Source organism: Hippoglossus hippoglossus, chromosome 11 (genome assembly GCF_009819705.1).
Source record: "Hippoglossus hippoglossus isolate fHipHip1 chromosome 11, fHipHip1.pri, whole genome shotgun sequence".
Classification (NCBI taxonomy): Eukaryota; Metazoa; Chordata; class Actinopteri; order Pleuronectiformes; family Pleuronectidae; genus Hippoglossus; species Hippoglossus hippoglossus.
The window spans coordinates 21,071,022-21,215,200 of NC_047161.1; the positions used below are offsets into that span (position 1 = coordinate 21,071,022).

The 144,179-nt window shown below is 40.4% G+C and overlaps 1 protein-coding gene and 3 long non-coding RNA genes across 17 annotated transcripts; 2 read left to right on the plus strand and 2 right to left on the minus strand.

Moving 5' to 3' along the window:
- The first annotated feature begins 1,823 nt into the window (after window positions 1–1,823).
- On the plus strand, window positions 1,824–69,974 carry epb41a (erythrocyte membrane protein band 4.1a). Of its 13 annotated transcripts, none has more exons than XM_034601142.1 (21): window positions 1,824–2,160; window positions 31,135–31,457; window positions 33,475–33,756; window positions 34,151–34,255; window positions 34,954–34,996; window positions 35,109–35,184; window positions 35,829–36,047; window positions 36,506–36,593; window positions 38,127–38,279; window positions 38,414–38,511; window positions 39,046–39,221; window positions 42,202–42,449; window positions 42,807–42,881; window positions 43,154–43,201; window positions 45,210–45,272; window positions 48,404–48,574; window positions 61,969–62,097; window positions 63,275–63,391; window positions 65,007–65,087; window positions 65,407–65,526; window positions 69,666–69,974. In XM_034601142.1, exons 2-20 carry the CDS (start codon window positions 31,143–31,145, stop codon window positions 65,503–65,505), a joined length of 2,586 nt encoding a protein of 861 aa, XP_034457033.1. In that variant the 5' UTR covers window positions 1,824–2,160; window positions 31,135–31,142; the 3' UTR covers window positions 65,506–65,526; window positions 69,666–69,974. The 13 variants fall into 13 exon arrangements, with proteins under 13 accessions (XP_034457033.1, XP_034457035.1, XP_034457042.1 ...); XM_034601141.1 differs by lacking the exon at window positions 1,824–2,160 and adding an exon at window positions 17,595–17,767; XM_034601143.1 differs by lacking the exon at window positions 1,824–2,160 and adding an exon at window positions 17,595–17,767 and having other exon boundaries at window positions 63,290–63,391.
- On the minus strand, window positions 46,606–62,620 carry LOC117771159. Of its 2 annotated transcripts, none has more exons than XR_004615520.1 (3): window positions 62,609–62,620; window positions 58,256–58,543; window positions 46,606–46,617 (listed from the first exon to the last, which is right to left on the minus strand). It is a non-coding gene; the product is annotated as an uncharacterized LOC117771159 (long non-coding RNA). The 2 variants fall into 2 exon arrangements; XR_004615519.1 differs by lacking the exon at window positions 46,606–46,617 and adding an exon at window positions 57,301–57,602 and having other exon boundaries at window positions 58,254–58,543.
- A 385-nt stretch (window positions 69,975–70,359) lies between the features above and the next one.
- Window positions 70,360–92,846, minus strand: LOC117771155. Its single transcript, XR_004615515.1, has 4 exons — window positions 92,836–92,846; window positions 89,151–89,156; window positions 85,475–85,480; window positions 70,360–70,748 (listed from the first exon to the last, which is right to left on the minus strand). It is a non-coding gene; the product is annotated as an uncharacterized LOC117771155 (long non-coding RNA).
- Window positions 88,116–88,454, plus strand: LOC117771158. Its single transcript, XR_004615518.1, has 2 exons — window positions 88,116–88,332; window positions 88,363–88,454. It is a non-coding gene; the product is annotated as an uncharacterized LOC117771158 (long non-coding RNA).
- Window positions 92,847–144,179: the final 51,333 nt, after the last annotated feature.

A 144,179-nucleotide genomic window follows, 5' to 3' on the forward strand; every position in this document is an offset into this window, starting at 1 on the left:
ACTGGGTTGAAGATAACAAATTTCCGTTGACTAATTGCCATATAAAACAAGGGAAAGCTTTGTTTAGAAATCTATTAAAATAAATAGAAACTGAAATCTCTCACTGAAATGATCACGATCATCTCATGGGCTAGAACAAAGGAGCTAGATGTGCTAGAAAATCTGGTTCACAAACTAGAATTTATCAAAGAAATTGGCAATAATTAACATGTGATGTGATGTGATACTTGACCATTAATGACCACACTTGACATCTATTGCACTTCTGTCCGTCCTGGGAGAGGGATCCCTCACATGTGGCTCTCTCTGAGGCTTCTACCTTCTTTTTACCCTGTTAAAAGGGTTTTTTTAGTAGTTTTTCCTTACTCTTGTTGAGGGTTAAGGGCAGAGGATGTCACACCTTGTTAAAGCCCTATGAGACAAATTGTGATTTGTGAATATGGGCTATACAAATAACTTTGATTGATTGATTGATAGTGGGGAATCAGTAGTGAGTGTGAGTGCATGGTTGAAGTGATCATAGTGTGGTACATGTTAGTGTGAACAAAAAATAAATAATACTAAAGAATTGCTGAGTGCAGCATGAGGCGCTCAGGCACTGGTTCACTGGCGTCTCGGTGGGCGGTCTTAGGTAATTGGGAACACTGGCCAGGTGCTCCCAGTTACCTTAATGGCAATTAAGCAAATCAACATAATCCATGTGTTGTTTTTTTACATGATTCCAGGCATATCATGAGTGAAATAATCAGTCAACACAATGGCTGGGTATCTTTATGTTTTATCTGCGGTGAATCAATGACAGGCTTTCATGTGTCACATGACTAAGGAAACAAGCAACTGTAACCCCTAACCCTAACCCTTCTGTTTGGAGCTTCCCAGATTATCACTGATACCACTCAGAGGAGAAGCCAAATGCCAAGCTATGGCTAGTTAATTCAGAGTCAGTGATTGGGATCCAGGTCTATCTGAGATTAGCAACACATTTTAAGCTGTCAGATAGTTGATTTCCATGTGCCTGAATGACTCCTATATTACCACTTCTCATCATGTAGTGCACACTCACAGGTTTGAGTGCAGATGATAAGAATGTAAATTGCAGGTGAGCAGATGAGGAGTGTTTTTTTTTAGCTTATTCAGGAATTGCACAATCGCCTGCCTGCATGTGTATGGAACGCATATCTCCCAAAATGCTCAGCTTATCGACTTCACACTTGGCACGTGTATTGTGAATTCCAGGAGAAGGTTAGGTGCGATTTGGACACGTGTGTGGACAGAGTTGATAAATCAGGTAGGACGAACATGAAGTGTTCTAACTTCACCCTGCACCATAGACTGTATTGAAAAGGCTCAGCACACAAGGTCTAGCACACAAACCATAAAACGTTTGTTGCAGAACTAATGCCATGGAATAACTCTGAAGTCGACTCCAGAGCATTAACACAGGGCAAGCAAACAGGCATTTTTTAGAATGAGCACTGCACCAGCAAACACTAACTGGGGCAAATTATAGAGTTACATCCATATCCATATAACTAGAGGAGATGAGTTTGTAGGATTTAATCCATGTCAGGGGAGGAATCCTTGATGTGTCTGGAATATGATCATATAGTCCACGTGCATCCATCCCTAAGAGAAAATGTACTGTCTTATATATATATATATATATATATATATATATATATATATATATATATATATATATATATATATATATATATATATATATATATATATATATATATATATATGCGTGTGTGTCCTACTTCCTGCCCACTTGCACCTCTGACTTTACTTTCTGCTACTGTGCACAAATGTGACAATAAGCAGCTGCAGAGCTCCCTCTTGCTGACCGCCATAATTCCCCACCACCTGCATCACCACATTTGTCTTACGTTTGTACAGTTGCATTATTTGCAGGCGTTTGGAGGCAGCGTCCATGTTTCCGGTCTAACAGTGGCAGCTTGACGCAGCGTTTCCCGAGCCCCAGGCTGCCTCTCCTCCTCCTCCTCTTCCTCCTCTTCCTCCGCGGTGCCTGGCGGACCGCTGTCTGTCGTAGCGATGAGCTGCAGGTGATTTGATCCCAAATCCAAGCAGCCCAGGCGGATGGAAAGGACCGATACCAGCGGGGGAAGCGGTGCAGAGCCGCTGTCAAGCTCTCAGGTGCTGTAACTGTTGACCAAGCTACATGACGCGGTGCTGTTTCATATTCTGCTGTATCTGACTGTAAATATGCAACTGCTGCAGTAGTTTGAAGGCAGCCCCACCGACTGTCTCTGGGCGGCAGGAGGAATATTCTAGAGCCTTTATGTACTAATTTGGCCTGTTAAAGAGGAGTGACAGTAAAAGTTCCCGTGTAATGGATGTGTTTCAGTTACCTGTCACAGCTGCATGATGTTGCTGACAGGAGAGGATTCGATGCTAAACAACTTCCAAATTCCATTGAGAGATGAGACAAATATCATTTTTGTCTATGGACAAATACCACACAGTTTCAAATCTTCCTGTTTATGTATCATTATCTTGTTCTGGTAAATCCAGCCTACTCTTATTCACAAAGCAAATGTTATGTTAGTCAAGCACAACAGTAAAAAAAAAAACAAATTCCTCAACTTTAAGAAATGCAGCTTTAAGCCTATCGGTGATTTCCTGTTTTTCCAACAACAGATAGGATGATTGTAAAGTGTCATTTCTGTAAGAGGCTCTGTAGATATGAGGTGTCAGCGGAACAGTGGTTCCCAGCATACCATAAATACCTGAACATAACTCCATCCACTGCATGTGTCCATGGCATATCCTGAGTCGAGGATTGTGCTGCTGGTGAAAACGTTAGCACTACAGATATAAGAACAGGAATCCTGTTGATGATACTCAGCAGAAATATTTTTTGTTGGTGATTATGATGAAAGCCCAATTCTGATTATGGCATTTGGATGCTGCCCTTTGTAGGCAGCAGACAGAGCTTCAGCTACTTTACTCCCACAAAGTATAAACTATCAGTAATCCTCCATTCAGGTTGGTACTTTGAAGACCCTTAAAGAAGATAGGACATGCTCCTCCTCCTGAAAAGAGAAGGTGTAGCCTCCCGCAGACCAAGAGAAATGCGGCATTGAACTATTCCTTGATAACTTGTGTCGTAGAATAAAACAGAATACAAAAGTTAAATACTTTAACTTCTATGTCTCCAAAAGAAAGGACATTTGTCTTACTGCCTCTCCAAATACAATAAAACAGGCAACTCCATGAGCATAGTCTGACTAGTAAGATTCAAGTCTTAATATCTGACAGGACCTGACACGTCCACTAGTTAGTTTTAGTACAGTGAGGGCCTGCTCAGTGACCATCTGGGAAGGCCCATTCTGGTCATTTTTGGTCAAACGATGCAGCCGATTAAAAAACCCATATGCTGACCCAGACCAACAATATGTCACCTGTGTCTCAATACTTTCTGTTCTGACTTCACAACCCCTGAACTCATTTGTTCCTACTGGAAATGTGAATCTTTTGAAAGCAAATATATAGTTAACATTTTTAATCAAGGTACACAACTGAAGATATGTCCCTAGCATCTGCTGGTGGTCACTAACATCAGATAACATCAACTTGCGATAGGCATTAATTAGTGTGGTAGAACATACCAGGGATATTACCCATCTTATCCTATGTTCTAAGATGGGAAAGCGTTTTTTAAAAAAAGGCATAGAGGTAATGATGTCTGATCTACTGAGCAGGCCACATAGTACTTTCATAGTACTGCCATACAAGCCAGTAGCCAGTCAGGTTTACCTTTAGCCTCAGCGTACCCTCAAATTCGACCTGTATCAACGATTACAAGGCCAAAACATTTGATGACGCTCAGGTTCACAACTGAAGTTATGTCTGCTGGTGGCCACTAACACCTGCTTACATCTACTGGTAGTTTGCAACCTAAATTGTGCAGTAGACCTTCAAATGTACAAGGGATATTCAATATCTTATCCTATAATCTAAAAAACTGTATAATTCTGAAACAGCTGCCCACTGTCATTTAACGTTTATTAAACAGGAAGTGATGCTTTAATTGTGGCCTCTCTATTTAATCCCCATTTCGTGCTGTAGTGAGTGTAACAGACAACTGGGCTATACATTGTCTTCATGGTAAATTAAATAACATGTCACCCAGTGCAATTTTGTGGCTCATTTTGTATCTTGTTTCTGAACAACAATGGAGTTATGGCACTGAGAAATAAGACACAGCAGCGTCAAACAGTATTCAACCCCAAAAACCAGGTCATGACGTTCAAGGAACTCTCTGTGGACCTCTGTGATGAAATTAGGTATAAAACCATTTCTAAAGCTTGGAGTGTTTCTAGGAGCTCAGTGGCCTTAATAATTGTGAAATGGCAGAAATATGGAACCAGCATAACTCAGCTTAGAGTTTTCCATCTGTCAAAACCCAAACGTCACTGTGACGGTTATAGAAGTCCTCTGCAGAGATAAGAGAACCTGCTGGAAAGAAAACCATCTCAGCACCTTCCATCAATCAGGCCGTTATGGTAGAGTGGCTAGACAGAAGCCAGTAAAAGCCTGCTCTAAGTTTGCCAAAAGGCATTTAAAGAGAGCATGAGGAAAAAGATTCGCTTGACGGATGACACAAAATTTAAACTACAAACACTATGTCTGGTGAACACCTGACACTGTTCATCACCTAGCTAATACCATCAGCACAGGGAAGTACAGTGGTGGCTGCATCATGGCATCTGGGAACTGGTCAGATCTAAGTGAAGGATGAATGCAGATAGATACAGAGAGGGGGTGCTTGAGGAAAACCTGCTCCAGAGCAACACGACTTGAGACTGAGGCGACAGTTACCAGTCAGCATGACAATGACCTGAAGCATAAAACCAAGACAATGCTGACAAGTCTGACAAGTCGCTTTCCCTCCTTGAGTATCTCAACCAAAGTCCGGACAGAATATTTTCTAGAGCTACTGTATGTCAGCCTCTCTCCACTCTTTATTTATGCATTTGGTTAAGGATCAAACCTTGACCAGCTTGTGTCTCTGACTGAAACACACTTGTATATAAACGCTGATATTTGCTTCTGGGACAGTTGTATTTAATGATGCTTTTTTTGGTTTCTGATTTTGTTCACACATATGCACTCTGCTGTGTATGTACAAGAAAGAGAACCAGATGAAAAAGAGAAAGTAGAGAGGTTCACAGGGAGACAGATGTACATTTTCTACCACTGATATGCAGTATTCAGGAAATACAGATACAATATTGTGTGGGTTAGCACAGTAGTTTAACAGACAGCAATGAAACAGAAAAAGTATTTTTCTGTATTTTCTGTTTTAGTTATTTACATGTTGTGTTTCAATTTTACCAGTCAAAATAATATTAGCATTTACATTGGCTAATACATAACAATAAATTATATTAATTCTGATGATGGAAACCTAAGAAGTTATACACAGTGCATTGTTTGTCCATCAGGATGCACTGCGACTCCACTGACGGCAACACACTGAATGCATCACAGCTCAGTTGACTGCTGCAGAGCAGAAGGGAGTCACTGACTGTGGAGCTGCAGCTTGACAGTTCATTTTTGCTGAGTGGTGCATACTGTAGCTTTAAGACCAGCTAGAATTTATGTTTATTTGTCAAACAGTCAGTGAGACAGAGCGAGTAGATAATCAACAGCCTTATCATTCTATACAATACAGAGCTGAGAGCTGCTATAAAGCTAAATCTTGCAGTTTATTGTTGCTAAATTAGCCCCAATGCTAGATAAAGATATGGTTTGTCAATAGAAGACAATGTATGGGCTGTTATTGTGTAACAGTAAATTCATTCAATACTTCAAGTGAAGTAAACTTGAAAAACAGATCTGCCTGTTACACTTATACTTGTCTTTTACTAGTGTAGACATACAAGTGAGCAACCTGCGTGCTGCAGAACAGACCAAATACTTGGATACTCTTGGATGGTTTACTCTGAACCCATTGTCTGGCTGTAAGTTCACTGTATACAAGAGGTTGCATGACTTCAGTTGACAATTATTTGAGGAAAGTTTGATATTGACTAATTGCTGATGATGCCTTGAAGGAGGAGGGAATACTTTACAGCAATTTGCAAAAGGTAATGCTTATACTGTCAACAGACACCGCGTACACATCATTTACATAGAAATTAAAAACAAATAGCAAACAACAACCAGCTGCATCTCAGCTGCAACAAAGTATTTTATATTTTGTATATAACAATAACCTGTATGCTACAATTATCATTTAAGTGGCATCATTTCAGCTGGAAACATGCAGCTAAACTGGATGAGTTACAACTTTCACAAGACCACATTCTGAAACGTTCACAGTGTTACACAGGCAGATAATGTAGTGAGTAGTGAGGGAATCATTTCTGTCATCACAAGCTATGTTTGAAGCTACCAAGGTGCAGATTTGTTTGAGCAAGTTGTTAAGTCTAAAACCACCCCCATCATCACCATCACCATCATCATCATCATCATCATCATCATCATCATCATCATCATCATCATCATCATCATCAGAATCATTGTCATCATCGCTATCGTCTGACATAAGACGTTTCACCAAAGAAGCAGTTCCAGTCATTACAGGCTTGATAGGAAAGAAAGTTCCCCACTCCTGCACTAGAGGTCAGAAAACCAGGTCTGTCTTAGTAAGTTGTTGTAAACCCAACCACAAAAATTGTAAATATGAATCTTATCAGCATGTCATTTCAGATACTTTGCTAACCTCCTGTTTTGTTTGTTCCTGCTTGAACTGTCACGCTCCTGGGCCTGCGGCTGCTGATGTCCTCTTCACGTTGACCTGTGACATAATGGTGAGTGAGAATACATGACCTTCTAGGTAGAGACAGAGAGAACTGGGTAAAATTCACTTTATATTACTATGCTTTGCCTCAGACGATTGAGTAACAAGTGTGTTCATGTGACCTACTCCACTTTAATCCTATAAGAGCTGATTCTGACTCAGCTGCCACAGAGTGGAGGTGACCACAGATGACCTCCTGTGTGTTTACTGCTGAGGTGTACTCTGGGAAGCAGATGTGATGCTGTTATTCAAGTGCGAATGGAAACGTTCTAGAGGTGTGGGAGTGCTAAATTTTGCTTTCACACTTGTGTATAGTCTATACACCTCTCACAAACACAGCATACTCTTCCTTCTATGTTCATTTGCCTAAAAACAAAGTTGATCCAGGTGGAGATAATTTAAGAGGAGACATTACAAAGAGTATTGTGTGATTCCAAAGGCAGCAGCTGTATGACACTGTAGTACACAGAAAGGCAACATGTTTGTATATATGCAGTGTAGTGCACTATGTGATAATGTTCTTCATGTTTGTGGTGATTTATTGGTTTGCGTTGGAGAGCAGTGTCTCTGTATGACTGAGGTTCACACAGAACATATTTCACTGAGAGAGGAGCAGTTACTATCTGAGTGTTGAAGGTTTGAAAGCCCTTCTCAGACATGTGCTCTGTTACATCATAACCACATTACCAAAGACGCCATGTTGTACTAGACACTTCTACATCACTGGCAGTATTTTCAGCTGCTTAATTTTTTTACATTTTAGAAAGTTATACCTTAAGTGGACCTCAGGGACGGGTGTAGTGATGTGTTGGCCCAGGCATGGGGCCATGCTTTTCTCACCCTTTCAATAATTACCTCCACCAAGCAGGTTATACTTTCAACCTGTTTGTTTGTTTGGTGTTCCTCTGAAAGTAGACCAAACAGAAATGGGTAGTGATTAAAAACAGTTACTCAAGCACAAGCACTCCATATATATCGTTAAAGTGTAAACATGTATAATCTACCTACTAGTTCCATAAACATCTGTCTGTATGTGGAGTGCATATTTCCAGAACTGTTCATTTCATCTGCTTCACACTTGGTATGAGTTTGGTTCGATTTGGACATGTAGTATTTTGAATAAAAACTGAATTAAAAGGCGGCCAGCACTCTGTAGCAGTCAGTGGGGGCGTCCTCTGATAAACGGCAGCAGTGGTCAGTAACTGGGTCAAACCATCGCATCAGCATTTATGGAATTAGTTTCTCTTTAGCAAATTGTCTTTAAAGTGAATGCACAATGTTTGTTTTGTTGCTGCAATGCTTTATACTGAGTTAAATCACAGTAGCCTTTATTTTGAAAATGTGTGAACTTGAGTCACTTGCTTAACAGACCTCTTGAATGCCAAAAAGCTACGTATGAGACAATTACACAAGTTCAGTAAATCATTCAAAATTACATAAAAGTCACACATGTGAACTGAGTATAATTTTATGAAAAACATTGACTATAAAATCTAACTTCCCTCTTCAACACAGAGTGTATATTAAAAGCTCAGGGCACAACATGCAGCACACAATCTATAACTACAAATCACAGGGCAAGCACTCCAAAAATGTACATATATTTCATTTTATCCAAGTTTTTCAGCTGTGACTTATTGAGGGAATAGACAGGTTCTCCTTTAACCAGAAGGCCAGTGGTTCAATTCCAGTCTTCCCCATTCCGCATACTGAAGTGTCCTAGGGCAAGATATACCCCAACTTGTCCTTGACCGCCATGCTGTTCTCATAGAGAAAGTGCTGCACATAGATGCACTGTATGGATATAGGCTTTGTCTTAATGGGTGAAGGGCAAAAACTGTACTGTTCAGCACATTGAGTGGTCATCAAGATAAGAAACGTTCTACATAAATAAAGAACATTTACTATTTGCCATTCCTTTGTTTCTTTATATTTCAGATGTGAATGTTCTTGTTTTTACTCCACTGCATTATTGAACAACTTTACAGATGAATCATTTACATAAAAACATATAATCAGTGAATCACATGTAATGAATTATTCTTCAATAAACAACCCAACTGAAACTGAAGATAAAACTAGTTCCATCTCAACCAGTTACAATCATTTGTAATAATTGTATATGTTAAATGATATAACATAGCTTTGCAGTTGTGAGAGTTTTCATCTTATTCACAGTTTCTCTCCTCCAGTGTCTATATTTAGTGTGGGGACTGAATTTTGTCATTACTCTTCCACAGAGTGCAGCCTCTGTCAGTGTCCACCAGAGTGCAGCAGAGAGCAGGGCAGGAGAAATGAACAAACAGGCGGTCTCTGACTCTGATGGATTATCATTATCAAATGTCTGCATCCTGATCCAGTGGAGAGAGGAGAGCAGAGTATTTACTCACATCCAGACATCAGGCACAGTCATGATGCACATTGTACTGTAGAGGGTGCTTCTCTATCGGGGTTGTACACATTTAGCCTGTTTTTAAACAGCAACATGCAATATTACCTTGCACTTGTTTTTTTGTTTGCACTATTGCCAATGTATTATTTGAGCATACACCTCTCCAGACAATGTAAAAAATACTTCTTATATTCAGGTACACAGTACAGTATTCATGTATTTCAAAGATTGAAAACAATAGGAATTATAACATTAATGTGTATGTTTGATAAGGGGTCCTTATTTGTATATTTCTCTTATTATCATTTATTAAAGAACAGGGCCATGGTACAGTATTTAAGTAGTTTGACTTAAATAAAAAAAAATGAATGTCTCTAAATAAACTTAAAGGTACAGTGTGAGATGTTTTGGGCAGAATAGTCAACTTGTGTTTGTTGTTTTGGACATTGCTCATTTCATCTTTTAATAAACCACTTCTCTGGATTCTTGAACTTGCACAATAATTAAGCACAAACTTGTTTGACTTTTTAACCTCACATTTTTTTCTCAAAAGTTTATGACTTAGTAATCTCAGAGAATATGAGTTTTCTTCTCTGAAAAGAACTCCCCTCCCCTGGCGTTTCCCCTCCACATTGGCTCTAATAGGCTTTTGTAGAAAAAAGATAAAAGAGGCAAAATATGTAAGCTTTTATCCAAAGAATGGAGTTTTAACATCCAGGGGCTCTTTGCTGATGTTTTGCGGGATAGACAGCAGCAGATGGACCTGTTCTATTTTTAGCCCAAATTCAGTCTGATTCAGTCTGATGCAACAACAGAGATGGTAACAGACAGCATAGAGAACATGTTCTTGATTCTGTCTTGATGCTGACCCTTAAGGCTTTTGGGTGGATGATAAACCATAAGATAAAGCACGTAATTTAAGACTGTGTTGGTGGCCATTGTTGTGCTGACACAGAGGTAATTGAGTGGAAGTGGAGGGAGGCATCTAAAGAGTAAATGCTCAGCTGGAGGCCACAAAGCAGATGTCAAGAGAGGGGGGGGGGGGGGGGGAGAGCGGAAGAGTATTGAACACTTCTTTGTTCATATAGGGGAAATTTGATTTACATTCCTCTTCGGGTGAATCCCACCTGAAGCAAAGCAGAGGAGCTGCAATCAGTGGCTGGATCTGCTGTTTGGAGGAGTTTGATAAAAGTGTTGATAACACTGGTCAATTCCAGGTGTTAACATTGGCTCAGACTCTGAGCCTCAGAGCATTGGAGCAGAAGCTGGTAGGGCAGGTGTGTGTTTGGTCAGCATGTTGTTGTTCATACTGCCTGTATCTCCTGGTGTGAGGTCCCATCGTGGGATCTCTTCCTTCTCCTCTGGTGGTTGTTCCTTGCTGAATTGAAGTGTTTGCATTGCAGGCAGTGTTTCCTCAGACCAGAGAGACTCCCATCTATCTCTAAAAGCCTTTATCTCTTGCATTAATGCCCCGATGTTGGCTGCCTCGGTAGCTGCTTTCTGACATGCCCTAAACTCTGGATAATCCCCTGACATTCTCCTGAGCGGCTGTATGTGAAGGAGTTTCTCCAGCCAGCCCCCTAGTAACAATTAGTAACTAGCTAAAAGATAACAACACTGATGAAGATGTCAAGAGACCTTTTGGTGATAAGGGTCCCTTTATTTTTTGAAGCCCAATTTTTCGGAGGCTGAGACATGATGCTCAATTGCTATAGATTCAAAACTGCCAAAACCAGAGAGAGTTGCCTGGAGCTGACAGGGTTATTCTGCATGGTGGGACTGTGTTTGGCTGAGGCTTCAATGTAAGAAAGGTTCATTTAATATCTTGTTTCAGTCCAGCAGCAATCTTACGCTTGTCTCGGTCTGCACCAAACCTCATTTGTATTTGAAGTGTTTTGTCTACAAGCTGGTGGTAATCTTCAGGGGGGACAGGGGACATGTGGGGGTGGTGGCAGTGGTGTTGTATTCTGGTGTTCTCTCTCTGCTCCTCTCTGGGGAGCCTCCGTGCTCCATGCTGTCTCTTCACCTCAACAGACAGTCTGGCTTAGCACCTGCTCCTCACACTGGGGGAAGGGGGCGGCTGCAAGTGAAGGGGGGAAGGGGCTGTCAGGGCAAAGGGTGGCCTTTTGTGAAGTGATGGGGGAAGGAGTGTGTGTATGACTGTGTGAGAAGCTCTGACTGTACAGATTGCTGATGCAGGGAGCATTGAGCTGAACACACCCCAGCCCAAACAAAAGCTCTCAAAGTGGCTTAGATATGCTGATTATAACCATGATGCTGTATAAATGGAGACCAGCACAATCTTTTTTGTATTGTGCACTGGTGTGCTGCTTCATTCTTCATTGGGTCTGATTGTGAATGCTGGAGATAATGTTTTCCATTTTTTTCAAAGATGGAAAGAAAGACGTTTTACTAGACATCTGCTAGCAACTGGACGATAATTTTTATTCCGCTGATATTTTTATTTCCAGGCTTTATTGTTTTATCAAATCTCAGATGAGAAAAATTCTTAAACAATTTTTCAATTATGCCACAAATGCCACAAAATGAATTAATGTTGGAAATTTGAATTTATGTTTTGATTTGTGATAATATGTGTTTCTGCAAACAACATTTTTTTATTTGACTTGTACCATGACAAAAAAGTGCCATATCAATGTTGTTCATGTGTAAAATATTTTTTTTCTCACTTTTAAAGGAATAAAACCACCAAAAAACATTCTTCTGTACTGCATAATAAAAGTTTAGTTCATGATAAAATTATTCACTTTCTCTGAAAGTCTGACCAATGGGGCTGATGAAAGCCTGAGATTACTAAAATTACTAGATTTTTAATTCTAAATAAGTTGAATTAACAAGTTGCAATTTGCTTTGCACACATTTTACCACCAGCACTACTTCACAACAGTACTGTGAGCGTGATGATAGAGAAACGTTCCTCTCTTTGCGTCGGTTTGCAACACATATATTTAATACAACTCTTGACTATGGAGAACTGGGTTCTTACTCAGGGAATTCAAGGAGATTATCAATTCGTGGAGTTGGATATGAACCAAACTTTGAAATTAAGCCTGAAGTCTATGCAAAATATATTTTTTCCATCCTTTTTTGGAACCAAACAACTGGATTACATCACTCACTTGTTGAAGGTTGAATGATTCCAAGAGACAGCATGAGGTTCACTACCTTCTTCAGTGACACCAGGAATCGCTCCAGAGTCCTGTAACTCATACATCTCACAGTTGCATCATCTGTCAACACAATATAATGCTCCACCAGTTTTGTGCAACCTGGGTATTTTCTGAATTAAGTAAAGGTTTCACCTGAGACTGCTTTTTTTTAGAGAGATGGCTCAAATCAAGGTCAGCGGATGTTGGCGAAGGTAAGTAATGGTCATCAGCTTCCTCTTCCTCATCCACACCTCGAATCAGCAACACTTATGCTCCCTTCTCAACTCTTGGAACCCACTCTTTGAGAAGGTTAACATGAAGCACACGGCACACACTTACGGTGGGTCCAAGTTTCCTCTGCACCTCAAAAGGCCCCTGCCACTTTGTCAGCAGCTTGCTTTCAAGAGTTGGCAGCCCATAGTTGCCCAAGCTGAATATTACATCTCAGGCCGCCTGAGGAACCTCAAGCTGCTTAACCTGGCCATGCTGATGGTACAGATCCCCTTTCTTTCCCTTTGTCTAGCTCAGCAAGAAGGTGAACAAGGTTGGATTACTTTGCTGCATTTGAATTATATTTGTAGGAAATTGGAAACCCAAGGGCTTGTCTGGAGCATCTTCAACTGGTGGTTTTAGAACAGTGTGTTTGGATTTATCTTGCCTTCTTTGGCTACATGGCTTCCGATACTTCCTGGATTGAGTCTCAACACCATAGGCATGGTACTGAGGATTGGGGAATTGTCATCTGCATGTTTTGCTTTAGCTCTTTTAATAGCCACACTATAACTTTACAGATGGGAATTGTCTCGAGAGTGCGGATGACATTAGCTGATCCATATTGCCTGTGCACAAGGGTCAGTGCTTTAAGGATTTTCCCATTAATCTGCGCTGTGGTCATTTTAATTGACTGATTACCCATAGGTTTAAAGTCAATCTTCTGACGTGGAACAAAACACATTTGAGTGAGATAAGCTGGATTTTTGGGGGGAACGTGGTTTGGTGTGACCTTCTTGTCCGCACAGATAACAAATTGGTGCTCTACTAGGAGGTTTTGAAGTTGAATAAGCTCGTCGATGTGTCCTAAGCAGTCTTCCAGGCGGCATTGCTCCATGGCTGGCTCTTTTTGCGGGTGGCAACAAACACACGTCAACCAGGGTGGCAGCTTCAGCAACTGATTTAGGACCATGCTCCTTAATCAAAACCTCAAGCTCAGGGCAGAACATTCTAAAGTGTTGTTCTATAATAATGATTTCACCAATTTCTGCAACTGTTTTATCTATAGGCTGGATCCACTTCCCATAAAGCTAATTTAGCCGGACATACAGCTCCTTTGGGCTCTCTCCAGGTGCAATGTTTATGGAGCGGAACCTCTCCCTGTAAGGGTTATTATCCTATTTTTTAACTTCCACCATCATCCATATGCACATAGGCACCTCTGGCTTTACCAGTCAACGGTGGGATAAATTGAAAGTCCCTGTCAGATTTTGGCCACCGACATGCCACTGCAACTCTCTTAATAATCTTTGTCAATTTCTCTAGTTATGGCTCAATCGAGACTGACCTGTTGGACCTGTGGATGGATGTATTATTTCCGAAGGGGAGGCAGCTTGGGCCTGTGGATGGTGGTTATCTGCATCTGGATACTCCAGGGCCTGTGGCACCGGTGAACTGGGCTCTGGGACAGTTTAAGTGCAAGCCTGCACTTCTCACTGCAGAAGCTGAAACTGATGCTGTAGTGCCTTGAAACAACGTGTCGTGTGGCCTCCTCCTCCTCGTGTGGCCTCGGAGCGTTGGCTCTCAAACCTCTTCACCCTCAGGGCCTCTGGTTCAATCAGAAACATTGAACACCTGTTCTTCTGGTCCAATGTGTGGGTCTTTAGTCTCTGCTCGATTTACTCTTGTGCTTCTTCCTCTGCACTACATTGCTCATAAAAAAAAAAAAAACAGAGTGAAAAAAGTAGGAAAAAAAAGTCTGGAACACTTTGTCATGATTTCACCATTTATTGCACAAATGGGAATACCGTTATGCTTGGATTAGCCAAGCAGCATGTGCATGTGCAAACCCCCCCCCCCACTGGGTGTAGCAGGCAAGATACATTTTTTCAAGATGAATGCCATTTACCACAAACATCTCAGTGCTAAATGGCGGAGGCTGGGGGGGGTGGAGGCAAGTTGCCGGCAGCAGGGCGTTAGTGGCAGTGTAGCTGAGCAGGGATCAGTGAGGGGGAGGTAGTATTTAAAGGGTTGTTTTGTTGAGAGAATGGGCTGTGATTGGTGAGTGACTGACGAGCAGCTATAAAGCAGTAGCTGACAGCTTATGACCTATGTTATTTATCTGTTTTGCTGTTGTATATGTGAATGTAATGTAAATTTTAAAAAAGTGCAGAAGGGTTACTGACATTTAAAGTCACTGTGTGGCAGCACGTGCAGCCATCACCTGTTGCCTAGCAGAGATGTTACCGAGACTTTACCACTTGAACACCAAGCACACCATGTAAATGAATTCCCACACTTACGCAACGGGAGAATAGACCCTTTTCCCCGCAGCCATTTAATATGAAATAGTAGGTAGTAAACACCGGTGTTACTAAGCACATTAATTAAGGTTGTGCTCTATTTAGATAGAGCCTTAATTATTCATCATTAACAGTAGCAAATGCTTGAAAACAGTTCTGTGTAAAGGGAGGAACACAACAAAGTTAGTGAAGCACCTGCCGACTCTCAGAATACATTTGAGTAGTGATGGGACACACAATACCAACGTTTTGAAGCTGTGTCAAGATTCTGAAGCGATTTAGTGTACAGAAACAATCATTTTCAATGCACAAGGCTCTTATTTTGAAACTTGAGACGGGAAGGACTTATGTTAAGCTTGCGAGATGTGATTCAGGACGTGGAGGTCACGTTCATCATCACAAGCATGAAAGGCTGAAAAGATGTTAAGTGAGAAGAGAAATGTAAATAGACATGGGGGTCCATATTCACGTTCATCATCACAGCATGCATGATTTGCTGGAAAGACGTTATGTAATTTTGTTATGTAAAAGAGTGTAGCACTTATTTATATTTGTAGATTGAAGTTAAGAACATGTCAAATACATTAACAGTTATAGTTAGGGTTGGATTATTTTCAAATTTGCCATAGCAATATAAAGCTGTTCTTCTTCTGTGTATCGTCAAAAATCCAAATGATACCCAACCCTATACTTAATACATAGACATGAGAGGGACGTCCCTCCTCTCATCTCACATCTGAAAAAAAGTGAAAGGCATTACAATTAGTTTGAGGAAGTCAGTAGTCTACTTCTCTTGATATGTTGTCTGCTGTTTTGTATCTGTAAGCAACAACCTCTCTGTTGCTTATTGTTGTTTCTGTGTCCCATTTAAAGATTGTGTTCTTGTTATTCATTATTTAGAGGTTCTGTGTAATGCCTGATCTGATCACAGAACGTTGATTCGCATGCTCTCATGTGAAAGTAGGACTACTACACTCAATTATAACAAAAGGAAATGGGATTGTATCCACAATCTACAACAAAAAGAGAGATGCCGGGCTGGTTTGATATATTTATGAATTCATTCAACTGAATTTAACTACATGCTCTCCTCTTTTACTGACACACTGTTTGCAATCCATGAGTAGAAATGGAGGCATAGATTTCTATGGCACAGGGATCCTTGGTTACTGATTGTGGAGCTTTGCCATTAACAGCTGCTTCCCCAGCAGTGATTGGAGCAGGCTGCTCCCTCCACTGCTCCTATTGGTAATTCCGCAAATACACTTGCCTTATTACATTCAAAGCTCCACCCTGCTGTACAAAGAAGGGGGAGCCAAAGGGTGTGGGCGAGGGTGTCTAAGCCCTGTGTGCAGTCTTACAGGAAAGATGTTGTTTCTCTGTATCATTTTAGCCTGGCTATTTGGTTCCCTTTGTACTTTTGCCCCATTAGCCAACAAAATATATAACTCATTAGAATGAAATATTATGATTTTTGAAGCAAGTATATAAAAAAAAATTGAGTCAGAGATAGACACAAAGTGGGGGACAGGGAAATGTTTTTCAATGTATACATAATGGGAAATGTTTTTATTTAATTATGACAGTCAATCCACTGTTACATAGGGAAGGATGGTATGGTTACAGGCGGCTGTGGATAAAGCCCTTACTACAAACATGAAGTCATAGTTAAGAGTTCAGTGCTGTAAAATGCAGACAGTGGTAGAAAACAGTGGTATGGTTAAATGAGACCGATGACACTGCTCATCTCTGAACATGACATGCTTACATGTACACTTCTTACTAGACTTATAGCATATAATTTGCAATCTTATTAAATCAATGTTATAGCATAACTGTGATATAGCCACTGCGATACATTCATTATGAATAAAAATGTTATAAACAGGCAGCCAGTGCTCTGTAGCGGTCAGTGGGGGTGGTGTGCCTTGCTACCAATCCTCGGATAAACTACAGCAGCAGTTGGTAACAGGGTCAAACCGTTGGTCAAAATCACTGCCAGATCATTTTTATTTTGAATATTGAATCTTTTATTGTATCATATCGGACACAGACATGTGCCCCTGAGGGTTGCTGTCCTGGCAACAACATTCATTGAATAATTAGGCAATATGTCTTCAATGTAAACGAAAAAAACTTGCTATATACTGAGTGGGATTACAGAGCTTTTATTTTGAAAAGTTGCATCTGAAGTTTGTGTTGAGAGCTCTAAAATAGCACACATACAATGTATGAAATATATTTGCATTTAAGTAATTCATTTAAGTAATGATGTATAAACACATAAATGAACAGAAGTAAAGCAAATTCAGTTTTATTTTAAGAAAAACATTGACTATAAATTCTTCATTGCAGATAAACCAGGTCGGATGTTTTCAGACATCACTCTGCATCATAGACTGTTTATAAAAAGCTCTGCACACAAAAGCTCAGCACGCAAACAATAACAAAGAGACAGTATATTGTAGAACTGCTTGAGGAGGACAAGGGCTCACTGACGACAATGAATAATTCCAAAGTAGCTCCGGAGCATTACCAGAGGACAAGTAAACAGCCCGTTTCAAACAGGCAGGTTGAGAACAGACAGTGGCAGTAGATGCATTCGTTCCAGTCAAATTCGAAGTGTATCTGGAGCCTCCTTCTCGTGGCGCCTCCTCTGGCTGCCTGTCAGACAACACTGAGGGCACAGGCGGCGCGCGCGCTCCGTTTGCTCCTGGTACCCAAACACATTGTCAAACGCCGCCTGATAACGCTCATCAATTACTATATTAACGGATACTGGTGGGGGACAGTGACCGCTGAGCATCTGCCTTCACACACGATCCTTTTTTCATCTGGATGATCTGAGAGGAGCGGGGTGAGTGTCCACATCACATGTGAGCTGCCCACACACACACACACACACGCACGCACACACTGTGTTGACATTTTTCACATTCAGCGCCATTTGCAGACAGGTACACCTACCGCCCCTTTTATTGTCCCCGCTGTCAAACGCACATTTTTACATTTCGTATTATGGAGCAAATGTTGCAGGGAAATGCGGTTTAAAATGTCCACACTGCTCTGATGCGTGAGGATGTTCACAAAGCTGCTGTGGTGATGTGAATGAGAGCAGATGGGCTGACCAGGTCTTTGTAAACAGCGACACTTTCTTTTATAATCTCTGCCACAGAATCGCCACAGTGAAACGGTCACTCGCAGGTATTTCTATTTGTAATCTGTATTTATGATTTCTGTTTATACTGATCATCCCGGGAATCAGGTTCCATGCCATCAGCCACAGTGGGAGCAGGCGTTAGTCTGTGGCATCTGTCTTCTCCTCCAGCAGACTACAGAGTCACCATGGAGACTGTCGGTGGTGTTCCAACAGTGCGTTTAATTGTTCTGTTGAAGAGAGAATCGTCTGCACCGTTCGACCCATTCGAGTCCAGAGGAAATATGTCTGTGTTATTTTGCGTCTCGTAATTTATTCCGCATTATTTTCGGGTCAAATCATACTGATTTACATAATATAAAAACAGGAAGGAAAAGCATAGACAATTGGTAGTGTGATGATAAAATAGAAAGAGCTAAAGAGGTGAAAGGATTAGGAGAAACTAAACAGATAACAGATGCAGTAAAAGACATTAAGATAAAATAATGTTGGATATGAAGAAAATCACCAGACAAGCTCAGTCTGAACACCAGCTTGGGGGCAGCACCAGAGAAAGTCTGGTCCCCTCTTTAAGATGAGAGTGACCTGAGTGACCTGAGGGCAGAACATGGGATCAGTGATATAATGAGTAGCTACACCAATCATAAACCAATAGTGAAAGGATAAGAATCAGTTTTGTAGTTAACTGGGAACCAATTCAGCTGTGATATGTCATTTTTCTTTAGTGGAAAATCCGGCAGTTCAATTTGGAACAGTTGTAATCAAGAGAAGGTGGAACTGGTCGACCCGATGTACAGGGAGCTGCAGATGGATGATTGTTTTATGTAAACACAGCTTCTAAGTATGACTTGTTGCAGATGCTAGATATTTCATTACTGCCATGCCGCTTTACCAAATTAGTCTCTCTAACAACTTCTGGGTACTTACCTGTAAGCTCAAAATTTAAAATGTAAAACTCTACATTATGAATTGTCAGTTATAGTAGACTCTAGTTGAAGAGTTGGATTGAATCTGTGGAAAGTCTCATTGTGCTGTACTAGTGCAGTGGCCATTTACACCTGTGTGTTTGGTATGGGCTGTTTGCCTGGCTCGTGTTGATGTTCTGGAGCAGAATTGTTCCTTGTGATTAGTGAGTCCTCCTTAAACAGTTCTACAATATACTGTCACTTTTTAGTGTTTGTGTGCTAGACGTTGTGTGATGATATTTTACACAGTTTGATGCAGAGTGAGGTCAGACAACTTTGCATTCATCCTACCTGGTTTATCTGCACTGAAGAATTTGCAGTTTGAATTCCACTCAATTTGCTTCATTATTTTCAGTCGAATATGGTGAAATAAAAAGAATACAAAAATACTTAAATGATTTGGCAGGGATTTTGACCTGCAGTTTGTCCCAGTTACGGACTGCTGCTGTAATTTATCCAAGGACGTTGAAGAAGACATTTTCAACTCGGCCCACAGACTATTGGCACGCTATGCCACACCCACTGAATACCCACTGACTACCCCCTCGGCTGTGGCTGAGGGGGTAGAGCGGTAAACCTGAAGGTCGGCAGTTCGATCCCCAGTCTTCCCCATCTGCATGCTGAAGTGTCCTTGGGCAAGTTGCTGAACCCTGAATTGCCCCTCATAGAACAACAAAGTGCTGCTAATAGATGCACTGTATGAATGTGTGTGTGAATGAGTGAATGTAAAACTGTACTGTAAAGAGCTTTGAGTGGTCATCAAGACTAGAAAAGCGCTATATAAATACAAAACCATTTACCATTTACATAGCGCTGTTTATTAAAATATAATAATATTGAATCCAAATTGCACCAAATGTTGCACTGCACTTCCCTGGACCATTGAGAAAACACATGCCAAGTGTGAAGCAAATCATTTTAATGGTCCGTGTGATATTCATTTCACATAGACAGACATTTGTGGAATTAGTATGTAGATAGTAGGTCTATATAATCATATATCAACATGTTGATGTTATAACATTCATATAATGCTGCTGGTGAAGGTAGATCACTTTTACCGGTCATAATCATTTTCATACATTCTTGTGGAGAACCCGATCTGCACGTCTCTGTTTTTTCATGTTTTAGGTATTTCACTTACATCCTTGTCATTATTAACCCCTTAATGTTTTTTTTTTACAATATGAAACACTATCTTCTGTGTGGTCATTTAAGGACAGTACTCTTCCTTTAAGTTGTATTGTCCGGTGGGGATACATTGTAGACTTATATGAACTAGTATATTCAGCTGTATCACCAGTCAGCAGCTGGATGTAACTGTGTCAGTTTGAATTAGAAGACAACACCGATCATCAGTTAGGGGTCTTTTTCCTTATGGTGATGTTGTGTGAAATGTGCGGCATGTCCCCTGAGGTGAGCGTGAAAATGAGCTGATGTAAGGCAGCAGAGGCTGACAGGGCTTTATCCTGTACACATCACTTACTCATGAGTGAGGCACAGTGCTATGGTGCATATGTATAGAGCTGCATGCAGCTGCGGGTGTAAGGCACAAACCTTCATATCTTCGTAATTATGAATGAATTTCATATACATGAGTAAAGATTTATTGTGAACATGTATAAAAAATATAAGCCTCTTTCACTGTAGTGGGCTGAGGTATTGATAGTGGCGCCAAGTCCTCGCCAACAGAGAGCAGGCTGTTGTCATGACCTTTCATGTTATGCTATTTACTGTCAACTCTGTCAATTCAGCACTATTGGCTATATTGTAAACGCCAATTAATATTCAGAGCAATTCCCTCCATAGCAAAATCCGCTATAGCATTTTGTTTTTACCAGACACACGTGAATGTAAGGAATCGTTTGTTTTTTGTAGTTTTCGTCTCCTTGTTCTCATTTTAAAAGACCTCTTGGCTAGTTGTAGCTGAAATGTTCCTCATGCGCCTGCAGAGGCTTTAAACCAATCAAACACCGTTCATGTGCAGAGAGTAGAGAGTAGATGAGTAGATGTCGGCTACTTGGTGTGGCACTTCTTCTTCATGTCTCTCTTGACTCATCTGCCTCTCTATCTGTGTCTATATTTATCCCTCCCATCCTGATTTGTTTCACACTCACATGCTCATCATGTTTGTTCTTCATCTCTCGAGTCTGCTGGTGAACAAAGAAAACCATGCCGCCACACTGTACATCTCCTCCTTTCTTCCATATTAACAAACATTGACATAATCGTGAATTAGACACATATATCTCAAACATCACACACTAACTGATGAGTTCAGTGTGAAGGTTCATTCTTGACCTTGGTGATAGTTGTTTGACACAATAAATGTGACTGAAATTCCTCTTACAAACTTCTTTTGCGAGCTTCTTCTGGAGCTCAAACCAAAGTCGTCCTCATCTGTAAACAGAATTCATGACATATTTGAGATGCAATCCCTCAGACCCCATTTCTAGGTGTTCTGGGACGCATCTTTTAACATTGTTTAAACAAATTGGTCCAGGGCCACACTGAGGGACCGCTTGCTCATCTGGCCTGCTTCAGCCTCATAATGAACCAAAATCATTTTTACACTTCTTGATGTTTCATGACCAACACATTGTGATTTGCCATTTTAAAAATGTTACTTCATAAGAAATGTGCACAGTGCACACACACACACACACGCACACACACACACATCTGTATATACTCAGACAGCAACATAATTTTATCTTGTGAACAGACGTGGTCACTGGAGACTCATGTAAAGAGTCTCCAGTTTTTATTTTGTACAAAATGAAAGTAAAAGTTGCATAATTGTACAATTTGTCCAAATTCGTTGCAACATGAGATGATCTTCGTTTATTTTTTCAAATGAGTGAACAGTTTTAGAAGTGGATAGTAAAATGTTGACTTTACACTTTACACCTTTTATACAGAACTTGAGCATGAAGATTTAGTTTTTCCTGGATTTTTCCCAGATAAGATTGTTGAATTTGCGGCATTCGTCCAAAGCAGCTGCACACATTGTTTCTGAGCGTGGCTGAAAATGTTGGCAGCATTTCATTCAGGGAGGGCGCTACACCAGCATAATGAATTAATGAATAATAAATTAAACTGACAATAAGACCAAATTTTTGTATTTTCCATATAATACTGTCACATAGCTGCAATCAAACATCAACGCTGTATATTATCATGATGAGGATTTAGATAAAGAAACAAAAAACTCTTTATTTGTCTGTGTTTTGTACTTTGTAGTGTTTTGAAATTGTTCCTTGCTTCCTTCACCGTCACTGATGCCTCTTGTCCAAAATCTTTATCCCATGCGCGTGGTCGTGTGACACTTAACTGCCCTCTCCCCACACCGTTTCTGTTATGCCTCATTTTTTTGTGTATTGTTTTATTTTACTTGTGTCTCTCGTTAAATATTCACTGCCTCAGATTTCATCTGGGTCAACCTGACTCCCAGTTTCTGTGTTGTTGTCAGAGCTCATGCTAGCAGCTGTGTGTGTGTGTGTGTGTGTGTTGGGACAAGGAGGGAGGGGTGTCCAGCAGTGACTGATAGGCATCCGGCTTCCTCTGGCCTCCACATCAGCACACAGCAGCCTTTAATCCCACACACGGCCCGATTAAATTTAAAGCCGATTTCAGTCCTTAAGCTCACTTTCAGCACTCAGGCGACCACACAGTCTGAAACACTACAGATATGCTTAAGTATGTTATTCCTTTTCACAAATGCATTTCAGTTTGAACCTGTGAACCAGGCTTCACTCTGGGTCTAAATTTAAGAATCTATTTGAAATCTTAAAACTGCCTGGCCTACATCAAACAATTTAATCGTTACTTTACTTTGATCCGTGTTTGACTGTATTATTGCTCAGTGTAGAATGCAAGATCGTTTCCATTACTTGAGCTTCTACAAAGCAATGGATTAAGAAAGAATACAAGTACAGGTATGTGCCCTGTATGGTCGGTGTGTTTAATGCCAGATGTTGCAGCATCTGGGTAAGATCTGTGACCTCTGACCTTACAGTAGCTCTGTGTGAAACCTTTTTGACCCTTAGTCCTGTACTGTGGAGCAGCAGAACTACGCAACCACTTCAGGCTATGAAATACAGTCTGTGTATGTTTTAAGATTACCAGGGAATGATGCGATGATGGTCCATAGAGGTCCATTACTTATTATTTGGGTGAATGTTTTTTCGCTGGATAGATTTGACCTCAACCTTCATCAAATTACATGCTGTGTGTTCTATGAATCATGTTTGGGTGTAAAAAAAAAAAATCTCTTCTTGTTGTTTGATGTGAAGTAGAAAAGGCAGAAATATAATATGTTGTACATTGAGGGAAATATGACTACTAGTATTACTATTGAGATGTTACAACACAACCATTGTTACTATAGGGTGCCTTTAAAGCAATGGAACGTTTTATTAAGATATAAATACAAGATATACATACTGATGGCAAAGAAATATTATAGAACTACGAAAAGTATTTACTTACATCATGGTAACATTAGAAATAATACACTGCAGCTGTCACTAATCCTACCACACATCCTCAGTGACTATACAAATACTAACAGTGTTGCTCCCTAAACCTCTGTCAGTCATAATCATCAGGAATAATGTCATATTGTTATTTTATCAGACATCTGCTGCATCATTGCAATTATATAATTTAGGAGACTACAAAGTTGTACAGCTCTAATCTTGTTTCTGAGATACTAGATACTCAGTTAGGAAGCATAGGTCAATGTAGCACCAATGGGTTTTTGTAAAATAAACCCACTGACCCATGATGGCTTAAAGTAGCACTTACAACTTTTCTAAAGTTGCCGTATTATATCATTTTCAGTTTATGGAAGTTCTGACCTGCATGGCAATAGTTTAACGCATCCTCCACTGACACAGAAATATAAAGTCATAATCAACATCAGATTTTTGGTCAGGCTAGATTACTTACAGACTAGATATTTCTTTCCTGTTGCATATATAAAATCACCATGCTGAAAAAAATCAACAAACAGCTTGTTTTGCTGACCACACTTCCAGGTAAAAGCTGATGTTCATATTTGGACTCAAAAGCTGCACACTCGGGTGTTCTCTGTGGCACCTGCTACAAACTGCTGCCCTGGACCATACGGTGTCTGAACAATCAGCCACTAGAATTTGAAGTCGTTTTTGTGCGTGTTATTCTCATTACAAATCCATCAGTACACCTGGAGCTGTGGAGCACACACTTTGACTTTTCTCTGCCCTGTCAGCAATAATGTGGCTGCGCCAGCATCCATGTTGTACTGCAGGCTGCCAACAGCTTTTGGAACTTCATGTGGTGGCAAGCTGTCCACCCTCAGTCTGCCAGCATACCTTTAAGTGTTGTTTAGAAAGTATTCAGACCAGTATTCAGACCACTTCAGTCTAAAAAGATTATCAGGCCAGTGGCCTTGGAGCCCATCAACAAAGTTTGATTGTGTCTGATCCTGCACTGATCACTAAGTGCTGATGTGATGCTACTTCAGGTGAGTAATGATATCTCAGTAACAACTGAAAAACCACAGAACAAAATTCATGGAGATCTGATGATATTATAAGCTAACTTGTTGTTGTTATTTATTGTATAGGGGATAGCATACTTTTTAAATAAATATGGAAAAGAATTGGCTTGTAAAGAGCTTCAAAACGATATTAAAACAATTTCTCTGTGACCTATATATAGGGGGGGGGGGGGGTAGAGACAGTTAAAGTCACAGTGTCCGTCAAAGAGTTCAAACTTCATAAGCCCATATTTCCCTTAATTATTTGGTTCCACAGGTTTCTTATGTGACCAAATCGGCATGAAAATATTAAGATTTGTGACAGTGTGGCCCAAAAGTGGGATGTTTGGACACGGAATGACCCATTTCTAGAATAAAACAAACAAAACTAATAAGCAGTTTCAGGACAAACTAGAGTAAAGAGGTGGTGAAGAGGTGATTATTAAGGATATTATTTAGCATGCGAATCTTGCTGCTTTCATATGGCTGCATGGGATGTAATGCCTGAAGAAAAGGTCTTCCATAAAACAGCTATGTGGACAAACAGATATTGTCAGAATCAGCCATATGAGCCTACTTTACAAATCAGTGCAGACAACATTATTGACTACATTATTCCTTTAGGCTATTTCTGTGCATGTGCCCACATAATTCAAGTTGCTGATGTTAATAAAACCCCTTCTGCAGCACACGGTGGTAAAGTGTGGGTCAAACCATAAACTGCAGGTTCCACCAGAGATGTTATCAGAGACAATCCATTCAAAGAAACGTCTGTAACACCACAAAAATCAATTGTATGACACATATCCTCCCCCTCCCCTAGTGAGCCAATTATTTGCTTTTTAACAGCCGAGTGTGTTGATGTTTAGTAGAAGTATGATAAGTGAAAAAAAGTTTTTGGAATTTTATTTTGGGGCAAAGTCACCAAACAATTCAGTAGTTTTCATCAGATTTGACATTATATACTTGCAGTTTTTATGTCCTAGTTCTCCCATTGAATGTACATCAAGATAAATGATACATCTATACTGTACAAAAATGTAACCAAATTATTCAGGATGCGTGCTCCGCCGTTTTGTTCTGCTGATGTCATTTGGAGTCAGAGTCTCTGCATTACTGATCGCACAGTTGAGCCATTGTCATAAGTCAAGCTAGTTTCAGCTGTCAATCATGACGTTTCACCCTGTATTTTATTTAATGAAACAACTAATTAAAACCAAACTTGAACACTTGAACATACTTCAGTGTGATAAGAAGTGCCTAAAATGACAGAAACCATCTTTGAAACATTTTTATTCAAATGACTTTGACTTTTTAGTTTGTGTTGAGGAATTTTTGACTATCCTCACACATTACTGTATATGCCACTATACATAATGTATATAGTGTAATTCTGTACAGAAGAATCGTGCCTGTCTAATTAAACAGATCCTCCCTTCTCTCTCTAAGCAGTACCCAAGGTCAGGTTATAGATAAAGGGCCAACCAACAGTACATTGTAGTGTCTACGTTGAGGGACTTTCATATCTAACTCAGATGGGCCAGACAGAGAGGCACCAACCTCAACTCTTTTACGTATTTCACCAGTGGCAAGACGTAAGGACACAATGTGATTTAGGATTACATACTTTAGGCTTAACTATCCAATAGGATGCGAACACCTACATGTAACATAGAGAGTGACGGCAATTCTAGCCATTCGTGGATGTGCTGTTAGCATGGGTGACGCAAGTAGAGGGAGATATATGCAGATGCTGTGCGAGACATCTTCAGACTTGGGGGTGACAATTGCTCATGTTACTCTGTTAGTGTTTGTATATTGTTCCACCTTCTGGTCTCTTTGATGCATCAAGTCTACATTAAACTCTTCTGCATAAGACATCAGCTGCTGCCTGAGTTCTCCTTTCACCAGCTTCCAGAAAACGTCCATAACAGTTTGGTGCATGTCCCATCCACTAATATGGAGGGGGCAGAGTTTATGACTTACACCTCAGCCAACCACAAGTGGGCAATCAAGGTGATTTTGCTCCACTTTTGGGGGCGGTCATGTCGTCCATCTTTACATAGTCTATAGTCTCTCCCCTTCATTTTGATGTCAGCCTGGTGCTGACTTGTGAGACAAAGACAGAAAATGTTGTAGAAATGCTGCTCAATTGTTGGGTATCAGGATGCCAATATATCAGAGCAGAGGATGTCAAGGATTATAATATCAGAGGCCGGTAGCTGCACTTTATTTTTTTTAAACATTAGTGGATGAGCTTTGCTACAACACAATGTTAAATATAACTATTAAAAGTGAAAGTATTATAGTAGAGCTCAATCTGAGGTGTCTCAACATATCTATTGAGGTGAAAAAAGGAAACTTGATCTCGCTGCTGTGATGCATCTTCATTAAGCTTGATGACATGAGACGGCTGGGATTTCTCTGAATGTCCTCATTGGCCATTGCTCTTTGAAAATGAAAGAGCTTCATCAGGGGTGTGTTTGCAGGCAGTGTTGCCAACATACCGCCAACCTTTCAGACTCCTTCAGTATTTTCTTTCCATCTAGCAGCAAATCTAGAGACTTTTGTGGATGAAGCTACTTTTCACAGAAGTCACCAGTTCTGTTCCATGAGAGAGAGGGGTACACCTCTCTGTGTTCAGGCTTTTCAGAGAGTGGAGGAGAGGTGTGGCAGCAGTGTGGTACCCAGATGGAGGCTGTGTGCTGTGTTCTTCCCATCAATGTTGTAAATACTGTTATTTTGATGATGTGTTCAGTTACTCGTGGCATCTATTGCACTTCTGTCCGTCCTGGGAGAGGGATCCCTCACATGTGGCTCTCTCTGAGGTTTCTATGTTGTTTTCCCCTGTTAAAAGGGTTTTTCCATACTCTGGTTGAAAGTTAAGGGCAGAGGATGTCGCACCTTGTTAAAGCCCTATGAGACAAATTGTGATTTGTGAATATGGGCCATAAAAACTCACCCCAAGTCACAGCTCAGTCGTCGTCTTTATCCTATGTGTCTGACGATTTTGTCAAACAATGTGATGGTTATAAAATCAGGACTTTATTGGCATCATTATAAGACTTTATTTTTCGGATTTTCTCACGATACCAAAAGGTGCACTCTAATTGCTCTGCCACTGCATCGGTCAGGATTTACTCATCAGAGAACATAAAGTCAGTGGTTGGAAGACCACCTCATTTGTCTTGTTTTTTCAGTTCTCCAAGATGTTACTTCTGAGCAGGTTCTGTAAGAAAAGTAAATAAATAAATAAAGGTACATTATGTCTTACATCAATGATCATCAAAAAATAATATTTTGTATTTTTCTGAAAAAACTGTAGAGAGGTCAACATACAGTCTTAGCTCAATTCAACTGTACCCTTGTGCATATAGTGTTGATCTCTGTGATCCTGATTCTGCCTGTTTCAAACCCTCCATCATTGATGGAAATGAGAGTGACCAGTACTGGGGTTTTAGTGAAACATACACATTTTCTAGCCATGTAACATTTTGTGCCTCACTTGCTTATCTCTCCTGGTAATAAATAACACTATGTCAAGCAAGTGCCCCTTTTAGAATGATTTGGGTCAATATCAAGAAATTCCCTTCGGACCACTGGAATGTCACTGATGTAAAGATGTAACAGAGATGTCCAACGAGGGGTCCCACTTCACATGCAGTGACGTAGAAATATAAAATCGAAATATATGATGAAAAAAGTAATTTCCAATTACACTTTGCATTTCAAGAGTAGTCACGTGAACAGAGGTATCTTGGAACAGTTTTTTCTTCCTCAGAACGCCCCCCCAACAAAACAGAAAACTGTGACCCATGCATCACCATGGATACATTTCAGAAGACACGAGCCCTAGCAGCTACAGGAAAAGCAGCTTATTGTTACAAAGATTTTCATACATCGCTGTCTCCCTTTTCTTAAATCGTCTGCTCTGACGTGGTTGTTGTTGCCACAGCAACATGTCTGACTGTTGTGGTGTGTCAGGTGGCAGCTGATGCAGCTCGTGCAGCCACCCACCTTCACTGATATAATGAAGTGACTGTGTGCAGCCATTAGACCATAAATGCCATCAGTCTGTTCTCAGGTGGCTACATTAGCTGCAAGCCAAGTGTTGTTGTAGTGTGGGGGGCATGATGGAGAATAAAACAAGTGGCTATACGACAGATAATAGATGATAATATGATGTGTGTCTGACCAGACCAGTGACAATCCCAGTTGTATCCCAGTTGACCGTAACCCTGACTGCTATTTTATTCTCAGAATATTCATTGTCATAGTGTGACGTGGGATGATTGTGGAAATACCATTTCAACTCTATTTTAATGCTGTTTTCAAACATGCCACTAATTTTTAAATACCTTTTTAAGTGCTGAAAATATTGAGTGTATAAATCTGTGAAAGTGCATGCACTCAAGACAACACAGGGCAGGATTCATATCCATACCTGCATCAGTGGTTCTGGGCTTGCTGACTCATGAAATAGTGTCAGGACAGATTTCATGAACTCAGTACAGCTGTTCCATGTGATTGGTTCCGATGCATCATCCCTCTCAGAAATGTGTTTAGCTTATTGATGTGTCTGCACATTTTGGGGGTGGGTGACTCTGTGTAAAACCTTAAAAGCAAAATATTGTCCTAAGGTCCTGTCTGATCCAAAATCATCATTATTAAGCTATGTGGTAGTTTTGGTGGTAGCAGCTGTAGTTTTGGTGGTAGCAGCTGTAGTTTTGGTGGAAGCAGCTGTAGTTTTGGTGGAAGCAGCTGTAGTTTTGGTGGTAGCAGCTGTAGTTTTGGTGGGAGCAGCTGTAGTTTTGGTGGGAGCAGCTGTAGTTTTGGTGGTAGCAGCTGTAGTTTTGGTGGTAGCAGCTGTAGTTTTGGTGGGAGCAGCTGTAGTTTTGGTGGGAGCAGCTGTAGTTTTGGTGGAAGCAGCTGTATTATTGGTGCTAGCAGCTGTAGTTTTGGTTGTAACAGCTGTAGTTTTGGTGGTAACAGCTGTAGTTTTGGTTGTAACAGCTGTAGTTTTGGTCTGGGCAGCTGTAGTTTTGGTGGTAGAAGCTGTAGTTTTGGTGGAAGCAGCTGTATTATTGGTACTAGCAGCTGTAGTTTGGTGCTAGCAGCTGTAGTTTTGGTGGTAGCAGCTGTAGTTTTGGTGGAAGCAGCTGTAGTTTTGGTGGTAGCAGCTGTAGTTTTGGTGGGAGCAGCTGTAGTTTTGGTGGAAGCAGCTGTATTATTGGTACTAGCAGCTGTAGTTTGGTGCTAGCAGCTGTAGTTTTGGTTGTAACAGCTGTAGTTTTGGTGGTAACAGCTGTAGTTTTGGTTGTAACAGCTGTAGTTTTGGTCTGGGCAGCTGTAGTTTTGGTGGTAGAAGCTGTAGTTTTGGTGGAAGCAGCTGTATTATTGGTACTAGCAGCTGTAGTTTGGTGCTAGCAGCTGTAGTTTTGGTGGTAGAAGCTGCAGTTTTGGTGGGAGCAGCTGTAGTTTTGGTGGTAGCAGCTGCAGTTTTGGTGGTAGCAGCTGCGGTAGTTTTAGTGGGAGCAGCTGTAGTTTTGGTGGAAGCAGCTGTAGTTTTGGTGGTAGCAGCTGTAGTTTTGGTGGAAGCAGCTGTAGTTTTGGTTGTAACAGCTGTAGTTTTGGTCTGGGCAGCTGTAGTTTTGGTGGTAGAAGCTGTAGTTTTGGTGGAAGCAGCTGTATTATTGGTAATAGCAGCTGTAGTTTGGTGCTAGCAGCTGTAGTTTTAGTGGGAGCAGCTGTAGTTTTGGTGGGAGCAGCTGTAGTTTGGTGCTAGCAGCTGTAGTTTTAGTGGGAGCAGCTGTAGTTTTAGTGGGAGCAGCTGTAGTTTTGGTGGAAGCAGCTGTAGTTTTGGTGGTAGCACCTGTAGTTTTGGTGGAAGCAGCTGTATTATTGGTTGTAACAGCTGTAGTTTTGGTGGAAGCAGCTGTAGTTTTGGTTGTAACAGCTGTAGTTTTGGTGGTAGAAGCTGTAGTTTTGGTGGAAGCAGCTGTAGTTTTGGTTGTAACAGCTGTAGTTTTGGTGGAAGCAGCTGTAGTTTTGGTTGTAACAGCTGTAGTTTTGGTCTGGGCAGCTGTAGTTTTGGTGGTAGAAGCTGTAGTTTTGGTGGAAGCAGCTGTAGTTTTGGTACTAGCAGCTGTAGTTTGGTGCTAGCAGCTGTAGTTTTGGTGGTAGCAGCTGCGGCAGTTTTAGTGGGAGCAGCTGTAACAATACATACACAGGCTAAAGAATGTGATGAAGAAAAATGTTTATTTAAAAAATATTAATGTTTTCAGGGTTATTTCCAGCAGGGTTGGAGATTTCAGGTTTTATGAACTGGGGGCATGGTATTTTTGAGGTTGTGGCTTTTAAGGAAAGAGTTTAAGTTGCAATTTCCAGTTTTCTACTTACCAGACTTTATTATGTTCAAATCCTCTCAAAGGCAGATTTATCAATAAATAAAACACAACAATAGTCATAAACCCATTTCCTCCTGATATTAACCGTTGATCTGTTTTTGTACCTTATCTTGATTTGCATACATACAGAGCTGTTTCTGATTAACTTGATTGTGTCCTCTTCCTCCACAGCTGTTGCCATGACAACAGACGAGGCGGAGAGTCACCAGAAGAAGCCAAGGCCGCAGGAGGAAGCCGGCCAGGACGCCAGGCCACCCTCACCAGAGGAGGAGCAGCTCCGGCCTCGCAACCGCAACTCTGCCAGCCGCGGCCTCTCCCGCCTCTTCTCCTCCTTCCTGAAGAGGCGCTCACAGTGTGAGAGCGAGGGGGGGGAGAAGGAGGACAAGAAAGAAGAAGAAGAAGCTAAAGCCCCCATCGCTGACCCTGAACCTGAACTGAGGACAGAGGGAGAGGTCGCCCTGGATCAGCACTCAGTAAACAGTGCTGAGGCTCAGGTAAGCCTGTATGCTCTGTATCTGCAGTAGTGGTGGGCCAAAACACAAAATCTGGTCTCAGTCTAATACAAAGTGTTACAAAAGACAGGATCACTGATAGTTATCCTGATACTCTTTATTGTAAAAAGCAGTGAATGTGCCGTCAGGTGAGGTGGAGAAATATGTGAATACATTTTTAACGAGACATATATTTGTATGACCTGTACATTACATACTGTACCAGACATATATATGTTCACTGCATGAATCCACACACAACAATAGCAGAGAATAGCTCAAGCCCTCTTCATACATGGAATGTAGTAGTAGTTTTCAAGTTGACTTATCTTAATTGATTTACTAACAAAAACTTATGTTTTAATTCAAGAGAAAAATCAAAGCCTGGCCTGCCCTACAACTACAAAACATTGTAGTTGAATACATCCCTAATGTGCTACTCATGCTATGCTCACTGCAGACACAGTGTATATGTTCCTAAGAAGCATTGGAAATGAAATACAATTGGACGGTACAATCCACTGAATCCACATCCATCTATCCAAATGCTTATGTAACATCACCTTCAAGTGTAACTACAGCAGTAAGATGTGTAGTCTCTAGTGGGTCTGTCTTCTGTGGTAATAGCTGATAAATATACACTATAAATAACCATTGTACGCCCTGTCACAAAAGGAGTGTAAAAGAAAGCACCTCAGAGGATTTCAGTGTAAACAGAGGGTATATCGTGCTGTTGTAGCATTTATCTGATCCCTTATAATTGCAACCACTGAATGATCTGTGTGGATTATCTGTATTGGTGTGGTGTGAGTGAGAGCCTGTGAAGTTTGGCAAGCAGCAACAGCATCTCACAGATTCTTGAGACATGGGACAAAACACGTTCAGCATTTGAAACTGCTATTGGGTTTAAAAATGAAAATAATTTCAACTTTAGATGTAATGAGGGATTAATTATAGAATGTATTCAGCACAATTATCCCCTTCAATGTAATTTAATAATTATTATATCAAATCTATGACACTTATTGTCTTACCACTACATCTTAAACAGCATGTCCACAGAGAAGGGTTCAATCATTCATGTGCAATAAAATGGATCCAAATATTTTTTAATGAGTAAAAGAGCTTGTTCCGTAAAAATAAACATTTAATAATACTTGCATATTTCATAAGGTTTCAAAGTTGTGTCCCCACCTTTTGTCAACACCGTCAGACATTCATTAAAATGTAATAAAAATCAGGTAATATTAGGGGCAGCAGTCACTCTGAAGGATCCATTTTCACATTCCACCTATGCAGAGTGCATCCATGGCAGACTGGGTCAAGTAAGGTATAGTTTGAGAGTATTTTAAATCTTAATGTTAATATGTCCTGTGTCACCACCATGATATGTCAACACCGTCTTCACACACCGAGTGTTTAGATCATTTTATTCTCCTGAAGTAGATTCTGTTAGCATCTGGCATCAAGCTGAAAAGAAAATGTCTGAGGGTGGTGACAGGCCAATTACGGAGTTGACATTCAATCAGAGGTTTTTTGAGTCATTTGAGTCAAATATAGAAATAGCTTATTAGTTTGTCTAATTAATACTAAATATGTGACATCAGCATTTTCTGCTTTTTTATTGTTTTTGTGAATTGATAGTCATCAACTCTATCAGGGTTTAGGAAACGTAGGGCGTACACACATAATGGTGAAGCTACATAGACACACTTTATGGGTCTAGCATAATGTGAGTGAAAATGTATTTGTGTTTTGGGTGTCTGATGGTGGTTTAAGGTTGTATCAAAGCATACCTCAGTAGCTTAGTACATGGTAGATACATACATGTAGTCTAATTTTTCTGATGTTAAGGTTTCATTTTTTCAATATGGGACCCTGTTTTGTCCCACTTCTCAAGAATCAGTGCTCTGTTTCATTGTGACACACAGCCAGTTTAACTTGATACTGACGCCTTTACTCACAAGGACAGTTGATGAAGAAAGTGTGAACTGCATTGTGATCAAACTGTCTCTGTCAGGCTGTCCAGGTAGAGAAGAAAGAAGCTGAGGCAGAGGAGGAGGAGGGTGGAAAGGACAAAGAAAACGATAAGGAGAAAGGAGAGGAGGCTGCCCTGGAGAACGAGGAGGACAAAGACAGGGAGGAGGAGAAGGAGTCTGGTCCTGAAGGAGGCAGTAAGGGAGAGAACGAGGAGAAGACAACAGAGGAGGAGGCCAAAGCTCCCAGAGCTCCACGCCGACCCAAGACCATGCAGATCAAGATCACTCTGCTCGATGACGCTCTGTATGAGTGTGAGCTGGACGTAAGATCACTTCTCATTTTTATTTGTTTTGCCATACATCATGAAAGAAGAACAAAGAAGGAACATTTTATGTCAAATTTTATATCAAAATTATTTGATATTAACGGTTATAGATACTGTAATAAAGTAAATAGTGCTTAACCAGGTTTATGCTAGTTAACAGGGGCTATTAAAATTCCCACAACACAAAGTCTTGTATTTAAGTTGCTTATTTTGTTTGATTAAAAGTCTTGTCTGGTCACTGATTTACTAAATTATTTAGTGGAGTGGCGATTCTTAAAATTCTACAAATGTAACTGACAACCTGTTTCTGCCGTCTTTTCTATTCCTCTATAAAACATATTGCTGTTGCCAAATTTGTCTCATTCTTGTCCCCTTTATGTATTTGTATCAGAAACATGCCACAGGCCAGGAGCTGTTCATGAAAGTGTGTGACCATCTCAACCTGCTGGAGAAAGACTACTATGGCCTTGTCATCTGGGACACGCCTACCATGAGGGTGAGCTGGATTCTGACTGTCAGCAGTTAGTATCAGTCTAACTTAAGTGGGAACAAAATCATTACTTGCAAACTACTACTACATTCCACGTATGAAGAGGGGTTGAGATATTCTCTGCTATTGGTGTGTGTGGATTCAGTGAACACATCTAGTTCATTATTTTATATTTACCATTGAACCTGTTTTGTCTTGAAACATGCATGTGATTCAGTAATGAACAGAGAGAGAACATTTTTATTTTACAAGTCAAACCTAAGTAGAAGTATAATATATTATCTGCAAAATGTAATGATGATAAACTACTCATTATGGCAGTACTTTAATATTCAAGAAACATTTTAACAACATTATTCTAAGTCATAACAATAAATTCTAATGTATAATAGAATCATATGTTTTGTGCATAAAATCTTTGAGGCTTTTGAACATACTTGTCTGTAAAAGTAGCACGTTTTGCACACCTCCATCTAATGATTGTAATGATACATGAATGCTACTACTACTTAAATGTCAGCAGTTAGTATCAATCGAACTATTCCAACCTCAATGTGCAGCAGAGGAGAGAGAAACCGGGAACAGTTGTGCACCCTCAGGTTTCAGCTCTGACTAGTTGTTATAATGAGAGTGATAATTATAGATGTAAAGATGTTATTAATAGTTAGAGTTATTAATGTTTCATCTCTCATTTTCTTGATCAGACTTGGATGGACCTGGCCAAGGAGATCCGCAGGCAGGTACAAGGTGAGCTTACATTTAAATATATATTGTGTTCTCATTTTCTTTTTTTAACATGTTTCTAATGTAGTTTTTATAATTTTTTTTCATCACACCCTCTGTTTTTTTCCCCCTCAAGGTGCCAACTACAATTTCACTTTCAATGTGAAATTCTATCCACCGGACCCAGCCCAACTTTCTGAAGACATAACAAGGTATCTCATGAGTTCCAGTGAATGTGTCAGTGACCGCCTACAAACATCATTTTATTGCATTCAAAGCTTAATGTGGAAACAATTGATTTTTCCAGATGATGGCTAAGTTTAACATTTTATGTGACAATCAGTGATTTTTGGAGCCCATATCTGATGTTCATCAATTTTTAATTTATGTTTCTATCGTTCTATTTTGTCATAGGTTAGAACATATTATTTTTGATATGTAAAGGAAAAACTTACACCATTTATGGCACCTAAGGGTGGGCGTGAGCTTAAATACAGTTCAGCAAGAAGCAGTTCATTTACTTAGACCCTTTCCTCTGGGTTAACTACCTTTCTCAGGGAGGTTTACACCCGGGTCTGTGTCTTGGTTGATTAGTCGGTTTTATTGTAAGCAAGATTATGCAAAAACTACTGGACAGTTTGCCACTAAACTTTATGGAAGGATGCACTCTCATCTGGTCTTGGTGGAGTGTCATTCTAATTCACTCCAAGATTGACATTAATATTGTAAGCAAACATTGCAGATGAGAATTTGACTGAGCATGACCGTTTCTTTGACCTTTGATTAATAGTTTATCTGTTATCATGATATCAGAACTTTATACACAGTACATGTAATCCCTGTTTGTGCATTGAAGGTACTACCTGTGTCTCCAGCTGCGGAAGGACATCCTGCAGGGTCGCCTTCCATGCTCCTTCGTGACGCTGGCCCTTCTGGGCTCCTACGCGCTGCAGTCGGAGCTGGGCGAGTATGACCCTGAGGTGCATGGCAGTGAATATGCGAAGGAAATGAAAATGGCTCAGGGTCAGACCAAGGAGCTTGAGGACAAAATGATGGAGCTCCACCACACATACAGGTCAGAACACTGCCTCAGCTAAGCAGTGGTTAAAGAGGCGCTCAGATTCGAGTGCTTTTTGTGTCCACAGCAGTTTTAAGTGGATCTGTCAAACCATAATATTACAAGTCAAACCTAAGTACAAAATATTATCTGTAAAAATGTAATGATGATAAACTACTCATTATGGCAGTACTTTAATATTCAAGCAACATTTTAACATTATTCTAATTTATAACAATACATTCTAATGTATAATAGAATCATGTGTTTTGTGCCTTAAATCTTTGAGGCGTATGAACATACTTGTCTCTAAATCTAGCACGTTTTGCACACTTCCATCTAATGATTGTAATGATACATGAATTCTATTACTACTTAAATAAAAGAGAGATTAGGAGAAAGGGGAAAAACTACCTTTCCCAACTCTCTCTGAAACAGTGACTACAGGTTTTCTTTGATTTCTGCTGCTGTGGCAGGATAATGAGTCCAGCCCAGGCAGACCTGATGTTCCTGGAGAATGCCAAGAAACTGTCTATGTACGGAGTGGACCTCCACCAGGCCAAGGTGAGAGCAGGAGCTGGTCAACTCTTCTCTGCTGTTTGTGATTCAACCTTCTGAAACTATATATAAATGTTGGGAAAGTGTACAGCGCTTTGAGTGGTCATCAAGACTAGAGAAGCACTTTATAAATACAAACCATTTACCATTTAGCTTTGTCTGTTCATAGATTCAATGTCATGCATCACAGAAGCATGAGTGACCACCAGGAAGACATGCGACATGTCAGCTTTTACAGTAGAAATCAGGTCAATCTCTTTGCATCAGAGCAGGGATTTAAACCAAATATAGAAGAAGGGATTTTTTTAGGACTGTACTGCCGCCCAGTGGATGATGGTGAGCAGTACAAGGAAGCTGCATCATAAAGCAGAGGTAAATACGAGGGACATCTGAGGACACCTTTTCTACTGACATAGAAATCACTGGTGGTAGTACATGCGGTAGTAAACATTTCAAACACATGGTGTGTGCTGATCACCACTAAAACTTTGCATTAACTGTCCCAATGTCATATTTGTATAAATGGACTGCATTTATATAGTCTGTCGAACAAACAGCTTTACTATGTTTCATTCACCCATTCATAAACAGATGGCAAACCATCTGGAGCAGTTAAGAGTTCATCTCATGGACACTTCAATAATATCTGGAGGAGCTGGGGATCAAAACCTTTGACCACTAGAAAGCCACTTTGCCTTCTGAGCCCCATGTAAATAAGACATATTAACATGTCATCAGTCCTGCAGATAGTCTGGTACAATGACCTGTTTTAATGCAAGGTAATTTTAGCATTTACAACTTTCACCACTCGAAAAGCCATACACTCAGGAGATAATTGCGTAGAGCACTCCTAGAATCTGGATGCAGAATCAAAGCAGCTCATTGACTTAAAATCCTCATCAAGTCCACAAATCTACAATATTTACAAGTAACAAAACTGAACTTAAGTAATTATTAAAAAAAGAGTGAGGTCAGATTGTAATCACCCTTTTGTTTACTCGTGAGATAGAACCAGTTATAGTGGCAGTCCAACTCAACCTCAAGATACATCCTGAAAAAGTGGATGTTATGTTATTGGGTATCTGTTAAAATGGACTTCTTGATCAAAAGGCAGGTAGGTATGATACTGGTCATTTAGCCCTCACACTAAAAACAAACCACAGCAGTCTTCTTGGAACTGGACCTAGACCCTCCTCTTCATGCGGGTCGAGTGAGGTCATTTAGTCATAAAATGCATCATACAGACAGTTTCCAAGTCACAGTAGCTAAGGTGAGCCAATACAATGAGAACATGTGGCAGAACGTCAATGTGTTGCACTTTAGACAGTGCTCTGCACCACCATAGTGAAATCATTATGTGGAGGAATGTTGGTTATCCTTCCACACGACTCTCATGCTGACTGAAGCTGCTTTGGTTTGCAGGGCAACAGACATTTTAAGACATTTTGAAGGTTCCGTCAAGTTGTCTTAGTTTACTGAAATCTCCAGTTCCTGTTGATAGTTGATGGATGTCTTTGTGTCTCTGGGTTTGTCTGTCAGGATCTGGATGGAGTTGACATCATGTTGGGGGTTTGCTCCAGTGGTCTGATGGTTTACAAAGACAAACTGAGGATCAACCGTTTCCCTTGGCCCAAAGTCCTCAAAGTCTCATACAAACGCAGCAGCTTCTTCATCAAAATAAGACCATCAGAGGTACAGAGTTTTTTCATATCGACAAACATTCCTCCATCTGTAAAATCTGTTGTTTACTGAGCTTATTCAAACCATGAATGAAACCTTAGTGTTAATTTCATTAATCTCATATTAAATGGTTTGTGTTTCAACAGGTGGAACAGTATGAGAGTGCAATTGGCTTCAAACTGCCCAATTACAAGGCAGCCAAGAAACTGTGGAAAGTGTGTGTGGAGCATCACACCTTCTTCAGGTGAGCTGTTGAATTCCTTAAAGCTGAAGAAGAAGATTACCTTAGTTTATTACCTAGTCTTCCTTTGAATTACAGGCTGGAGCTTCCTTTTCTCTTTTGCAATAACTGTGTCAATGTTGAGTAAAATAGATAAATAGATAATAATGTACTCTGAAAGTTCCTTTTCCTCTGCAATTGGCAAAAAATATTTCTTCTGAACACATCATTTGTCTACAGAAACTTTGTTCCTTCACACAGTAAGATTTCCCACAACAATTTGCTGTCATGGTGGTAATACCTGCAGTGAGATTTTTACTGTCCGTCAATAGTGATGCCAGCTAAAAATCTAGTGTTTCTTGGCAGCACTGTCAGCAAAAGTACTGTAATCACGATCATAATCATACAGATTTTTATTCCTAAAAATCAACATATAAATCTCCAGTAGTCTGAGCCTGGCCTGAGTCAGTTTCCTCAATGTGCTATAAAAGAACACATTTGCTTGTTGTTTGAGGCAGTTGAGGTCAGATAAGTAGTTTCAGTGTTCTTTGTGTACAGGCTTACCTCCAGTGAGATGGTCACCACCCCTAGGAAGTTCCTGGCACTGGGCTCTAAGTTTCGCTACAGTGGTCGGACTCAAGCTCAGACCAGACAGGCAAGCTCTCTGATTGACAGACCAGCTCCTCTGTTCCAGCGTTCGTCCAGCAAGAGGAACTCGCGCAGCCTGGATGGAGGTACACTCTTCTTCTACCTTTTGTTCCTGCTGTAGGCCTGTGTGTGTGTTTTCTATGCAATCTTTTACTTGGCAATGCAATATTGTGTGTGGTGTTTATAAAATACTATGCAGGCTTTCCTCCAGTTGCGGAATAATCCATTTATTTTTTTAGATGAAATAAGTACATATTTTCACGGATAACCAAACACCATGCCACAGTGACCGCAACTTCCAACAGCAGAACCCCAAGAGTATCTTTACACAAATACAGTGACACCCAGTGTACATAGAGGGAATTGCACTGTTTCAGCAACATATTTGGCTCCTATATTGTCAAAGTGTGGAGCTAGAGCTTGTTGTAGTATTGGCCAGTCCACTGCTGGTTGCTGCGTTTTTTGCCTACATGTAAAAGCACTTCCCTTCTTTGAACTATCTGACTCTCATAGCTTCTCTATCCATCAACACATATTGTGTAAGTTTGTAGCAGGTGTTGTGCTCTGACAACAAACCTACATGTATCCCTCTGACCCAGCAAAGAAACAATGTGGAAGAAGGTAGGAAGTTTTACACACAGGATCTGTCTTGCAATTTCTATACTCAGCTCCAACTGGACATATTTTAAACTGTATACAAAGTAGTTCATTGTGCAAGCATGGTGTGTCCATGCAATGATTTTAGACCCAGTTTTCTGATTGAAAGTCTATTTTAGTATTGGGAAGTCATCAACTGTGGTGATTGACTTTTTCTCCACTTTCATGTAGTAGAGAAGTAGAAAACCACTCTTTGCTTCTGTTTAACAAGAGAAAATGTAATATGACATTTGCAAAATTGCACTACTGGGTTCCTTTTTAGTCTTATAGCAGTGCTAAAGAGTGATTGGGTCTCCAGTGTTTGATTGTGTATGAGTAAAATGGTTCATCACAATTGAGCTATACAATAAAGGTATAACATCACCATTTATATACAAAGGAGGAATGATTACAGTTATGAGGAAGAGTGAGGGAGAAGGAATAGGGGCTTGCTCCATCCACTATTGCCAATAAACCAAACAAAGAAAAATAAGTTTTCAGGAACTCTTCCAGAGTCACTGTGCCATGTGACCTGAAAAATCCAAACCTATTGTTCAAACCCTCGAATGATGTGGAAAGTCTGAATGTGAAGTCAAGGCCAAACAAACCATAAGAACCATGGCATGGTGCTTTTAAAGACAAACTATCACATAAAGACCTCACACACCATCTACAGTGTCACGGCTGTGCTGTTTTGTCCTCCAACATTATCTTCGGTACTTCCATTATCATTTCATCTAGTTCTGTTTATGTCAAATATAATAAAAAAGGTAAGATGTAAGATATTCTGTTGACAACCTGGAATGATTTGCTGATGATTTGATATTTTTCCCAGTGGATCTTTTAAAGCAGCTATATACAATGCAGTCAGAAAGTATTCAGACCTCTTTATTTTTTCACATTGTGTTTTGTTGCACCATTATGATTAAACATGATACATAATTGTAGATATAGGTAAAAACAAATGTCACTGGGACATCAGTATTCAGACACACTCTTATACAAGGTCTCACTGGTGACGATGTATATCAGAGCAAACAGACATTTGTTTTTATCATAAGGTTTAAATTTGATCATAAGGCGGTATGTTCCCTCTGTTTTCTGTCTGCCCTCAGTGATTCTGATTCTCTTCTCTCTCCTCACTCTTTGATCACATATAACTCTCCTCATTACCCCACAGCTCTGTCGTCTGGAACCCAGCATTATGTAACTTGAGTACTTAGTGTACTGTTTAACATCTGTTTTTTCCAGTCATGCTGACAACACAGACCAGCCATGGTGGATTATGCTAAACCACACAGAAACTTCTTCTGCCTTTTATATCTTCCTTTTTCTTTGCTGCTCTCCTCATGTACAAACCTTTCCTTCCCTGAATTCATGTCTTCAGTTGGACACAGTTATTTTAACCACAGGAAATACTGCTTTTAAAATGACTGTTTCAACTATTCTGCTGCTATGTGCCATTGTTATTGTATTGTGTGGATGTGTTCAGGATGAAAATACTAAACCTAAGGGTATACAGCCATATAAGTTCTGTGAAGCTCTAGTTAATAAGAGTGCTGCTTTGCGCTAAACATCAGTGTGCAAATATGGTCACAATGACATTGCTAACATGCTGATGTCTAACAGGTATAAGGGTCCCCATCACAGTTTGACATGTTTGCTAACCATGTAATTAAATAGATTATTAAACCCAACATTTATCTGAGGTGGATTGGATTCTAATTTTACAGGTATTTGGTCATAAACAGAAGATTTAGAAACATTATTCAATTCAATCTTTTTTAATACATGCTGTTTGTATCCCGACATTTCAGTGTACCTTACACAGTAGTTTATGTGAAGCTAGGTCAAAGTAGGAAAAATAAAGCTTATGGCGGAAATGCCACAGTTATATTGCTGGAAATAAAGTGGGTCACAACAGTGTTTAAAATACATCAATGTAAAGGAATTGTGAGTATCAGTTGCAAAGTAAATCAGAATGAGTCCAGAGGTTTCCAAAAAAAAAAAAGGGAAGAAGGGGGAAGAAAAGAAAGAAGAAAGAAACTACTACTCATCATCTTTTCAATTCCCCCTTTTTCCTTTAGTGTCTATGTTTTGTATAAGTTATGTGTTTAATCCAATTCAAATGTATTTCGGCAGCACCAAATCACAACATATATTCTCTTAAGGCACATTATGTAGTTAGGTTAAGATGTTACACACAATGAGCAAATACTGTAAATCGGATCGGGATGCCTTTCTGCTGAGGTACGTCCAACTGCCAGCAGACCTTGGGACACACCCAAAGGAAAACATTTTCTAAATCATAGTTAATAATGGTACAATATTCTCAATGGACATGGATACCACATTAATACATGAATTTAATTTAGTTTAGTTTTTTGTTTGTAAAGTGAGGCCATTGTTTCCCCTGTCTGTCTGCTTCAGCCATGGCGTCCACCCCCGACAACAAATCCACTCGCCCGGTCAGCGCCCCTGTAATGTCACCGGTGTCCCCGGGGGAGGCATCCCCGTCTCCGCTGCTGCCCACCCTGCATCGCTCTGTCCACCGCGATGGCTACGCTCCTAAAAGTCACCGCTCTGCAGACCGGAAGGCAGAGATGAAGAGGGAAAGTCAGTCAGCTGAGTATACCAGGAGCCACAGCCCCAGACCAGAGTCCACTCCGGAGATCAAGGTAGTGGGCACACTCCTGTACATCATGTGTCATGCAGCTTCAAGGTTTCACATTATTGAACAAAATGGGGACCTTACAGGTTATCTACAATCAGACATCAGGAAGAGGAGAGAGAGAGAGCAATGTTCACATGGAGCCTATTATACCGCTCTGTAGTGTATGATGAAGTGTAGGTGTGGAGCAGTGGGGTAATGTACTAGACGAACAAACTGAAGCTTGTACTGATGACAAGGACACTACCAAAAGGTGTAAGATGTTGTTATAGCTCTACATGGAACAGAGGTGCTCTGTGGAAGCTTTTATCCTTGCTCATCCTGGGGATTGATCCTGATGTGTGAGCTTTGTCTGTGCTACCAGACAGTGGCCAGGAGAGAGCGGAGGCACTCCCCCTCTGTGACCACCGCCAATGGAGAAAGAGAGAAAAAGAGCCAGGTTTGTTTTTGCTTGATGCATGATCAGACTGAAGCTGGGATGGAATCAGTTAAACCAGAAACTAGACATCAATACAGTAATATTATTATTGCTAGTTTAACTGAAGCTGGGATGGAATCAGTTAAACCAGAAACTAGACATCAATACAGTAATATTATTATTGCTAGTGTATGGTCTCATATATACAGATAATTAGCTCATGCTGGCTTGTAGAATTGATAGTGTACACCTGAACACATAGTAATTTTGTCTTTCCTTTGGCGGAGGAGCAGCACTCTCCTCAGGACAAAACAAAGGCGGAGGTGGTGCGAGTGAGGAAGGTTAGCGTGCTCCCGAGCCAGTGTCCCTGCTGCCCCACCATCCTCATCCATTCATCAGTTATACATCAAGAGACTTTAATTTGCTTTTCTGTTGCCTGACAGTGCTGTTCGTCATTGCACAGACAAAGAGCTTCTCTTGATTGCTCTATGATTTCTGGCTGTTTGTCTTTGTGTGAAGGTTCGTTCACAAGAAGTTGCCGTAGGACTAAGGAGAAATCAATGGGTTGTGCAGGTTATCATTTGGTAGCTGTGATTTGACGCAGCTGCCTTATATTGTGTAAAAGTGGGTTTCTCCTTCTCCATAAGCAAAAAGTTGCACTGGTTTATTTGTAACATGCTTCGGTTACACACATAACACATGCGTTCAATGATGTTAAATTAATATCTCATTGTTGCTGATGGAATTAGTCCCTCCAGGATGTAATTATTGTGACCAAAATGTTGCTAGAGTAGAAGCCAATGACTGATCGGCTGGCAGTTATATTCAACATGGAGTTCTTAAACTGCTGTTAAATGTGTGTCTTCAGATCAGTATAATCGTTGTCCGTAAACCAAATAGATGTGCTTATTTATTTGTAATCCAAATGTTGGCAGCCGACACACCTTGAAACAAAGTGATACATACTAATATTATATTAACTAATGTTTCCAACATGTTTATCAAACAATCCATAAAATCAATAAATACATTGAACAAGAAACAATTCAAATCTTCTGTCACCTCCACTGTTCGGTTGTTTCTAAGCATGATGAACTGATTTGCACCAAACGTATGAGGTGGGATCAGGCTTGAGCGCTGAAAAGACCCCGTAAACTCTGGTGCAGATTCAGATAAAGAGGCATATCCAGCTATTTTTACATCACTGATGTTAAGTGAAATTGTCATCAATTTCTCAGGAAATGATAATTGGAAGATGTAAGGAATCAAACAGTTGAGGTGTGGTACTTATTATCGTAGAACCAGACAGACATGTTCAGCTTTAACAGAGGAAGCTGCTCTACTGAGTGCAATTGTAGGTTGATTACATTTTGTTATGTATGTAGTAGGATAATGTACATTTTTAAAATTAGCTTTTCTTCAAAGTCTATTTGTTCATATTATGGGTATAATTTAACAAAAAAAAAATTAAGTCAGTCATAGTAATTCTGACAGTTTATGTGAGAAGTTAATTCCCTTGCATTTCATGTTTATGATATCATTAAAGGATTACAGTTGTGTAGTAGACTTAATGACTCAGGACATTATGTAAAAAGACAATGTTGTGCCCACGGCAGGCAAAACAGAGGAGACTGGGATTGAACCGCTGACAGTCTGGTTTAGTGAACAACCCGCTGCTGAGCCACAGCTGCACAGTATAATACAGCAGAAACACTGACAGGCTGCTACTTCAGGATAAGGGCATACTCACACTAGGCTGGCTTTCTTTTCACTGTGCAGAAGTATTGTCACAGTCACATTTTTTCTAAATAAGGTTGTGCTGTATGTATCATAAGCAAATTGATACATTTTCAAATTGTAATATTTGACAATTTTCACCAATCCATCAAGACAGGATAAGAAGTTGAAATGTGAAAATAGTGATAAAAGAGTGTTGTTTTTTTGTGCAAATTCCTGAAGTGACGCTTCCATCCGACCATCAGACAAACAGTCACACACTGATGCTCCTCCTCCTGTACACTGCACTGCAGCAGCCTCAGCATGCACTGCATGTCGCTTCCACACTCTGCTGTGAGTGTGTATCTGCCTGGCTTCTCATATACACTACTGTGTGTGTGTGTGTGTGTGTGTGTGTGTGTGCGTGCGTGTGTGCGTGCGTGCGTGCGTGTGCGTTTTTCTGAATTCCACCACCTGCTGAGCTGGGCACGCTGGAAGCTGCAACCCCATGTGCTGTTTATTTTTGGACGGATTCTTGTCATTGCTGCACAGTGGATTCTACTGCAAATTTAATGTTAAAATATTTGAATCAATTATGCTTCTGCTTATTTCCCTTTTCCTAATTTTCCACAGAAAAGAGCAAAGAAACTTGAGGGTGAAACTATTTATATCAGACATAGCAATTTAATGTTGGAGGTTTGTATCTTCAGTTGTCAGATATCCGTTGTGGCTGTTTGCCATCATGTTTTTCTTCATGCATGCACTTTGTGTTGATTTTATTTCTTTTTATTTCTTGCCGTGTTTCCAGCTTAATCCTAAAGGCTTGGCATGCACTATTTTCCTCTCTGAACCTCATGCAAGTAGCTTCACTTCACTTTGACATTGTCTTTGTCATTCTATATTTTCATTTTCTAAAATATATGATTGGGAAAGGTTAAAGTTTTAAACTGCTACTGCAGATTGGACTTTGGAGTTAATATAACAAATCATACAAAGAGACCCTTGCTGTTACTGTATATGCATTTAATGTGAAGATGTGGGTCCCCAAGAGAAAATAAATAGTGGCTTGATGAGTCTCAGTTAGAATAAAATTCAGTAAAACGTAGGAATAAAAACATTGGGCTCTATTTAACACTGCGTCTTCATGTACACCTGCTAATTCTGTTGATGTAACAGAGCCAGCTGAGGTAGAATATAAACTGGAGGGTGTGGTGATTAATATGTGATCTTAACACCTTTTGTTTAATACTGAGTCTACTGTTGTTAAGATGTTAATGTGATGTAGCTCTCACCAGCCTTTGACAAAAATCCAACAATTTCAAATTTCACCTCGCTGATGAACTGATAACAAATCCGGAAACCATCAAAAGTAATTATTGTTCTCCTGTGAGTCAATGGGAAAATGTGGGGGAAATTATTGTTGATCATCAACAGTAAAGTAAAAACAACTTTTCACCTGATTGTAAGTGAGACCTTGCCAAAAACTATCAACTGATCTAAACAACTATTAATCCGAACTAAACCAAGATAAAGTCATCTAGTGCTCCACAGACTCTTTTTCCAGCAGACATTATGATGATGTCAGCACAGGTATAAATAATAACACGGGCATAGGCTCTATTCCATTAAATGCATTAGGCTACATCTACATCTACTGGAATATCTAAACCCGTTCTGTTGCTACATTACCGCCTGGCATCCACCCTACTCCAGAGGCTTCCACCCCCTGAAACAGACTTGTGGAAATGCTACTGGTCCTGTTTTAGTTTGAAAACTCCAGGATTGTTATTAGTCTGGATGATGACGCAGACAGCCACGTTCACTTCATCATTGTTTCTAATCAATCCTGACCTGACTACGAGCAATGAATGCAAAGTGTTGCTAACTCAGTAACAGCCTATCTGAAGAGAATGTAGCCATCATCAGTTATTAATTCCATTTGGGCTTGTCTTGCTTCTGAAAAAACGAATTGTCTGCTGTGAAAAGAGTTTATTGACAAAGAAACTTCTTATTTGTTCTTTCCCAGTCGTGTATATCTCAGCTCTGTCACTCACAGATTCTGAACACTGCTGCTGTTTGTTCTCATTGGTCCTCATGGTTACTAACACTCTCTCTTCATGTGGTTAATCCACTTCATGGACATAACACCAATGCAAGGTTCATTCTGTGTTTCCTCTCTGTGACCCTGTATCTCTGTTGCCCTGATTACTGTCACCCCTGTGCTCTATGAGTGTGTGTGCTTCTGAGTCAATTATTTCAGAAGAGGGAAGACATGAGCTTACTGCAGCTCTATAATGCTCACATTGGTGAATTTTAAAGCTGCACATGTATTGTAAAAGGAGTTAGTGACAATCCCACAGCTAATCATTTAAAGCCCTTGCAGCTCTTCTGCCTTGGCCTCTTTAACCCTCAGGAACAGTTGAACTTACTTTGAGATTGGATTTCTCAGGACAAGTGGTAATACTAGGTCCTAACATGGCCTTTGCTGTATTGGTTTGTGTCATTAATGCAGCCCATCACCGATTCAGCTTGACTGTAGGCATATAACACTGCAGCAGTGAAAAGAATGCAGAAGAGAAAAGAGGAAGAAGATATAGTAGATGGTGGTTGGTTGCCACCCGCCAATAAACCGAACAAAGAAGAAGAACAACAGTTGGATGTTTTAGTAAATAGGTGTTCAACCATTAAATCGTAAAGAACAGATCTGTATCATTTTTACGCAAGAGAAATCCAGTATCTCCAGGAGCACTGCTCTAATCCAGGAGATCCCACACAAAATAACAACCTTGGAAACAGCCACTTGCTTACTTACCCTTCCTCCCTTAACTTACTGAAATTGTTCGGGGCTTGTTATAATCCCTCCTGCCTGCACTTAAAGGTCCAGTGTGTAAGATTTAGGTGAAAGGGATCTATTGGCAGAAATTGAATATAAAATAATCCTAGTGATGTTTTCACTAATGTGTTTCATCTAAATTGTACGATTTGTTGTTTTCTTTACCCTAAAATGGGCCCCTTATATTTAAATACTTTATATTTACATCGGGAGCAGGTCCTCTCTACGGAGGCTGCCATGTTTTTTAGAATCGTCCAAACTGGACAAACGAAACACCTTTTGAGTTTTTATGAAAACTGAAGGCTACCACAGGTTCTCTTTCATGTTTGGAAGGAGGGGTGAGGTGAGGGGTATTCAGCTGCAGCATGCAACTTCACCACAAGATGTCACTCAATTCTACACACTGAACCTTTAACTGAGGTACTCACCATTCATCCGCTTTCCTACCTTTAGCTCACCATATGCAGGTTTTTCAGAGAAACATGACACCCCCCTGTCATTCAACATTTCCTCTTCGTTACATTGGTGACAGCCATAATCTGTGCACCAGTAAACTGCTGAACTGCCTTTTAAGTCACCAGTAACCAAGAGTTATCCTCAAAACCCTGCTGCTTCAAATCTGTTATCATGATCCCCCCCCCCCCCAGTGCAGTATGGTGTCCGGTTTATCTGAAAAATATCTTCTTCCTTGACCTCAGCATGTCATTGAGAATAGGCTGACTCGATCGTTGCATTGGAATAAGACAAGGCCTCATTCTGTTTTAAAGAATGATTTGTTAAATTATCATTCTTAAAACTTTTTTTTCCACCTGGGCCATTCATAATTTGTGTCTATTTATCTCCTTTAAAAAAGGACTTCACTGTTTATAGTTCACTCCTCCTTTCTTTCACGTCTTACTCAATCATTTCCTATCACCCTGTCTTTTCTCCTGTTCTCTCTTATTATCATTCTATCCCTTGTCTACCGATTCTGACTGTTATTTTCTTGTTGAAGGACGTGGATAAGACCCAGACTGGAATCATGCGTCATCACACTAGCATCAGTGAGCTGAAGAGGAGTTTCATGGAGTCAGTGCCGGAGCCTCGTCCCAGTGAGTGGGACAAGCGTCTTTCCACCAACTCACCTTTCCGCACGGCGAGCTTCAATGGCCAGCTCCCACCAGCGGTGAGTCCATCAATCTGATGCGCAAAATACATCAATACTGTTTATTATTCTTGATTAGATCTCATTCCATCCCATGTGGGATCATCCATATATAGCCTGTCAGTTTGAGGCAGGTGCTAAGCTAAGAAACATAAATGAGATTTCTTTTTAAATGGCAGAATGTTCCTTTAAACCATTATTCTTACTGCGTAACACTCTGAATAGCTTGAGTGAAGGCAGCTCAGTAAACCTGAAAAAAGGTCTCTCGCAGGCTATTTGCTATTTATGACAGCTTCAGCTACATCTGCTGGATATCCCAACCCTAATGAGACAGTGATTAAATCATCGAGCACCCTTTTGCTTCTTTCATGTGATATCATTATATTATCCCAATTACAGACCAAGTATAACACTGCATACTGTTGTTATCTACAAAAGAAGACAGAGCACTTGTCAACATAACTGTACACTGATCCTCCATTTGGGGGTGCTGTTGGCTTTCTCCATGTCATTCCATTGCTTAAGCATGATGTGACTATAACTGCATTGACAAAGGGATTAAAGACACTTCAGGATTTGTTCATACTCTATTTGCCAATGTGAAGATGGGATGTGTGTGTGTGTGTGTGTGTGTGTGTGTGTGTGTGTGTGTGTGTGTGTGTGTGTGTGTGTGTGTGTGTGTGTGTGTGTGTGTGTGTGTGTGTGTGTGCGTGCAGGGGAGGATGTCCGCTGTTGTACCTGCACACAGAATAGTTGATGGCGTGTCTGAGGTAAAGGTGCTCTGATTTAGTGCTTTCTGGCACAGGCTGCAGAAGGTCAACTCTGTCTGGCGTTTTCTTCATGAGCTATGAAAAGAATGGCACCCGGAGGCTGTGGCCGTGGCCCTCTGTTAACAAGCAGCTTTTCAAATACAACAGACTGTGCTCAGCTGCAACATTAGGGGTTCAGTATGCTTCAAACCAGCTAGTATAAGTGCTGTCTAAACATGCCTCAAGAAATGTGTTTATAGTCATTCTAACACTTGCACACTTGAAGGGGAAGGGCTTGTCATCATAGAGAGAGACAAGAGTTGATTGTACAATAATAATTGTACAAATGGAGACAAGGGCGGACACTTTGGAACAATCTACTCTGTAACACGTTCATGGTGGTGTACTTGACTGTTCACATGGGAAATGACTGAAGTGGTTAAGTGAAAAATGGAAAAAGAGTAGGAGGGATTTAAATCTTGCGTACCCTCACCAGCACAATCTCTTCATGAAAAAGTTACAAAAGCTGTAAAAACTGCAGCCCCCTGAAACGAAGGGGGGAAGGTGTAGGTGGAGTAAAGGGAATTTCCGCACCATTCAACAACCTGCCAACCACTTAGTTTGAAGCATACTGGCACCTTTGTAGGTGCCTTGTCCTGGATCCCATACCCTTTAACCTTAAACGTGGCCCCTTACCACTGCCTTTGCACCGTGAATGGCTATCGCAAGCTTTTTCATCCTGCTTGATGTGCCAATCAATCGCATGGCTAGATTAATAGTAATGTATTTGCATGACTCTTGTGCCTGATATAATTAGTGAAAGACTGGAGAACAAAAGAACACAGGAAAATAAGCTAAAGAAGAATGATTAGTAGCAAGAAGACTGACAACCCCCTCCCTCCATCTGTCTCACCCTCCAATCTTCCTCCATGTATCTATCCCTACCTGGATGTCTTTATGTGTTTTCCTGTGTCTCTGTCTTGTATCTCTGCCACATCTGTCCTCCTTATCCCCTTACTCTTTGAAGTCTGGGCCTGATTGGGCTCCAGTAAAAAACCCAGCAACTCCACCCTTTGCCCCACAGCCTTCACCATCCTTTCCTGCGCATTCAGACAATGACACTAAAGGTCAGAGAGGATCTCAGACCTCCGACCTGCCAGTGTCGCCCTCTGGCTCTCTGCTCTCCTCTACTCACAACTTGAAGACACAGTTTATATCCCAGCCATGGGATCCTGCACAAAAATGACATCATCTTATTAAAATAAAAAAACAAACTCAAGAATCCAGCCATAACAGCACTTTTTAGCTGAATGCCAGAGGCATAATTTTGCTATTCCTCATTATTGCTGAATGCTAGGAATTGTGATGACACATGAGATTAAAAAAAAGAAGAAATAGTCTACATTGCATCACCATAAGCCACTTAAAAAGTATCTTATTCTGTACAGGCTGAACACAGATCTTGCCTTGTGTGCAGTTATACACCCCCATTACCCCCACTGATTGCAGTGCAGGTCTACTGTACCTTAGAGAGTTTCTGAGCTCTTCCAAATACCTGACAAGTATCTGACAGACTGTTGATGCATTGTAAAGCAATGCAAGTGACATATTATACATTTTTTTTCAATTTGCACTGCCAAAATGGCTTGCACTAGGCAGAATTTTATGTCGGAGATTGCCTGTCCTGCTCCTACCATGGAGCACATATTTATTAATACTCTCCGCCTCCCCTGCTACTCCTGTCTTCCTCTTCCTTCTGCTCTGTCATAGGTGTAGTCTGATTAGACCACGTCACTGTGGCTGCCATCTTTTTTTTACAAATAACACATTCTCAGCTAGTGCTCATATTAATGATTGGGTTTCACTGTCAAAATTTACATTTGATATTCTGTCATTTAGGGAATGTTTCAATTAATAAATCAGCGGGTAGCTCATTCTCCTTTTTCTGAATGTTTATTGTTTAATTGAAGTGTGAGGAAATTATAGTCAAATTATTTCAAGCAACAGCAGTAATTCCCTTCACCAAGTACAATTTCCCTTATTTACCTTTGCTACGCCGATATGCAGATTTGCTAACGTGGGGTAATTAAAAATACAGACCATTTACCATTCTTTAAAAAGTGGTTCCCTGATTTGACAGAGAGCTAGATCAGTGTTCATATGATTCCAGCTGAATAGACAACTGGGGCCACTAGCTTGTATCAGCTCAGGCAAAAGCAAAATGTCATAAAGACAGTGTCCTCACCAATGAATAATCTTTTTAGAAGTCATGGAAACAAATGAGCAACTTTGCTCTATTGCAGGATAAACCTATATATTTAAAGTACCGAAAAGAAAAACATACTTTTTTAAACCAATATAGCTAACAATATGTTTCATTTTCACTCAAGGTGAAATGTTAGTTAAAATGCTGATATAGTATCACCCATAGGAGTCACACAGTCAGGTGACCCATAGAATAAAAAGAGTACGATGTGTTATTTAATTTTTTATATTACAGCAAGGTTGTAATCACACTTACCAATGGTTCAGATGGAACCATCTACATCCACGACTGCTACTTTAATCTGCATTGGTCTGTCTTGCAGCTGTGTCATACATTTAGATTTTCCAGTTTGTTAAAGTCCATCTGCTGGCAAACCAGATGTTGTCATTATGTAGATTACACAGCTGTTATCTTATCTGTGTGCTATTAAACCACACTCAATATTGGCTACTGTATAACAACCACAGCTAGCTACTTAATACAGCACAATAACAGAATAGGCCTATCTTTGTAACAAGCTTCAGCTAATTCCTGTTGCAAAATTATTTCTTGTACTTATACGTAATGGTAATCAATGTATTCAAGTGTTGAAGATAGACGATTTTCATATATACCATCCAATAGGAGCAGACAATTGTGCAAAAATACAACAAACACATGATGTAGTTGTAACCAAAGTGATATATTAGACTGAAATACTGAGTTGAGACTAAAATATAGTCCATATAAGTTATGTTTGTCTCTGTTGAAAAGAAATAGTTTGGTTCTTATTATTCTTACAACTAATAATAACTTTGTATTCTACAATTTAAGTTAAGAAATACAAGCAGTCAAATGATTAGACAGGTTTAAAAAAAGCTTCAACACCATCTGTAAAATGATTGTCCAAAATGTAAACACTCATCATGAGCAACTAACAGTTTTTCATCAGGTAATCATGTTACTCCTTAATGTTTTTCATTCTTCTTCTGTCAGACTTTGAAGTGCAATGTTGCAATATTCCCAAATATTGCAACATTGCACAATAGATTGCTGCAATAGATATCTATGAAAATATAAGCGAGAACTTTTCCTAAATCAAGTCCCTCTGAATGGTTCCCACATGTGCATTTGAAGACAAGATAAGTAAATCCTGAAAATCACTATTTAAAAAAATAACACATCATGTACAGTCACCACACAGAAGTAAGAACTAGATGTTCCCTGTTTCATATGACAGTAAGGCACCCAACATCTTAACCGTGTCATAATTAGAGTATGGGCTTATCTGGGTATTTTTAGTTAAGTTACAATATTCACATATGGATCCCCAAAACAAACATGGAGTAAATGCATGAAGTGAGGTAAATTGTCTGTACATGTTAACGTTCTTCTGTCAGGCATCATCACAAACAACTTTATTAAAAGTTGAAGGGGACAGGGGACTACAAGAACAAATCAATGTCCCCTCCCTGGTGAATACTGTCTTGACCCTCCCTTTCTTGTTCCTCCCCTTCAGTATCACCTTCCTCATTGCTCTATCCCTCTTTACCCCTCTCCTGTCAGTTGACCATATTCCACTTCTCTGTTCATTGTTATCTGTCTCTCTTGGTCTGCTGCTGCTGAGCACAGCGAGGGAGGCAGTCTCTGTTTGGACACAAGGTAAGAGCATATAGTTTATCCCCAGTGCCAGGGGGACCACCGCTGTACAGACAAGCCTGCCTGCTGGAAGAAGATGAGGTGGACAGTGAGGTTGCTTGGGTTGATGATGATGATGAGGAGGAGGAGGAGGAGGAGGAAGAGGAGGAAGAACAAGGCCATGGTCACACTCTAAAGGTGGCTATCACTGTGCCAGACGAGGGGAGGAGCTTGGTAAACCCATGTGAGCTAAACCCAGCCAGGCTCAAGCAGTCACGGATGTCTTTCTTCGTGTCAGGACTGCTGGTGATGGCGCTGACCATGCTGTGGCTGGCTTTTATTTAAAAGACAGATATATATGAATATCCAGAACTTTTATTCCGCAAGATGGCCCCAGCGATCTAGAGACTGCATCATTCAAGTGCTGGTTTGTCCCTCTACCTTGAATTTGTTATTTTTACCTTTTTATACTTGCAATTATTTATTTTTTCTTCCATGTACTACATTTGAGCTAAATATGGCAAGACTCCAAAAGAAATGTTACGCTTTTAAGCGAGCATGTGTAAATTTCACTAAACAGTGGCCTCTATGGACACAAGTACCAGTCATCCCTTGATATGCTCCTCCCTTGCTTATTTACTGTTTCTATGTTATATCTGTCAACTTCTTCACAACAATAATGGAGATTTGATTATGAACAATCTAAAGAACTCCAGTATACTTTCAGATAGAGGTTTGCAAAACAGGCTTCTCATTTTTGACCTAAGCCATCAACTTTGCTGACTGAAATGTTGTCACTGGCAGATTTGATTAGCTCCTACAAGCTGAATACCTGAAGTGCTTGAAAGAGGACTCCTCGAGACACAGTTTTAACCAATAATTAGTCCACACCTACAAACATCGATGTTTCATATCCATATTTAGAGTTGGAAATCATGAATCACTTGAATTATTTAATTCAGTTCAGTTTGTAGATTCTTAGTCAATTACTATTTAGTTCATGTCCTTTTTTCCCTAAGATGTTCAAATGCACTTCAGTATGTCCTCCAGTAAGTGAATGCATCACCCTTTATGATAATTGCACCTAAGTAAGTACAACAGTAAGTGAATGCATCACTGTCCTTTGTATATTCAATCTGTTTCTGGTGCGAACTTCGAGTTCAGTACAAACTTAGACCTTTCATTAACTGCACATAGGGTTCATGGCTCAGCAGCTTATTGTTTTGGATTACGCTTTCTCTGTGTTTTATCAAGCTTTAACGAGGCAGTAACATACTCTGAATTACAGTAGAGCTCTTGGTCATCAATTAGGAGCTCCATTGCTAAAAGCTACTGATTCAGTCAGTGATAATGTCAGGAATACATCTTAAGGCTTTGGGACTGATGACCAACCACTGAGTTTGGCAAACTATCTGGGGTATAAACAGTCTGCAAAATACCTAGTGGCTGAATTCATATTTATGTCTTCATGGATAAACGGGATGTCACGTCTTCTGTATCAATGAAGATAAAACCCTGCTTTGCGTTATAATCTGTGGGAATAACTTCTCTCCCGCCTGCAGCCTGTGTGTGTGTGTGTGTCTGTGTCCACTCGTCTCTGTTGCTCTGGACGATCCCATTTATTTCGTAATTAATCAATGATGTCGGATCATGAATCCAGATCGTTCCGATCACTTTCATCCCTGTGCGCGTCACGTCTCTTCTCGCGTGCGTGTGTGCAAAATGTTGGACTTTCTTTTCAATGTGTTCAAAGTATTGTTCAGATCCTAATAACTTAACTGAATAGTGTCAGTGTTTATTGTTAATGTGTAAAGTGAGTGTAGGTTAGTGGGGAGTGAGGAGGGAGGACATGCGGCATGGTACAAGGATACCAGACCTATAATTTGTGTCTGACCCAATCCTGAAGGAGCAACGGGCCGCCGCTGCAAAATGAACGTAACAGAAACCCTACCTACCTAATACTGCACATAGTAGCTTTTATAAGACATTTTAATGACAATTAGAAGTGACAAATAATTTAAAAAACTAGAGACACCCACCACCAGAATTTTGCTGTTGAGGCATTCAGGGGCTCTCCAGTGTCTTTCAATGGGTCTTGGACCCCCGAGACCCCCCCCGTATATCGCACCCAGGGTATAAAGCATTCCTGGAGTGTAAACTTGCATATCCATTAAGCAGCTGGACAGAAATAGAGTTATTAATACATCTGGGACCAGCACTCACACACTTTTTTTTTGCATGTGACTTATCACCCTAAAAAAGAATGTGCGTAATTAATAATATGCCACTGGCCCCTTGAAATTATGCCAGGCAACCATCTGTAGTTTGAAAGCAGGTTTGACAGGCATTGCTACCTTAGCAGCTTATGGTAGCTCTGGTGTTACTGGCTGGAGAACAAAAAATAGAATCACACCACTGAAGTCTTTGGATATCAAGCATGGTCATTACTAAAGCCCCATATACTGTTTCATCCTGTGAAGGTCAATGACAGTAATGGTAAATGATAAAATACTAACGATATGCCCTGAACAATATCACTGATAATGTCAGTTTCACTGTCAGCATTTGCTGCTGTAAACTAACATTAATCATACATATTGGTCATACCAGAACAAATAAGACTATAGCAGCAAAGTGAATGAACTGATTTAAGCGAACAGGCTTTTTATTGCTAAGAAATAGAGAATGAAGTGCAATTTCATGTTTTAGAAGTTACTTTCTGTCGCTCGAGGGATCAACAAGGTAACATTCCTTTACTGTCATCATGAATCTTGATTAAACAAACTTTACATTTTAATTATTCAGGAACTTTCTATTTATCACATGCATTGTAGCCTATAAACACTGTATTCTCTTTGGTAGCCAGCACCTTTTGCTGTCTGCTGTCCATCAGTCCAGTGGCTACAGTGGCATGATACATGACAAAATACACCAAGATCTCAGTTAGGTTGTTTCTGTTATACTGTCCCTGGACAACATTCAGTTGTGTGGAACAAGTATACTGAGTCACTATTAAGAATCCACGTGCAGCTTAGTAGAGTGCTATTGGGATTGATTCGCATTAACCCCATGTTAATCTTGGACCAAGTATCAGAAGACAATCAGGCCAAGTGGGATTTAAGAATCCATGAGTGGAATTACTCAGGAATGCAACACAGTAATTTTATACATTTCCAGTAACTTGTTGTTGAACAAATATTGATTATGACCTCATTAATGATGGAAGCCCAAATACATGATTGAACCAACCACGTAGACACCTCCATGGTATGATGCAAGGATAGAATAACAGTGATGTGAATGGGATAAAACCATAGTTCAGTGGGACTTTGGGAATTTCCTACACCTTATAAGAAACGTGATCATCTTATTAAGACATTTGCAAGGGATGATGGTTCAGATCAGATCAGCTCAGTACTGTCCTGCAGTGCTCATGTACCTTCAAATGCCTTAAATGTAAGCTTCTGCACTTCTTATGTTGTGGTGTACTTGTTTACATGACATCATTGCTGAGTATTCAAACTATTTTAGTTGTATAAGTGCTGATGGTATTCCTTGTATGTCTAGCTATGATATGCAACTTTTCTTGTTGACACAGACAGAGCTTGTTAAAATCCTGCTCAAAGACGTGTGGCACACTGTTGAAATCGTTTTACTCTGAAGGCCAACATCAATCAAAGTTCTTGATTGTTCAGCTCATTTTACTTCTGCAGCTAATAGCAGCAAATTACTGTTTTAGCATGGTGTAAATATGGATAGCAAATAAATCTGGTGCGGTTATCTTCGGTAAATCTCAGGATGAAAAAAATGTAGATTTCAGTATTTTGGCCCAGGTTGGTTGTTATTGTACCTATTAATAAACTAAACAAGCCTATTTTGTTCCTAACTTAAGAGAAGAACATATGCATCCCAAGATATACATGAGAACTCGTATTCTGCAGGCTGGAAACAATTTTCTTCATAATCTTAAACAGTTACAAACTTACTTGAATACTGTTAATTCAACTTTAGATTACTTTAAGTAGTGTGGGTGTTGACTGACTGATACATGTAGATGTGCTTGATGCCCATACACTTTACTCACCTCAACCTGACAACACTTTACTCACCTCAACTTGACAACCTTTCACCCTGTACATGCTGAACTACTGCCCAATAGCACATATTCATTAATGCAGTAGTCAGGAGACTCAAACTTGTTAGTTTGTTAGTCACTGCAGAGTTTGCAAAGACTCACTGCTGCAGTTTAGTTGATAATTAGACTTATTTTAGACTTTTCATTTTGGTAGTGTTTGTAAGGGGGACAGTGTTTTAGTAAGAGACATTTTTCCTATGATCTGCTTCGATATACAACAGTGAGGCAGTGTGTGTGTTTGTGTGTGTGTGTGTGTGTGTCTTTGTCTATGTGCTTACAGTGCTCATAATCCACTCCTGATAATGGTGTGTTGACTGTTTGTAGCTTTAACAACAAGACGAGAGACATGGCTGCAAATAAAACTGCTCTTGCCGATCATCACAACAAAATTAGGTATAATTTTTTTTACAGTAATATTTAGTGCACAGACACCACATAGCCCATGTATAAAAGACATTTGAAATCTACACGATGAAAGGATCCAACACGTCTTAGTTATCTTTACAGCAAACTTACAACGTGGAAAACTTTCAATAACCAAACACAGCATTCATACTGCCTAAATTAACTTTACCATAACATGAAATCTGCTACAAATCAGGCATACAAAAATATAAGATCAGCACCAGTTGTATTTTTTAATGTACTGTATACTCCATCAGTAGTGGTTATGAAGATTATGGCATATGCATTTAAATTATTTCTACTACTAGAAAATGTCCTCAGCAGAGCTCAGACCTCTGTCAAGTCTGAGCCTCACTCAATATAATGTGGTACAAATAGAAAGTTAGCCATCAAACAAATCACTTAAAACCAGCATCACCAGTATAGTGGATATCAGATGACTGTAGAGATAATATTTGCAATAATCCAACTACTAATCTGATAATTATGAGAGACATACCCACGTGTATGAAATATACACAAGAAAACACTTGAAAGGATACACTACAGTTTAGTGGTAATATGCAGGTGTGCAGGAGTTCCCAAAAAAGTCCTTGGTGAATTAATATTTCAATTTGAATTCAGTGTGAAAAGTTGCATATATAGCTTTACATCTGGTCTGTGCATGTGTCCACACACTGCCATAAACAGTGGAGGAATAGAAACCTTCGCTCAGCCTAATTAGCTACAGTGCTTGTGCATTTTATTTAGTTTTGTTGTGGTTCATTTGTAAATGTGGATCATGTTGTTCATGTGGATCATGTAATATGATATATTATCTCCTTTTACACCTGATCATTACACTACTCTGGGACTTCCACAGAGGCTCAGAGGCTCTAACACTATCCCTCTTGTAAGAACACATTGCTATATTTAAATATTCATCAACATAATTTCAAAGAATAGAAAGGAATGTTGTATCCACAGTGTAGGTGATGCTCAGAGCTTTTAGAATAAAAATGTAAAATATCATTTTAAAAAACACTGGGAAAGTGTAATGTTTACCCTTTGAAATGATGATTGGACTGACATGATATAAGTTGTAATGTGTCTTTACTACTTTTAAAACACTACTAATGAAATAAATACAGTAAAAAAAAAGACTGTTTATATGCTCAGTAAATGTACTCAGCCTTTTGGTGGATATTTGCACGTCTATTATGACCTGATTTAGTGTCATTGGATTTTGTGGATAATTCTGTATTTTAAATTTTCACTGTGTCAATATTAGAAATGACAACACTTTTCCCCCTCATGCAACCAATGGATTTCTTCTCTCTCTTGGTATATTGTCACTTTTATAGTAATAATTTAAAGCCACAGTATGGTATGTGTGAAAAATAAATTCATCTAAACTGACATGTTTAGATGTACATATAATACAATCATGTTTGCATCTGTTGGTAAGAATCATAGTTTATTAGTTTTTTCCTGCCTCACATACGTTCGATGATGGTCCAACCGGAGCCTACAGAGTAGACTTATGACATCACCTTGTGTGAAAGTCACTACTGCCACTCCGCATGTGATGAACAACTGATCCAGTCTCTACCTTACACGGCAACTTGCTCTGTCCACCTGCCTCCTATCTCATCATATAGCATACAGAAGACTAACTGACGGTCAAAGAAACTTGCAGTTTGTTGTATGTATGTTACCTATTCTTTAGCTCTCATAAATGTCACCAAATGCTGTTAATTGCATGTTTGTCTTTACCTTAAAGGGATAGTTCAACCAGAAATGAAAATTCACTCATTATCTACTCACCCCTATGCTGATGGAAGGGTGGGTGAAGAGTTTGAGTCCAGAAAACACTTTTGGAGTTTCAGGGGTAAACAGTGTAGCAGCCGAATCCAATACAATTGAAGACATTAGTGACCAAAGCTTCAGACGTAATAAAACAACAGAAAAAACACAACATGCCTCCATACTGCTCCTGTGGTGTTATCAAAGTGTCTGCAAGCCCCGACATTCATATTCGACTCAAAACGAGGTCATGTACACCATGTTTTAAGCCTAAACGTCCAGCAGAAGTGGCTAAGCTAGCGGACGTAAGCATTTCCGACGGTCCCTGAATACACCTTGTCGAAAGATATCAGAGGACATTTAGGCTGAAAACACGGTGCACATTAACTCTTTTCAAGTCAAATATGACTGTCGGGGCTTCCGGACACAAGACGAGCAGTATGGAGGCATGTTGTGTTTTTTTCAGTTGTTTTATTTACATCTGAAGATAGGTCTGCAACACTGTTTACCCCTGAAACTCCAATAGGTTTTTTTGGACTCAATCCCTTCACCCACCCCTCGATCGACATATGGGTGAGTAGATAATGAGTGAATTTTCATTTCTGGGTGAACTATCCCTTTAATTTCATGAAATTTATTCCCTGGTTCAAATGCAAGTTATTAAGCTTCTTTAACTAAGTTAGTTCCTTACCAGCCCTCCGAGTGGGTTTTGGGATCTTTGAAACCTTTTGTCACAAATACTGTATATTTCCTGATTGTAACCAGTCCACTCTGCGTTGATGGAGGTCACCTCTAACATTCTTTGACATGTGGGACAGTACAGGTCAAATATGTACAGTATGTTTCACCTGCAACCTTTCTCACTACTCATTTCAACTGACAAAGAAATAAAGCACACACCACCAGTGGACTGTGGTCCACAAGTAGACACAACAAACTGCGATGGTACATTGTGTAGTTCAGGGAGCAGTATTTGGCTCTTGTTGGAGTTTTGTGTTTTTGGGTCATTGACAATCCGCCAGTGTTCAGCACAAGCAATCACTTTGTTCAGTGCTTTCTCTAGTTGAACCTGTTGTATGCTGCTGTATGGGGATTTTTTAGTTCTGGGTATTGGTGGTTTATCCTGTTCTAATATACAGTCTAAGACCATGATATTTTATTGTTACCTTTTCACTGTGTGTGTAAGGTTTGTGTTTAGCAACCTAAAACACAAGGCTTTATTGTTTCCATATTGCAGATTTTGTTTGCACCTAATTCAAAGGAATGACACGGGAACATCACTGAAATCACTGGGGATTTTTCTGTTCATGGTGGCAGTTAAGTGAATTGCAGAGCCTCAGGATGCTGAGCATTGGCCAAGACTGTGACATGATGCTCACACTGGGAAAGAAGATGGTGGTGTTTGGATTGTGCCCGTTTATGCCTTGTTTTCACAGTTTTAACATAGAATGTCCTCTAGTGTTCAATGCAAGAAATGCCACTGGAGAGCTGTGAGAGAGAAGCTAATTACCTCCAACAAGAGGTTATGTTTTCACCCATGGTTGGTTGGCTCATTTGTTAGCAGGATTACGCAAAAACAACTTAACCAATTTTGATCAAACTTGGTGGAGGGAGGAGGTCTTAGAAGAACCTATACTGGGATTGTATCCAGGAATTGTGTTTCACTTTCTAGACAATTATGTGCAGGATAGTTTCTGGTCGTGTCTGTTGTTTTGGGACATTACATACATTTCTTCTATCTGAGGTCATGATGTTGCCATCTAGTGCTGGGCACCATTTTGAAAAACATGAGCAATGTACTTTTTGTGAATGATGTAGTAGATGAGACCAGTTTTCACCCTCATATCACCTGTCTCACCTAAACTCTGCAGAGTTACATATAAGGGAAATACATGGTTGTGATTATTGTACTGCTTTTGCTCAGTGAAACCTCAGTGTAACTTTGGTTAGGATTATCTAAGATTATACCGACTGAGTAATGTAAAGGAAATACAGATACTACAGGCATGTGCACCTCCAGATATAAATATGATTTTAGGTACAAAATGAGCCCTGTTCGTTTCATACAAAGTTTAGCAGGTGCGACTGATGTTAGTGACACTTCATTCTTCCGATGCTTCATACGCACATACCATGATAGCAAAGACACAACTCAAAGTCAGTAGAAACAAACTTGAATTATGACATATGTGTGAAATAAACCGTAACTCATTATGTGTAGTCCATGCAAGAGCAAAAGTAAAGTTAACCTCGTGAAAAATGAACTGGTATTAATTTTGTGCCTTTTTTAACTAATGTAAAACTACAGCAGTTACCCCAGCAGTCAGTATTAATGTATGTGCATGCTTTCAGGACAATGAGTACCAATGTTTTCTGCCCACCAGTATGGTACCAGTTAGAGGCTATAATGTGCGAGTGTCAGAGAGTTTGCAGCTGACTATTCATTTTATCCCCCCAGTCTCCTGTGCTAAAGACCCAGACAATCATCATCTCAGATGTCACCAACTCCCTGAGAGGAACCGTGACCTACAAGGACGTCCCCTTAGTTCACACTGAGACCAAGACCATTACATATGAGTCAGCACAGGTGAGGGGAATTCTGGGAATCGCACAGAAAAACAACATTTCACAAAGTATCTGAGGCTCTGATTAAATACAATCAGTAAAGCCTGAATGGTCTCACATCGTTTGGAGGGTAGATTTATTTTCAACGACACATGTTGACGTACCAAATCTTGGCTTCAGAGAACCTTTCCGACCATAGATCTTTACCCTTGTCTCACCTCTGGCTATCTGTTTAAATCAGGCGAAGCTTAGGCCATTCACTTGTCTATAGGACATTAAATCTTCATATTTTATAAACCTGTGGCTCCTTTCAGTTTGTGGAAACAGTCATATATTATGTCCAAAGATTAAGTAGAGGGCCCAAGAGGGAAAAAATATTTTCACTATAGAGGCTGTTTAATGCTCAACACACTCTAGAGCTCTTGAGGCAAGTATGTGATTTGTGATATTGGGCTATATAAATAAAATGGACATGACTTGACTTGACAATATTCGCTAATAATGCTCTACTTATCCACACAGTATTAACAAACCATATATTACATCACCAGAAACTAAATATCACACACTGGGCCGCTGTGGCTCATGCAGTAGTGCAGGTCATCCCATTATAGAAGTGGGCAGTTCAATATCAAGTCCTCCTGTCCACATGTCCAAGTGTCCTTGATCAGGAGTCTTAATTCCAATTGCTTCCAATGGTAAGACCAGCATGTTGCATGTTGGGTTGCTGTCATCAGTTTGAATGGGTGAACTTTACAATTTACACTTAATCTGGAACCTTTCGGTAGGTTGAGATACTGGGGCCGCAATGCAGTTGCTCCTTTTACTCAATAATCCAGCCTCTATTATTTCTATTCCCATTTAACTTTTCAATTCAAATAAAAAATCTATTAGCATAACCACTTTTTGATTATTTTTTGAAATATGTATATAGTTTTTGAATTTACAACAAAGCCAAGATTAAAGTAATCTGAATAAAGCAACCTATAATTGGAAATGTAGTCAGATTGAAGAAAAAGAAAAGAAGATTTCCAATTTGGTAAATTATGTCCTGAGGTTCAATACACAGCTCAATTTCCAAAATTAAATGTTGTTAAATGTCTAACAATTACAGAAATTACACATACAGATAATATATAAGAGATAATTGAGTGTGTTTAAAATGGATTAATTTGACATTCTTTTCCAACACTTAAAAGGTGTCTCTCCCACAGCCGGTGGACAGCCTGGCAGAGAGGGACTCAGGGGTGCTGCTGAGTGCCCAAACCATCACCTCCGAGACCATCAGCACCACCACCACCACCCAAATCACCAAGGTCTGCTCACATCACTAACAGACCTGCAGAAACTCAATACACATCCATACAGTAATTTACTACTATGCTGTGATGGATATCTACTTTCAATCACTTGTGCCATTGGTATTGAACCACTGTTTAAGTACCTGCTTGAGGGTTACTGAAGACTATACAGCCTCCCATGTCGTCCTCAGAAATACAGTTTTTAGTTTTTTTTAAAAGGATATGGATTGTTTATGTTATTTATACTATATTAAGAAAACTTCAGTGGGGTACTAATGGTAAATGGTCTGTATTTATATAGGGCTTTTTTAGTCTTGACCACTCAAAGCGCTTTACAGTACAGTCAATTGCCATTCACCCATTCACACACATACAGTTCATCTCTGGGCAGTACTGGGTTCTTTGAGCATTTATTATTCACCTCCTGAGATGGTTTTTCTCAGAATGAGGCCAAAAACTAAATACACCCAGTGAGTGACATGTCTGCAAATGGAAACGCTTTGTTTATGAGAAAGGTCAAAGGAGAATGGCCATAGAAAGGCGGCAGTAGTTGCAGACTCACCAACACTGGTCAGTTAAAGCCTGAAAAATGCAGTCTGGTCTGATGAATTTGGATTTCTGCTGAGGCTGGAGAAAGTAGGCTCATTTGACATTTGACATTCAGCTGACAAATCTGCAGAAATGATGTGATGCAGTCATGTCAAGATGGAGCAGAATCCCAAAGGGAAATGTCAAACATTCGGTGGCATTGATTTCTTGAAAAACTGAGGCTATTTGAGAGCAAATGGAGGAACTTCCCAGTATTAGTGTGTTGTTTCCAGTGGGTGCATTTTAGTTTCAGTGTGACTTAACTAAAGTCTCTTCCGACTATACCTTGATTAAAAAAAAAAATGTTTAAACTTTAGTTCAAACAAAAAATTTAGTAGCACTTAAATGGCACTTACATATAGCACTTTGTAGTTTGGCTCTCTTGAAGAAAATGTTACTTTCTTGTTTCTTGTTGTTCTGGGTTTGTACCCTCATGGTTGAATGCACTTATTGTAAGTCGCTTTGGATAAAAGCATCAGCTAAATGAAAATGTAATGTAATGAACTTATACATCCTATCTGCTTATATCATTGCATGAAGATGCTCCAGTCTCCAGTACTTACATAAGAATGATTATATTTTTTGCCAGATATTCAAAAGTTGTGGCCCTTAGCATAACTCCCTGAATCTACAGCATCCTTATACTCGCTGTTTACATCCTCTAAAGCAAGGGGTACTTATGAAAATAGAATACTTACAAGAATACTATACAATAATATTTCAAGGATTCTAGCGTAACCTATCTTTGACACAAGAATGCTGATGTTTCCAGTTGATATTGGCATAACCAGCACAGAAATTGTATATTGAGCAGTTAGTATGTTTCTGCAGGACATGCTACCATTCTAGTTATTTGTCCTCATTTAAATGCATGTACGCTGTCAAATGTTTCAGAAAGATTCTTGCATGCATCCATGTTGACACGCAACATTTTCCAAAACTGTGCTTGCATCCACATTCTTTCTCTCAGGGACACCACATGTTTCTTACACGGCTATCAGTTTCTTCTCTTATTTCAGCTTGTATCATGTTTTTGTTGTAGACGGTGAAAGGAGGGATCTCTGAAACTCGCATTGAGAAGAGAATCGTCATCACTGGAGACACTGAAATTGATCATGACAAGGTGAGGAATGTAAATGATGGAGGAAGAGAAGTATTTTTTTCCATGTTTCCCTGCTCACAATAAATGGTGCTAAATAATGCTGTTTTTCCTTAAAGCTCTATTAAGAAAGTGCTGTAATTGTGTGTTTGGCTCAGATATCTGCTTGGAATGTTTGTGAACATGATAGAAAAAGGTGGAATTATTTGAAGGCCCAATTTGCCTTATGGAGTAATTGTGTTCATATATCATGTAAATCTGTTTTGTGCGCAAGCCACTTTAATTAAACTCATAAATTGTGTTCTCCTTAACAGACCTAGATTGTCCTTTGTTCACTCCTCAGGCTTTGGCTCAGGCCATTAAAGAGGCAAAAGAGCAGCACCCAGATATGTCCGTTACCAAAGTGGTTGTGCACCAGGAAACAGAGATCACCCCAGAGTAACACAGACTGATCCTTTTGAAGGTGAGTGCCTACGCTGGACCCACCTTCAGCCATCTCCATTCTGACTGCTCTGACTGAAACCCTGCCACAATGATGCTGCTGTTCCTGTCGATCCGGGGTATTCAATCAAAATTCAGAGAGGCCCAGATAGAGAACATTTCCTCAAGCAAAGGTCCCAAAAAGAACTAGCATTATGATTCAGTGTAATATATATTGAAATATAAGTTGTATCAATGTCTGTGTCTAGTCAACAACTGACAAATCAAAGAAAGTATTATACAATAATATTTTAACAAAATTTATTGCAAGTTTTCAGATTTGATTTGAGGTATTATAAATAAGAACTCTAATACATAAAAATGCATAACAGAAAGCTTTCTTTTTAAATGCGCATCTCAAAAGTGGTTTGTTTTAGAAAAAAAAAGAAATAAAAACTGTGAATTCACTTTTTTTAATTCTATTCTATTCTATACTCTTACTTTCACTTAATAGTCTCAACCAATTTTTTAACAGTTCCAACACAATCATCTTAACAACTGAACTGCTTTAACACCTGCTTTTCTCTTCCTTTCTTTTCCTCTAATATTGCACCCCACACTTTTCTTGTTCGGTGAGAGAAGTGAGTTCTAGCTTGTGCAGTTGGGATTTTAAATCTAGGCTGGAATGATGTAGTGTTGTTTCACATTGCTCTTTTAAACAATCTCTATGGCCCTTCGCAAGAAACCTGGGCTATCATACGAATGTGAGTCTAGAAGCGCATTAGACCGTCTGGTGGGGTTTAAATATATTCAAACGAATTCTGTGTCATGTCAAATTCCTTCAAACTTGATTTTTGGAAAAGCTGACAGTCCTACAAGACACATACTGTTTTTGAACTGCCTGTTGGACGTGTAAGAGTCTAGTCTTGATTAAAAAACGTTTTTTGCTCTCTACTTTTCTCTTTTTAGAGCACTCCATGTGAAGTTACTATTTTTGCTTTCCTCTGCCTCATTTATCACTGTCAATTCTTCCTCCTCACCAACTCGGCATTAAAGCTGCAATGGTTCAAGAGGAAAGGCTCTATCAAAATTTGACAATCCTCATCTGCATGTTGGTGCTCCTGCCAGTGTCTAACAGAGACATGTTGATTGTGCGATATACAATCTCAAAAAAATATTTTGGGACATCACTGACTCTGAGTAAGAGTCATAAGTGTATAGAGTCGGACCGGTGATCAATAACTGAAGAGAATCTTATGATCCGAGTTTACAAGTCGATTACTAAATCAGGTGGTATTGATGATTTAAAAGGTAATGAAAAGCAAATCCGAAAAGAGCACAGTTTTGTAAAATATTTAAAAGTTGTGATGTATACAACTATAATGTTAAACCTTGATCCAGATAACACATTCTGCCTCAAACGTATGTGCTGCACTTATCAAAGAGAGGCTGCAAGCTGGCGTCACAGCTTTCAAGTCATTTTAGCAAGTGTTCGCAAGGTGCACCTCTCCACCTTCCATATGCATTTGACAAAGAACAAGGACAGGACATAATGGGATTTAGCCGACAGAGCCTAACCATTTAAAACAAAGACATTCAAATGTGCTTTTGGCTGCATTTCTTGCAGCAACATCCATATTCACTTTCTCCACTGAGTGTAATATATTTAAGATGGAGTTCAATCACGTAGACTCAAGATAAGCTACACCATTATTTATCTTCGGAGCTTTGTGATTTTAGTGAAATCTCTTGGCTGAGCAGCACCTGTGTGTTGCTGTGTGTTGCAGGGCAGCACGAGGCTCAATTCATAGCCTGACCATATAATGAGCTGCTGTCTTAGTAAATCAGATGCTGAATACAGCTTCCAGCTGCAGAGTCATCAGAGACTGCAGCGCACATCAATCAATCAATCAATCAAATTTTATTTGTATAGCCCATATTCACAAATCACAATTTGTCTCATAGGGCTTTAACATGGTGTGACATCCTCTGCCCTTAACCCTCAACAAGAGTAAGGAAAATTCACCCAATGTCCTTTTCTTAGTAAAGCTGGCCTTGATAATCCTGCTTTAGAAGGAAGCCTGGAGGCAAGACTTCACTGTAATGAGGAGAAATGTGACATCATTGTGAATTAACCCATAATGAGACTCTGAAGCCCTCACTGTAATTACACCAGAAAACAACTGGTGACCAGGAGACCAAATACAATTATGTGAATGTGGAAATGTTGATTTGTATATAACATTACATAGGTCTACATTGGGACTCAACTGACCACAAATCTCTACTTAATATTCTTCTTAATTACACAAGTTGCATGCAAAGGAAAATGTGCATGAACCAAAGTAGTGTATAGATGTAGTTTGGTTAAATCTGATTCATCATGAAACAAGATGCCTCAGCAGCATGAGGTATGTTAAGTAATGGTGCCCATGAGGCTTTAATTGTGGACTTGTTTATGAGGGTCCAGGCTGGGAATCTGGTGCTGTTTAACCCACTGACAGCCTGGTATGTAAACATAACAGCCCTACCTCCCAGTCTATCTTTTCAGTGATGAGGCGGTTATCCAGAACTGAAGGCCTTTTAAGCCCCCAGTGTGGTCTGCCAGACCGCAGCATTCTTCTCTGTTCTTGTAGACTTGCAACATCATTTGTCATGTTTCAGTTATTCCCAAGGCCCAAAACAGTCCTCAAGTATTCTTGCGCTGCTCATTTTACCAGGAGGCTTTGGAACTGAAGGTTAACACAAGTATTCCAGTATGTGTTTCCCACCAGCCATGTAAATGTATAGCTCTACAACTTTTGTGTAACTACATTTAGTTTGGTTGTTGCTGGAAAATAAGCCCAATTTAAGTTTTTTGTTGGAAATATAACTTCTCACGGGCTAAAGAGCAAAAGTATTGCAACAAAACAGGCAACATATAAAAATTAAAACAGAACCAAACTATGATAGGTCTTACATGACTGTTGGTGATTAAAGTGCTGCGTGCACACCTAAATGTGAATACAGTAAAAAAAGAAGCCAGCAGAATAAATAATGAATACTAGTAGGATTTATTTCAACGCCTTGACACTAGAATACAATTTACTGTCCAAGCGGTCTGCATGTGATGGGTTAGGTCTGGGACACATGTTAATACCAGGTCCAAATAGAGTCTGTGAGACCTCACTGAGGACCTGAATGCCCCCATGTACTTTTGGTTTACTGGCATATTCAGTCAACATCAATGTGTTTAAATATCAGAGTGGCGCCTGAGAACAGCCACATCCCCCAACTATATCCACAAAGTCTTTTATCAGAGTCCTACATATTCCATTACTCTGGCAAAGACATGCTGCTTTGTTCATGTTCAGCTTATATAAATATAAGCTGCTGTGACATGGAGCCTCTTATTGCCTTCCCTCCTGGTTTTCATAAACATTAAGTACACTTTATGTTCGCATGTACTGCTGTACTGCTATGTACTCCTTCGTGTGGGTGTCTCTTGTTGCCAAGGTGTACTGTATCTGTTTTTACTATTGTCATTTGCTCTGAAGAAGCAGTCCATGCTTACTGTTCAGCTATAATCATTGGACATGTTAAAGTGCAATTATAATAAAAGACATGATACTAAAAGCACTTTTTTCTCAACACCTGATTTAGAAAAACTTTAGTATATTTCTGGAGCTTCGGAGCTCTAACCCTAACCCTTTTAATGTGAAACCTGAAGGAAGTGTTGAGGTGCATTGTCAACAGCTTAACAGGGCAGGACAAGCTGCAAACGGGGAAGCATTTGTACATATGAGTTGAAACAGTCTTTCTGTTAAAGGAAAGTGTTTTCAGCAGAATGGTGATTCTGACATGATTCTTTAGTTAATTAGACTGAATTTATCATGCGGACTATCATAGCACAGTGGCAGATTAAGTTCAGACTGATTTACTTGATTTTATTTGACAATGAACTGGAGCAATCATTTTCATTTACAGTAAAATGATTAATCCATTTATATGCAACTATTAAAATGTTCATTATTTTTTATTTTATGTTCTATTTTGACTTACTTTATCACAGGAGCTACCATCTATTTTCAGTCTGTGCTCACATGTCAAAATTTGCTGGTGTCGTCACGATGTGATCTGAAATCTTGCTCTTTTTCCCCCCCATTCTCTGTCCATTTGTCCATCTCTCTTTCTGCACCTTAGACCCCTCAGCTGCCCCACTTCTCCCTCCTTTTGTGTGTTGCCATCACACCATTTTACCTCAGCACCCCCCAGCCATTACACCCAAATGCACTGCCTTTGCGACGTGAATCACCGGACCACAGGAGAGGGAACGAGCATCAACTTTGAACTATGAAATTTTCCATGAGCATGGAGTTCAGCCTGAAGGAGACAGTCACCAGAACATTCCCAAGAACCCCCCTGTATTCCCCACAATCCCCCTCTTGTTCCAGTTACTGCCAAAAGAACAACCACTGGACTCACAAAAAAGGGAAATTTAAGAGAAAAAAAGAAAATAAAGTACATCACGAGTGGAAGTTTCTCTGGAGGTTTTAAGAACATTTTTCAAGCGCATTTGGTGTTTTAATCTTGAGATAACTGGTACTTTATTTTTCTACAGTTTTTTCTTACCATCAGAATTGGTTATCAATAACTTGGAATTTAAGTGTTTTTTAACAATGTAATCAAAAAAGCATCAACTGCGGGATTGTGGGTGATTTTTCTTGGGATTGTATACAATGGGAGATGAGGATCCCTCTCAAATTTTAGCACGGGTTTGGTGTCATTTCTTGTACAGTAAATATTTATTTTCCCTCTCAATGTGAAAATAATATTTTTTCAATTCATGTATAAAAAAAAAGATTGATTTTACCAAACCAAACCTTCACCTTATTTAAAGTTATGACTTGTTCATTTGTTGAGTGATTTTTAAATCTTTGATTGTTTTAGTTGTTCTTGTTGTTATTGTTGTCGTGCTTGTGTCACTAGAACAGGGCTTTATCAGGACCAAGGAGACAGCAGTGTAATGAAATGACCTTTTCTTTATTTATTCCCAACCCTATCGTATTTTTGTGTGTTTTGCATTTTGAGATATACTCAGCACACTTGTATGTAACCTCAAGATTTTTTACTGAGAACATTTGGTCATCACATACAGTTAATTACATTCTACTAATTGATTTTAGCATTTACAGTGTTTCTGCATATTTTTCCATTTCTACTCCTCCACTAAATGGGCAGTGTGCACTCATCCAGGGAGAGGGAAGTCAAATGGCAATTTCATATCTGACCTGACATTTTATACAATCTATAATCATGTAAAATGGGATGATTTTATACTGCTTTTAAATGAATAACATAATAGTACATCAAATACAAACATTGAATGAAAGGTTAGAATAAAATTGGTTAGCTGATAGTTTTGTTTTTTGTTTTGTTTGAATGTATGAAGCTGCAGCAAGTTTCTGTTTCAACATTTGATTGACTTTAATTAGATTATTCTGTTTACTAAATGAATTATTTTACCGACTAAAATGTTCTTGAATTTCTAATGATGCAGCTTGAAAGCATTCAGTAGTTGCACACTAATTTAGAAATGTATTTAACATTAGAGTGGAGGATAAGAATAACCCTACACCATTATAATATGACTCATGGTTGTAAACTTCCTTTAATTGCCTCTCCTGATATGCACCATCTATTGTGGTCTGAAAAGGGTTTTTGCACTTTTTGCTCTGAAAATGACTCAATCATTTTTAAATGTAATATTCCCATTAAATAACCTCAGGAATTAGCTCAGAGCTGAAAATTTGATACTCATACCAAGTGTCTGTGACACAGAGTATGGATGTCATTAGTTTAAACTGCTAGCTGCTATTTATTCGTTAGCCATCAAATTCTGCTGTAAATGAGTGAAACAAAGTAAGAATAATCAAGGTTTGCTGGTCATACAGTCAACATGATGTCTGTACAAACAGCAGCATAGCTACTGATGTTGGGAAAACATATTTTGGATGAGGAGGAACAGTTTCAAATACTGCAAGAAATTTAAGTCTTGGTGCACAAAAAAGTCAAGCATATGATTTTAAACCAATGAAGATGTGTCACATAGCTTAGATAGCATACAATGTTAATTTCAGTGGGGAGTGGGAGAGATAAGTTTCATTTATGGTAAATAGAAGAAGACCCAGAGTAGATCCTTGTGGGACACCAGTATTAACCTCAAGCGCACCTTACTGAACTGCTGAGTTATTCCTGAGATGATGTGAAAAACCATTTAATGGACAGTTCATGTGAACCCAAAATTAGTTTTCAGTTAAATATTAGTCAGCAGTGTATAATGCCTTCAATTTATTTCATAAAGTCTCCTTTATATAGGGTTTGATCATCTTTAAACTATTACTTTAATCTGGATAGTCTAAGAATTGGCATACTGCTTGTGTTATTATTATAGTGTACCAAGACAAGAGGAGCAAAATAACCTCCTGCTCAGTACACACTGCCCATTCAGATCATATTTATTATAGCACATGCAATTTACATTTTGTCAATTTTATTTATCATCATCCTTCTTTAGAACACAATATTTTGTACAGTCATCCCAAAATGTTTTCGTTATTTTATTGTGATGTCATCTTAATTGTGGCACTCCCTTTTCTCATTGGAAATAAGCAAGCCATCATTTCTACGTTTCTTGAATGTGAACCCTCATTTTACCATCACAGGAAGGCATCTAATAAAAGAGCACCACACACCACAATAAAAATAGATGTACTTGAAGTCTTTTTTATTATTATGTTTTGGCTGCTTTACATTTGTTCCATTGTTTGTTTGTGTTTGTTTGTCGGCAAGATTACACAAAAACAACAGAGCAGATTTCAATGAAACTTGGTGGAAGGATGGGACATGGGCCAAGGAAAGAAGAAGATTCGGATCTGGATCAGGGGGTGGATTCAGGAACTTTTTTACTTTCTTTAACATTCTTTAGTTCATTTCTCAAGAGAATAATTCATAGATCTTGATGAAAGAAAGCCGGCATGTGTGGGAGACCTTACAATAGTTCACACAATATCCAAGCACTTTGTGACAGTGGGGAGAAAAAAACTAAACCGGAAGAAACCGAAGTAGACAGTGTGGGCATCTGCCTCAACTGGTTGAGGTGAGCGGGGAAAAATAGGGAAGAGAGGAGAAAGATCAAAATTGTATAAGCACGATTAGACTGTTATAATAACAGTGATATTAATAGATATAATTATATTATTAATGATAACAGCACCAGTTCATATTAGTAATAATGATAATAATTCTGATAATAAATAATGATTGGGGTAATAATTACAATAGTTTAACAGTAGTGTCAGATAGCAGTTGAATATTGTCTACTGCACACTAAAGGATTTTTCAATCTTAACTGATTAAATTATGGGTGACCACAGACATAAATACAGATGTTACCAATTTTAAAATGTAATCATGAGAATGAACACACTAAATTATCAAGTCAAGAGGCAGGACCACATGTGATTCAAAAATAACCATCGAGGCGGACTGCCGGCATCATCAGCTGGTTGCACTTGTTTGTGCAGTATTTTGCAACTAATTATGTGACAAAAAAATATAAAATAAGGCCTAATTTTGTTGTCCTAATTACACAAGTTTGTCCACTTAGCATGGGAGACATTTGTGCTACATAGGCAAATTTGATTCCAAACATGATGCTTCCTGGTCAACTTGCTCTCATTGGCTATTGTGGGTTTCAACTGAACGTGTTTGATATTTACAAATAGAATTGAATATTTCTGTAAAACCCCTCACACTACAGGATCAGATAGAGTGTTAAGATCAGCCTTGAATTTGCAACACTCTGCGATTGTCAGGAGAGGTGAATCTGACATGTCTGACCAATCAACATGGAAAAGGCTGGCATCCCACTTCAGCTATAGGCAGTCCAACTCTGAATTGAGACTGTGGAGCAGCCCCTTACACGCACACAGGGAAGCACAACAGAACGAGAAAAGACCACAGTGTTGACATACTAACTTGAATCTTGCTGTAACCTTTAGAGTAAGGGGTTAAAACTTCCACATTCAATATATGGTGATTTTAAAATAATAGACCATGCACTGGTTAATAGATGAATGAATGGAACAGTGAAACTGCTGCATCCACAAACACCTCAATTTTAAAACTGAAGAAACACTTAAGAGGTAAGTTTCCTCAGTAAGCAGCTAACACTGCAGAATGTGGGATGGGTTCATGAGGTTATAAAAGAATAGAATATGGAGGGAGGGATTAATGACAAATGAATGAAAGATTATATTAATTAGGAATAACAATTAATTTAAGAATTTTTGGTTTGACAATTTTGTTTAGATGTACTTTCTTTGGTTTTAACCAAGAGCTTTACACTATGATTCACACATTCATGCTGCACTTGTTTTATACATAGCACTCCGCTAACACACACACACATCATCGGTCATTCAGCAATTTGTTGGAATCAAACTCCCAACATTCCTAATAGTACATGGGCAGTCCCCTCTACCTCCTGAGCCACAAATGTTCAATGGATGTTTTGTGTGAGGATCTTCTACAAACCGTTTTCAGGAGATGAAAGTAAAAGTAAGAGTACTGAGATTAGGTTCTGATGGCACATTTCAAGGAGCCGCTGGATGCCCTTATCATCCAAACTGATTGTGGCAAAATCCCTTGCCACAGGGGGGGGGGGGGTCTCCCAACACAACCACGCGCCAGCCAGTCACCACTTAGTGTCTTTCTAGACTAATTGTGTTCCAGCTCTCCAGGTTGAGATGGGTAAAATGGTGCTATATCTAAGATGTGAACTATTAATGCAACATAGGTTGTTCCTTGTTATTAGAGCAGGGAGCAAACGCTTTGCATGGGCCAGATAAATTGGATTGATGTAGCAAAAATCCATTCTGCCAGTGCCAGGACAGAAATGTCAATATGAAAATGAAATAAATGAAACATTATTCAGACATCTACATATTGTAGCGTCCCCGCTTCACAGACAACACAGAACTTCTTCTCTTATTTGTAACTTTATTAAAGTCAACACGAACATGTCACACTTCTTGTTCCTAACTCCGACACTCCTAACATCAACACTCGTCTTCTTCACTCCCCTTCCTCATTCACCCCTGACCCGCCAACAAACCAGCCAATGAGAGTCATCCCACACAACCCCACAGCCATTGCTCTAGAACTGTCACATGCCCCCCCCCCCCCCCCCCCCCCCCCCCCCCCCCCCCCCCCCCCCCCCCCCCCCCCCCGACCTGTTCGCTGACCCTCAGGACATCTCAGTACTTATTTAACACAGTGTACTTAGCTGAACATAAGTCATAACAACCACATAGCAGTTACACTATGAACAAATCCTTTACATGCATGGTGTTCCAACTCAAGGGGAATTGAAAGGAATGTCACAGAGGCAATTTGCTAGTTTGAAACAAGCAAAGAAGGCAGTTAAACAGAAAGATGCCTTGGAAACGTTATTTATATAAACCGCTTACAGTTATGACATTTGTCCAGGCCAAATGAATCACTATAACCGAATTGCATTGCTTCTGTGTGATAGTTCCAGAACTTGAGGGAAAGGTAACGGCAGTTTTTAAGATACGCACACACACACACTTTCTTCTTTCTCTCTCCAGATATGGTTTTAACGTTGATTTGTTTGACCGCTACAATATCAACACTGATTATTATTATTATTATTACATTTCATTTAGCTGACGCTTTTATCCAAAGCGACGTACAATAAGTGCATTCAACCATGAGGGTACAAACCCGGAACAACAAGAATCAAGTAGGTACAATTTTCTTCAAGAAAGCCAAACTACAAAGTGCTATAGGTAAGTGTAAGTGTTACTAAATATAGTGATTTTAGTTTTTTTGATCACCACATAATGATCGATACTTAAATTAGTAAAAACTTTCTTCATGGATGCACGTGTTCATTCATTAATCCAGCTCGTCTCTCGTGCTCACACAAACAAACATTGTGATCGGACACATCTGTAAACTCAGAGTGGGTACAAGCAACAGAAGAGAGCTGGAGGAGATGGGGGGCGCGTTAGGTTTGGCTCGACTCAGTTGGCTGTGCGCAGTGTGAATGATAGAGACACAGAGAGGAGGAAGTTACTCACAGAGTCAGTAGAAACTGTAAATAAATACTTTTATTACTATCCAAATGTATGAAAAGACCCAAAATGAACACTGTAAATAGTGTATCCGTTATTACTATTTCTCTTAAACAAAAGGAGTAAGTCATGTATTATCCTCCACAAGAAAGATGGATAGTAAGGCATTGTTGTTTAACTGCTGGTAATTACAAATATTTATTATTAAAATATTTTTTATACTGGAATATTTTGGATTTAGTGTAAGAGTATGAGCATGGAGGGTGAAGATTACATTGTTTTGTTTGATTTAATGAGTTTTTCAAAAACCCTTAGGCAGCCAAGCTTTCAAGGGCGAGTGCAGATGATTCAGCTGCAAATGCTTCGGGGTCCAACCTGGACAATGCCACCAGCACAGCCAGTCGCTCCATCAGCCTGGACAACGTTGGTCCTCTTCAGCCGGCTAATGCTAGCCCTTCTTTAGATAAAACCGCAGGCACGGTCACAAGAGAGCAGAGCGCTGTGGATGGCGCTGTGGCGATGGGAATGTTTTTAAAGCACTTGATCTATGAGATCAGAAATCGAGCACAGGTTTGACCAAGCTGGGATGCCACACAGAGGGAGCAAATTCTCATGGATTCTGCAAAGATGACACTCCGCACAGTTGCTCCAGTCGTGTTTGTTTTTACCCGTGTCCACTGCTTCCTCTAAGAGGTCTTTCTAAGCACTTCGTTGTCTGAAAACTTGGCTCCGTAATACTGTCACTCAGAAGAGATTAACTCATATGGCATTACTACATGTCCACATAGGCATTTTGGATGATATTAATGTTCTGGACATCATGAGGGAGTTTATCAGTTTCACTCCAGAGTGCAAGTCCACCCTTGGAGTGCCAAAGTCTTCATTAGATGCTGTTTATTGCATCTATGACACTGTGTTGAATTGTTCCTGCCGCTGTGCAGTATACTTGTATTATATTGAGTCTCTCGGGTTTGCGTGGCTATATACTCATTGTTTTAAGTTTTTAATGACTATAACCTGATTCTGTGGTTTAACCTGGTTTAGCCGGCATCAGTGGTTGCTGTGTCTGTCACTCGCGTTGAACTGGGTTGCAGAGTAAAACGTCCTCTTTCCTCATCTGCCATGCTTAATCTCTGTGGTTGCTCTGATGTTTAGTAGCTTCATTTGTTTTTCTTTATCTGCTCTTCAAAATATATGCCATTGCCTATTAAATCAGCAGTTGTACGATTTAGTTATTGAACTGATGTGTACTTGTTAATGCAGTTTTTGATGATCCTGGCCATTCAAATGAATGCAAAAAACAAGAATGTTGCACTCCCACCTCTGAGTGACATCCAGCGCCTCTGTAGTAAGGCACCTCAGAAGGCAGGGAATATAATTCAATATTTAACTCATTGACAGTAGTGGAGTAGGGATTTCGAATGGTTTTGTAGATACTTGAGAGAAACTGCATTAATCAGCAAAATTATGGTTGCCACCAGTGCCTTGGGAAGTAGGGGTGCTGCAGCGTCCTCTGTTGGAAAAGGCAGATATCACAGAAGATGTTTAAAAACAGATGTATAAAAAATAGTAACATTTAAACAATTTCCCTGATATTATTTTCTTAAGAAATGATTGCCTGGGGACGTTTTGTGAAATATTTACTGAATAATTATAAAAATTGTGGAATTCTGGACTCCTTTTATAAAGAGTATTTTGGATTTAGTTTTTTTGCTTCTGTTGGTGGGCTCTTTTGTTTATGGACTTTCCCTGTGTCTCCCTGTTTTTTTAAGGGTTGTATTGGAGTTATTTTTCTCCCTGAGTTCTGTGTTTCCTGTTTTATTTTGTAGTTTTTGCTCCTTGTGTGTTTCCCCCTTCCTCACTTCCTGTCTTTGTCCTGTTTCTCGACCTTGTGCTTGTCTGCAGCAGTTCCTCATGTTTTTCACCTGTTTCCAACTAGCCCTGCCTCCCCTGTGTATATAAGTCTCTCTGCTTCCCTTTGTCATTTCACTGTCTTCATGCAGCCTCACCTCACCCCCCTCTATCCTGCACTTGTGAGTTCTTTTTTTGGTACACTTTTCTTGCTCTGCATTGTTGGGTCCTCCTGCTTCCACAATACGCGACTTAAATTAATGCAATGCCTCGTGGGCACAGAAACACATTTGGATTGAGGGACTTTATCTCTGCAACCACTGCACTTCACTCCAAATGTATTTGGCTATGTTGTTGTGTGGTGTGCAAATGGGGCGGTTGGACCGGTTAAAGTATTGTGCATATTTGCATGTTTCCACTACATTACCCCCAACTTAAAGCCTCTTCTCACAGCCCTTGTTGTCACCCTCTACTGAAAAAGAGCTTTTAGATTGTGTCAGGTCAATTTGATAAATAATTTACTTGTTAAGTTGATGCAGGTAATCTTTTAGAGAATTCAATTACTGTCTCATTTTATTCAGGGTCATCACAAACCAATAGAAAGAAGTTGTCCAAAGAAGAAAAACCCTTAGGACTACATCACCTCTGGGAAGGTTCCTGGGAAGATTCCTGACACTGGGAAAGCCCAGTGTCTCAAGTGCTTTGAGACTTCACCTGTGGCACTTAAAGGCAAGAAATGGGAGGTAGAGAAATTTTATGTAAAAACTGCATTGGTGCATTAAAACGAGACTCTGTGAAACAAAGGTAGGCTTTGATCATTTTGCACTATAGCTGTCCAATGGAATATCAGGTTTGTGTTCTTATCTTCCCTGGTATTTTTATTCTACAGTACAGTTTTATTTTGTTATTTATTTAATTGGAAGTTCTTTTAGTGGAGTGTATTTACATAGAAGCAATGGAGTTTTGTGCTTTACCTGTGCTTAAAGGGAGGAGTTTGGAGTTTTATGAAATTCTTTAATGAAAAACGAAGAGGCTCTGACACTTCAAAGTGAAACTGTATAAACAAATGTATCTTTTACATTTTTGCACTATTGCTGTGAAATAGTAAATAGAAAAACGGGCATAGTTTGTTCTGCAAACTTCCCTGTTCTCTTGTGTTCAGGCCTTTTTTCCTGTGAGATTCCATTCAATTTCCATAAATGACTATAGTTCTGTGGCATTGCTTCATTTGCAGCACTTCAATGGCTGAGTTTGTAAGTTATATTCAATGAAGGGCCAAATGGGTCAACCACAGATGCCATCTCACTAACCCTACACACTGCCCTCTCCCACCTGGACCAGAGGGACACATACTGTATGTGAGAATGCTGTTCGTTGACTACAGTTCAGCATTCAATACCATGGGCTCAACACCGCCCTGTGTGAGTGGATCCATAACTTTCTGACGGGCAGACCCCAGGCTGTTCAGATGGGCAGCACCACATCCTCCACCCTGATTCAACACCGGTACCCCCAGGGCTGCGTGCTCAGTCCTCCCCTGCACTCCCTGTTCAAGCATTACTGCGTGGCCACCCACGCAGCTGCAACACTATCAAATTTGATGATGACACGACCGTCATAGGCCTGATCACCGGCGATGATGAGATGGCCAGAGAAGAGGTCAGAGCCCTGACAACTTTGTGCCAGGACAACAACGTCAGCAAAACGAAGGAGCTGATCGTGGACTACAGGAAGAGACATGGTGTAGAACACGCGTCCCTCTGCATCAACAGGACTATGGTGGAGAGAGTCAGCAGCTTCAGGTTCCTCTGGGTTTACATCAGTGATGACCTGACCTGGACTCACCACACATACTCCATCAGAAAGACGGCCAGACAACATAGACTTCCTCCGCAGGCTGTGGAGCTCAACACGGATTCTAGGATTCTCTGCAACTTCTAAAGGTGCACCATAGAGAGTATCCTGACTGGCTGCATCACCGCCTGGTATGGCAGCTGCACCGCCCTGAATTATAAGGCTCTACAGAGGTAGGTGAAGTCTGCTCAGGACGGAGCTACCATCCATGGAGGACCTCTACACCCAGCATTGTAGGAAGAATGCCAATAGGATTATCAAAGACTCCTATCACCCCAGCCATAAACTGTTCTGCCTGCTGCCATCTGACTGCCGGTACTGCAGCATCTGGTCCCGCACCACCAGGCTCAGAGACAGCTTCATCCCCAAGGCCTTTAAAACTCCTCCAATCTGCCATAAGACTGTCACTCCTTTAACTATGCACCTTGCAATTACTTATTTCATCAGTTTTACTTATTTCATAAATTTACTCGGTCTACTCAGTAGAATTATACTTAATTTTATTTGAAAAAAATATATTTAGCTGTATATTATATTTTTATAAAATCAATTTCTTTTTTTTTTGCTTGTGTCATTTTTTGGAGCAGTGCTAGAATGGAGCCTGTGACACAAGCATTTAATTGCCAATGACTGCTGTATGTAACTGTTGTGCACATGATCAATAAAGTCTTGACTTTTGCCTCCTTCTAAACATAGGCTTTTCCAGCCTGCCTGCCGAAAATCGTTGCTCTGACCTCCTGGGTAATTCGTTCTGACCACAGCAAATAGAACAGTTTATAGAAAAAGCCAATTTTCTCCCTGATTGTCCCATTTGCTATTGTAGGTCATAAAGAGGCAGCAATATTGAATTAAGACCGTTTCATAACCAGTTCAAAGGTCCTTGTAGGAGCTTTAAGGTTCAGGTCAAATTCTGCTTGTGTTGCAATGGTGACATATTTTTGTTTTTATAAATATTTTCAAAGGAACTAAGTAATACAGTTTTAAAGAATAAATGAAATACATTTTAGTTGAGTCTTTGTAAATTATTATTTTTTGTATTTGGTCTACGAGTCCCAGATAAAGGTATTGAGTTGATTGGGTCACATTAAAATGTTACTGGAATTAAAAGCATGTGGTGGAAATCGGACCTGTCTTTGTATATTTTATTATAAGAAGCTTCAAACACGTCAATACAGAGCCAGAGTCACCAAGAGCCTGCCAGAGATTGAAAAAAACTTGGGTGAAGGAATATAAAGAAATAGAAAAATAAAAAAGAGTGATTGGTAACCTAACAGGGCTACTGGATCAGTGAGGAGGATAAGCTGTCTGCAGTAGGCTGCCAGGCTTGCTATCAGGTCCAAACTTTTAGCTGCACTCCGGACATTTCTTTCGCTCACAAGGCTGAACAAAGATGCATTTATAGACTTGTACAAACTAAAATGCGTATCTCTGACACTTTGTCATATCTGTACGATGTAAACACAGTTTTTCTCGTCTTTGTCATTTGAAAAACTACTTGAACAACAGCAGTGGGGAAAAATCATCAACCTGCCACACAGGGAGAGTGTAAGGCTCTGGACAGTGACAAAATCATTGATGTTGTTCAGTGGTATAATGAAACAAAGTAATAAAACTTCATTACAGTACAGTATTTTTTAGACTTACCAAAATACCGAATAAAAACACTGCTTGTTTTACAGTCCCTTGAATATAACGCACAAACTCAATGATGAGAAAAGAAAAACGTGGCATCCCCCTCACTGAGGTGAAAACACATACTCGCATACACTTTGACTTTAATTGATTTTATTTTGTAACCCCTACTAATCACTCTCTTGGAGGTCTACTTCCGTGTGATTTCATGGAGTGCACACGTGAAGGCAGTGACAGGATTCAGCAGATGACATTACCTTGTTTAGTCTCTCTCTGTGAAGTTTTTATGCTCTTGATGTTATCTGGTAGGAAGGAGATGGAAAAACAGATGTTCTAAGCATTGATAAGGTCTGCCACTATAACAATGATGTAATGGTTGTTTAGCATTTTGGATGAGTAAATCAACTTTGTCAGCACCCTGCAGTTTCTCACTCTTAAGTAAGAAGGAAGTGAACAAGACACCATAAATTCCATTACAAGCACTTGTTTACTTTTGAGTTTAATAATTAGAAAATATGACTGTATTTGAAGCTTTATAATGTTCCTACTTAGTAAACAAACCAAACGCAAGGTCTAGCGTTTTCTGAATGCACCATCAAATTAAAACATTCTGGAGCGTTGTACATAATTTTGTACGTCATTGTGCAGTCTGAATCATTAGATTTATTTGAGATGACAGATTACTTAGTGCCTGGAAATGCACTTAAGGATAATAAATAAAATAATTCAAGTATATTTCCTCAAGTCAAAGCTCCAACTCTAACTCAGTTATTCATTGTCTATGGAAATCTAGGTGACTTTCAGAGAATAAGGAAATAATTTTGAGACTTTGCAACTAGCATAACAATAATTCAGCACTAAGGCAGGGAGCCTCAGTGAGAAACCCCGTTCTGCAGAGCAGTTTGAGTGTTCGGAGATAAAGCACTCCTACTAAATCAAGCCTGTTGACTCTATTTGACAGCCAATAGGTTCTATCTACACAAATTGTTACAGTGAGAACAGAAAGAAAAAGTTCCTTTTTTCATATCTACTGTTTAATTTTCCCTGTTCAACCTGTTTTCAATAAAATTGATGAAGAAAGTGAGTAAACAGCTCAACTTGCAAAGCCCATTTTCCTACCTGTGCTTTAGACATGCAAAAAAGTGATTACTCTCAAAACTGCGAATCAGCACTACCATGTCAATAATTCATGTCGCATGCAAGTTTACATCCAGAGTAGAGTGCTGCAGTAAAGCAGTCTACACATGGCTTTACACTCATATTCAGTGAAAGAAGTGATTATTCTTTTTAAAGCAGCTGGTGCACCATATGTGACTCCATCCAGCCATGAAATCATAGACCCAGGAAAATCATTTCAGCATTAGTCCTTTCTGGCTTCCTCTCCTCAAAACAGTTTTTAACTGCTCTGTTATAATTCCTTGACACACTGTTTTTTCTTAACACACTTAAATGGTCAGTTACACATTTGGAGCTTCTCTTTCCTCTTCTCCCTCTTCATCACATTAAAGACATTAATGTCTCATCAATACATGTTACTGACTTGACTTCTTCCCCAGAGTCCTTGTGCTTAATCGTTTGCAGATCCAGGACTGCTCCTGCGGCCACATTGTGGATCATGATGGTGGCGATCGGAGTGGGATTAGGTACGTTTGGAAGCTTAATGCTAGTTAGAAATAATACCTTATCAAGTAATCAAAAGCCAGACAACGCCACCTCCGGTTTTTCACCTGAAGAATTATTTACTTTTAGTAATACCTGTACCAAGGCATTGAGGTTCATTACACTGAGGCAAGAGACGTGGTTCTTTTTAACAAAATAGAATTATTTTTATTACAAAAATAGCATGTCTTAAAAGGCAGTAAAATCCAGTCACACAGGGACGTGGGGAAAGGGGGTCCTAATCCAGTCACACGTGAAGACCACTCGCACACATACGTTGTGAAGAAAATCAAACCAGGGGGAGGAAGCACACAAAGGGGGAGACCACCACCCGGGACACCAGCACCACCACCTTCGGCTCTCAGCAACTGAAAGGGATAAGGGAACACAGTCAGTAGGGTAACAGGAAATTAACCAATGTACAAATAAACACAATATACCAAAAACCTATGGGGTAGGCAGCCACCAGGTTACAAAATAATTAAACTAAGGCCCAAATTACTCAGAAAAGAATATCAAAATTAAACAAAATCAGCTGTGGCAATGGGGCAGGCACTTGACACGGCTAAACTTGGTTCGATAATCAATTATCATAACTAAATGAAATAAACCGAAACTCCAATAATATCAGTTACCCAAAATGAAACATAAAACATAATGCAACCAATTCAAAAATAGCAAACAAAAAGAAATCTCAAATGAAAATGAGTTAATATTAATTCAATGAAATAAACAAATGATCACAAGCTAAATATATGGAATAAATAATTAAAATAATGAGGAACTCAAACAATTCAGGACAAAAGAAGGGAAGTAACCCCACAGTCCACTCAAACATCTAACATGTGACCCAAGCTAAAAGGGACCCAAAAGCTGAGCCAGCTGTGCCGCTATGATCAGGCCTCCACGCTGTGAAGGCGAAGCAGCCAAGGCATGCAGGCGATTCACGGGTAGGTGAGCCGAGCAAAGCCCAGCGTTGGAAGCAAAGCATCAAAAGCAGCGAGGCAACAATCAGCTGAGCGAAACCAGTTAAGCAAAACAAATTGGATGAGGCAAAACATCCAAGGGAGGCAAAACAGCAGTGTTTCTGTCATCAATTACGGGCTGAACTGACCTGGCCCACGGTTCCTGTCGCACAAAATGGACCGAATTAATATTAACTTAATGTTGAGTGAGAGGAAGATGGTAACAAAATTGCCGTAAGGCATACATACCGATCAGACTGCTTCCGTGCGGACACATGAGGGAGAGGAGAGCACCAAGCTCACACACCAACAGTGGCCAGCGGGCATCACAAGCCGGTCACACCACACGTGAATCTACATATGGGCAAGACGACCAATATAATTGCGCATTGAATGGCTAGCTTCTCATGCAAACAATTGCAGCTAATGCTAACCTACCTGCACCTGTGGAAGGAGAAGGAAGTAAACAAGGTGACCCGGCAGTTGGCGGGGCTTCGTGCCAAAGAGGAAGCAATATAGACACTACCTCCCTTTTGTAAGGTGGCCTCAGGTGGTAATTGGCTAACAAGGGCTGAGCACTGAGACTGACTCATTAAGCAGGGATGAAGCATTTCATCCTGCTACAATAATGATGGATTGTGAATCAGAGATCAAGTGTATTGGCAGATCCTGTATCGTGTTGGCAGCTGATCGTGGATAGTGGTGGTGGACCATGATCGAGGTGGCAGCTGATGGTGGATCACGATGGTGGATCTCCATAGTGTCAGTTGATCATGACGATGGATTGTGGATTATGGAAGCATCTGATTGTGGTGGTGGATCCTGATCGTGGTGGCAGCTGATCGTGGACTATTATTTTCAACAAGACTGCTTAATATACAATATGCCTATACTCAGATACTCTACCATTACTGACAATAACTCCTCAATTAATTTACTTTCCATTATGTTACAAACTGTTTATTCTAATCAATGTTGTAAATACGGTATTTTACTGATGTTCTCTATTACACCTGGCATCTATTGCACTTCTGTCCGTCCTGGGAGAGGGAACATGTGGCTCTCTCTGAGGTTTTTATGTACTCTTTCCTCTGTAAATAGTTTTTTTTTGGGTGGTTTTTCCTTACTCTTGTTGAGGGTTAAGGACAGAGGATGTCACACATTGTTAAAGGTGTGAATATGGGCTATACAAATAACATTTTATTGATTTGATTGATTATGACTCATGAACAAGAATGATCAAACCATGTACAAGGCCAAGGAAAAGTAATTGTCTACATTTAGCCTTAAAAAATGACAATGTCATAGAAATCATTCAGTTATAGTGGACAAGCTGACTTAAATACAAAAGCCACCTGTTTGAAACTGTGTCTTGCAATTAATAATATTAATATTAATATTAAATAACTTTAATTGATTAAAGTTACCTCGGGGCACCACCCTTCAAAGGAAGGGAAAAGCCAATTTATTGATTAAGTCTCATAAAAGTACTAACTACAAATTTGGAACTCTGATTAACAATTAAATTAATAACTATATCCAAAATTACCATATAGATAGTTAGCTAAGTTGAAGGATATAGAGTTCTTGACAGTGTAGAGGTTGGCAAAATTCACTTATGCAACATTAATGAAAAAACATTTGTGAAAGAAAAACATGCTGTTTGAAGTTCTCCGGCAGGACATCGCGTCGCTGCTTGAAGGTTGGTAGAGCTTGGATTGCGAGGAGGTTTCTTTGGTGAGATGAGCTGGAAGCTGCAACTCTCCTCCATGAAGTTGATTTGAGTTGAAAGAGTCTGCTGGACCGCCACCCTTCTCCTCTGAGAGGATTCGTGGGAAGAGAAGATGTGAGCTGGAGAAGCCAGGCTTCATTCGTATGTACTGGAAACGTATTGCTACACAGTGTTACTCCTTTGAGTTTCTATCTATCTATCTCTTTTTATATATATACTCATATGTATAATTCATATTATGTAAATCAATATTAAGCTCAGTTTGAAGATATAGCTATACTTTTGATTCTCTCTGACGAGGCGTGTAGTATTTACAGATGACCGTGTCAGTGCAGTGTCATAAATGAGAATTGAGTCCGTCGAGTCCGTGGACATTTCTTTCGCTCACAAGGCTGAACAAAGATGCATTTATAGACTTGTACAAACTAAAATGCGTATCTCTGACACTTTGTCATATCTGTACGATGTAAACACAGTTTTTCTCGTCTTTGTCATTTGAAAAAACAGTGACAAAATCATTGATGTTGTTCAGTGGTATAATGAAACAAAGTAATAAAACTTCATTACAGTACAGTATTTTTTAGACTTACCAAAATACTGAATAAAAACACTGCTTGTTTTACAGTCCCTTGAATATAACGCACAAACTCAATGATGAGAATAGAAAAACGTGGCATCCCCCTCACTGAGGTGAAAACACATACTCGCATACACTTTGACTTTAAAGTTTGACAACACAGACAGTCATTTTTATTATGTTATGATTTTATTTTGTAACCCCTACTAATCACTCTCTTGGAGGTCTACTTCCGTGTGATTTCATGGAGTGCACACGTGAAGGCAGTGACAGGATTCAGCAGATGACATTACCTTGTTTAGGCTTAATCAAGTTATCAGGGAAGTGAGAGAGAAGGAGGTAGAGGGGACCTTTTTGATAAGTTTTTTTTTGTTAAGTATTTCTTCAGATAATTATGTATTTTCTTTCATATGTATTAGTCAATAGTCATTTGTCATTATGTATATATAAAAGTGAGTATTGTTAAAATGTAAATATGTGCTTCAGAGTTATTGTGGGGGTGTTTAGGTGCTTTCACTGTGTTATGGAAGAGGGCAGAGACTGTAATAGAAAAGCATAGCTGAACTTAACTTAACAGTCACATTTGAGCTAAGCAGTCCCACGACATTGGTCATTAAGTCAACCCAGGTTTTCCTCACCTAGATGTGAGCGCTTGCTCATAAAAGAGGCAGTGTTTACTGCGTCTGACCAATCGCAGACATGGACAAGTTTGACTGGCAGCAGATCCACATACTTTACCAACGAGGAGCAAACTGCTATATTAGAAAAATACAAGGAGTACAAACACACTATCCAGGTTAAAAGCAGCACAGCTGCAGCTGCTAAATGCAGGTGTGACAGCAGGAAAAAATATCACTGATTGTGTGAATGGGGCATCACTGTTTTTAATGAAAAACTGTTCTATCATTCTGGCAGAAGAAAATCTAGTATTATGTTGTTTGTGTGACACTAATACGTTATTAATATGTATTTTCATTGTATTTATGACAGTTTTACTGGTATTATTACAGTTGCAGCCCTCGTGGATTTTACAAAAGCTGGGGGCATGTAAAAAATAAGCACAAAAGTATACTCCAAAGCCCAAAGTAGGCAGATTTTCATATCTATTTAATAAATCAGGTATATGTTTTTTCCTATTTCACCTGTATATTTATGTCATGGACAAATGCTCCATAAAACGGCTTTGTCATATCTGCCGAAAACAGGGAAAAAAAGTGATCAGAGGAAGACAAGAGGGGGCCCTCCTACACAGGACTTCACTCATTCAGTACACAATTGTTGCCTATATTTGACTAATCATTAGAGGAAAGGAATGTACCTCCTCTGCAGTTGATGGTGTCACACAGGTGTTTCTCTTACCACCCACGCACACACTGTCAAACACAGAGTTAACAGTGACTTCAACCAGTCATATACACTGTCATGTCATTGGGGATGAATCATGGCTTACACATTTTACTTGTCTTATCTTTTCAGGTGGAGGCCAATGATGAGGAGACGGTGTCTTTATATTCGGAAAGAGTTTTGCCGGTACATTTTAGTCCTGTTACCAATTTCATAGTGTTTGATTTCTCCATGTTAACACTGATGGTGAAAGTGTTGACAGTGTAATAAAGTAATCTTAACTGCTTGCTACTGGTGGTGGTCCTTGCATATATGTACAGCTAACTGCATTATGTGTTTCAGGTTGGAGCAGACAATGTGAGGGCCTTCTACAAGAGGGGTTTGCAATTGGACATGGAGTATAAAAACCTGGATAGAGCATACAAAAAAAATGACACAGAATATAAAAAACCTACTAAAAAAGGGGAAGCTGGAGGTTGAAAACTTGAGGGGAACCATTTAACTAAATGTATTTCCTTTTTCTTAAAGGTCCAGTGTGTAAGATTTAGCTGAAAGGGATATATTGGCCGAAATTTTATATATAATAATCCTAGTGATGTTTTCACTAGTGTGTTTCATCTAAATTCTATGAATTGTTTTCTTTACCCTAGAATGGGCCCTATATATTTAAATACTTTATATTTACATCAGAAGCGGGTCCTCTCTATGGAGGCCGCCATTTTTTTTACAGTAGCCAAGATAGGACAAATTAACACCTTTTGAGTTTTTATGACAACTTAAGGGTACTACAGGTTCTCGGTCATGTTTGGAAGGGGAGTGTGACGTGAGGGGTATTCAGCTGCAACATGACACTTCACCACTAGATGTCACTAAATTGTACACACTGAATCTTTAACAGGAACGGGACAACAATAATCAATAAAGCTTTCTTTTTCAAAAACAACTACATGTTGTTTATGTTCCTTAAGTATAGGGTGCAACTTAAACTGGCCTGTCTTTCAGTAAAAAGGAAAATAAAATTCAACATCTGACTCATACAAAATATAAAACTGCTGGGTAATGGCCTCTCTCAAAGCCCAACCAGGGTAATAGGGTCAACCACATCAGGGTTGTAGGGTGACAGGGGTGCCATCTTTCTTATGGCCACGATGTTGTGCAGCACAACACATGCAGATATATTTCTGCAAGGCCATGTGGGCATGTAAAGCTGCCTTTCAAAACGCCAATTGTCTTTTCAATCCTGACCCTGGTTTTGCTAAGGGCCACATTGAAATTATTTTGTGGCCTAGCATCAGGATACGGTTTTCATCAAAAAAGGGCTGGCAGCCGTACCCCAGCAGCACGATAAACTCACCTAAAGAGAAACAGAGTATGACAATGATTAGTATTACAAAATACCGCAATGCAGTTAGAGAATTTACCCCAAAAATGTTTGCTGTACCCTTTTCCAATTTGTGGCAGAGTGCTTGAAGATCCGGGAGTCTTTGACTGAGCCAAGCCACTTAGCATCAATACTGGTTGTGACATGCAACCATTATGCACTGATGTAGCTATTTATAGCATTTATATCATTAATTTATGACATGTACTTGTAAACATTCATCAGTGATGATATGTTCATCATCAATTAATAATCAGAGAGATGATCAATGATTCATTAATAGCACTGATATTGAAACAGGCAAACAGCTTCACAACTAAGGATAAAATGAAATGAGCATTAATAGAGCATTAATATAGAATGATGGCTCAGAGGAAATAGGAATAAAAAAACATGCAGTGCTACTAAGTAATAAATAAAATGTGTATACAGAATAGACTTTGTTTATACTGTACATCTGTCCCCTCTTGTTTTCATCGATCCTGGTCCCAGTGGCTGTGGGGCATTTGCCCACATTGCCTGGTTGGTACCATTTCCTTTTGCCTTTCTCTGTGTCCTTGTCTTGTCATCCCTGGCTTCCTCACATTATATGGCTCTCCATCCTGATGGCTGCTGCTGCTGCTGTCATGTGCTGTGATTAGGATTGGCATACTCCCTGGAGCTTTTCTGCTTGTATCTGTGATTGACCGTGATGGCCCTGCCGTCCTGGATTCACCCGCAAATGTGACCAACCAGTATTAAGCTTACTTTTCTGTACCATCAGGAAATTCTCCCCCTGTTCACCAATAGGCTGCATTCATACTTCAAGGTCTATACCCCCTTTAAGAGTAAAAGTTGTGCAATAAAATATTTTAAAAAGTCCTCAATTTGAGATGATGCAAGTTAAAATGAACTGTTCCTGAAGTTATGAATATTTTGATTCCTGTATAACATTACATCTACACCAGCTAGTGGTGCTAGAGAAGTGATAGAACTAGAATCTGTGTGTAAAATAAACAGCTGGCACTGGAATAAGACAGTTGTCGTTGGCCATTTTATTCATACAGTTTTTAAGAAATTAACTGTGCTTTGTTGCAGTTATTTGACTGTGAAGATGCCTTGTGAGTATTGAGAATAGCAGCCGTCAGATTTAACATAGTTTAACCAGGTTTAATTATCGATATTATGTTGTTAATGGTAAATGGTCTGTATTGGTGGTAAATGCCCCTTTTCTAGTCTTGATGACCACTCAAAGTGCTTTACAGTACAGTTTATTGCCATTCACCATTCACACACACATTCATACAGTGCATCTATGGGCAGCACTTTTGCTACGAGGGGCAATTCAGGGTCAGTATCTTGCCCAAGGACACTTGGGCATGCAGATAGGGAAGACTGGGATCAAACCGCTAAATGTAAGGATTTTTCATTTTTATAAATAGTTTTTACTTGTGTGACCTAAGAGGATGTGTAGTAGCCTGGAACCTACCACTATCTTAGGCTAAATCATGTTTTATGAATATAATTTCAAATGTGAAAGAGCAATTCTTTTAGTCACATTGAATGTGGGTGATAGTCTGGACCATGGTCGGAACCAAGGTAGGGTCTTTGTTACTTTGTATATGTGGCAATAAACAGATGAATGTGGTTTGAACAACAATGACACTTTGGGAGTTAAACCCCAGGAACTACTGCTTTGAGGTCCTAGTAAAAACAAATATTTCATTGAAAGAATTCAAAAAGTCTTGAACTGTTTGTAAAAAGAAGGGTTAATAGACACAAATCTACTGTAATCAAAGAAGATTACAATTTTATTGTACTACATTAATCCTAAAGCCAATTGTGGAGAGGCATACTAAGGAGTGACAACGGGCAGGGCCGGCCCTGGCAATGTTGGAGCCCTAGGCGAGATTTCAGATTGGCGATTCTCGTGCGAGCAGCCGCCTGGCTGTTCCCACAGGAAGCGCATTTCTCCGCGCCGGTTCGGGGGGGAAATGATGATGGTCTTCACAGGTGACTGACCTACACAAGCCTATAGCCTTTGAATTTGAAGACATTCCTTTGAGCTGATCTTAAGATATCATGTTCAAATAAAACATGAACATACTTGGTGAGGCCACCGTGACCTTGACCTTAGGCTACCAAAATGAAATCCAAGCTCAAGTGAATGTTTGTGCCGGATGTGAACGAATTCCCTCAGGGAGCTTGGAGATACTGCATTCACAAGGCCAAAAAGGGCTTTGTGAGGTCACAGTGACCTTAACCGTTGCTGTTTGGCCACCAAATTCTATCAGGTGTTACCTGTGTGCATATATCCTAGTCCCTCTTCCATCATTTAGACGGACCAGACCTTTTTTATATTAGCGGTTCTTCAATAATCTCCCCATTAGCATCTGTTCTAATCCCTCCCAAAAATGTGCTGTAAGCATTAAAGTCGCAACATACCAACACCCTGCTACCATCCAGTCCTTCAATTTGTGATTGCTTATGCAATTCTACATTCCTACAAGGGTTGTGGTAATTGTTGATTACAAACTCTCCCTCACTTGTCCATATCTCTACTGTAATATATTCTTGCTCATTCCCTACACTAAATGTAGCACATCCACAATAGCAGTACTTAGAATTGTGTCATTGTATTACCTTGAACTTCTGCCATCTGACAATAATTGTATTGCTTTGTAGTTTTGTCATAGTAATTTTTTGAAGTTGTGTCATCTTACGATAATTGTATTGCTTTGAAAGTATGTCCTGATAAAAATTGCACTATTACTTTGAAGTGTTGTCATATGCTGGCGGTATTACTTTAAAGTAAGTGCTGCTGAATATTAGGGAAGCTAGTTCAGTAGAATGTCTTTAAAAGAAAACTTAAAACATTTATCTTTACTTCACCCTTTAACTACATCTTATCATTTTTATAACTTTCTTTCTTTTCTGTTAATATGGAATTTTTTTTATTTAATTGTTAACATGTTCTTATGTTACTTAAAATCTGTATTCTTATATGACTTATATTTTAGCCTGTATTTATTTTATAAACATGTTAATATTTGATCTATAATAGAGGTAAAGCTCTTTGAGCTGCATTTCTTGTATGGAAGGTGCTATACAAATAAAGTTTATTATTATTACTTTGAAATTGTGTAATTGCATTGCTTTGAAGTTGTATCATCTTACAATAATTTTATTGCTTTGCAGTTTTTTCTTCTGCTCGCTGTAATACGTTGAAGTTGTGCCATCTGACAAAAATCGTATTATTTTGAAGTTGTCATCAGACAACATTTTTTACTTTTATTATTTAGACTGCCACTAAATATCAGGGAGGCTAGTTCAGTAAACGTTTTTAAAAGGAAACTTTAAATATTTCTCTTTACTTCAGCCTTTAATTAGATCTTGCACTTGCCACACTCCTGTGCTTGTATCATTTGAATCAGGGTTAGGGTTAATTTAACATGTTCTGATGTTAAATAAAATCAGTCCCTTTATATGACTTACATTTTAACATGTTATTGTTTTATAAACAATTTTGTATCTTTATTAACATGTTTATATTTTCATCTATTAAAGCACTTTGAGCTGCATTTCTTGTATAAAAGGTGTATAATTACTTTGAAAGTATGTGATTGTATTGCTTTGAAGTATTGTCCTTACTTTAAAGTTTTTATAATTAAGGTTTTACTTTGCATTTGTGTCATCCAATAAAAAACATATTTGCATTTGTGTTATCTAACAATAATTGTATTCTTTTGAAGATGTAATATCTAAGAGTAATTGTGTTACTTTGAAGTTTATGTCATTTTATTACTTTGAAGTTGCATCATTTAACGTCAATTGTATTCATAAACTTTATTTGTAAAGTACCTTTCATATAAGAAATGCATCTCAAAGTGATTTATATATATTATAGATACAAATATAAACATGTTAATAAAGATTTAAAAAATGCTAAAGAAATAAAAACCTGTCATGATGTAAGTCATAAGGGAACTGATTTTAAGTAACATAAGAACATGTTGAAATGACATTAAAAAGAAAAGAAAACAAAATTGAAAAAAGAAATACAGTTAAATAAAAACTATAAAAACATACAAGCATACAACAGTATTTTGTCCAATGACAACTTCCAAGCAATACAGCCAGCAGATGACAAAACTTCAAAGTCATAGTGTAATTGTAACAAGACAAAACTTCAAAGCAATACAATTATGGTACGATGATGCAACGTCAAAGTAATACATTGACAAAACCTTGAAGGAAGACATTTTTGTCGTATGGCATGAGTTCAAATTAATACAATGACACAACCTCAAAGTAATACAATTACTGTTAGATATTACATCTTCAAAAGAATGAAATTATTAATGGAAGACCCAAATGCAAATACAGTTTTTATTGGATGACATATATGCAAAGTAATACCATTATTATAAAAAAGACAAATATTAAGTAATGACAATAATCCAAATCAATACAATCACACACTTTCAAAGTAATACTATTAATAAACTTTATTTGTATAGCACCTTTCATACAAGAAATGCATCTCAAAGTGCTTTATATATATATTATAGATACAAATATAAACATGTTAACAAAGATAAAAAATGTTTATAAAATAATAATAATAATAAACAGATTGTAATTATCATAAGAACATGTTGAAATGACATTGAAAAGAAAAGGAAAAACATTGTAGAAAGAAGTTAAATCAGAAATTCATAAAACGAAAAGAAAGAAAGTCATGAAAATTGTACTTGTGCGCAAGTGCGGCTAAGTTTAAGAACTAGTTAAAGGCTGAATTTAAAAAATGATGTTTGCTGAACTATCTACCCTGTTATTAGACAGCAGTCTAATTAATAAGAGTAACTGTGTTTTTGTCCAACGACAACTTCAAAGTAATACAATTGTTGTAAAATGATACAACTTCAAAGGAATACAATGACACAACTTCAAAGTAATACAATTAATCTTCAAAAGAATAAAATTATTGTTGGATAACACAAATGCAAATAAAGTTTTTATTTGATGACATAAATGCAGAGTAATACCACTATTGTAAAAAAAAACAAATTTTGAATAATGACAATAATTCAAAGCAATACAATTGCACACTTTCAAAGTAATAATATTTATAAACTTTATTTGAATAGCACCTTATCTTACAATAATTCTATTGTGTTGTGCCATTGTCTTACTTTGAATTTGTGTCATCTAACAATCACAGTATTATTGAGTCTATTATGTCCTATAATCCAATAACAATCCTATAACAAGGAGAACAGGCTGAGGGCCTGTTAAGTCTAGCGCTGAGGTGTTCCCTGTGTGTACATCTAACCTAATCCCTCTTCTATCATTTAGACAGACCAGACCTTTTTATTTTAGCAGTTCTTCAATAATCTCCAACCATATTTCCTGTACACAAATAATGTCTGATTTACTGCTTAAAACTCGACTGGCAACCCCCAAATCACTCCTTTACTCCACTTGCTTCTTCTTTCAATGCAGCTTAGACTCGCCACTTTAAATCATCCAATTTCTCTCATCCTGCCAGCCCGATCCCCCTGCTCTTCATTCCTACAAATCAACAAATCAACACATTCCCATCTCTCAAAACCTTAGCCATGCGTGTCTCTCCAACCTGGTTTTTCAACACAGCTCTCAGCTTCACCATGAAACATTTCACCTTATTTAGAATATACAAGGGAAAAAAATCACACATGTTATTTTTAAGGAGAACGGGTGGACCTGAGACTACATGCCCCAGAAAGGGGGAGCTGAGTCTGAAGAAGATGGCATTTCTTCACATTGACAGTTAGATGGGCCTGATGCAGCTTTTGGAACACAGCCCAGAGGTCATGCAGATCCTGAGTCCTGGAAAATACGATGATATCATCTATGTATATGAAGCAGACTTTGTCCTTTAACTCCCCTAGGACAGTTTCCATCAGCCGCTGAAAGGTGGCACCAGCGTTCCGCAGACCAAAGGGCATAACTCTAAACTGGAATAGGTCTACATGGGGGATCATGACGGTCTTCTGTTTGCTCTCCTCATCCATGGCCCCCTGCCAGTAACCGCTCAGTAGGTCCAGTGAGCTAAAGTACTGGGGGCTCTGCAAGGACTCCAAAATTGGATATACATTGTGATGTGTTTTGGCATTGACTCCTCTGTAGTCCACACAGAAACAAGGAATGATGGGACCATCATTCCTTGGGACTATAACCACTGGTGAGGCCTAGGCAGAGGAGGGTGGAACTGCTTGTTTTTGCAGGGACACTCTGTAGGCTCTCCTTCGCACTGGCAACTTATCTGTGGTCAGGATCTTGTGTGCTTTACGACATCAGTGGCACCAGTGGACTCTGTCCAAATTGTAGACCACTTCTGCAGCAGTGGTCTAAACACCTCAGGTTGGGCTTCCAAGAGAAGAACTCCAGGCTGCTCGATGCTAGAGTCTTCTATTACCGCCATTTGTAGAAGTTGACCATTGACTTTGGAACCACCCACTACAATGCATCATTTGGGTAAAAAAACGTATGCTCTTTTCCCCCCGGCATAACATACTTCCTCAGGTGTGGCATTAAGATGATCTGGCTTGCACAAATAAAGTCTAGACCAAGCAGTAAGGGCATTTACAGCTGGTCATCAATAAGTATATGTATACTTGTCGAGATGTGAGTATCATGGAGTGTGAGGAGCAAGTTAGTTTTCTCTTTAGGTTATTCCACAGGTTCTATCCATCAAAGAGTATGTGCACTCCGAATCAAGGACAGCATCTCCTTTTGAGCCTCGGACCCTTATTGGTACCACCAGCAGAGTTGGAATGCCCAGAAAAGAAGCCACATCTGCACCATGTCCACTGCCCTTACCATGTTCAGGTTTCTTACTGAATTTCTTGCAAGTATGGTCCAAAGAGCTGGACTGCTGTATGCGGTTCCAATCATTTTTGGAGTTACTCCAGTTTTTCTTGATTAAGGAGCCCACCTTGACCAACTGGTCAGCAGTGGACACAATGCCCTGGCCAACCTTGCATTACATGCTCTGAGGATTCGCGGCACAACCTCCTCTGCCGACATATCTGGACTCCAGTTCAGGCAGAACTTTCTTCATATGCCAAGTTTCTCAGGCAATTATTGGGTGATTGCACATTGGACCAGAGTTGCCCCTCAATCTCAAACTGGCAATCGGTGGGCAAGAAAGCTTCAGGGAAAACAGTTTAGAACATTGACAAATTAGATATTTTGCTGCGGCCAGCTAGCCACCAGCTCTATGCTGGCCCTTTTAGAACAGTGTTGAGGGTGCCTAAGAGATCAAAGTCACTGTCTCACACTGTTCAATAAAATCTGTGACATCAGAGAGTCACCATACTGGGGAAACTGTGGTTTAGGTGAGGCTGCAGCCAAGGATGGGAGCCAAACATCACCCTCAGATATTGGATGGCTGGCAGGCAAGACCACACTGCTGAGTGGAGAAACTAACAGGCTTCCATGAAGACCGTTTTTTTGTTGATGGTCTTCTTTAGTTCTTCATCCCACTGTTTATCCCTCCGCTGCAGACAAGACACCACAGCCTGATCAAATCTCTGTAGCTTAATGTCAATATACTCCTTTGCCTCCTTAGCCATTGAATCATTTGCCTCTCTGAGCCCCTCCTCACGGTTGACTGTGCTATTGGCTGCTTCTTAAATCCGGTTCTAAAGGGACTCAATTTTTATCTGCAAATTCTGAATTTGTTTCGCTAATCCGAATGCCTAAACATCCTCACTGTCATCCGACTGTGGTTATTCCTCATCAGGGGGGTCTAGATACATAGATTCCAGCTTGTTGAACTCAAGTTACACAACAAAATTTCAGCCCCATGTTATTTTAACTTGAAAAACAAAAACTGAAGGAAAAAAACTCCTCAACAGGTCAAGCAAGCATGATCCGTAAAGAACAAAATCAACATTAATTTTATCATCCAGTGTTCCCAGTACTGGCCACCACACTAACAATTTACCTTATTTAGAATATAAGGGGAAAAAATTAGACGTTATTTTTAAGGAGAACGGCTGCATCTGACACGCCATGTACGGACGCCACCAGCTGACTTTCTTAAAACAAACGAATAATACAAACTAAGATCAAAAGTCTTACTCTTTGTCCCACTAAAATATAAAAAGATATATAATAATAAAATTGACTCAGACAGGTTGCAATTATTAGTTTGTATTACCAAAAAAGAATAACTATACACTCGTCCCACCTTGACGTCAACCTGCATACAAAGTACGGAAGGTGAGCAAAACATCTCAAGCCCAAACAATTCACATACAAACAATATGTTTCCCCAAACCCCACGTTCATATAATTCCCCAGTTCATCAAATAAAATAGTCTGTTCAACTTAGTACCAAAACAGAAATATGTCCCAAAACAAAATTTGAGCAGGTGTGTTGTGGTGAGATTGCCGCAAACAGAAATATAAAAATAACGTAAGTTATGACTATAACTATGGATCTATGAGACCGAACGATGACCGTCACCACGGTCTTTACCTTGAATGATGTCCTCATCTCCCTATCCTCGAGACCATATATCAACAATGTCACGTGAGTGACCTTAAAGGGCTGGGCTCGCTGCCCATAAAGCTCCCCGTTGAGCGCGGCCGCCTCCTCCTTGTCTGAACGCCTCAGCCCGTTCTGAGTGACAAGAGAGGGTGACGGTCATCGTTCGGTCTCATAGATCCATAGTTATAGTCATAACTTACAATCTATTTCGACCTCACTCAGACCGTCACCACGGTCTTTACCTTGGATGACTAGTATCATCAGGGCCGAGAAGAACAGAGGACTCCACCGCCTCACATCCTCGCCCAGCAGCTGAGAGCAGCACCGCGGAAGCCAGTGGTGTGGGGGAAGCCACGTTTATCCTGTAGAACCTAGAGAACGTGCAGGGAGCACTCCATGTTGCTGCTGCACAGATTTCTGAAAGAGGGACCCCCTTCAAAGCAGCCCAGGAAGTGGCCACACTCCTGGTGGAATGAGCTACCAAGGAATCTGGGACTGGTAGGTTCTGTCCAGAATAGGCCTCAGCGATAGTGTTAATGATCCAATGGGACAAACACTGTTTAGACACAGGGTGGCCGACTTTTTTACCACCAAAACAGACAAATAACTGAGAGTGTGAGCCCCTCAGAGACTTTGTGCGTGCAATATAAGCCTTCAGTGCCCTTACTGGGCACAAAGTAGGCAGGCCGGCTTCCTCCTGCAGTAGAGCCGGATCAGGTTGAAAAGTGCTGATCTAAACCACCTGATTTACCGTCTGAGGGTTGATGACTTTAGGCAAAAATGAGGGGTTTGGCCAGAGCGACACACCTGAGTCACCTGCCCTCCATCTTAAACAATCGTCACTTATAGACAGAGCATGCAATTCACTCACCCTTTTGGCAGAGCATATAGCCAAGAGGAAAGCTGTTTGTGAGATAGAGACTTAAGGCTGGATTGCCCTATGGGTTCAAAGGGAGACTGCATCAGGGACCGTAATATCAAGGGGAGTTCCCACGATGGAGCTCTGGGAGCCCTGCTTGGTCGCAGGCGGTATGCTCCTTTAATGAACTGAGACACTAGAGGATGTCTCCCAACTGTAACATCTCCCACTGTCTCATGGAAGAAAGAAATTGCGGCAGTGTATACCTTAATGGTGCTGTGCGCCCTGTTCAAGTCCAAAAGTGACTGAAGGAAGGGGAGAACCAGCTCAATAGGACAAGTGGCTGGATTTTCCTGTCTGTTGCGACACCATGTAGAAAACACACTCCATTTTTGGCCATAGTTAGCCCGAGTGGGGAGCCCGGGCATTGTCTAAGGTCCTCAGGACAGCCTCATCTAACCCCTGAGAGAGGTACTGAGAAGGGGCCAAGCCCAAAGCTGCAGGATGTCTGATCTGGGGTGCCATATCTGACCTTTTGCCTGTGAGAGGAGGTCTGCCCTGACTGGCAGGGCCCATGGTTGACTGTGAACCAGGCGAAGGAGCATTGGGAACCAATGCCTCCCTGGCCACCTGGGGGCTATTAACAGCACCTCGTAGGAATCCGAGGGAATGGAGGAAAGGCGTACAACAACCCTGCCGGCCATTCTTGAGATAATGCATCTAGGCCTAGAGGACCTCCCTGGCTTTTCAGAGAGAACCACATCCTGCAGTGGGTTGTCTCTGCTGATGTGAATAGATCGGCCCGAGCCGTGCCGAACCGACTCCATAAGAGGGATACAACTTCTGGATGAAGCCTCCACTCTCCTGGGAGAGGACCAGTCCTGGACAGGAGGTCTGCTGCCCGATTTACAATCCCTGGGATAAAGATTGCTTTGAGTGAAGCCAGATGCTGAAAGGCCCAAAACAGGAGTTTCTGTGCCACCTGGAGGCAACGCAGGGACTTTGTGCCTCCCTGGTGATTTATATGATACTCAGTTGAAGAACTGTCTGTTCTTATCAAGACATGCCTGCCCTGGATGGAGGAAAGGAGAGCCTTCAGAGCAAGGTGAACCGCTCTCAACACCAGAACATTGATGTGTTCGCCACCCCAAGGGGGTATCCACGAACCGCGCACCATCCTGCCTTCCCAGACTGCTCCCCAACCTGTGAGGGAAGCATCTGTCATCACCACTGTCCTCCTCGATGGAATGTTCCCGAGGGGGACTCCTTGGAGCATGAGCACCCGGTCCGCCCATGGGCGTAAGGCTTGGAGACATGCACGTGTCACATGAAGTTTCACGTGTCTGTCCAGCTTCGGGTTGAGCTTGAAGGCATTCAGCCACCTCTGCATTGGCCGGGCCCTGAGGAGGCCCAGAGGAACAACAGCTGCTGCGGCTGAAATCATCCCCAGCATCCTCTGAAAGTTGATAAATTCTAGCTGCCTGCCGAGACGGAATCGTTCCAGGAAGGCTAGAATCCTCCTCACCCTCTGAGAGGTGAGGGATGCAGACATCGTAAGGGAATTCAAACAAAGTCCCAGAAAAGGACCGTACATGCGAGATCACCCTCTGGGTATCCTCTACAACTTGGCCAAGAGATGGAGCACAAATCAGCCAGTCGTCCAGGTAGGGAAGGATTTTTATTCCTGACATCTGGAGAAGAGACAAGGCAGCCCCAACCACTCTGGTGAACACCCGTGAACACTCCCTTGAGAGGGAAAGGCCAAATGGCAGGACCTTGAACTGATAGGCTTGCCCCTGGAATGCAAACCGAAGAAAGGGTCTGTGGTTTGGACAGATGGGCACATGGAAGTACGCGTCTTCCAGGTCTATCGAGGTGAACCACTCCCCTTTTTCGATAGATTCTAAGATCTGACCCGTGGTCAGCATCTTGAAAGGAAGTACCTTTATGAAGGCGTTTAATCGCCTTAGGTCCAAGATGGGACATATTCCGCCATCTTTTTTCGGCACGAGGAAATACGTGGAGTAGAAGCCAGTGAGCTGTTCGTCTGGATCTACTTTCATAATTGCATCCTTCTGCAGAAGGGTTAAAATTTCCTGTGTCAGGATTTGAGCCTGGACTGGGTCCCTGACCATTGTCATGCGGAGCCTGGAGTAAGGGGGGTGCCGCCACCGAAGCTGAATTCTGCACCCCTTTGATACTGTAACAAGCACCCATGGGTCTGACACAGTTTCTTCCCAGCTGCCCAGGCATAGCTGAGAATGAAATTCGGCGGGTGTCCCCCCCACCCCTAGGCAGTACCGCCCTGAGGTCCTGAACCTCTGGGGGGGGGGCGCTTCCACTGGGGTGCAACTCTAGCCGAAAAACGGGGATGGGCAATTGGACACAGGTGGAACACATGAGGACTGGTGCAGACAATTACAGACAGGAAGTGAAGAAAGAAAACACACTAGGAACAGAGACTACAAAATTAAACAGGAAACAGAACACAGGGACACCGAAACAACTCAGACATAAACACAAGGAAGTCAAGAAACACGAGGTAATAATAGAACAGAAAACACTCTTAATAAAGAAGAGGACAAAATAAACACATTCAGAATACAAAACCCTTACAACAACAGATTTTTAAACGTTTTTAAACAAATCTTCTTGGCCTATTACCAGAACTATTTATGTGTATTAAGTGTTAAAATGGTTTACAATTTGTTCATATACAATGTGCCTTCCAAACAAGACCATATAAATGCAGACAAATAGATTAATAATCAACATTAGTTATTTCAGATGGCCAATAGCATCAGATGGCTTGTGATCACTGAATTTGTTATCAATATGTTACAATTTAGGTTTGATAAATATAATTTTGCTTTTCTATCTATCCAATGCAATAGGCTACACATAATCACACATAGTATTAATATTATTATCATTAATAATATTATAAAGGATTGTATATTAAAGAGTAGGCAAGTTGTAATGGTAATGAAATTTGGCATATACTGTCTTCTTACATATAGACAACATTATTGCACAGTAGCAAGTGCACAATATTATGTTGGTGGGTTTGACAGCAGTGCATGTAAGAACTAGACATTAACAAAGTGTGTGGGGCTTCTTGAGGATTACAACTGAGACAGATGACGTTAATGCACCTTGACGTTGGTTGCCACCCGCCAATAAACCGTTAAAGACAGATTCTACTTGGTGTCTATTTAGATAACACTGTCAATATTAGATAAAATGATGTAAGATAATAAATGTGATAACCACAGTTTCGGTACAAACAGTGAGGTATTGTGATCAAAACGTATTTCAAAATACATATGGCATCAGGTTGTAAAAATCTTTTTTTTTACACGGAAATCGATGCCATCTAGAAATGCATTCATAAAAATTCCATGCATTAGTTCACAGTTGTTGAATGGAAAAAATAATTAATAAAAAAAAAAAACTGAATTTAAAGTAAAAATAAATGGGAAAATCGACTAAAACATGAATTACATAAAACATTTTGCCGCCAGTCTCTCACATCAGTCAAAATACTTTATACATTATTAAAAAATTATATTATCATCTCTTTTTCCTCTTCTCTAAGCTTATTCACAAAAAGTTAAGGCAGGTGGTCTAAGCAAACCACTAAACAATGTATTTGCTAGCAAGTGTCTTAAGTCGTAGACTACAACAATAATAATCGTGCCGTGTCCATATTTCCCCATTTAAGGATACAGACATTTTAGCCTGTAGAAAAGACTTCACTGCCCATGACTGGTCTAAAATTATGTCACAATGTTTATTGGTGGCAATACACACATAAGCACAAATCCAGTTTGGTTATTTTTTTATCCTTTAGTTTCTTTAAAATCTACACCATTTTTAACCCCTGATTTGGACTGACAATGTTATTGCCATTGTCTTCACCTCACTCCTATTAGCCTTTACTAATCAGAAATGATGATGTGATAGCCTGCGCTATATATTTTACTCTCCTAAATAATCAGTAGTCTTTTACTAGAACAGAAAAAAACTACATAGACCACCCTTTCAATATATAGCACAGTGTGTTCTTTGAAGTACAAGGTATACTGCTTTCCATGGCTTTTCACTTGTGTTCAGTCAAATCATCGAGACTACAATCAGTGAATATTAAATATTCCATTGTTAAACATTTTGAAATATTGAATGTATTCCAAGACGTGTGTACCTGTTTGACTGTAAAGACGTGCTCTACGCTGTCTTAAGCCCAGTGAATTATCTTCAATTCTTCTCCTCACCTCCAGGAGAGAATCACTGTTGCCAGCTGGTGAATCTAAACAACACAAAGCATTTATGTAATTTTGATGTACATTATATACCTGTAAAGCAAGGTTGCCAACTCTGTTGTCTGTGCAAATTTGAACAATGAGATAATAAGACACCTACCATGTTGAGTCCAGTCCTGTACAGTATGTCTTTGACCCACTGCTGCACAGTCCCATCATTTGCAGACAGGTCTTCCTTAAGAGTCTCTAGGCTCTGCCTCTCCCTCAGAAGATTCCTTTGTGTCTGTGGGGAAAATAGAGAATTCAAATTTTATTTTGAGATTGCAATGTGGCCTTTTTTTCTCCAAAACATGACAATGCCAAAAAACAATCACCTTATGAAATATTGAGCACAAGGTATTGCACATCTTTTGTTCCATTCCATAATCTGGACAGTCATCATGTTCGTGCAGGCTGTCACAAACAGACAAAATATATTTTACAGCATGTCGACATGAACCAAATACCATTCAGCACTTTTTTTTTATCCCATCAATGCCTGCTGTTTACATTAATACCTGTTTTTATGACTGTTTTAGTATCAGGTTTTGCTCACCTAACAAGTCAAATTAACCACAATGCAATTAGTGTATGTAATGCTATTGATTGATTATCCTGGATGTCCAATATTAAGTCAGAAACCGCAACCAACCTCCTTTGCCCATATCTTTGTATTAATGGTAGTCCTGGAGAGGAAGGATTTGACCATTTCCACCTCCTCTCCCAAGGTGGAACCAGCTCCGTCCTGATTGCCTCCTCCCCATTTTATCTTTCATTTTAGGACGATACCGTGCAGCCCATTGCTATAAGGCATTGTGGCAGTTGACCATGCCACGGGGCTCTCCCACACACAGCCAGAGACAAGGGTGTTGCTTTTAAGCATACTTTATTAAATCTTCACTCATGTCCTGAAGGGGACTAGGTAGTTTGGGCAATAATGTTCCCATCTTCATCACGTTGTCTCCTTTCACACTTCTCTGTCTGGATGTTGAAGTCACCAAGAAGCACAAGTGGATGGCCATTTTCTGGAATGTTGGAGAGGAGGACGTCTAATTCCTCCAAGAAATCTCCCAAAGGACCTAGTGGACGTTAGAGTACAACAAGGGTTAATTGTACCGGATGAGTTACTGTCACAGCATGAAATTCGAAAGAGAGTGAAGTGAAATGTGGTAGCGGGTAGAGAGAAAAACTCCATTTGGGGATGATGAGTTAACCTGTACCACCACCCCTACCAGTGGGTCTGGGTTTGTGGGTGAAAGAGTAGGCAGAGGAGAGAGCGGATGTGTTGGCTGGTGTGATCCAGGTCTCAGTGAGAGCAAGGAAGTCAAGTGATTTCTGGGTAGCATAGCCAGAGACGAACTCTGTCTTGCGGGTAGCTGACTGGCAGTTCCAGAGGTGACAAGGTGTTGGGTATGTGTGGAACGGGTGTGGTAGATAAGAGAGGAAAAATTAGGGTACTGATGTGCTGATCTACGAGCAGATATGTGAACAGGGGTGGAAAGTATACACATATTCAAATAATTAGAGGAAACAGAGCAACCTTATATTCAGCCTCCCCGAAAGACTCCAACGAAAGACTCCTTTGTCTTTATCATCCGAATCTTCATCTGATGAGTATTCACTGACACTTCAAACTAATTCAGTTTTTTAAACACCAGAGTTGACGTTGGTTAGCAACAGCTGTGCTGACCAAACCCCCTGCTTAATCCAGCTACATTACTTCCACCTGCAGATAACGGAGAAACACATAACTGCACTGGGGTTCACATTTTTCTGCACAAGCTGCTGAGTTACTAGCCCTTAACTAAGAACAAATGTGTTCACATTTAAACTGATTCCAGATATGCATTTGGTTGTTCATGATTTTGGTGTGCGGGGGGTTTTAAACAATTTTTGCCAACAATGTGTAATTTGTGCAGCAAATAACTCTGCTGGTGCAATTAAAATTCAAAACAAGGTCACCCCCAATCAAATAAATCATTTGAGCATCTTATGATGGATGTCATTGAACTAACGCCATCAGAAGGACACACAAACTGCTAAATTCAAATGTAGACTTTGCATTTTGGTGCGGGAAATCACAGTTGTGCCAAGAGATCTCTGCCTATGTTGGCAACAGCAACTGGAGAAAGATGTCCTAAGAGGCACACCAACACATCAATCAGATACAGCCTTCAACAGCACCACCCGAGATCATTGAAAAGATAAGTGATCCACAACCTTTGAGCACCAACGTACAGGTGAGACACCTCAGACAGAATTGGAAACCTGGGAATATCTCTTTTAAATGCCCCAGAACACAATGCGAAAAGAACAATTGTCCGGTCTATACAGTAAGGCTTAAATCACGATATAATGCTTGGATAGTATTTAATCCAAAACGCATTCGGATTCAGTGTGACATGGGTGACACCTGTATGGTGACTCTACATGCTGACTTTAATTCAGATTGGAAACATCCACACTGGTGTGGCAAACCTGCTAGCTGTGAGATAGCACCTGCTTATCAGGGTTCAGTAAACTGGCAGCAGACGTGTAGAGACAACCAAGAACGGAGAAACCACCCGTCACGTATATCACCTTATCAAGATAACGACATTGGACTAACTATTATGACTGAATTTGTTAAAAAAAAAAATCTTTCAAATTGTTATGTCAACACAACACGTTCCTGTGCCTTTCACAAAAGCAGATTGGACCGTCATGGGCTGGCCTGCCATATCATCTCAGATCACGAGTGACGATGAAGACTGCCACACTCCCCCATCACACACTGTAATGACCACATGCAACATGGTTGATTATGAAGGTGATAAGGGGAGAATCATAATTTTTCAATCACGCATTCGTCTTGGACTAGATATAACTGTACCAAACCTTTGATTCCAAATAGGCCTTAAAAATAGGAACTGTACTGGCACAAGGTGCCATGTTCCCGTTCATCCTCTGACTAATGATAGCCACTGTGTTCAATTTCGTGCATCAGGCGGATTTTTCATAGGCGAAAGCAACTGTACTGCTAATGTTGTAAATTTTTTCAGCGATTCGCAAGACTTCACGTTACCAGAACAAAGGTATTTAGTTTGTAGCAATATTGCCCACAGTTGTGTTATACTATCTCTTCATGAAACTGTCGGATGGCCAATTATTGGTAGATGCTATTTGGCTTATTTAAGTTAAGTCCATTGAGCTCGCTCCATTCCATGTACGCCTCTGAGGTGCCATTTCCTTAGGATCAAGGATCCTGAGTATATTTATTCCATCATATGGCACGTACAGGAGTCAGGAAGAAATTGCCACGCTCTCAAGAGTATTGTACAGAAACTTGAATAAATCTTCCATAGCACTTTCTGCCTTACAGACAGAAGTAGATGACATTTAACAGGTGGAGCTTCACGATAGGATGGCTCTGGACTTGATTCTTGCTTCCATAGGGGGAGTATATAAGGTCATTGGCACAGAATGTTGTATGTACGTACGTACAGATGCTGGTTGGAATCCTTTTGGGAACACACAGGCTTGGACAGGATTTTGGGGAGCTTCTCTTCTTAAAGGACTGGTATTGATAATAGGAGGTTTGTGTCAGAAAAGTGTCAGAAATGACTATGGTATCTGTCCAGCACACAGCCACACCTGATCTGCACCCTGTTTATTTCTTCAATAGCACAGAGCCTAACCGAGAGTGTATGAAAGAAATAGACTCACTACTTAAGGACAGGTGTGATGCACAGACAGCATCCAAAGGTCCATTGTTGGGATATTTGCTTTTAATTTTCCACAGGCAAACCAACCTTGCCTGTCAGACTAAAGCAGCCCTAGAAGAGGAGGTAAAAGCCCTGAGTGCGTAAAATGCTCTTCTACTCTATTAGGTTCAAACTGCTAATAAGAAAGCACTGCGCTACTTAGAAAACACCCACTCAGTAGAGTCAGATATTTGTTTACATAAGTCAGAATTGCTAAAACTAAAATCAGAGTGTCTTTCTCCATGTCAGTGGTTCAACTGATGTGATTCAGGTTTCTCCAATTCATACTCCTCCAGTGGTGAAAGGTTAATTTCCCGTCTCTCTGATTCCGACATTGACAACACATGCAGTTTATCTTCCAGAAGATATTCTGCCTCATGTACTTCTCAGCCACTTATGCATGACACATTTATCCTTGCAAAACTCTCCGAAGGGGGTTCTACAACATTCCAGGATAGTTTATGCCCTCCCCCTCAACCAGAGAGACCTGTAGCAGGTGATGCATGCGCCCGGACCACGCAGTGTCCTCGCTTTGATGCGCTTGATTTTCTGGCTTAAGAGATTGAACAATTTAATTCCAGACAACTGTGATCACAACATTGAAAATTACTTTAGGAACTAGATCTCAACCTTATTGACCTGCCAAATGCAACAGAAAGGAGAAGGTTAAACGTGTGTGTAAAACCAGCTCTACAGCTGTTCACAAGTTTATTCAGTCACCACCTCCCAGTGTCACAGATAACTACACAGAGCTCCGTGAAACATTAGTAGAGGAATTCTCTTCTACTGCTAACAAGATAACCTCAATTGTTGCAGCTTCCAAAATTAAACATTCCAGACGTGAAAATCCTAGAGATTATTTTAGACATTTGAGGCATGTTTACTTTCAGGGAAAGAACGCACCAGACTTAGAAGAACACCCCACCTTCAAGTCCTCGTTCTTAAAAAACCTACATCCATGGAAACACACCCACGTCATACTGATGACACAGCAAGGAAAACTTCAATGCAGCAGATCAGGAAGATGACACAGATGGCTTAACTGTACTTTAAAGCGCTTTAAGTGGTTATCAAGACTAGAAAATCGCTATACAAATAAAGAAAGACAAAGGGAGAGAAATGTCGGGAAATTGAAAAGGGACAGATAGAATCAGGAAGTGTGTTGTAATGCCCGGGCATGTGACGCGCTCTAATCATAAAGTTATGAGTGATAATGATAAGATATCATGTAAATTTGGCATGAAATATGCCATGTCCAATGGACCGGAAATGAAGGATCGAGGTAAGGTGGCCGAGGAGGGAGAGCAGCTGTTGCTTTGTGATAGTCCAGCGTGATGCAGAGGAATTCCAAACGTATGACTGGGCCTATAAAGCTCTGGTGGAATAGCCCTTGTTTACTTCTTTCTCAAGCAACTGAGAAACTATTTCTGGTTCATTAACAGCAGACTGGATTGTTTTTTACCACGTAGGAGAGGACCCCCACCCGGAAACCCTGAGAAAGTCCTGTGATTAGATGGTCTAAGAACACAGAGTCGGGATAAGAAGACAATTCTGCTGCTAAACATTGAACGTTTATTGGTGTGGAGAAATGAGCATTAAGAATATCTTTGAACCATGACGTTTTAATGGCTGTGGTGGGATCCGAGATGGGATCGGACGTCTAGGCAGACTGACCAGGGATGAGCGACTTTGCAGATTCTGCAAATGTGAAAAAACTGGCAGTAGGGGAATGTACACACATTGAGATTCAAATTATTGCAAATTGGTGTCTTGTTGAACTGATGCACCTGGCGGCCTAGACTGTCGGTGCGCTGAGAAGGAGACAGAGAGGGGATCTTAGTTGAGGATTGGAATGGCACTGTGGGGCAGAGGGGGATGTGTGACCTGCACTCCGCGGGAATTACAGGAGATGGTTTGAGAGTCTCCAGCGATCATCAAGATTAATTCTGTGTCCTTTGGGACTAATTCAAGCGTGTTATACAGCTGGAAAAGGCTTTGTGATACTGATAGAAAATGTTTCTTCCATATCTCAGATTTAGATCACCGATTAACACCAGATAAGCGTTGAGTTCTTGTCTTCTTCTGGGTAGACAGGGCAGATTGTGTCACAGTTAATGCTGAAAGCAATGAGGAACTGGCCGATTGGCAAGTCTCTGTTTAAATACAGAGAGCTGGGTCAGCTGAGGCCAGAGAGTGTTGGGGGGTTTTGGTAGGCTGAGTGAGTGTGTCGGAGGTGGCTGGTTGCAACGAGGAGGCTTGCTCGTCAGTGATAATCGCTGGACATGAAGTGGAGGCTTCAGCTTTTTAGATGAATTTCGATGTTCTGCTTGGTGAGAGCCAGGGGTTGAAAAAAATTTGAAAAAAGGCATTCTGTCCCGTGAACAGCTAGCTTTAACTGCTAGCTCGCGGAGCTGAGAAGGAGGCAGGCCTGGAGCTGGCATAATACCTTAATCTTGAAGCTGAGCAATGAGGAAATCAGGCTCGTCTGTAGACGAAGGCTCCTCATTGTCAGAGTCAGACATCCAGATGAAAAAAACAATGTGAAAATAAACAAGGTGAAGGAAAGACGTGCCATAAGCGATCACTGAATTACGGCTGACTGCGGAAGAGAGGGGGATTTGACAGCATCCACATGAATGGCTGGAAGAGACTGTCGCAAAATCTGATTGGCCATTTAAAAAACGCCCACAATCAGCTGATTAATAAGCATAAAGAGAGTGAGAGAATTGAGATGATTGAATGGGGGGAAAATCTCCCTTAACTTATGCTAAGCTTCATTTCAACAAAGACACATACATGTCTTTTGGACCGTAACATGTTTCTCAATGTGAAGAAAAAAGTCTGCATGTTTTTTGGGAAGACATTGTCTGCATCTGACTGTGATCCTAAAATCTTTGTGTCAAGAAGTCATCCAAGCAGGCTGACATAGTTAAGATAGTTTTAGTTTTTAGTCATTTTAGATCTGATGATCTCTGATCTTTTCTCCAGGTACTCAGCTTCCTCCCACAGTCCAAAGACTCTATTGTGGTTAGGTTTCTTGGAGACTCTAAATTGACCTTAGATGTGAATGTGAGTGTGAATAGTTGTTTGTGTCTGTATGTTGGGCTTATGATTTGATGGCGACCCGTCCAAGGTATACATCTCTCACCCAAACTCAGCTGGGACTGAATCAAAAGATAACAGGGTTTTCCTGCATAGAGAATTACAAAGCAGATGACTCCGTCAAATTCCGTACCGCCTCCACCTCCCAACAAAATTCTAGTACAGTGTAAACCACTTTTATCACATTGAGGGAAAGGTAACGGCTCAAACACACAATCACAATCACACACACCTAAACCTGTCTTACCATCACCACAATCTTCTTGGTGAATATGACTTCCTTAGCTGGGAATACCTTGTGAAATACACGGACACCTGCCAGATTTTTAACATCTTAAAATGGCAAGGCTCCACCACAAATTCGTATCAAAAAGATCTGCTCTAAGAGTGGATGGTAAAATCCCTCTCAGGTCCAGCACCTTGAGCCAATTATGTTTCCCTGTAAGAGCCTCTCAATTATGGAACCAATTAGCAACTGAAATAAGAAAGTGCACTTCCTACCTCACCTTCACTCATTGTCTCAAGGCTGGCTTCTGAGCAGTCAGACATTTTTAACTCATATTACTTTAATACATTTGTCTTGTTGTTATTGTCCGCCTACCTGCTGCTTAATTAGCCCATGTATTGCCCATTGCCATGAGTGTGGGTTGTTGTTTGTGTTGGTATTTGCTATGGTTGTGTCACTGTATATTGTCTTGTAGTTGTATACTGTTCTGCAGCTTGTGTCTTGCAAAATCTCACTTTGTGTTATTGCTATCTTTGATGCTGTTTTGTTGTTTTATGTTTAGTATTTAGATTTTATCACCCAAATAAAAAAAACATCTGTTCAAAGGATTTACTGTTCATGATAACATCTTGCCAAAGGAATGCAGTTGAAAATTAGCCAGCCGGCACATTTACAGAAATGTACTGTTGGTTAAAGTGTGTTGTCCTTATGAATACATACATTTAATAAAATTAAGTTCTTTCTGGTCAACATTTTTACATTTGCCATTAACTTGGCAAGTAAGTATGGTAAATATATTTATTTTTTCAGGGGACAGAATGCCTTTTTTCAAAATTTGTATTGAAAGTACCATTTAGCTGATTTTCCCTAAAAAACTGTGTTTTGCTTTGTAACTGTGTCCAATGAGATTTAGCTAAACCAACCAAAGTGATTAATTCTGCATCCACAACAGCTCTGTCTCTCAGAAATAATTGCACAGCTCCAAGCTTCACATTAACACTTCTGTTCTCTCTCCCACACCTGGCCTCAACCCAAGCTCTGCTGCTGCCAAATGAATTGTTGACTGAAGTTAATGTGGTGGTCACTGCTTAAAATGTCTGCACACATGCTGGCACCTTAGATTTGTTTCCATGTCTCTTACCCTCTGTCTCTCAGCCTGCAAACACAGAGAACATAAACTTCTATTCCTGGCAACCCAGTCCCAGTCCACACCTGTCTGCTCAGTGAATTAAGCCACAATTTTCCACAGTGAAGAAGAAGAAATAGAAAAATGATAGCATTTTCAATTAGAGCTATTGCACACATCTTTAATTTATTTTTCTTAATTTGTTCTATTGTACATATTTCCTGTAATGCTAAGCCACAGCAAAATCCAATTTACAGTTATCTCAATTTGTTTACTGCAATATAAGGCAGACCTGACCTGCAGAGCTCTTTTCTGTTCGCAATGAATAAATGTGCAATATTAAATGCTGTGCATATACAGTAATATATTTTTTTATCACATGCTTTTTGAATCTTTGCATTGTGGAGTGGTCAAGGTGGCCTGTGTGTGTGTGTGTGTGTGTGTGTGTGTGTGTGTGTGTGTGTGTGTGTGTGTGTGTGTGTGTGTGTGTGTGTGTGTGCGTGTGCGTGTGTGTTTGCCACCTGGTGGTTTTATTTCCTTTCCCATTGGCAGTGCAGTGGAACAGATTGCCTGCTCTGCATCCCTGCTTTGATAACACAGCATTTGCTGGACGTATTTTTATCAAGAGCATAACAGATTCTGGCACTGCAGATCTCATGATGTAAGCAATGCCTGACATGGCACTCATGCAGGAAGTTCATGGTTTGACCAACACCATCCTTGAAATCATAGATAAAAATGGTGTAGCATATATATTGGTATATTGGAAAGTAAAATGTCAAAATCAATTTTTTGTTATAATCCACTTTAATCATTACCAAATTGAATGCATCAACTGAGTCATATTAGTATTGCACATATATGACATATTCTTAAGCGTTCATACAGACTCCTCTTATGAACACTATAAGAACAACCCAATTTGAATGCAGCGTGAATATAAAAAAGAAGAAGCAGCAATTGGTCACAGGTGAAACACATCAGGGCACGGCAGACAATCATAAGAGCAGGAACAAGAGACAAACAAGGTAGGAAACACCAAAGTTAAACAGAAAAGAGATCAAAATATTGAGTCCAAAAGTTTAGTGAGATATTAAAACAGTCTGAAGAAACACTGAACATTAGAGCTTTGTGAAAGTACAATTGCTGTTTTATTAGCCTGTTTAGCTGAATTGGCAGTTCCAGTGTATCATTGAACCAGGATTTGTCATCAACCTTTGTACAATCTATGATACTCATACACAATATAAAATTCCTGTTTTCTCTTCCTGACAGCTAAGAATAGAACGTTTGAAACACTTCGTATTTTAACTCTAAACCTTTACAAACAGGCACACATATGCCTGGTGCTCAGAAAAATCCGCCCATCTGTCTGGTGCATTTTGGGCCAGTTCTGCTTTTGTTTAGACTTTAAAACAGTACCTGCTGTTACCGGAGCTCTCGGGTGGCAGGAGATAAAAAAAAACACCATCCTGCAGCGTAGTCACACATATGAATACTGAGCATAGACTAAAGCTACTTTCAGACATGCACTGAAGAGATTGGACATGGAGAAACTCCAGAGGACGCGTGTATGTGTGAATGCAAATTTGTTGCTGATGTGAACGCAACCAAGCAGAGAATCTCCCGCTGCATTGTGCATGTGTGAAAGGCAAACTGTCCTGACTCAATTCTCCGGAGTTCCTCCGCAGATACAATTTTAAAACGGCTTAAGATAACACAGACTGGATGCTGAGACAAATAGATGCACATGCTGTAGCAATTCAACCAACAGTGGTGCAATAAACCACTTTGTGGACTAATTTTGCAGTTAAATTATAGTCAAATGCTTTCTTGTCAAGCAGGGCTCGCCTTGACAATTAACTAATAACCTCTCAAAACTATTGCATCAATGTTGCTAGGACGCCATTAAACAGGCAGCTGATTTATTGCATCTTGGACTGCTTAATTAAATTTCCCAGAGGGCTATGAAAAAGGATTGCTTTTCATTTATTTATGTCACGAGAGGAGCTCATAATAAGACTAAATACAATAAACTGTTTTGTCAGGGAACTATATGCTCCATACAGAAATTATATTTTGGCAATTATGATGCTGTGAATTTCAGATTCAGCTCACAATCCTATTCCTCCAAGAGCCGAGTAGGTAAATGTGACACATTAGGATGCTCAAGAAGTTTCAGATTTGTGGATTACAAATAGAAACAACTGCAGACAATTACAACAGGGTGGTTGAAGGGTGTTAAGAGTTTTTATCGAATATAACAGAGCAAATCCAACTAAAGTCTTGAATCAGAGTGTCACTGGCATCTGGAGGCTATTTATAGTCCACACTATCAAAGGGCTGGACAGTTCATATACCATATGACAGTGCTTTTTTCTGACACAATAGCATTTTTCGATATATATATATGAATAAATAAATCAGTGGTATGTTTTGGCAGTGTAAAAGAATGCTAAGAACATTTAGTAATAGGTCATTAGTACCTTATCAAGTGCTGTGAAGTGCTCTGAAACATGACTGGAAACTGTTAAAAACACTATTGTTTTTCATAGAAGATAGACTTTATAGACTCCAAAATAAAAGTAAAAACAAAATGAGCTTTTGTCAAACTTTACAACATCTCTCTCTCTCTCTCTCTCTCTCTCTCTCTCTCTCTCTCTCTCTCTCTGTGCCAGCATATGTGTGTGCATGTGCAACAGGGATGATTAATTAACTACTGCTTATCTGTTTAAAACCAGGGTTAGGTACCCATCCCAGAATAAAGTCACTACTTTATCCATTCTCTTTCTCATAGTCCTTTGCCGTGTGTTTATGGTGCAATTTCATGTGTGTGGGAAGACAATTTATCAGTCAGCACTAACAGACTGCGATTTCTGATATTGTTTCTGCACTGTTGCTCAGCAGTATATCTTTGCCTCTACCCTTTCAGTTGTCACTTTAGATGTTACACAGCAATTTGTTTTCTATTTAGAAAGCATTACTATTGTGGAAAGTAGAATCCATGCGCATCACCTACATATGCATGATTAATTCACACAACACAACCATCTGCTCCTCCATTCAGAATCCAAAGATCATAAATGTTCTGATTCACGTCGCTCTGCAGTATGGCATCTGCACTGTTCTCCAATGTGCACAAAAGCACGAGGGGACTTCATTGCTGCGTGCAGATTGAATTCCCATTGTGGTTTTTCATCCATTATTAAGCTGCAGTTAAACGCAAGACGTCTGCACAGGTGTTTCACATTAAAAGCCTTTGAGCCTTGTAATCCCTTTGGTTCTTCTCATCTGCAAGACGGTTTGAAGGGTCACTGATGATAACCTAACAGCACTTGAAAAATGGCATGTAGAAACCATTACAAGCTATAGATGTCTTTTCAAGGATATTGTCTGATAAAAGCAGGAAAAGCACGTGAGGAATTTAATAAAATTAGTGGTAGCTGTATTACATTTAGGTCAGCTAGTTGCAGGATGCTGGTGTTGTGCGAACTCAGTTCTACTTCATAAAATGAAGCCATCGTTGACGTTAGTTCTCACATTCTGTGCCTTACCTGCTTTAACAAAAATTCTGCTGTGAAATGAGCGGCAGGGTGATGAGTATGATGAAGATTACATGTCGTACTAATGGGATTTGTGTTGTAGAAATTTACATTAAACTGAATTTAAGAGCTGAGAATATCACACCTCATTTGCTTTTTGTTTTCTACCAAAAACAGACTTTTATCTGATAATTCATATTTCACCGTAGAGAGCTCATAGCTATGTTTTAAATCTTATAGTCTGCTTTCATTCAGCACTCACCCTCCCTTGTGTTCAGGGATACAATTATGTGCCATGCGCAAGGAAATAACTGGTAGATACCTAAAATAATACCTTGATAACAGTACCATTGTTAACCCTGTTTTTTTTTTTTAATCACCTCACTGCCTTGTGAATTAATATTACAAATCATATAGAATCTGTAATAATAATTATCTCGGAATTCTCCCTCTCGGATGTATTCTCTGTTCTCAAACAGCAGTCAGCAGAGTAACAGACACATAGATGATGGTTCAATGGCCTGGGCCGGAGAGACTGCATATCAAGCCTCATTGCCCTTTGTAGTCAGTTGTACTCAGGGGAACTCTAAAAGTCCAAGCAATTCACTTTTGCTGTCATGAATCAAAGGCATAGTTCAGTGAACTGAAATATGTCTTTCTTAAGTGTAATCTGTAATGTGTGTTCAGGCCTCCTGGCTGTAAAACACAATAAGCTTACTGGTTATAACAGTTGGCATCTTTCGTCTTGTCAGCTTAAGTTATGTCTTTCTCTTGAATATGCTAATTCAAACATCTCCTGCTCTCCCCATTTGCACTTAATTGGCTGCGCAGAGCCCACAGCCTTTGTCCAAATCGCTCTTCATAATCATGGTATACTATTATCTTAGCTGTGTGAGCAGTTCAAGCTTACAGAAGTATGTCCGTTAAGACTTGGACAGCAGGACTGGACGAAACCCCAGGGCTGTTGAGTTAAACATCTGGATTGCCCCTCTCCCATATTTTGTGCAGCTCTGCTCTCCATAAACATGAATCAACTATCTTTTGTTTTTATTCATTATAGTGTCAGGTCACTCCAGTCTTCCATATATTCCTCTGAGAACCAGCTCCATTTAAAGGCTACAAACCAAGACAGCCATTCTCAAAATCTGCCTTTGAAGTTTTTAAAGCCTAATTGACTTAGTTTTCTGGCCCCTCAGAGCTTTAGGGAACATTCATGGTAACTTATGTTCTGTGTGTTGACAAGCATCAAGCCGTCATCATCTTTTGTAATGAGTGCAGTGTGTAAACTGTATTTTCATTGACCTTGCAGTGGGCAAGAATATTGTCATAGGTTCGGTAGAATGTCAATGGTCAAAGTATACACTGTAACTCTAGCTGTGTAAACAAAGGTGAACCCTTCAGTGGGCTTGACCATTCATCTTATAATGAAGCTCAGCTTAAGTTCAGTCAGGAAGACTTTACCTGCTCATGATCAGCTGATTGTGGGCGTTTTTAAATGGCCAATCAGAGTCTGCCACAGTCTCTTCCAGCCAATCATGCAGCTGCGGTCAAACTTTAAATCCCTTTTCCTCTCTTCTGCAGTCAGCCATCATTCAGCAACATGCATTAGGCAAATCTTTTGCTCACCTTGCTTATTTTCACATCGTTTTTCATCTCGATGTCGGATGCTGAACATGATTATCCCCAGGAGGTTTCGGACCCAGCATCGGTCTTCTCCAAGAGATCACCTCTAATTCTTCGGGTGGTCGGTGCAGAGCCTTCTCCTACAGACACAACCAATCTCCCACAGACGAGGCTGATTTCCTCATCGCTCAGCTTCATCATTGCTGCATTATGCCAGCTTCAGGCCAGCCTCCTTCTCGGCTCTGTGAGCCAGCGGTTCAAGCCAGCTGTTCATCGATTCTACCTGATCGCAGATTGAGCAAGAACCAGCGAGCCCAGCCGGCTCCCCGGCCTTGTCTGTTTGAAGCCGCAAACGACCAACAAAGTGACTTCTCCAAAGCCCCCACCAAAGATACACTGCATTAAATGTGGGATTTTCGCCAGTAAATGGCACTGTAAATTTCTGTGGAAGTTTAGGTTCACGGCTGTTCACGGGAATCTGCAGGCAGCACAGAAACTGCCAGGAACTCCTTGGAATTGACGTAGAGTTTTACAAGGCTGAGAAGCTTGGCAGTTGACCCCCCTGCTCCTAGATCTAGGGGAGACTTTCACATGTAAATGACAAAACTGTGATCTTAACAAAGGAAAATCAGGATAGTTTCACTCAGTGGTGCAGAGCTACACCTTTTTCTAAAAGGTACTAACTTTTCAGGGTACATCTGATGATACATTGTTAACATTGCATGTCTGTCAAGCTCATCCAAGATAATCTGTTGGAATGGAGAGACTGGCACCACTGTACAGTTTTCCAAGAGAAGGCTTTCTGCTGATATCAAAACACTGTGATTCATATAAAGCATATCAGCTGTGTCATCGCGTGACAAAGACCAAAACATTTGTCCTCCCAAATTACTGGAAAAAAACATATTTACATGTCCATGGCACACTAATCTGTTGACTCTGCTGAAATTGACTCATAATTTGGACTTTCCCAGTATTTCATTTAAAACGTTCAAATGAAAAACACCATTTTACATTACATTTCATTTAGCTGACGCTTTTATCCAAAGCGACTTACAATAAGTGCATTCAACTATGAGGGTACAAACTCAGGACAGCAGGAATCATGTAAGTATATTAACTTAACACCAGAATGAATATACTGGTCCTCAGTCCCATACTCATCCTATATAAATACAATATACAATTTAAAAACTTCTATAACCGCTGCTTCAAAAGTGAAAAGCTCATATGTGAAGTTTTACTCTGAAAAGATCACACTCAGCACGTGAATACGTCCATTCCTGAAGATGCCACGTCGATCGTCAACGTCATCACGGTGTAAAAACCTGGCTGAAGTGAACACCACACTATTTTCCCTGGAGGAGAGGATGACTGCGTTGGAAAGCAAATCCCAGTGTGGAGGAGTCGAAGCAGAAAAGACGGGCGCACAATCCCAAAATTGCGGTAAGAGCTAAACTAAAGAGAGACGCCATTGCTAACTGCTAAGCTAAGTAACTTGCAGATCTGAATAGCATGTAAACAACTGTGGGATTAGCGAGAAAGTTGGTAAAAGAAGAAGAGAGCAATGAGTGCTTGAGCAGAACTAGTGTACATTTAAACGTGTACGAACTGTTTAAACTTAAGAATTTGTTCTTGTTAAGTTTTTTCATAAACGTGACTTTTTTGTCCGGTTGTATTTTATAGGAAACTGTGCGTCGTCTTCACACCTCTGAGGGAAATGGCCGGCGCCACGAACCGGAGCAAGGGTAAGATTAAAGAAGAGACTCGCTGTGCTGTGTAAAAAACGTTCTCTCCGTTTACTTTATCTGATCCATTTCATCATTGTGTTTTCACAGCCCAATCTCCCCCACAACGAGGCAGTTACTGCACATTTGGCCGAAGCGCTCGCTGCAAGTCCGGATTTGCAGTGTGGAAAATGACGCAATTGTATGTAAGTAACCATGTAGTAATTGTGTTTTTTACTGTGGATCTTCTTACGGTGAATTAGCGAGGCTGTTTCCAATTATTAACTCATGTTACTCATGTTGTTTTCCAGCTGCCTGTAAGACGTACTATGACGTACTAAGACATACTATGAGCCAGTATGAAGGAACTTCCTGTACATCCAACGGACCTTGCAGCTCTTGCAGCAGCATTGGAAAGTTCAGGAGTCGACAGAGAAGAAAGAGGGTAAGATTAGATTCATTAGATTATTTTTCAGTTACATGTATAGGTGTATATTGTCATTGAACTGTGCTGATTGTGTTGATTGTGTTTACAGTTGATTGAAGCGGGACAGATGACATGGATCCATCCTTCCACAGCCAGGAGCTCACCACCATGTGTGCCACACTTCAAATAAGACTAGAAGCTACACCGAAGTCCACAGCTACACAGCATAGACGTCTACACACTGGAGCAGAGGCGGCAAAGAGACATTTCAAGCTTCACCTGATTTATTTTCACTGGCTAAGCATTTTGTGTTTGTACACTATTTGTGCTGTATGTAAATAAAGCTTTGACTCCACATGTACAACATATAACATCAATATATATATATATATCACATGAATATATGTATAGTCTTCAGTAATATCAGTGCTTTTGGTATAGACTTACTAATAATTCATATTAATAAATTAAATCTTAGTAATAATAACTGTATTAATTATTATTAATGTTAATATTGCGTGGGAGGGGTTTACTCAAGTGTGTATTATAATGATCCAGGGTGACCGATAGCAACAGATCTACCAGCCAATCACGAATGACTTTTCGTTTAAAAGGTCTGTGGTTTCATCCAATGGTGAAGTGAGATAAGTTCTCACCAGGGGTTTCACTGCGATTCATATGCTTATTGGATCACACCTTTAAAAAAAAATGCACTTCAGATCTTTCCTTTTTTTATTTTCCACACTGGTTGCATACACAGTCTTCATGACCCCATGGTCTTTAGACAAAAGGACCCACAAATCGTGGAGCCAACTTCTGGACTCCACCCGGAGTGGGAGGTCACGAGTGGACAGCCAAACCTTCTGGTCAGGAGTGTAGTGGGGCGCCGGGATGTAGTGCCGGATGGCCTCTCTCTGGTACCGGTCCGAAGAGCGCAGGAGAGCAGAACGGGCCTGCAACCAGGTGCGACGACAGCGCCGGATAAACATCTGGACAGATGGGACGCTGGCTTCTCGCTCCTGCTCAGGAAACAGTGGGGATTGGTAACCTCGGGAGCACTGGAAGGGTGATAGTCCAGTAGCCGAACTGGGAAGCGTGTTGTGGGCGTATTCCACCCACAGGAGCTGCTTGGACCAGGAGGAAGGATTGTGGGAGGCAACGCACCCCAAAGCAGTCTCCATCTCCTGCTTCATCCGCTCGGTCTGCCCATTGGATTGAGGATAGAACCCAGATGATAGGCTGACCTTGGCCCCCAACAGACTGCAGAACTCTGTCCAAAACTGAGAGGTGAATTGCGGCCCCTGGTCTGAGACAATGTCACTGGGGAGGACATGCAGACGGAAAATGTGGTGCAGCATAAGTTCAGCCGTTTCCTTGGCTGACGAGAATTTAGGCAAAGGAAGAAACTGGGCAGATTTGGAGAATCGATCCACAATGGTGAGAATAGTGGTGTTACCGCCTGATGGAGGAAGTCCAGTGACGAAGTCGAGAGAGATGTGAGACCATGGACGATGAGGAATGGGCAGTGGCTGGAGCAGACCGGAAGGAGCGTGGCGGGCACTCTTGTGCTGAGAACAAATCTGGCAGGCATAAACTCCTTAGTGTCCTCTTCCATGGAACCCCACCAGAAGCATTGCCTCAACAGAGCTAGGGTGCGTCTAACCCCTGGGTGACAGGCAAGGCGAGAAGAGTGTCCCCACTGGAGTACCTGGGAGCGGAGATTCACAGGGACAAACAGGCGATTTTCAGGGCAAGCACTGGGCCCCGGGTGATCAGCCTGACCCTGCTTCACCTTATCTTCAATGTCCTAGGTTACAACACCGATGACCACCTTGGAGGGGAGGATACTTTCAGGTAGTGTGGGACAACTGTCTGACTGGAACTGATGGGACAGGGCATCAGGCTTGACATTCTTTGATCCTGGGCGGTAAGAGAGGGAAAAGTCAAAATGATTAAAGAATAATGCCCACCTGGCCTGACGGGAACTCAGCCGTTTGGCTGAGCAGATGTACTCCAGGTTTTTATGGTCCATCCAAACCACAAACAGCTGCTCCGCCCCCTCTAACCAGTGCCTCCACTCCTCCAGGGCCATCTTGACTGCCAACAACTCTCGATTTCCAATGTCATAATGTTGTTCGGCCTGCGACAACTTGCGGGAGAAAAAAGCACACAGGTGTATCTTCTGGTCCTCTGCTGACCGCTGGGAGACGACTGCTTCCACCCCGGAGTCCGATGCGTCCACCACCACAATAAACTGGCACTCTGGGTCCGGAAAGACAAGGATGGGAGTAGATGAGAACCGTGACTTCAACTCACCGAATGTTCTTTCTGCAGCAGAGGACCACTGGAAGGTGAGTTTCTGGGAAGTGAGAGCCGTTAGAGGAGCCACCACAGAGCTATAGTTGCGGATGAAACTACGGTAGAAATTGGCGAACTCCAAGAACTGCTGAAGCTTCTTCCGAGTGGTGGGGTTAGGCCAATCAGCCACTGCTTGGATCTTGGTGGGGTCCATCCGAATACGTCCAGCCCTTATGATAAACCCCAAAAACGACACCTCTGTGGCATGGAATTCACACTTCTCCGCCTTCGTGAACAGCTGATTCTCCAGGAGCCTCTGGAGAACACTGCGAACATGCTGAACGTGCTCCAGTTCAGACTTGGAGAAGATGAGGATATCATCAAGGTAAACAAACACAAAAATAGTGAGAAAATCCCGGAGCACATCATTCACCATAGCCTGGAAAACAGCAGGAGCGTTCAACACTAGGGGTGTTGAATGCAGTCTTCCATTCATCCCCCTCCCTGATATGAACAAGGTGATAGGCATTTCTGAGGTCAAGCTTGGTAAACACTGTAGCCCCTTGCAACAGTTCAAATGCAGAAGAGATTAGTGGGAGGGGGTACCTGTTTTTAATGGTGATGTTGTTCAGACCACGGTAATCAATGCAGGGCCGGAGGGTCTTGTCCTTCTTGTCCACAAAAAAGAATCCAGCTCCAGCAGGGGATGAAGAAGGACGGATAATGCTGGCAGCCAGCGAGTCATTTATGTATCTCTCCATGGCCTTGGTCTCAGGAGTAGACAGGGAGAAGAGTTGCCCTCTGGGTGGTGAGGTACCAGGGAGGAGATCGACGGCGCAGTCATACAGGCGGTGTGGGGGAAGCGAAGTGGCCCGTGCCTTGTTAAACACCTCCTTTAAGTCCTGGAATCAGATGGAACTCCAATAACTCCAATCAATACCCAGCTGCATGGCAAGAGTACAGTCCAGGAGGTTGGTGTCAGCCCCAGAGTCAATAAAGACAGAGACTGTGTTAGATTGTCCTTGGCAGAAGAGCTGGGCGTGGAGAAGGGGCCGAGAGGGCATTTCAGAACTTGTGATGTGGCTCACCAGTGCCCTCGGAATTCCTGGTGATCCCGGTCTTTTACTGGACAGGATGACACATAGTGGCCTCCCTGCCCACAGTCAATCAATCAATCAAATTTTATTTGTATAGCCCATATTCACAAATCACAATTTGTCTCATAGGGCTTTAACAAGGTGTGACATCCTCTGCCCTTAACCCTCAACAAGAGTAAGGAAAAACTACAAAAAAAACCCTTTTAACAGGGTAAAAAGAACGTAGAAACCTCAGAGAGAGCCACATGTGAGGGATCCCTCTCCCAGGACGGACAGAAGTACAATAGATTTCACGTGTAAAGGAGAACATCAGAAAGATAAGGGTGTTTGCAGCATTGATTAGAATAAACAGTTTGTAGCATAATGGAAGGTCAATGAATTGATGGATTATTGTCAGTAATGGTCGAGTATCTGAGGAGAAATATTATATATCAAGCAGTCTTGTTGTAATCATAGTCTATGGTCAGCAGCCAGCACGATCATGATCCACCATCACGATCGGATGCCACTATAGTCCACAGTCATTGTCCACTGCCGCCATCAGGATCCACCATCAGCTGCCACCTCAATCGTGGTCCACCACCACTATCAGATGCCAATATGATACAGGATCCGCCATTATTATCACGATCAGCCAGCACGATACAGGATCCATCATTATTATCACGATCAGCCAGCACGATACAGAATCCGCCATACAGGATCCACCATTACGATCACGGCCTCTGATACGCGATCCACAGATCATAATCCACGATATAATATCGTCACGGCATCGCTCCTGGTATATTGGTATGCTCTTCAGGGACCACAAAAGAACGCCTTTTGGATGAAGGATAACCTTTTGGGGGACCTCATCTTGGGTGTTCTTTCTCCTCTCGATCATGATGGCAGGCTGCGCATGTCATTATTGTGAAGAAGACTTTTTTTTCAAACCTCCCAGGAGAGATTACTGGTACCTGAGGAGTTGGGGCCTCATACCTGCAGCCTGACTCCATTACATCATCCTCTAATTTGGCAAATTTCTCTAAAAATTCATATTTCAGATTCAGATTCAGATTCATATAAGGTCACTTTGACCTTTGACCTTCAACCACTGAAACGTTATCATTGAGTAAAAAAAATACAACTGATCCAAAGTTGGAGAAATTCCCTTAAGCTATATTGGGCTTTTACACTCAAGAGGTCAATAACATTGTTTTTGACCTTTACGTGTGACATCCAATCAATTAAGCATTGACTCTAAGGGAATTTTACTAAGAAATTAAATTCCATTCAGGCAGTCCTAATATATCACATTCACAGGGACGTGAGGTAAGTGTGACCTTGTCCTTTGACCTTCGACCAATAAAATTAAACCAGTACGAGTAAACGTTTTTTATGAAATTTGAAGACATTCCCTCAAGCTAATATTAGGATAAAATGTTAAAGAAAAACATAAACATACTTTGTGAGGCCCTGTGACCTTGACCTTTGGCTACCAAATTGTATGCATCTCATCCAGAATGCAGCAGCTCGACTGGTCTTTAACCTAAATTCACTCACACTACTCCGCTCCTCCGCTTCCTTCACTGGTTACCGGTGGCTGCCCGCATCCGTTTCAAAACATTAGTACTTGTGTACCGTGCTGCGAACGGATCGGGTCCAGTCTACATCCAGGACATGGTCAAACATTACACCCCAGCCCATTCACTCCGCTCTGCATCTGCCAATCGGCTTGTTGCTCCCTCACTGTGAGCTAAACACTCAACAAAATCACGACTGTTTGCTAAGTTTACACATCTTCCACCGCAAACTAAAAACACACCTATTCCGACTATACCTTGAATAAAAGTCTAAACTAACAATTTAGTAGCACTTAAATGGCACTTACTTATAGCACTTTGTAGTTTGGCTTTCTTGAAGAAATTGTACTTTCTTGATTCTTGTTGTTCTGGGTTTGTACCCTCATGGTTGAATGCACTTATTGTAAGTCGCTTTGGATAAAAGCGTCAGCTAAATGAAATGTAATGTAATGTAATGTTTCCTTGTACATACTATGCAGAATAATTGGAAAGGTGCTTGCACAATCCATCAAATTTAAACATAGTAAATGCCAAATGTACTGCCTCGACAAGCGACTTTACTCAAGGGATATAACCTGAAATATTTCAATTACCTGATGAGGTCTATTACAAATCACTGAGTAGTGACTTACATGGTCTGGAGTATTGACTTCTGTTTACTTGTCACTGTCGTGGATCAGGAGTGGGGTTGTCGACACTTCTTCCATGAGCTTAGGAAGAATGAAAACACATATAAGCATGTAAAGTTGTAAAGCATGTAAAGAAATTATATCCAATGTAGACGCACACTGAGTAGTGTCTAACTTGGTCTGGAGATTTGTTTGCTTGTTGCTTTCTCTTGCCTGTATTATCCTAACAATTCATAGATAAAGTTTATGACACTTTGTATTACCAACCAACATTATCAAAATACCAACCTGCCTTGGTGTGCAGATTTGGACACCTTATGAAGAAGAAGAAGAAATAGTGTAATCTAGTCAAGTCGAAAATCAAGCTTTGAATGTAATATTGGTAATAATGGTAATTAAATTTGATATGAAGTACACACCTTTGTATATCAATCAGCTTTATGGAGTCTGTAGCGATTATTTTAATTTTTGGGAATCCCAATTCTGGTAAAAGGTTGACCCCAGAAGCCATCCTCATTTGAGATGTTTTCTTTAGATGTAATACCACACCTTTCCAGGTCTTCAACTGTTGTCAAAATGTCTTCTATCAACACTTTTTTTGATCGGTTCTATTGGGGAATGAATGCAGAACTAATTATCAATGACATTGTTGGAAATTAATTATTTAATTACATACAAGATTCAAGATTCAAGAGTTTATTGCCATATGCAATGATTACATTAAGCAGTCGCTTGCAATGAAATTCTTGGGTCACAGGCTCTCTTATAGCAATGCTCATAATATTAGTAAAATAAGATAAAATAGAATATCAAAATTTAAATAGAAAATAAAATATATATATCTAAATATATATATACACCTGAAGAAAAAAAAATAATAGAAAAACAGTAGTGCAAGTGTGTGCAATAGTGCAAATGTGCAATAGTGCAAATATGATAAGGTGCAGATTAAGTGGAATTTGACAGATTGGAGGAGTTTAAAAGTCTTATGGCCTTGGGGATGAAACTGTCTCTGAGCCTGGTGGTGCGGGCCCGGATGCTGCGGTACCGTCGGCCAGACGGCAGCAGGCAGAACAGTTTATGGCTGGGGTGATAGGGGTCTTTAATGATCCGGTTGGCCTTCTTCCAACACCGCTGGGTGTAGAGGTCCTCCATGGATGGCAGCTCCGTCCTGGTGATGTGCTGGGCAGACTTCACCACCCTCTGCAAAGCCTTACGGTTCAGGGTGGTGCAGCTGCCATACCAGGCGGTGATGCAACCAGTCAGGATACTCTCTATGGTGCACCTGTAGAAATTGCAGAGAATCCTGGCATCCATGTTGAGCCTCCGCAGCCTGCGGAGGAAGAAGAGCCGCTGTCTGGCCGTCTTCCTGATGGAGTCTGTGTGGTTGGTCCAGGTCAGGTCATCACTGATGTGGACCCCGAGGAACCTGAAGCTGCTGACTCGCTCCACCGTAGTCCCATTGGTGGAGAGGGGGGCGTGTTCTACTCCTTGTCTCTTCCTGTAGTCCACGATCAGCTCCTTCGTTTTGCCGACGATGAGATGGAGGTTGTTGTCCTGGCACCAAGATGTCAGGGCTCTGACCTCCTCTCTGTAGGCCTTCTCATCGTCGCCGGTGATCAGGCCTATGACAGTCGTGTCATCAGCAAACTTAATGATGGTGTTGGAGCTGTGGGTGGCCACGCAGTCATGCGTGAACAGGGAGTACAGGAGAGGACTGAGCACGCAGCCCTGGGGGGCACCGGTGTTTAGAGTCAGGGTGGAGGATGTGCCATAAAGACAATGAGGAGATGAAGTTGAGTGAATGATTAACTTACTCACCCCAGATAACCGGAATAAATATACACTGTATAAAATCAAAAGGGGGGAGATGTTAGGATAACAGCAGACATTTAGAACATATAGGACAAGATGATGAATATCACACTGAATATCACATGTAAAACATGTAGGCTAACCATTTTTACAAATTGAGAATGTAACAATCAAGTAAGGCCAACAAAAATAAGTACATCATTCATTAAGGATTTCCTTTCATTAGCAGACAGAGCCCTGTTCCCAACTTGGCTTTTATGAGCCTGGGAGAATCCAGTGGCTCTGCAAGTTGTGGTGACTCAGATTCCCTGGCCTAATTTCACCATAACCCCCACCCTGGGCATCTGTAGCTGGGCTGTAAACGTTCTTTCTATTCCTCTATGACCTGTTCAGTGTCAGTGGTAATGAGGCAATCACAATCAAACCTTTTTCTCAGAGCTACCTCCTGTGTTGTCCCCCATTCCACCTGTCTTGTGTGCGTACTCGACCCAAGGCAGCTGAGTGCTCCAGGAGGGAGGATGGTGGACGCAGACGCAACAAAGGGCTGTCTCAAGGCCCTGACTATCCCGCTCCGTCTGAATGTTGGTCTGGGGGTGGTATCCAGAGGAGAGACTAGCCGTAGCCCCCATGCTGACATACTTGCAATGAAAACTGCGAACCCCTTTCTGATACCATGTCCGATGGGATTCCATGCAGCCTGAAAACATGGAGGGTGAGGACATACTCTGTGGCTGAGGGCAACTTAGGGAGTGGGACAAAGTGGACAGCCTTGGAGAACCGGTCGACAATGGTTAATATGGTGGTGTTACCTTGTGAAGGTGGCAGACCAGTTACGAAGTCCACAAATATGTGAGACCAGGGTCTGTTGGGTACAGGTAGGGGTTGCAGGAGACCGGCTGGTGGTTGATGGTAAGCCTTGCTGCGGGCACAGACGGAGCAGGCGGACACAACAGGATGGGTATACTGGGACATGGATGGCCACCAGAATCTCTGCCGGATGAAGGTGAGAGTCCGGTGAACACCTGAGTGTTTTTGGAGGAGTGCCCCCACTGGAGAACCTGGGACCTGGCTGACTCAGGCACAAAGAGAGTGTTAGGTGGGCCATTACCTGGGTCAGGGTGTGAGCGGCCTAAAAACAAGGCCCAGCGGGCCTGGCAAGGGTTCAGCCCTTTAGAGTAATGCAGTTAGGACAGGGTCTTGTGGTCCGTCCACACGATAAATGGCTGCTCGGCTTCCTCCAGCCAATGTAGCCACTCCTCCTGAGGAATGCAGTTTGTGATCCTTGGGGGAGTGCTAAGAAAGGACCGCCCCTAACTCAGTATCTGAGGTGTCTACCTCAACCACAAACTGCAGCTTGTGGTCAGAATGAATCAGCACAGGTGCCTTGGTGTATAGTTGCTCTAGAGTGTGGAAAGCTGTTTCTACCTAAGACCTCTAAGTCCAGGCGAAAGGGACAACAGGAGAGGGGAGTTTGGTGAGAGGGAATGCCACCTGGCTGTAGGGGGCACCAGGGAGCAGGTCAATAAGTACTTCGTAACTGGTCTGCCATTTTCACAAGGTAACACCACCATACTAACCATTGTCGACAGGTTCTCCAAGGTGATCCACTTTGTCCCTCTCTCCAAGTTGCCCTCAGCCACAGAGACTGCGGATATCCTCACCCTCCATGTGTTCTGGCTGCATGGAATCCCATCGGACATGGTATCAGACCGGGGTCTGCAGTTTTCATCTCAAGTATGGAAGGCCTTTTGTCGGGTGCTGGGGGCTACAGCTAGCAGGCCGTTCCTCTCCTGTTGTCCCTCTTTTCTCTCTGCTTCCCTCCTATTCTCCTCCTCCCCTGTATAAGTATGGCAGTCCTGGCACCTCAAATCACCTCATCAGCAGCCCTACAATAACCCCGGTCTCCCCTCCACTCATCGCCAGATTGTTCAGTCTCCTCCGTGGTATAAACCCTTGGCCGCTCTGAAAGCTATTTTGTACGTTTCCAGTGAAACCCTCTCATGCTCCTTTTTTCCCTCTTTGCCTCAGGAGCACCAGAGCCAACCTGCCAGCCTATCTCAGCTCACAAGATCGCCTGCCAGCCACCAGCTAGTAAACTGTCTGTCTCAGCGTTTCATCAAAGAGACTCTGTTTCATTCACAAACCAAACCCTCTCTGTGTCAGCTTTCGGGTCCAGTTCTAAAAACTCACAATTCTGTCCATTGGTTTTGCCTTAGATTGTGAAGAGTAATCCCCAAATAGGGTCTTAATGATACAAAGGAGCAATTCATGAAATCCAACAGATAAGAATCATATGACCTTATTCTGTCACCAAAGCAAATTATTCACCTCCATTAGAATTTAGATGTATTTTAAGTCCCGAAGTTGGATCTATAATCTGTCCCTGGGATTTGATGTGTGGTATGGCCCTCAGGTTTTATTCGGAGACAGAGTGGGAGGACCTGGGCTCCTGATGGCTCTGAGCACTTATGCGGAACACTCTTCCATCAGAATTATCAGAATGCCTTAAATGTTTCCTTCACTCATACCATTTAGCTTGATTTATTTCCAGTCTTACCTTACCCTTTTCCTTCCAGCTCCCTTTGGTTATCATAAATCATTTTGTTGACTCTCTCATTTTTCTGCTTTCAGTTACTTTCTGTTCATCTTCCTCTATGTTTAGAAGATCTGAAATACCTAAATAAAACAAATCAAATTCCATGCATTTAGTGTGTCGAAAGGGTATAGTAATATATTAGGTTTGTCTCTTAAATAATTGAATGATTGTTTCAAATAGCACTATACACTTGCCAATGCTACTGTCTTGGCCAGATGTTTGGAATGGCCAAAGAAAATAATCATTTCACAGTGAATTACCTGTTTTTGAGATTAATGGCAGAAATAGAAGGTTATATGTGAAAAGCCAAATAGGAAAGAGAATGATACAAGTGTATCAAATCACCAATGAAATATGGTGGCAATATGCAATTCTGGGGGTGTTTTGCCTGCTCTCTTTTGCCCTGGGCTGATGACAGCTAACTTAACATCTTTACACACATTAATTGTAAACCCCGGCTTAACGTGATATGAGGGATATATTGATTCACGTTGTATGACCTTTTGGAATAATCAGTTGTGTAGTGCAGTGTACACTGGTATAGGCAGAGGTGGTAAAAGTACACACATTCTTTACTCAAGTGGAATTACAGATAATTGTGTTAAAAACAACTCAAGTAAAAGTATAAGTACTTATTAGATACAGAACAAGGAATCGTCTTTTTCTGTGTTATTGTCCATTTAGGTAGACATCTGTCATGATGTTTGATAGGTGACTCATGATTATGCAAAGTTGTATTAAAAGAAAACAGATAATTCCCCTCAGATGCATTGAAACACATGTAATAAGCCTGTTTTGAAAATGTAGGCAGTAAAAGTAAAATGTCAGAAAAATAAATACTCAAAGTACAGATACCTGAAAAATCTCCTGAAGTACTGTAACAAATTATTTGTATTTAGTGACTTCAACCTCTGGCTAAAGAGTATAAACTTATTTTGCAGTACTTGTTGCTTTTGTTGGCTGGTTTAGTTTTAAGGAGTGGTTATAGGTTAGTTAGGATAGGAATATCAGAGTAAGCATTTCATAATATGACAGGTTATGCCTGTGTTTGCCTTCCTGGGGAAAAAAAATATTGCCAGCCCTTTACCTGACCTGTGGTCAGTCCTAATGCAAAATATTCATCACAAATTATGTGACAATGTGTGAATACTGTTGGCCCATTTGTGGGTGAAATAAATATGTAAGAGTCATCTTATAAATCACAACGTGTATATTTTGGTGGGCGGGACTCTTTAAAAAAATAATGTTTTCAAGGAAATCCTTAAATTTCAAAATGTATTCAAATTTATTCCAACATCACATAATGTTACAGTGGGATTACTAGAAATTTAGACACTAATTTAGCTGCTCATAATTTTTCAGGTCAGAATCTATGTGTGGCAATAGTCGATGCCACCGGGGTCTCCCAGCAGTAGCCAGAGATGAACTATTCACTTTTTAACATTCTTTATTTTTTTTCACATATGAGCAGACATAAATTAAACTCAATTTAAATGGGCCAGCAATTTATTGCTGGTGTCGTGGCAGCTCCGCTCAGCTCTGCCCATGCATCTTGCTGTCTCTCTCTTGTGTCTCATGCGTCTCTGCAGGGTAGAGACGCATGAGACATATTAATCGGTCAGTGTCATGTTTGGCATTCTAATGGTTGGGGAATTTTGAAGAGTGAGCGCAAAAATCTGAGAGCAGAAGTTTGGCGAGCACAAAAAAGCAGCATGATTGTGAGGAGAAGCTCAGGACATTTGTGCAGTAACAGTTTATCTGAGTGCAGACAAACAGTTCAGAGTAGGAGCAGAACAAGTGTACAAGTGAGGAGGGACGGTTTGAGAGAGAGGGCAAGGTTTTAAGGGAAAACATTACAAAATCTGAATAAAATGAATACAACTGAATAAATAAAGAAAGCATTCTATCAAAACAAAAATTGTGCTCTTGAATTAAGGTAAGAGAGAAACCCCATAGAAAACCCAACATAGTGACAGACCCACTAAGAACTGTAGTACACACTCCCTGTTTCCTGTGAGAAATTTGTCAGAAAGCACACAAATGTGTCACAACCGAGGCAAACACTCAGCAGATTAGGTTCAAACATTTCTATTATCTCCTCAGAGCAGAGAGTCTCACCCACAATTATGAGTGTGCATGATGTTAGGCACTATGACAGTCTTCTCGGGTTGTAGGCGGCAGGGCTGTTGCCTAAACACATGGCTAAATACAATTCAATCAGGAGAGACTTGATTCACGATTTAACAATGTTTATTTGACAAGTGCACACAGTAATGTGAATGTTTTAGTCTTTGGCATTTTAGACCCCTGTGTGATGTCATCAGGTTTAGAAAGGAGGTGAAGCAGAGCGCAGAACAGGAATACCCCCCCCGGGGTCTAGACACTGGTGGTGGTTCAATTAGTCATGCGACATCCTCTGCCCTTAACCCTCAACAAGAGTATGGAAAAACTACAAAAAAACTATTAACAGGGGAAAAACGTAGAAACCTCAGGAAGAGCCACATGTGAGGGATCCCTCTTCCAGGACGGACAGAAGTGCAATAGATGCCGAGTATAATAGGTATATTGTGTCAGGCAGTCTTGTTGAATTTAGTCTGCGATCAGCCGCCAGCATGATCAGATACCGCCATAATCCACAATCCATCGTCGTGATCCATGATCAGCTACCAACACGATACAGGATTAGACATATGAACACGATCAGTTGAGGTCGGGTATCCGGATGAGGTGAAGATGATTCTGCTGAAGTCTGGAGGAGATTGGGGTGGAGGTTGGTTATGCACCTCAATGAATGACGGCTGACTGCGGAAGAGAGGGGATTTTAAAGTTTGACAGGTGCTGAATGATTGGCTGAAAGAGACCGTGGCATATCTGATTGGCCATGTAGGAACGCCCACAATCAGCTGATCAATAAGCAGGTTAAGTCTTCCTGGCTGAACTTATGCTAAGCTTCATTATGCGCAAGCGGCATTGTCTGTGCCCTCACATAAGCATTTTCTGAACTGACACCCCATCAGCAGGACCACATCTTTTGTCAGTGCCTATGCTGTGTGAATATATTTTTAATGCATTAGTTGATGACTGTTACTGTTACTAGGACCACCCAGTAACTAGTTTCACCTGATTGTGATGAACAGAACAACACACTCAGTTATACTGAATACCCCTGAATAGCTCCGCTGTGTTTCCATCAGTGGTGGAATGAGCAGGTGGCTATTGATAGCGACAGTAGAATTTTTCGTTGGGATGTTTTTCCTGAGGTGGTGTGGTGAGTGACTGTGACCTGGTTCTCTCAGTCAGTCTGCAGTCATCTGACCTTGAGCGTCAGTTCCGCCAGCCTGTCCGCCTGCTAACACATTCTGACACACACTGAACCAGTGAGCCCACCGAAAAAACAACAGCACAATTTCCTGAATCCTGCTGTCAGCAGGTAACCAACCTTGGCTTAGTCCCACAGTTTGTGTTCACCTGTACAGAAAAACTACAATTAAAGTCAGTCTGGGTAAAGAGGGGTGGAGGAGGCAGAGACCTGCACAAGATAAATCTGCACAACAATTCATGTTTTCCTCCCTCAACTAAAGATGACCTGCAACTGCTTACAGTTGGCAGTCATTGCTAAGTGTCATGGATAATATTGTGTCAATTTCTATATTCATTATGGTTGGTAAAAAAAAAAACACTGTTATCACAATAATGTTCACCTTTACTTTCTGATTTGATACACTTTAGATAAAACCCCAGTTTTCTATTTTTCTTCTTTGCCATAAGAGACAGAACACAGTCAGCACAGCTGTGTCCTTTAGGTTCATCAGTCCCTAATATAATGACAGCAAACATTAAAGTATGGCATTATTGCAGAGGAAGTGTTACTTATAATCAAAGTTTGTGTCCTCGTATTCTGTGGATATTCAACTATTTTTTTGAATTAGGGGTTTGGGTTAAACAGTGTACTACCAAGACAATGCATGTATGGAGTTCTTCCACATTAAAAGTATTGCATATATAATTTAATTATGTATTATGTGCAATACTTTGCTTTGATTGTTTGTAAGTTATGAAAACAGGTTTGTACCTGGAGTTAGTGCTGAAGTGATGACTCTCATTGTTCAGTCTTGTTGGAGTCCAGTTCTGTCCCCTCATGTTGGACATCCATGGGTACACACGAATGACAGATTCAGTAAAGCTTAAGATTAACGATGTAAAAACTGAATGTAGCAGACAAGTTTAGTTTTTACTGTAACACGTTACAACACATCAACACCAATACTCTTTAGGAGACGTAATGCTACATTAAACAGCTGCTCTTAAAATACAGATACACATTCAAATATTCCCGTTTCAGTCGATCACAGTAAATCTGTTCTGCAGTATGATAATCTAGGTTTGTGGTAATATTATTAAATTATTTAAATTCAACGTTACTTTACCGTACAGCTGCAATAACAAAGTCCAGCTCAACCAATTTCACACCACAGCAGCTGTACTTGTCACGGCTCAGGCCGTTCCTTTAGTGTTTTCACTTTTCTCTCTGCTCCCCTCCTATTCACCTCCTCCCCTGTGTGTGCATGTGTGAGTGTGAGTGTGGCAGTCCTGGCACCTGGCGCGAGTCCCACACCTGGTGGAAATCCCCTCATCAGCAGCCCTACACGAACCCTGGTCTTCTCTCAACTCAGGTTGTCAGATTGTTCCGTCACCTCAGTGGAACACACTCCCGGCCTATCTCAAGTCGTCTTCTAGTGGAAAGTATTTTGTATGCTTCTCTGGAAACTTCCTAATGCTTTTTCTCTTCTGTGCCTCAGGATCGCCAGAGTCAACCTGCCTGCCTTATCTCCAGCTCACTGGATCACAGGCTCAGTCTCAGCCAGAACCCTCACAGAACGATCTGGCCAAACTATGGACCAGACATAGGCACCCTCCGTCAACCTCTGACTGCTCAAGGAACATTAGTGGGGCAGCACGAGCAGACTCTACACAACGTAATGAAATGCTGAAAGCCCTCATAACTAACGCCGCCCAGCTCAGCACCCACTGGGATCCCTCACTCTCCATTCAGCCTCCACACCTCAGAGAGTCGTTCATCCCAACACCTGAGCCTTATTCCTGGGAATTGGGAGCTTGTGGTCAGTTCTTGCTCCAGTGCTTCCTGGTTTTTCAGCAGCAGCCAGCGACTTATTCCACGGATGCCTCCCACGTGGCATTCCTCATCAAGTTTTTGATTACCCGGTTCAAGGTAAAGAAGCGGCGAATCAAATACTCACTTTACGTCAGGAGTCTAGATTAGTGGTAGAATATGCGATCGAATTTCGCATTCTCGCAGCACAGTCTGGGTGGGATGAGCGATCGTTACAAGGGGTGTTTTCAATCAGGTTGGCCAATTATTTAAAGGACGAGTTAGCCATCCGCGACGAGATGGAGAGCTGGGACACACTCATCTCGTTATCGATACGGCTTGATAATCGTATCCGCAAATGCTGCAGGGAGAGAGCAAACCACCATCACTCTCCAAACACCCGAGCTCTGCCCCAACTAACTTCCCGTGCCCAGCCAGCCGGTATCACTCCCTCAAGCCCTCCATCTCCTCCCTCCGCTGAAGAGCCCAAGCAATTGGGTCGGGCTCGTCTCTCACCAGCAGAGTGCCAGCGATGCCTGGTGTCCGGTCTATGCATTTATGTGGCGTGACTGGTCACGTACTCAATACATGTCCCTCTTTGACAAAAGAGGGAGCTCATCACATGAGAGAGAGGATATGATGAGCCACACCTTCTCCACTCCTTTACTCTCTCAACCTTGTATGCAATTTAAAGCCACCCTGGCCTTTCATGGCATCACTATTCCCCTCCTCGCTCTCGTGGACTCTGGAGCAGATGACAATTTCATAGATGCATCATTAGTTACCCATACCCATCACCCAAGAAGCCATTCCCTCTCCACGCAAGGTAACTGCTCTCAATGGTAGACTGTTGGCCCAAGTCATTCAACAGACTGACCAAATTGATCTAGTTATGTCAGGAAATCACTGCGATAAGATCCAACTACTCGTCATTCCCCCACCTCATGCCCCAATTGTGCTTGGTCAGCCCTGGCTAAGGAATCACATCCCCCACATCGACTGGTCCACCTGTTCAGTAACTAGCTGGAGTCATTCGCACTGCCTACAGTCTGCTCAAACCCTCACTCACGGTATCCAAGTATCCACACCAGTGCACCCTGACATCACACTCGTTCCCCCTGAGTATCACGACCTTGCTGAAGTTTTCTCTAAGACAAAACCTCAATCTCTGCCTCCTCACAGGCCTTATGATTGCGCCATTGACCTGCTCCCTGGTGCCCCCTACCAATCCAGTCGCCTGTACAATGTGTCCCATCCTGAGAGAGAGTCCATGGATAAATATATTAACGACTCGCTGGCAGCTGGGTTCATACGCCCATCTTCCTCACCTCTAGGCGCAGGTTTTTTCTTTGTGGCCAAGAAAGACAAGACCCTTCGCCCATGCATTGATTTTAGAGGTTTAAATGACATCACAGTAAAAAATAAATACCCTCTCCCTCTAATCGACCCTGCCTTCGAGACAAGAATAAAGGCTTGCGTCCACAAAGTTTTTAAAATCACAATTTCACCAACAGCCAAATGTTTCAGCAACAGAATGTGTCCCTTGATAAATTGGTAACAAAATGAGGTAAATACTTGTTTTATCAAGTTTCCTGTTTAAACTAGACTTTATAAGAACAAAACAAATACACAAACTACAGCTTACACATAGAAAAATAAGCTGGTAACAACAAAGAGGGTGAAGGAGCATGTCACACATAAAAAAGCAAGCCAAAAAATAGAGAATCAATAACATAGACATATAAAAATAAAGCGGGTGAGGGGTGTCACCCCATTAGAAACATCAGTCTTGCATTCCTATATACAATGCAGCATCACTAACCCCTAATCACTAATCACACTAACCCAATAGCAAATCAATCATGCACATAGTGTGGTTTCCCAGATGTGATCCACCAGACCCTTTAACACAATGGCTGCCATTCTAATAACTATATATTCTAAGAATGGAAACTAAATGTCATAGAACACCTTAATCATACCTGTATGTCAAATTTTCTCAAACTAGACTTTTGGTAATCACTGTAAATGTTTGTGTTATAGGAAGATTGTATGCTGTTATGACAAAATCTGTTTCTTGACATAGTAGAATTAAGTGTAGCAATATAAATTTAAAAAATATTTTTTAATAATAATTTCTTCAGTTCAATTTCTTCCCGCAGATCTTTTCAAGTTGCTTCTTATTTCCCATCTCTGCCTGAGAACCAGGGATGGACAAATATTTCAGTTTGACTTTTTTCACATGGGACTTCTTTGGAACCTGCAGAAAGCTATTCTGCATTCTGCTGTACAAAGTGAGTGAAAGCAGGTGGATGTCACTAACAATGGTTTCCTACAGCTGTTAGTGAGTGACTGCCTGTCAGCTTAGTATATGTCAGGACAAATCATGCTGCTCGCACACACTGACTGCTGAATCTGTTGATTCAGCACTCTGTCAGATTACAGTTTGCTGAGAAGGGGCAAAATGAAATTATTTAGTGGCACACAACAAGCGAGCGTAAGCGAGCGCAGCATTCTTATCCCCCTTGGCTAATAAGAGTTTGTAGCTTTTGCAGTCACTTCTATTACTTAGTACAAGACTAATCTTACTATTCTTGGGTAACAGCTGCACAGAGGAAGAACGTAAATGGAGTGCATCTCTCGGGGGATGATGGAGTAACCAAAGGCACTCTATGATTACGTTTTTCCTTCTTTCGTCTACTTGTCAGAAAAGTGGAGGGAAGGGGATAAAGTCCATGACAGAGGATGTGTTTGACTTCTTTACAGAATTATTGGACAGTTTTGTAAGTAGCTTAGTGACTTGTTTCCTCTGAAGGTCTTAGTGCGGCACTGGAGGGAGATCAGGATTTCAGCTGGGTCCCTTATCACAATGTGGACAGACTACTGATCCTTCTGTCAGAAAATGTCTGACTACATGTTTTTTACCATAAGGGTAGGCTGTGCTGCTATCAAATCAAAACATCCTTCCATACCCCGGCTCTCGCCCAATGTCAGCTGGGACTGTCTCCAGCTCCCCGGCCACCCTAAAAGGATGAGTTGTATAGATAATGGAAGGATGGACTCCTGAAGGACTCCATGTATATCCTTTAAATGTCTATTTAACCATTTTAATTTAATTTCAATTTAATTTTAGCTTTACTGTGCTGATAAAACTCGTGTATCACACATTTATTTTTTAATCCCTCAAATATGCTGTTTTTTACTCTCTGTCTCAACTTCCAATTTAGATTCAATTAATTGCAATTCAAATGTTTACAGGGCCAATAAATTATATCAAGGCACTTTCACTTTACATAGTAAGGTCAAGACCTTAAAATGTTTAACGAAACTCAACAGTTCCCATAATGAGCAAGCACTTTGGTGACTATGGAAATAAAAAGTATCTCGTTAACTGGAGGAAACCGCTGGCAGGCGGCGATCTGCCTAGCCTGGTTGTGGTGAATGGAAAAAAATGGGGAAGAGAGGAGAGAAGAAAGAAGGGGGAGGGGGTAGAGAGGGGGAGAGAGAGACCAGCAACAGTTGTGTAGCTATCATATATAGGCTCTGTGAGACTGGTTGTTATAATGAAAATAAGTGATATTTATAGATGTATTCGTTAATAATGACAGCAGCACTGTTAAAAAGTTCACAATGATCTTTTCATAGCCTCAGAAAATGGACGTGTCTCTATACCAGTCCTGCTGGAGCTTGGTGCTACATTTGACATCATAGATCATGAAAATTTTGTTGCAGTGACTGGAACAACATGTAGGGATTAAACGAACGGCACTATAGACTGGTTTAAGTCATACTTATCAGATAGATTCCAGTTTGTTAATGTTAGCAATCAATCAACCAAATTTGTTTTTGTATAGCCCAGTTCCACAAGGTTCTGAACAAGGATCAATACTTTCCATTTTGTATATGCTTCCTTTAGGCAATATTATCAAAAAGCATACATTTCCATTGTTACACAGATGACACCCGGGGGAGACGCTTCGACAAATGCAAAAACAAAATGAAAAGAAATATCTCTGGATGAAAAAGCAATGCCATTCACATAAAAGAGTTTGTGGTGATAAGATCTGACAATAATAATATGAGAATTTAGTTATGTTTTCTCTGGATGTAATAGTGACCTGATACTAGATTTAAATTCAGGTATAAACTGTCAGCTCATTTGTTATGCAATGTATGTATTTCATTTTTATCCCATTTTATCTTTATCTTTTTGTGTTACTGTATTAATGTCATTATAAACAAGGTAAATTAGCCACAGCCTGACTAACCGATTAGTCTGTTTGGGAATACTATACATCACATTTCAGTAAAATAAGAAAGTTACTCTCAGTTTGGCTCAGCATGGAGCCATCCTGCACACAGAGTGACGGGTAACCAAGTTAGATTATCCTGCTCTTCCTCACTAGAGGTGATGAAACAAAGCCTCCCTGCTTGCATTTCTCCATTAATGTCTCCCTGCCACAAGACTTCCACCACATCATACACTGTACTCTGTCAAGTTACTCTTTACCTCATCAAGGGGACTTACTTTTCACCTCAACTTCGGTGAGAGATATTGCACCTGCCACATAACTTGTGCATCATTCAGCCCCTCACTGAACTGCAGGCTAAAGGCTATCAGTATTACATGAGACTGTACTTTTATATATCTTACTTTTGTATATCTTTTGGGCTCTATAAACCAGTTAACCTTCCCCTGTGTGAGTTGTTGCTGATTTATCTGATCAAGTCTGTATTCTCTCTATTGTACAGATATTTTCTCCTGTGCTTGGCCGCCTGGAGCCGATCAAATGAGAGGTTATGTAGAAAACTAAAATACAGACCGAGAGGCCTTGTAAAGATTTTGGTATATGTGTCAGACTTGATTGAGAACATTATAAAATCTGAATGTGAAATCAACAAGTCCTGCTCTCCAACTGAAATGGTAAATGGTCTGTATTTATATAGCATTGTTCTATTCTTGATGACCACTCAAAGCACTTTACAGTACAGGTTACTTTTTCTATGAGGGACACTGTCTTGAGTAAAGATGAGGAAAACACTGTCATTGGTTGTTTTCGCTGTGACCATGAAGAGCCAGGCCCACCCCCTCTCAAGCGTTAACACAGAATGTACTTGTGATTGCTCAGTAACTTTGTGTGAATCGACAGAGTCTGCCCCCCCCCCCTCTGACTCATCTCCCCGCCATTGTGCAGCTCCACTCCTTCTCAGCCACACAGGATTTAATAGGGGGGACGAGCTGCACTGCATGACAGGCGGCTCAGCACACTCAGTGCTCATCTCCTCTTAAAGCCCATTAGCTCAACATTGCTCTGATGCTGGTGTTACATTTTTGACACTCGCAATATCAACATGTGTCAGGAAGCCAAATCTGCAAAAACTGCAGTGTACTGCAGCGGTTCTTCTATAAGAGAGCCTTGAGCTGCACCTCTATCATGCATTATTAAAGATTTCTCAGTCTATGCAGAAAATCTGACTAGGATCTCCTGTTTGTTTTAGAATAAGAGTAGCAGTACACCTATGGAATTTGATGCTCACTCATATTATGAACTCTACAGTTTTCTATAGCAGCAATGTGGTGGTGATACTGCAGGGAGAAAGTGATTTTGCTGTGGTTTGACTGAGCAGTGGGATGTGAGGGAGGCTGGCTACATGCAGCAGTGGGATTTTTAAACAAGAGCCCCAGATGAGCTTTCTCTGATCTATCTGCTGCTCTGTTCCCAGTGCTACAGAAACATTCAGTTACTTTAATCAGATCCTCTGCCTGCAGCCCATGTCGAGCAGCAGCATTGCAGCATCCAATTACAAGGGATACAATTCTATTTTGATTGATTCTATTGTGTTGCCCCCCTGTAAACAAAAAAGCCAACCTTCATTTCATTAAACACATTGCTATCAGTAAAGGCAGCATTATCAGCATTATATCTTATGTCTTATGTTCATCAAAAGAACATTTTTACTCATCGTGAGTAAGATCCAGTTGTATTATACAAATGTTATGGAGCAAATAAGGATAGGGATCTCTGCCTGTTTAGTTCAGAAAGATATCCACGTTCATATCTGCATTTACATGATACTGGAAGTTGTCAGACATTGTGCAGTCTCTATTTTATGTTATGGATAGTTTTATCCTGCCATTTACACTCCAACCCACTGCAAATCTTTAATCTGTCCACAAAATAATCTATTTTAAATGAGTCTGACGATCAAACATGATTTGGTTTGTTGGTCATGTAATCAAACACATGAATAGTGTGGAGCATAAATGATATTGCACCTATGTGGAGCCACCTTTGCCAGCTAGTGGTTAATACTACAACATTTCTACACATTTTACAGGCTACTCTATACTTTTGTAATAATATTTGTAAGATCAAAGAAACCATTAGGTGAAAAGAGCCAACACATTAAAATAGTAGCAATTCTTTAATTAGAGGTAGTTTGAAACATTTGCCTGCCTGTCACTTACATAATATTTCAATCAGCATCCACTCTCTGGAAGTCTCACTTCCACACCGATGGGTTTGTAGGATTTAGCTCCCCTCTTTGATCCATGGGCCTTTTTCTAGCAGTGAGATGAAAAGTGAAGGCAAAGGAAGAAGGCACACGCAGTCATCTTCTTTCCTCTCAAAGGACCATATTACACAATGATAAAGAGAACATTAAAAGGTAATGGGAAAGATTGTGTGTCAGAGCTGTTGTAATGATTGTAATGATCCCTGACTTAAAAGTAAATACCACTATAGTAATGATGGCATAACAACAAAAACAACAATAATTATAAAGATTATTATTAATATGACTGTTTTTGTTATTATATAGTAATATGTTATAATGTGTTATATAGAAGGCTCACCTAACTATCCACAGAGGCAACTTACAAATGATGTGCACAGCCCTTCACTGGGTAGCTCTCAGTGGTCATTGCTGGCTGCAGGCTGATGTGGCAGTGAAATCCAGTGGACGGTGCCTCATTAAACCCCATCAAACACAAATGAGACTGTAAGGATGATGCTCTAGGTTGGGGTGAATCTAATGTGTAGATAACAATATACTGTATGCACTCATGTATGGCATCACATGGTCAGTTGTGTTGTAATGCCTGTCTGTGAGGATCAAGACACTATTAAGATCACAGTGAGGGAAGAAATGCAATGTTGCTATAACTACTGTGCTCTGAAGAAAGGGATTAAACTTGCTCTGACGTAGGGGCCAAACATCAAATACTTTAATAATGAGTAACTCATCCTTAACTTAAAGCTGAATATCTTTGTTCCTCCACTATTTTCCTGCCATAAGTGAAGCGGTTTGGGTTAATGTTTCCTCCTATTCAGCAGTTTTATTCATGCATTTTTTTGCGATTTCTGCAGTTTGCTCCTTGTGCAGAACCTAGAGGAAGAGGAAGCTATTAAGAAGCTTGAGAACTCTGTCTGTTATTGTAACTCTGTAAGTATACATCATTATATATCATAGTGCTGGACTCAGCTCTATGTGAAATGTAAGTCTGATCTGCATTTTGGAAGGCTGACCTTTGTCATCCATGTAATCTGTTTAATAAGGTTTGTGATGGTACCAATACAGATCCAGCAGATCAGGCATGGACCAAATTACATGAATATGTTTATAGTCAGTGAGATACATCCTGTGTTTCAAATGAACCATCGTTGCTTCTATTAGAAACACACACTAATAAGGATTTAAAAGACAGTACAGAATAAAACCATCATATTTCAGATGTTTTGTCTCATCCCATCTTTTAAATATGTTAAATATGTTCACACAGCTGAATCTCACTCTTGACAAAAGTTCAGTTGATTAAACATTACTTATATGGGTTGGATTGGTTGTTCTTTCACTTTTTAAGGCACTTCTTGAAAATACAGTTTGGGGCCCTTCTATTGGTAGTAAGAGGAGCTGCTGACATATAAATCAATCGACATCTTTTACACCTAAAAAGAGCTACAATCCAATAAATAACCCTTGAGACCAAATTAAACATCACTTCAAGAACACTGTATGATAAAATAGTGCTGGAAAAAGGAACCTTGATTATCTTCCATTTCCAGTGTAACCCCAGTCCTGTAAAAGCCAGTAAAATTTGATTTGCATGATTTGTATGCATGAGTGATTTAATCAAAGTGCAGAATCTGTTGGTATTTTGAGGAAATGCAAAATCCCCTGATTTTACACACCAAATAAATTTACAGGTAATGAAAAGTCTGCTCAGCCTGTTAAAACAGTTGCATAATGTCTTATGTGGAGTGTCTTTGTCTTTGTCTAAGCAAATAACTGTTATGAAGTCACAGTGATCAATTCCATGTTTTTGTACATCGCCAAATCACAACATACATTATCTCAATTAAGGCACCCAACACAGACACCAAACAATTTCCTCAACTAGCAAACACACAGAAAAAAAAAAAATCCCAATTTATGATACAGGACGTGAATGGTGCAGGTTTTAATGTAGGTTTCTACAAAATAATAGGAGATAGTAACAGTAATACTTTTAATGAATATACTTTTTTTTAGTAGCAAGTAAAAGTAGCCTACTGCTAATTTCCGTTTTAAGTGAAGAGTAATTTAGAGATGAACAATACACAACACTGGTGAAAGAAGTATTCAGATTCTTTACATAAGTAATATGATACTAAAGTATCTGGTCATCCATTGTATAAAATCTTCATCTTAAAAGTGACAGCTAACTAAAGATGTTGAATTAAGTCAATGTAGTGAAGTAGAAGGAAACATGTTTCCCTCGGAAATGTAGTGGAGTAAAAGTATTAAGTAGGTCAAACCCCCTGAGCAAGATGGCGGCAGCTGAGAGACATCTGACATCTGGCAAATATGGCGCTTCCATGTGTATATAAATGGGTTATCTCAGCCTGGGCTTGGAGAATACACATTTATAACCAAACAATTATACTATGGAGCATGGGGTGTATAAAAACATGCACATTTAGGCAGGAAGGGTCTGATGAAAGATGTTACCAAGTTGCATTATGAGAAGGGTCTTTCATAAATTCTTTAGCTGTTATAGTTAGGCTCTGTCTCCCTCTTACCCATTGTGTCCACTGTTTCCCTGTTTTGGTGTATCGTTTGTTCCCTGTTGTGCGTGTGTGTGTGTGTGAGTGTAAATTAAGACAAAAGTTTGGTTCACTGCTACAGATTGTCAATTAAGGAGAATGTCTTTGTTTTGGATTATGTGCAAAATCAATTAACATTAACGCCTCCACAAGTGTTCATTCAAATGCCTCCACAATTGAGATATTTACACAAAGCGTTGAGGTTGGGCAAGTAGTTTGCAATGCCAAAACAAAGTTTTGTAAATGAAAAATCAACATTTGCATTTGGTCACTAGGTGGTACCTTTTCATTAAGTTCACTAACTTCGTCTCTATCTCAAGTCCAATCAGCATGAATTGTTGCAGGTAGTGTCTTAGCTTAAGGTTATGTAACTTTGGGCCATAACTGCAAATGCATCTCATGAGGCCACTCAGGCGCGCCTCAGCAGCATTGGCAGTACCCGTTTCTAAGTCACAGCACTTTAGTTTTTCTATTGACTGAATCTATTGACTGATCCATCCAAAATTTGTTTTAACAATGTTTTTATTGTTAATGGAGGCTTCACACAGTAGAGTCCTGGCATTTAGTTGCGTATATATTTTATTCCAGGAAATACAGTAGTCATACCAGAAACCTCACATCACACCGCTGCAGACACTCGCTGCTTGTGTAAACAGCAGATAACCAGATAACCACAACAAGCAGTAGATCTGCAGCGCAGCCTTCACGCACAGCTCACGCAGGCAGTGTGGCCCAGGTGTTACAGTCGGCCTGGTGGGGGTAATTAACAGTCCAAATAATTAAATGATGTGATATTAAATGTAAAATTACCTTAAGATTGGCCAGACACTTAAATGGGGCATTGTTTTTAAAACCGGGGCTTTGCTCTTTGAAAATGAAAGCCTCTGTCCTTGTAATATTACTTAAACATTTTGTGTTTATGTTGGAGGAGTTTATCTTCGTCTGTCACTTAACATGCAGTTACATACATCATTACTTATTCAATGAGTAGTCAGAGTAGGCCCAAGGATGTATTGGGTAGTTGTGGTGCTTTAATTTGGACCAAATAGAAGAATACTGATGCAATTATTGAACATGAATAAAACAAGTGTGTGATTGGTCTCAGTCTTTCTTTAAACAGAACTGAACTATATGTAGTGACCTTGTCAAGCCTGAAACCCACTTATTGCTGCTTGCTGTGTTAGCCAATTGACCAGCTTCTTAAAGATGAGCACATAGGGCCTTGAATCCATAATCACCACCTCTGATTTTATTCATTTAATACTTCCTCACACTCTTTCAATATGTGTTGTAGCCCTGCCTCAGCTAGATATTCAGAAATATTTTGGTTTCAACCACCTTTTAAACTGCCTCCTCTGTACTAATAAAAAAGGAGGCTGAACATGTTGTTTTGTACCTAGTTTTCTCCTTCGTCTATTCCAGAGTATTTTTTTGTGCCGCTCAATTCAAGTGCAGTAGCAAAATGGGGAGTGTTCTGTACTGTATCTTTAAGCTCCTGCAGTGAAAATAAGCATATCATCGCAGGCTTGGTTGGGTCTTTGTGGGATAAGAGCTTTGGCTCATGAGATAAGTCTACAGAGTTTCCTGTTGCAATGTAACACTCTGGGCTGACAAGCCAATGAAATCAAGAAGTCGAGAGAAGAGCAAAAAAGCAGATAACACATAACAATTATCCAGCTGACAACAATTTAATCCAGAACTGCAGAAAGAGCCCCTGGGAATTATTGATAGTGTCATTGTTGCGCTGCAGTGAGAGCCTTGGGCGGAGTTATTTATTTTTGGCAGGACCAGAATTAATGACGGAACCACTTGTGTGTAATGAGATGATAACGATTATAAAGATTATTATTGATGATGGTATTTTGTAACATCGTTGTTTGCGATTGAGGGTTGAATGAGACATTTGATGACTTATCATTACCAACATGGGGGGGGGGGGGTGTTGACAGGGATGTGACAGATGGGAAATAGTAAATTGACTTTATTTATAATGCACTTTAAAAGTCTTATTGACCACTTAAAAGGCGTTATGGCAAATAGGTTAGGTTTTGGTTTTATATAGCACTTTTCTAGTCTTCATGACCACTCAAAGCACTTTACTGAACAGTTTGCAGTTCACCCATTCACACACACATTCATACAGTTCATCTACCATCTTCAGCACTT

Excerpts from the sequence above, each read along its gene's own strand:
- epb41a (XM_034601142.1), top strand. The coding sequence starts at position 31,143 with ATGACAACAGACGAGGCGGAGAGTCACCAGAAGAAGCCAAGGCCGCAG. Across the intron at positions 36,048-36,505 it reads GAGCTCCACCACACATACAG|GATAATGAGTCCAGCCCAGG; the intron begins GTCAGAACACTG and ends CTGCTGTGGCAG. Across the intron at positions 38,512-39,045 it reads GAGCATCACACCTTCTTCAG|GCTTACCTCCAGTGAGATGG; the intron begins GTGAGCTGTTGA and ends CTTTGTGTACAG.